This window comes from Genypterus blacodes, unplaced genomic scaffold (genome assembly GCF_046128005.1).
Source record: "Genypterus blacodes isolate CSIRO-AG114 ecotype Tasmania unplaced genomic scaffold, CSIRO-AGI_Gbla_v1 ptg000133l_1, whole genome shotgun sequence".
Taxonomy (NCBI): domain Eukaryota; kingdom Metazoa; phylum Chordata; class Actinopteri; order Ophidiiformes; family Ophidiidae; genus Genypterus; species Genypterus blacodes.
This window is the reverse complement of record NW_027466935.1, coordinates 4,479,163-4,616,906: the sequence shown is the minus strand read 5'-3', so window position 1 is coordinate 4,616,906 and position 137,744 is coordinate 4,479,163. Positions and strand designations below refer to the sequence as shown.

General features: G+C 43.1%; 6 protein-coding genes and 1 long non-coding RNA gene across 10 annotated transcripts in view; 1 reads left to right on the top strand and 6 right to left on the bottom strand.

Annotated features, from left to right (window-relative positions):
• LOC143011195 (tenascin-like) overlaps positions 1–14,664 on the bottom strand; it is a 20,755-nt gene extending 6,091 nt beyond the window's left edge. The window contains exons 1-16 of the mRNA XM_076163975.1: positions 14,175–14,664; positions 11,906–13,219; positions 11,318–11,581; positions 11,094–11,209; positions 9,991–10,144; positions 8,487–8,756; positions 8,219–8,404; positions 8,047–8,136; positions 7,546–7,809; positions 6,403–6,801; positions 4,581–5,027; positions 4,139–4,414; positions 2,118–2,390; positions 1,154–1,426; positions 779–1,051; positions 1–205 (exon numbers count right to left, since the gene is read on the bottom strand). The exon at positions 1–205 is cut by the window's left edge and continues 98 nt beyond it. Of these exons, the coding sequence (XP_076020090.1) occupies positions 1–205; positions 779–1,051; positions 1,154–1,426; positions 2,118–2,390; positions 4,139–4,414; positions 4,581–5,027; positions 6,403–6,801; positions 7,546–7,809; positions 8,047–8,136; positions 8,219–8,404; positions 8,487–8,756; positions 9,991–10,144; positions 11,094–11,209; positions 11,318–11,581; positions 11,906–13,219; positions 14,175–14,649 (5,279 nt within the window). The 5' untranslated portion in view covers positions 14,650–14,664. The remainder of the gene's footprint in view (positions 206–778; positions 1,052–1,153; positions 1,427–2,117; positions 2,391–4,138; positions 4,415–4,580; positions 5,028–6,402; positions 6,802–7,545; positions 7,810–8,046; positions 8,137–8,218; positions 8,405–8,486; positions 8,757–9,990; positions 10,145–11,093; positions 11,210–11,317; positions 11,582–11,905; positions 13,220–14,174) is intronic.
• Positions 14,665–39,494: 24,830 nt separating this feature from the next.
• LOC143011279 (TNF receptor-associated factor 2-like) lies at positions 39,495–47,932 on the bottom strand. Of its 2 annotated transcripts, XM_076164097.1 has the most exons (11): positions 47,798–47,932; positions 46,267–46,476; positions 46,088–46,166; positions 45,408–45,506; positions 44,372–44,533; positions 44,220–44,294; positions 44,052–44,126; positions 43,344–43,940; positions 42,852–43,029; positions 42,615–42,763; positions 39,495–42,528 (listed from the first exon to the last, which is right to left on the bottom strand). In XM_076164097.1, exons 2-11 carry the CDS (start codon positions 46,452–46,454, stop codon positions 42,310–42,312), a joined length of 1,821 nt encoding a protein of 606 aa, XP_076020212.1. In that variant the 5' UTR covers positions 46,455–46,476; positions 47,798–47,932; the 3' UTR covers positions 39,495–42,309. The 2 variants fall into 2 exon arrangements, with proteins under 2 accessions (XP_076020212.1, XP_076020211.1); XM_076164096.1 differs by lacking the exon at positions 47,798–47,932 and having other exon boundaries at positions 46,267–46,765.
• Positions 47,933–49,201: 1,269 nt separating this feature from the next.
• LOC143011280 (GRAM domain-containing protein 2B-like) lies at positions 49,202–55,193 on the bottom strand. The gene is made up of 14 exons (XM_076164098.1): positions 54,992–55,193; positions 54,498–54,623; positions 53,432–53,507; positions 53,273–53,342; positions 53,082–53,185; positions 52,765–52,863; positions 52,616–52,687; positions 52,301–52,381; positions 52,026–52,137; positions 51,086–51,202; positions 50,785–50,875; positions 50,586–50,690; positions 49,908–49,992; positions 49,202–49,681 (listed from the first exon to the last, which is right to left on the bottom strand). The coding sequence occupies exons 1-14, from the start codon at positions 55,102–55,104 to the stop codon at positions 49,643–49,645; spliced, it is 1,290 nt and encodes a 429-aa protein (XP_076020213.1). The 5' UTR covers positions 55,105–55,193; the 3' UTR covers positions 49,202–49,642.
• Positions 53,464–55,248, top strand: LOC143011281 (uncharacterized). Its single transcript, XR_012964902.1, has 3 exons — positions 53,464–53,517; positions 54,435–54,621; positions 55,154–55,248. It is a non-coding gene; the product is annotated as an uncharacterized LOC143011281 (long non-coding RNA).
• Positions 55,249–62,733: 7,485 nt separating this feature from the next.
• LOC143010936 (zinc finger protein 703-like) lies at positions 62,734–66,446 on the bottom strand. The gene is made up of 2 exons (XM_076163545.1): positions 65,865–66,446; positions 62,734–65,190 (listed from the first exon to the last, which is right to left on the bottom strand). Exons 1-2 carry the CDS (start codon positions 66,099–66,101, stop codon positions 63,640–63,642), a joined length of 1,788 nt encoding a protein of 595 aa, XP_076019660.1. The 5' UTR covers positions 66,102–66,446; the 3' UTR covers positions 62,734–63,639.
• A 66,334-nt stretch (positions 66,447–132,780) lies between these two features.
• Positions 132,781–136,861, bottom strand: cunh2orf42 (chromosome unknown C2orf42 homolog). The gene is made up of 8 exons (XM_076163562.1): positions 136,747–136,861; positions 135,319–136,462; positions 135,097–135,216; positions 134,380–134,484; positions 133,884–133,991; positions 133,626–133,726; positions 133,325–133,487; positions 132,781–133,252 (listed from the first exon to the last, which is right to left on the bottom strand). Exons 2-8 carry the CDS (start codon positions 136,454–136,456, stop codon positions 132,999–133,001), a joined length of 1,989 nt encoding a protein of 662 aa, XP_076019677.1. The 5' UTR covers positions 136,457–136,462; positions 136,747–136,861; the 3' UTR covers positions 132,781–132,998.
• Positions 136,862–137,470: 609 nt separating this feature from the next.
• Positions 137,471–137,744, bottom strand: part of LOC143011117 (cytotoxic granule associated RNA binding protein TIA1-like) — a 7,667-nt gene continuing 7,393 nt past the window's right edge. For all 3 annotated transcript variants that reach the window (XM_076163832.1, XM_076163833.1, XM_076163834.1), the window contains one exon: positions 137,471–137,744. This exon is cut by the window's right edge and continues 1,758 nt beyond it. The gene's annotated coding sequence lies outside the window, so the exon portion shown is untranslated.

Genomic DNA, 137,744 nt, shown 5'->3' with positions numbered 1-137,744 from the left:
ATGTCCAGGTGGCTTTGGTTGCCTGGGACAGTGAACTCTTGAGGCTCCAGCAGCCAGCCAGAGTCTGTCACCACTATGTCAAAGCGGCTGAAACCACCACTAGAGGGGGCAAATCCTTCCTGCTGCTGCTTCACCTCCCAGGACACACGGAAGCCATATGGGGTTATGTTGGAAATGGTCAGGTTTTCCACTTTAGGTAAAGGAGCTAGAAGGGAGTGGGTTTGTATTTTTGATGAGATGCTGTTAGAATATTTTACGAGGAGGACGTGTGCAATGGTTGCAAAAGCAGTACTGATTTTGTTCCTGTGAATGTACAGTTACAGAAAGGTGAACTGCTAGGATCTAAAAACCAAAACAGACTAAAAACAAATTCCACATGCTTCACGTTGACTTCTTTAGCTGATATTTCTACTAATGTGTTTCAGACAGGAGAGTCAACGGATCAGACCAGTAGACCTACATGCGTGTTCTCTAATAAGGCCTGGTTTAACTGGGATCGAACAGCTGCTTTGATGCCTTGCATGCAAAGTGATAACATGCAGCACTAATACCTGAATATGCTACATACGATACAAATTTGCTCTTAATGCTCTTGCTTAATAACACCTAACGTTTCACGTTCCTATTATTCCTATATCTACTTCAGCAGTAATATAAGCGGATATTAAACTATAAGGACAAAATGAAATGATATCTATCTGAAAGGTTTTCATACAAAACCTCTTGAAATACAGATTTATTTCTCTCTAGCTGCAGATATGAGTAAAATACATAATACCTGTGGTGGCATGGGCTAACACAGAGGGAGTGTGGCGCCCATGAGAGATACCATACAGTTCAATATCATAGCCTGTTGCATCCATCAGGTTAGACACGGTAATGTTACGGACGTCACCGGGCACTGTGAACTCCAGTGTATCAAACTGCTGCTCAGAGTCACTGACCCGGACAATAAAGCCGTCAAAATGTCCTGACACAGTGCTCCAGGACAGGGTGAGGTTATTTGGGCTCACAGATGAAGCAGCTATGCGGCCCAACTGTGGGATGTCCTCTGGACAAAAAAAGACATGGCTTTTTAGTGATACTGGTTAAAATGAAGTCAAGAGAAAGTGATGATTTATACATGCAGTGTTAAATGCATGTCATGTGATACCTGTTGTAGCTACAGCAAATAGGGGCTGTGTGTTCTGGCCATTACTGCTGGCGTACAGTTTTATGTTGTAGCTGGTCTTTGCTTTGAGCCCGGCCATGACCGTGGAGCGCACCTCTCCCGGCAGAGCGCGCCCCATCGCCTGCGAGGGCAAAGCAGACTCTCTGACTTCTACTATAAAATTATCAAAAGCCTTCTCTCCTGTCCGCCATGACAGATAAAATCTGTCTGAGGTAATGTTAGAAACAACTAGCCTGGACAACTCAGGCTCTGCAGCTATAGAGGGAGAGAAAAGTATAGTAGATATTCACTTATGCAAATCAAATGCATGTATTGTACTTAAAACAATTGTAAGACACCTGGGTCAGTGTGTATAAAGCATATTTACAAAAAGGACAAAACAAGGGTCAGATTTTGATGCTGAACTATAGTCAGTGTTATTACCTGAGTGTCCAAGTGTGTACCAAGTCACAAGTCCTAATGATGAGTCAAGTTCTAATGCACTCTTATACCTGATGCAATGCTAAGATAATGATTTGTATAGCTGAAGAAACTGTGGAAGCATTACTATCCTGATAAAGATGTATAACTCTAATAAAATAAATACCAGTATGATTATCAAAACACATTTGTAAAACTGCATTATGTGCAATCAGGCTTGGCAGAGGTGTCAAGTCTTTCTTTGTCAAATAACCTCGTCAGGTCAAAAGTCGGCTGGGTCTTTTGATTATGTTGAGTAAAGTCTGAACTGAGCAAATGTGTGACTTGAGTCTGAGTCCTGCAACTTGAGGCCACAACTTGAGGATCTACTGTTCTTCAGTCCTTAATGCATACAGGCCCAGGTGAATTTTACAGTGTATTGGCGATATAAAGTCAGTGCAGATAAGAATGCTGAGGCAAAAAGTGAATAATATACGATCCTATCCTATGCAAGATGTAGAGTAAATACAAATAAAATCTGAAATACCTGTTGATGCAACAATACTGACAGCATGTGTTCGGGATCCTTTGTATGTCCCATAGAGGTAGGCTATATAGTCAGTGCTGGGCCTAAGCCCCTCGACATCATAGGACATTATATTGCTGGATATGTTATAGTCCACTGGCTCTCTCAGCCAATCGGAATCAATAATCTCCAGGATATAACCATCAAATTCTCCTTCAGTGGCATTCCAGAAGATTGAAAAGCTCTCTGACGTTAAGTTAGAGACAAACAGTTTGCCAACCACTGGTTGACTCACTAAAGAAAGAAACTGGTGTTAGATTTGCAATAAACCCACTTGTTAAATAACTAGATATCAAGAGAAATAGTTCATAATCAGATGGTTTGATGTTATATATAATTATTATATATAAATATGTGCAGTGTTAAAGTAAACTCACCACCACCCACTTGCAATTCTTGATAGCCTGATTATCTTAAAAGGTTAAATGCATGCATATGTTTAAAATAAAAAGTGGAAAAGGAAAACAATCCACCACAGTTAATTTAGCGCAAATTTAAAATCCGTAACTTATTTCCTACAGAATACACAATGTCAGAATCAACACAGATGTGGTGCCATGGGCGGGGAGAGAGAAGCGTTTTTTAGACATGAATAAGTGGCTGTGGAATATTGGCCTGCAGGTTGATGTGAATGAAATGTGACGTAAGTGTGAAAATGTGGATAAGGAACAGGATAGAATGACTAATGTAGGCACTCTCAAGCATGAAGCACGGAGGAATCATGCACTAAATCTACAATGTTATGTTTATAGTTTAAGTTTTGTCTTGAAATGTTGTGCCAGGAAACAAGCAGAATAAGAACAGGCCTTTCCATCGTTACTCAAACGTAAGGTTACAAAAGGTATAATGGATCAAAATCAATAATGGATGCATTCCATTTCGTTGTGACAGCACTAGGACCCTGGTCTTGTGCATGCGGAGTCACTGGCATTTTTTGCTGGCACACTGAAATGGAATGGAACCACCATTAAAAATCCAAATGTTTGAAAGGTCGACTGGAAAGAGAAAAGGTAAACTTGTAAAATGTATATTTTTCCATGCATTGAAAAATATACATTCAAATCAGTTACATGCAAAGATAAAACATAAAATTACATCATTCAGATGTAAAACAAGGTCACATCAATGTTAACCTCAGATTCAAATATTTGCTTTTTACCTTGACAAGCTGATTTAATCATTTGCCACCTAGTGGTCCGAAAGGAAATGAGGATATTTATTTTAACATTTTGATATTGATAGAATTCAAAGAAACTTAGTGTTAATGTGTAATAGCTTGAACGTGGACTCTCAGTATCTTTCGCACAAACTAACAGAACTCATACTCACACATACAGTGAGTACATAGATGAGGCAAATGATCCCTGAAGGTTAATTTCACACTGAATGAGGGTTGATGGAATGAGATGAGATGGACATGTACACGTTATCAACTGTGTGACGGTTGGGGATGAGAAGTTATTGGATGACTTTTGCAATCATTGCAGCACATCAGCATCAAACCTCACCACGATGCAGGGAGGGGCTTCATGCACTTTGCTAACTGGGATGGAGGGAGCAGCACAGGGTAAGGGTGGTCTACTGAAGGCCACTTGCTTGACTCAGAGATGCGACATGGGCGTGTGACACCCATCACCCTACCCTCTCTCAGCTAGACAGAAACAGTGGCTGGAGGGTAAAGAATGATACATGGCATGGTGGTTAAGATGAAGCATAACAGTTCACTGTGGCCAGGGTGTCGCACAGTGATAGCAGAACACAAATAGGGTTATTATGTTGTTTTTCTTGTTTCATGCAGTGTGGAATTGAGGTGTGGACATTGTGAGTTGGATGGCAGAGCTTCTGATATGAATTAAGTGTGTCTGTGTATACATGTGCTTTCACAGATCCTGACTGGAAAAGAAGGAGAACTCGTCAATGGAACGAAAGAAAGGAAGAGATTTAGGAGACAAAAATGCTGTGACACTGCCACTGGCAGGTACCTGTGGTGGCTTCACTGTACACCGGTTCAAGGAAGGTGCCCTGGTGCATCCCATACAGGGCCACCATGTAGCTGGTGCTGGGATTCAGCCCGGAGATGTCCAGGCTGAAAGCGTCTCCAGACAGACTGAGGTTCTGGCTCTCTGCGATATTCTCCAAGTTTGTTACCTCAATGACAAAGCTGTCAAAGTCCCCACCCATGGGGCTCCAAGACACATTGAAGCTGTCCCATGTTATGTCAGAGATGGTGAGGTTCCCCACCATAGGCCTCAGCTCTTCTGGTAGATAGACAGATCAAAGTGGGTCAACTGAATGGCAAAACGGATTATAAAAATTACTCTTACTATTTCAGTCAGAAACGCAACAATATTACAACATGGGAATGAATGTTTTCATCTGCAATAAGATTGAGAGCCTATGAAATGAAATCTCTGCTTCATGTACCTGTAGTAGCAAAAACTTTGAGAGGTAAAGACCGTTCCCCTTGCACCAGCCCATGCAATGTAATATCATAGCGTGTTGAGGGGGACAAACCCTCTATTTCAGCCTCCCTCACATTTCCTGGTAATGTGGTCATACGAGTTTGTGTCGTCAGAGCATTGAGCTCCACCACAAAGCTATCAAAGGCCTCGTCCGGTGCTGACCAGGCCAGCTTTATGCTTTTGGAGGTAACATTTGTGACTGTGAGTTCTCCTGATATGCTCCGGTTTGAGTTTTCTGGTTCATTGCCAGAGGTCATCACACCAGAATCTGAAATAGCTGGAGGCTCAGTGTTTAGAGGAGGGAGGGTATCTGGAGTTTGATCAGCTCCTGTATCCAAAACCAACATGGGCGTTGTTGGGGCATCTTTGATACTCATCATAATTACATCTGGAGTGGTAGGCTGGGGTGCTACAGTGAATAAAAGCAGGTTAAAGTGTACATATTACTGGAACTGCTGAGGAGTGAGAGAGACAGAAAAATACAACAAACCTGTAAAGGAAAAACTGGGTTAAATAAGAAATAAGGAAAAATTAAAGACATGGAAGAAATCAATAAATTGTTCACAGCATGTTTCATATATATCTCTATTTAAACACCATAGAGATTTGTGTTCATTAACCCCTCTACTGAAATGTAAAATTCTCCCTGCTTTTCAAGAACCACCATGCATCTGATACTTATTGACCCTTTATGCAGAACAGCTAAGGCATTAATGAGACTTGGATTAGCGTCATTAATGTTTGAAGCTGCTGAGTAGTCCACCAGCGTGGAAGTACACAGTTGTCTTCAAATGGATGGTGAAGCCATGCACAGCCACTTTATCCCTGTTGTCCTGGAAAGACACTGTTGAGTCATTTGATTTTACATGCATGACTTATGCTGTAATTTTCTCCAACTACAAGAGACTCATTCATTATTTTGAACAATCAAAATGGAATCGTGGGCAATGGAGGATGCGGATGGGATCGGCAGGCTTTCAGAGGGCACAATGGCTGCAATTAAACTCAAATACAGGAAGAAATCTGGGAAGCCCACGAATTCATTCAAAACACGTCGCTTTGTTCACATCCTCACCATACTATTTTCGAAGTTGCCATAATACTGTTCACAATACACGATTTCCTGTCTTGAAATTAGGTATCTTGATGTTTTTGTGGCCTGCATTACAAACTAAACGATACATCAGCCACAAGGTTCACAAATTCCAAGAGTTTGTGTGGTCTTCAATCATGAGAGTAAGAGGTGAGACCATATTTGACCAGGATTTTTAGACTATGTAGCCTGCTAGACATCTCTTTAGTGTATATTAAGCCTCGGCATTTCTCTCAGATCACGTCTTTGAGTGCCAATTTGTCTCTGGTCTTTATCTTTTCCCTGCTATATCCAAAAACTGACAGCAAGTGGAAAATCCCGCTGAACGAAAGAAAGATTATGTAAATAATGATCTAGTACCACCAGTCACGGCACAGCAGTGATCTGATGAGGTTTGAAAGTCGCATGGCGTGTACGTGTATTTAGGCTGTCGTTCCCATTAAGGACTGCAGATTCCTTCTAGTATTTGGAAAGCAACATTCTGCTTAAGTACTGACGATTACACGTGTGACAGGCAGGATGAGGCAAAAGGACACTTTTGTCCAGATCAGAATTATTGGTTGCAGGTTCATCTCAGTTTTTAGAAATACTGGCATGCACATGAGTTGGATTCTTTGATTGAAGTAAGTGTTTGAGGGAGAGACTGTCAGGAGTCTCTCATCAACATTCAATCCAAAAGAGAAGCTTATACCTGTGACTGCAACAGCTTCAAGTAGCGCAGACTTCTGGCTATTGGTTACTCCATAAAGCTTTATCTGATATTCTGTTGATGCATTCAGGCCTCGGATTGTATGGCCAGTGGCATTTCCAGGAAGTTGGACCTCTGCCATATCCCATGTTGGCTGAGGGTCTCTATAATCTATGATCAAACTATCATAGATGTTATGAGCCTTTAGTTTCCACGAGAGATCAAATCCATCAGATGTTTGGCCTGAGATTGTCATAGTTCCCAGCTCATCGTCGTGCCCCATCCCAGACAGCTGGGAGTCAGAGGGGTCTAAATACACAAAGCTAATGACATTGTCCTCCGAGCCTGCAGGAGTTGTTGGCTCAAGGACGTCAGAGTGAGCTAAATAAAATGTGAAAGAGGCTAAAAGACAAAAAAACACAAAGATCAAAGTAGTTGGTTTATGTGCATCTAATTGTTCGTGTTGGTTGACTGCAGATTCTAAATTTTAAGGTTTATTATTGGTGTATATGAATTTATGTATCATGGCCACACCTCAAACATAATTCTAGTCAACCACCATCCTAAATCATACGGTGTCACCAGTTAATTGACTAGTTAACACACTCTGAAATAGAAGATTTTGACTTTTTCCCCCTTGTCGTTTGTGGTAAGTGACCATGATATGTAAGGCTAGAGACACTGCGGCTGCACCTCAGTGTCCTGATCTCCCTGTCCAGGTTGATTCCACGATAATACAGCTGCCAATTTGTTCTCCCTTTAACTATACTGCTACTTACCAAAGAAGAAATAAATACTTTAACTCAGCTGAGGAAAAATAGTCCCACAGCCTTGACTCTGTGCTAAAGCCCAGCAGAGGGAGAGAGAATCAGTCAGTTTAGAGTTAAAGTTAAATTGGCATTTCCACAATAGTGAATGTGAAGTCCTTTGGGTTGACACATCTCAGGCAATGCTAGTTTGTATCGAGCTAGGAAAGCAGGGACGCTGCTGGCAGCAAAGGAGGAAATGGCACGATATTATTTTCTTCATCCGGATACCTCATCATGAATGATTACTTATATAGTATAATACAACTGAATACTGACTTTTTGTGCAGCTTATTTTAACTGAATGAAGCACCGTGAAAGCCAATATGGACGAACCCACCTGTAGACGCAGTCATGGTAACTAAGGGACTCCTCTGGGGACCCCTCTCTGCACTCAAGCTTATGGTGTAGGCCATCCCAGGTTTGAGGTTGGTCAGAGCGTAGTTGGTAGCCTCAGCCGGGACGTCAACCTCCTCAGACTGGCCGTCTCTTGAGACATACTCAAGCTTGTAGCCAGTGACTTTAGCCTGAGGTTTCTGCCACGACAAGGTGAGGGTGGTTTCTGTAGAGTCGCTTTTGTCCAGATCTGTAGGGGGGTCCAGGTCTGAAGCGAACAGTAGAAAGACACATCAGGGAAAACATGTAGGAGTGACAAATGTTCTGTAATTTGTAACACCTCTCGTCACATCTTTACATACTCAACTGCAATCATAAATCACTTCATCTCATTAGATTCATGTTGTCACGCATCTACTTGTATCAACAGACATAGACTGTGTGTATATTTATGAAGGAGTGTGAAAGATGACTGTTTGTACAGCTGTTCCACGGTGCTGCTCACCAGTTGCAGCGTTTATAGTAGTAGGGAGACTCTCTCTCTCATTCTTCACAGCGGTCACTCCGATTCCATATTCCGTCCCTGGCCTCAGCCCTAAAATACATACAGAAGAAACTGGGTGAGTGAGTGAGTGAGTGAGTGAGTGAGTGTGTCCTTTGTCTCTTTGGACTCTTACCTGTTATCGTAGCCTGTGTTGTGAGTCCAGGTCCACGAGGGACTACTCCCTCACCATGGGAGCCTCCGGAGATGGGGCTGTATTTTACCCGATAGCTGCCCACATCAGCTTGACTGTTTGTCCACTCCAGAGTGATGCTGTTGTCTGTTTGGGACACAGCCTGCACATTCTTGGGGGCATCAAGCTCTAGAGTAAAGCAAATAGTGTACATTTAATCCTAAACTTTTTGCCAGAACTAAATAGCAGTTCCACCCTTCTGCCTGCCTACCTGTGGTGAACATATTGGTTATGGGGTCACTGACGAGGTCTCCCCTCCCTGAGGTGAGGGAGACCTGGTACTCTGTGTCTGGCCTCAGATTGTCAACACTGTATTGGTTGTCTGGGGAGAAAATCTCCACGCTGGTTCTGTCTGAGGGGTTTGTGCTCGGCCCATAGGACATGGTGACTCTGTCCACTTGAGCCACTGGCTGAGACCAGGTGACCAGAGCTGAAGATTCTGTCACATCCTTCACCTCCACCTGCTGGGGACCGTCAATCTCTGGATTGGGCAGTCAGATGAGGGGAGAAAAGGTTTGTGAGGGTCAGTTATTTACCAGTTTAAATCTAGATTTGCAATATAATTATCTTAAACTCAGATGTGTAAAAGGAGTGATCATGTAAATTGTAAAGTGACATTGTGGACAACATCTTCTTCTCTGTCTTTATTCATAATCCATCAAAAAATCAAAATGCCATATCAAAACTGTGTAGAGCTATAAAGATGCAATACCCACGTGGAAGACAAATATCATTCCCACATGTCGTTTTCTCTGAAAAACATCTCTCTACTATATCAAAGACTCCAGTCAGTATATGTGGTGATTTGTTAACCACTACAGTCTGTTAAGGACTTGCTGACACGGAAATTTTTCTATTGGGTCAACCCTTGAATTCACCAAACGTCTATTAAATGGTCAGTTTTTATAGGCAGGAAAGTGTTGAGCCAAGACTCAATATGCTCCAAGACCAGTCTGAGACAAAATAGGCATGAGACCAAGACAAGCTAGAGTGGAGAAAAGACAAGACTGAGCGTGGATGCAAGTACCATAGCTCTGTTTCTACATCAAGATGTTGTAAAATTCATCTTGGCACTCACATAAGACAAAGCGACAGCACAAAGAAGGCTATCATGAATTATAAAGGGATTCCCTTTCATTCCGGTGTCACTTACACCCTTGAAGAGGGCGCCTGTGTTTACATATGGAGGAAAAATCCTTTTGCTATGTTTTGAAACAGCACTACAGGAACCTTTGGGAATAGGGTTCGTTGCAACTTGACTCCTATCACTCATTTCTGGAAACGGTCCTGAGTCTCAGCCTATGCAAAGAAATTACATCATAAGTGGAATCTGAGAGTCTATCAAGAACCTGCAGACAAAATGGCTTTTCCATGCACAAAGTGGATTGCTTTGCCTGGCGTGCCACATCTATGCTGCACAATTAGCTGGAAGCAGTTCAACATGTAATATATGGAGTAACATTACAGTAAAAAGAGTCTGGAGGCCTGAGATGCGAGCAAAGAGTGGGATCTAGTGAAAGTGAAAATAAACTGCGATTACATGGTCATACTAGGCTGCAGTGCTGTTCAATTGAGTTAATACAATGAAACCAAAATCTCTAAATGATACTGTGAAAGGTGAATTTCAAGGATCAAAGTGATGAAGGATACTTTGTTTGGTACCTGCTGTAAGCCATTACAGTAAGTAAGGTGTGTGTATACTGCCTGAAACTCACTGGTAGTGATTTTTTTGGATATCTGGGGTCCTTTGGTGTTGTTCTTGATTATCCTCAGTGAGACTTCATATTCCTGTCCGGGTCCCAGACCTGACTGGTTAAACTGGTTTTGAGAGGATGGAAGAGTGCTCACCACTTTCCCGTTCTCTTCTTTCTGCAAGGAACCAAAATGCAAGAAACAACATGACTGTGAGAGATCCGGCTACACTGAGATATCAACACATTATTTTTGTTTTGTATTATGTTTTTTTTCTTAGTCTTTAACACTGTGATTGTGTTGGTTAAGCTATTTGTAATGACATCAGTGAGAGGTCTCTATAACTGGAGAAGAGAAGAGTTTTTCCTAATGTTTAGCCATGGAAAAGTAATAATGAAAGCATTCCAAATTCAACAGCTCATAAAAGCAAGACAAAGTTCCAATTGTAAATGAGAGTTTGTATGAAATTATTATACATTCAATCATAATACAGCAATTCACAACTACAGGGATTGCTCTTTCCTGGGATGTTCTACTGGGCTTTGATCTTTGGAAGGCAAATTTAGCCCCCAACCACATTTTAACCTAAATAAACAGGATTTCTCCACATAAATCTAATCCATTCTAATCTGTTTTGAGTTTTAATGTATTTTTAGTAATGCTGCTTATAACTGACACTGATTACAGATCCATGTATGGATGATACAGTAGCTGTTAAATGAAATAGCACATGACCATGGGTAAGAGTGCTCACAACTAAACATTAACTTGACATATAGAAAAAGATATTGAATCCAAAGATGAAGTTCATAAAAGCAAAGTATTTGGCAGCGTCAATTTTCAATCCCTTTAAGTTATGGCATCACTCATTCATTTTTTTTCAAGGAATCGCTGGCACAGAATCCAAGTAATAGAAACAACCACAGTTCTATCCAGATTTACACCCAGTGAAGATTTCCATATGTCAGAGCAATGTTGGAGGCTAGGATTAAAGTAAATCCATATTCTGCTAATATAATAATAAGCTTGCATCATCATCTCTGTCTCCTCCATGGGGTAATTAGAATATGTGCCAGACCTTCTAAGGAAATGCTCTTGTGGAAAGACGGCTAGACTGTAGACTGACCGTGTTGCGGAAATAGATCTCCCAGCCGTCAAAGGCGATGTCCAGCTGGTCCCACATTACCTCCACTGAGGTCTCTCTCACTGATTTGAACCGTAAACCTTCTGGCTCTGGCAGATCTGGAAGGGTAGAAACCAAAACTATTATTACTCTCGATAAGCAGGATAGTGCAATGTGTATTTCTAAAGGTATTCTCAGTAAACCAGATAGAGATGATGGTGACGTACGTGTGGCCACCCTTGCACTGACAGGAATGCTCTTCTTGTTGCTAAGGACGGCATAGACATTGATCAGGTACTCGATGCCAGGTTCTAACTCTTTGACAGTGGCAACCGTTTTGTCTCCTGGCACTAGGAACTCCTGAAGCAGACCACCAGGGCTGGTAGGCACAAAGGTCACAAGGTACTCTGTTACCAGCATCTCGTTGGTCCAGGACAGGCCCACGGTCTTCGCTGTGACCTCGGCCACAGTTAGGTCCTTTGGAGGAGACACTGGTGGAAAAACGAAAGCAAACAAACTTGTCTTGGATGGTTTCTCTTTGTGCTCTAATGCAAACTGCAGACTCACATTTGGCTGTGGTGTGGAGGACTGCCAGAAAAGCGAGGGAGGAGTTACAGACAACTGCAATACACTAATTTGGGTATCTATGTCAAAACAAAACTCTTTAATATGCACTGAAATCTGCTGAGTGAAATTTGGAATAGAGGGAAATGACATCATCTGGATATTGTTTTATAATAGTTGACACATGGAAACTTTCAAAAGAGAGCTGCCTTTCTTTTCATTTCTGCAGTGGACTACGTAGAGCTTCTTACCTTCTGAGCAATCTTCCCCAATATATCCTTCATCACAGACGCACTGGCCATTCACACAGCGTCCTTTGTCCTGGCAGTTGTTGAGGCAGCTAATTTCCCCACAGTTCTCTCCTTCATATCCTTTCTCGCATGCACACTTGCCATTGACACAGCGCCCCCTGTTGTTGCAGTTATCTGGACAGCTGATAACAGAGCAGTCGTCTCCCAAATAGCCTTCCGGACAGACACACACCCCATCCATACAGTAGCCCCGGCCCAGGCAGTCATTGGGACAGGCTCTCTGGCTGCAGTCTTCCCCGGTGAAACCTTCATTGCACACACACTGCCCGTCAACACACCGCCCCTGGTCTAGGCAGTTGTTCGGGCAACTCAGTTCACTGCAGTCCTCACTGCTGAAGCCAGTGAAGCACACACAATGGCCATCGATGCACTCCCCACGGCCGTAGCAGTTTGAGGGGCAAGTCCTGGTCCTGCAGTCCTCACCGGCAAAGCCTTCATCACACACGCATTGACCATTGACACAGCGCCCCCTGTTGAAACAATTGTTGGGACAGGACAGTTCAGAGCAGTCTTCTCCCTGGAAGCCTACACCGCAGGCACACTGTCCATTTATGCACTGTCCTCTGTTGTTACAGTTGTTGGGACACGCTAACTGGCTGCAGTCTTCATCTTGGTAGCCGATGTCACAGATGCACAAGCCATTGAAGCATGTCCCTCTGCCACTGCAGTCATTCAGGCAGGTGAGCTTGGAGCAATCCTCTCCGCTGTAGCCAGCAGTGCAGGCGCACTGGCCATCGACACAGAAACCGTTACCATGGCAGTTATTGGGACAGGTGCGTTCTCCACAGTCCTCCCCAGTGTAACCCACCTCACAGTAGCAGGTGCCGTTCACACAGCGGCCCTGATCGTAACAGTCTTTAGGACAAATGAGTTCCGAACAGTCCACTCCAGTCCAGGGTTCGTCACACACACAGTCGCCATCTACACAGCGGCCGCGGCCTTGGCAGTTGTTGAGACACTTGGTCTGAGAGCAGTTTTCACCGAAGAAACCGTCAGCGCAGATACAAACGCCACCCACACATTGGCCGTGATCCCCACACTCCACGGGGCAAACTTGCAGCGAGCAGTCCTCTCCTGCAAAGCCCTTAAAGCACTCACACTTTCCATCCTTGCAGAGGCCCTTACTGTGGCAGTCATTGGGACACGCAGGCTCGGTACAGTTGGGTCCCTTCCAGCCAGTCTCACAAGAGCAGCTGCAGGTTTCAGTGCTATAGTTTCCATGACCGTTGCAGTAAGGCTTAGTTCCTACTGCACCTAGGACAAAAGTAAAAAAAATGCATTTATGTTATCATTTTGAGTACATACACATATTTTTTTATAAAACAATCTTGGTTGTTTTATGCTTTTGAAATATAGCCCAAGCAGATCAGCATTTCTGTTTGTTAAGAATGCAGCATTACCTCCACCAAGGAAGTAATGACGTCTTGGTGCCACATTCTTGTTACCTCGTGTTTTCGTTCATCTATGGTTGTTTTACCTTTAGATTTCTCAAAACTTCATTGATGGATTTCTACAAAACCTGGTGGGCAGGTTGGTCAGCTCATGAATGATGTCACTGACTGTACAGCTAAACCAAAGTGAGGTTTCCTGTTGAATGGCTTAGGCAAATGTGAAGGCATTTGCCCTATGAGTTGCATTTCAGTACACGTGGCCATTTTAAATGGCAGCGACAGTGATTGTGAGGATGACTCACTTGAAATTTCGCTGACTGGAAATACACAAGCATCCTCCAAGGATGATCCCTGAGACAATGCCTGTGTATTTCCAGCGAGGATTTAGTTTTTCTTCAGAAACCACAGCTGCCATTAAACAATCAGTGTGATTGTTTATTTGTGTTTTTATGTCTATCAGTATCCAGGGACACATATATAAAGATATCCATGTACATATGGTCTGCTTTCTGGTTCAGTTATGGTCCAAAGCTGGTATTAGTGCAACTAAATGTGTTGTCTTTTTGAGCTATTATAAAGATCTATTCAAGCTCAATTGATGAGCTGCTGGACTCTGCACTGTCTTGGGGATTACAACCCCACACCGAATCTCTCCAACAGATGAATAGAACAGATGTCTGAGACTGGATGAGTATGTTGGTGCTTTGTAGCATCCCCAAGTGTTCACTTTTCAGATCATTTTACTGTATTGGCTGTACAGTACATACCTGTAATTCGGACCAAGTTTAATGATTTAGTCTGGAAGGAAGTACACATACCTGTGACCTGTGCAGAGCAGCAGCCATGACCCTCACTGCACTGATCTCTCAATGCTGAAACTTCTCCCTCCAGCATTTCCAGCCTGCTTATGAGGTCTTTGAGCCCGGACAGGTCTTCAGTGCAAGCACAGGCCTGGCGGGGGATGTTGATGTGGTGGGTGAAGACAATCTGATTCTCTGTGTCGATGGTGTGCTCAGTGGTGTGATGACCAGAGGAGACAGCTCCGTCTTTGGGGTCAAGCTGTGTACTCCCTGCGGTGTCCAGTTTAGTGGAGCACAGAGAACTGGCAGGAACGTTGATGTTGTATACATGGTTGAAAACCACAGGAGAGTCTGTGCTGGGGAGGGTGAGATTGTGTTCTGACGATGCATCAGTATCACGCCGATGCCGTGCTATTTTCTCCACCAGCCCGGCACTGGAAAAGCTGAGTAAAGATGTCAAGAGGAGGCAGCCGAGTAGGCCTGTTGCACCCATGCTAGATGTAGAACTTGGATTTGGTCAAATAAATATTAGTCTGAACCTCTGACTGAAGGCCAATCCTGGTTAATGGGGACGGTCCTGAACAAACAGAAGACACACACATGTAGTTTGAGTGTTTGATGTTTACGAATACAACACAAAAAATAGAAGATAGCAATTCATCAAAATGATTTTATAATTATAACACAATCATGCCAGGTGCGACAAGATGAGGCGAGTATAGAAACGCTTGAAATGTTGAGGATCATCCATCCATGTCTGTGTAAAGCATCAGAGAGATTAAACACTTGTGCTGTCACATCAAACTCTGACAGAGTGTCTTAAATGTTCATCTGTTTTAAATGTTATAGCACATACCATGACACTACTCTCTCTATACATATAAAATGCTGTGTGAAAAAGAAAATCATAATTCATCCCATACACTGCTCCTAGCTTGGGAATCTCTGATGACTTCATCAGCTGGACAGTAGTAACGCTGTAATTTGTGGGAGACAAACTTGAACAAATGACAAATTTCTTCCTTGGCGTGGGAAAGAAGCCTTGGATTACTCTGTGTATGGTTTCCAACGGATCTGAGTCAATTTGAGCGTGTGGGAGAGTGAATATCAACAGACAGTATCTGGTCACTGGCCTCTTATTCAGTATGGAAACGTCTGTGCTGATATACTAAAGAACCACACTGAAAATAACCAGAATTACCCGACACATAAAGCTACGTGTCCATCTTAGTTCCTTGTAGATGTAAAAATAAAACCACCACTCTAACCACATACACCCATACAGCAATGTCACTTTTCATTTCCTTGAATGTCCTCATACAAAAGGGAATAAATGAGTGTTTGTTAAGGTTCATTTTGTATCTGGGGCTGTGTATCGTCTGCCAGAGAGAGAGGAAGCGATGATGATCAAGATTTTTGTGGTGGATATTACCATGCAAGTTCCCATAGCAGAGGAGTATTCCATAGCTGACACCCTCTGATTAAGGCATCAGTCTTAGTCAAAATGCACCCTATGTGCACCTGCACCTGTTTGTACTTGTATGACCTGAACTGACAGTATAGATCGTCATCTTAAGTTTCTGCGTCTCTCTATGTCCCTGTTTCTTAGGTCTTCAGCTCAGAGATTTTGAGCAGACTGCACATCTGTCATCTTCTCTATGCATTTTGTGTCCCGGGGTCTCATGCATGCAAACTGTACCTTGATAAAGGTGTTACATCCGGAGCATCCGGTGTCTTTGACTGGTGGCTGCTGACAGTTTATATGCACGCTAGCAAATGAAAAATGATCTTTGATTGGGAAATTGTGGATGCAGGCATAGCAATGAAAAAACATGTGGTGCACCTGGATTGAAATACTTGTGGAGAGTTCTGGATACAAACCCAGATACCAAACGTTCAGGTAATAAAAAACAGATTTTCATCAAATTTATATGGAGCAAATATGTAATTTTAACTATGACCACGTTCTCATTTTCAAATCCAAACCTCCCGTGACCCACTGACCCAAACCAGGGATGAAGCCAAGTTTTCTATAGTCTGCCTTAAATTGAAGCACCATACAGAGGATTTACACCAGGCTCTTGGCCATCCATCATCATTTAAGCTACAAAATGACAGGATATTTTATGCAAATGTGACGTGAACACTGAATGCTGTCCTCTACTTATTCACTCTCTGAGACCTGAATTCTCCCTTAGTGTCACCACGGGGTTAAATTGATGACACTGGATATAGGTATGAGGGTGGACTCCTCTCAATCATCCACTCTGTCTTTGTTGTTCTGACCTTTGATCCAACTTGACCTCAGTTCATCATGTGCCCCTTATTGGCATTTTTGCTGCCTTTCGCCTAATCTGTTTAAGCAAACGTATAAAACCTTAGCTTGACTTTCACAACTTCCACCACATATGGTACGATGACTGCCGTTACTATGGAAAGCTGCTCTCACAATATGTTTGTGATCTCCTCCTGTAAAGACAAAAGACTGATAGTTTGCTCTCTTGGCAACACAGAATGAATCCTTGATCATCCAAGTCATGATTGTGCTTGAATTGGCTTTGGCTTAGAAACACATAAGTGGGACTTTGGCCTTAATCTCTGTCTTTGCAACCTATATTTGCCAAATGATCCCAATTAGAATTTGTTAGCAATGACTACTTATCAACTGTTAAGCACCAACACTGGTACAAGGTACTGTTGTTTGTATGGCATAATGTTGTATTCATTTAAATATGTCCAGAGTCATTACACGGAGCAATAATATAATTATATGACTAGAATAATAAACATCTCTAGTGCCTCACATGCCCAGCACTCATCATTCAAAGCCAATTTGGGGTTGAGCGAGGACATTCAATTCCACGTTGGGACATTGAGAGACAACTTGGAGAGAAATTTGAAATAAATATAACGCGTTCACTAAGCTATAATCCAGAATTGCTGTAGAGTTAGGACTTTTCCCCCATGCTGGCAATGAGATGGGAACTTTCCCGCGTGGAAAAGAGAAACCGGGAATGTTGGCCCTGGACTACAGACATCTGTTTTGCGGAGATGCAAGAAAAAAGGAACTGAAGTATTTGTCCTGTGTCCAGAGAGGGCAGCCACCTCACCGCTTCATGTCTCTAATGCTTCACGTTAAACCTTTGAGCCTAAACTAGAAGTGATACTTAACGCATTATACAGTGGCAATTTTGCTGTCATGCATTACATCTACCTACAATGTACAATCAGCCACCTGGTGTGAGCAATTGCCTCCGGTGATGAACCAGTCGGTCAGTGCTGCGTATTAATTTCACACTCCGAGATTTAAATCATTCATATCCATGAAATCAATTCAAGTGCAGCATGGTGGGATGTTGCTCTTATGGAAAACATGTGGCTGACAGCAGAACGTCAGGACCCTTGGCTTTGTGGAACATCGATCCAGTGCATCTGCTTGTTTGTTCACCTCTGCTATTTTATTTTCCATGAATGGCAGCGTGTGGGTCAGATCCTCAAAGCATCTGGAGCAGCTGGAAAGCATCTTAAGAAAGTAACTGTTTAACTGTAACTGCAAACTGTCTAATTACAAGAATAAAAGTGTTTATTTATTCATTCAAACTTTTGCAAATATTTTAACCTGCAAAAACACACACTGATTTAAATACATTCTTTCGCGCTTATTAAAGGAAACTAACAAAGGCCACTGATTGGTCAGCAGTGATTGTCAGGCCTGAGCGAGCCACGCCCCCAGACTGAGCGCTTGCTTGCTCTACCTGTGTTTATGTTCTAACCCATGTTCCAACAACGAGGCTGTGATTGGTCAGTCGCTATCACCTGACACCAAAATGTTGTTGTTAGTAATAGTTGTAAATTCAGGTTAAGTAACCATGACGATAACCCTGACCTCCTTCCCTGTTCTCCTACGTTGGCTACAGAGTTCTGGACGTTAAGGTCCATCTCAGTGTAAATGATCAGGGTACATGGGTTTGTCCTGGATGCATTTCTACAGGGATCGACCCAAACGCTTGCAACATAACCCACCATCAAAATAACCACATCAGGGCCCCTTTAATGCTTTTCAGGTCAACATTTTAGAAGCTGACACTTGTGCTCCTCCTCTCCAGTAACTTACACACCTGCTTTTAGACACCAGACCATACTGATTTACAGTAAGCAAAGGTTGTAGGCTGACATGGACACAGAGCTCACACAGTTATATAATCACATAACTTCACTGTATGTCCTCATGATTGATGAAGAAAGAAACATGTCTCAAGCTTAATAAGAATCATTCAACGAGGACATCAAAGTCTGCATCATCAGTTTCAGGACATCAATTCTATGACCCAGTTCCTCATCTGGCACTAGAGACTATGACCCCCTAATGTGAATGTTGGAAGATATTTGACCTACACTCTAGAGGCAAACCATGCTGGGTTAAGTCCTGAATCTGTGTGGAGGTCAAACAGAGGGAAAGCGTAGGTAGGTTCAGCCTCGGGGCAGCTCTAGTTTGTAAACCAGGTGCTGAACAGACTCATCCCAGGAAACCCTGAACACATCACACAAGCTGTTAAACACACCTAATTGTACAGCTACGGATAGTGATTTGAATTTAGTTATGCAGATTAAAGTTTCTGCTTCTGAGTTATGAATTTAAGGGATTTAATGATTTCAATCTTCTCAAGATGAATTATTAATTTCCCCTGAAAGTGGAGTGGAACTGTGTGATTCACACTGTCACACAAAGGATGAAAGAGAAGATGAAAATCAGTGTAAGCCAGAGTTTGAGTTCAATCCAGCAGCACTGATGGATTTGAAGGGAAAAGAAGAAGGAGATGTGTATTTTTCTCTTTGCCCACATTGACAGTTGCTGCACCACATCACCTCCTTCCCACATCATTGAATCCCCATCATGGAAAACAATATAAAACCAAACCTTCCATGCTTTTCTCAAGCTGAGGAAACTGGACTTCATCATTCACACCAACAGGCACAGACTTTTCATTTTTCTAAAAAAGTTAATTGATCTACAGGCTGACATAATTGGAAAGTCTCTTTAGTTTAGCGGCTGCCTGTTGGACTAAACCAACCAAAGCCGTGGATAATTCCCCCACATGTTCAGTCCCTTAGCTGTCAATCATCACATCAGATCCCTGCGTCCGTCACTCAATCTGACTAAGGAAGAAGTTGCACTCTACACCAAGAATGTACCTCCAATAAAACAAAATCTAAGGCTTCAATATCAGCTATGAATATCTACTGATTAATAATCCCCTCTTCTTTCACCTGACAGGTAAACCCAGAAATGATTTCTTCCTACCTGTATCAGTTGACTCTGTTCTTCCTCACGAGCCTCTGCAGGTCAGATGTGTTGCTCCTCTGAGTCTTCACACATCCAGTGAAGAGCAAAGAAAGGATGGTTTTCCTCCCGTGTTTCCCCCCTCTGCCTGCAGCGCTCCAGCAAGGTGGCAGCTGTCCTCCCTCTGTCTGCTCCGTATCTCTCCTCAGGCTGGAGTTCTCCTCCTTCAGAGAGCAGGAGAGAGTGAAAGGCAAAGAGAGAGAGTGAGAGAGAGAGAGTGAGGGTAGGAGCAAATGTCTTTTAAAGTGTGAGGAGCATTTAGGTCAGACCCCCATTGCCAGACTCCAACCCTTAAATAGCCGTCGTTCTCCCCCTTTCTTCCCGCCCTCTAACTAATGGATGCAGAGTTGGGCTGCTGCCTTTAAATGAGATGCCAGTGTTAGTGGGAGTCATGACAGAGCGAGCGGTGCTTGTGGTTGCGCAGGGAAATTAGAGGGAAAGACGGGAACAGACAAAGAGAAGAAAGTGAAGTCAGAATGTAGAGAACAGGCTTTCACCCTGCAGCCCTTTGTAATAATGGCTTTGTCCTGCACAGCTGTTACAGATGTTTTAATTTTCTAAATCTAATTGTCTTTCACATTTTCACTCATTATCTCCTTTCTGCAGTTGGGCTATTTCACAGACGGCTGAAAGCTTTTTACTCCATGTCCAAATTGATGAATAAATCTGTGCTATGTTACCTGATTAGACCTTTAGAACAATTATCCACTAAGCCATGAATGAATTGAGTGTAGAGTATAGTTGACAGCTAATAAGTGACATTATGAGGCTGAACGTTTCCTTGCTCAGACACAGTTATTCCTTGTCCAGACATGGTAACACTTTCATACATTTAACAGATGGAACAAGCAGGAAACAGACACATTTTTAACCGTCGGTTCCAGAAATGCTGGATCACAATGAAAGAAAGCTGCACTGGAGCTGACTTGACGTTACGTGAACTTTAATCAATAACATGAATGTAATGAATATACTGTACATCCAGACTTTTACTGTAATTACACTCAAGTCACATGGGCAAAAACTGATTTGTCATGTAAATTCATTCTATATTGGTAGAGTGGATCTCAGCTTCTGGTGGATCTATAACTGTTGATGTGCCAAAAACATTTGAATCTGCTGAATCAACATCCTCACTACATATAGGTGGTGGCTGCATGTAAATGGATGAATGATATATAGGCACTAAAACAAAGAACAGGGGCAGAAGAATAGGCACGATGCAGAAATCTAATAAGTCAAAATAGAAGTCCGCTAAACCAAACCAGACCAGAAATACAAAACAAGGCATGTCACATACTTTAAAATCTTGTAATGTAAACCAGGAAACATGCAGGTCTGAAATGGATTTAAAGTACGTACTGAGGAGGGTCCGCTCCGTTCATCAAATCAGTGTTCTGGTGGGCTTCAGAGGACCCCAGGGATCCAGTCTGAGGGAATGCACAAGAGAATGAGGGAATCTGTGAGGAATGAAGTGAACAGGTCACACTGTGGGCGTCCATTACACACACACACAGGACTCCACATGTGTTTCATTTGTACAGCACAATACAGTGTGCTGCGGCCACTTCATGTTCAAACCACTGAACATAGACACGCCGACTGCTACCACACTGCTACTGTCCATGGATCAATGCATCCAAGGGGGGAAATCAAGAAAATAAAATCAGATCAGTCTTCCCCCATCACTCTTCCCCTATTTTTGGCGCTATAATCTTTATATTTCCCATTTCAACGCCCAATCACAATCAACACTCATCCACACGCTTGCCATTAATATAAGACACTGTCACTGATGGAACAAAATAACTCATCTAATCTTACTGCAACATATATAAACCTGGTGTTCAGCTAAACATGTAATATCAGCATTAATAAAAACAAACTGTAGGGGGAAACATGTCTAAGAAAAGGCTTAAAAAGTCCTTACACACTCAAGAGGAAATGTGTCAGACAGATGGCTACAGTGTGAACTGACTTGGACACTCCAAGACCTTCATAAAACTGTAGTCTGTTAAAATAATACAGATGTTCTTGTATTGGCTGTTGAAGGAGGCGTTACACTCACACATCTTCCTCTACCTAAACATAGATTTCCCCTTTTCTGTGCTTTGGTTCACTGTATGGCTCCATCGCTGTACAATAGAATGAGGACAGATGTGTGAAATATAGGGAGAATGCAGAGAGGCGGTAGAGGGTTTTGGTGTCCACATAGAGGGACACTTGAGTATAAACCTTAAAATAGCAGAAACATTAGAGAAACTAATGGAAAATCATAAACTCAAAATCTATAATCAGGAGAACAAATATATGAATTTAAACCCATTTTTAAAGAAATCTGCATTGTTGTCACAAGAAACTTTGTGAAAAAAAATATAGAAATTACACAAAAAAATTACTAAATAATTTACAATTAATATTAGAATACCTAAAAGGTCACATTTGTTCTTGATACTCCAAAATAAAAGTCTTCAAGAAATTCTTCCAAGAAATTTAAGAAGAAAAAAAAAAAAAGTACCTGCAGCACATAAAGGCACTAAAATCTCCAAGCATGTGGGGAACCATTTGAGTGGGGGAAATAAAAAAAAATATTAATAAATATCGGACTTCTGCTTAGACATATTGTCCTGCCAAACTGTACCGTGTTTGTTTCACCAGACGTCCTCATCTTGAGCTTTTCCAGAGAAGGTCAGCAGATTTATTGCCAACAAATAGTCGGTACAATATAAACAGAGCAACAGAGAGAAGCTACTTATTAGATTAGCTCACCATTAGGTGCTCCAACAATCTGCCTCATTATTACAGCTGGTCAAATGTGCGATATACTGTATAACTGTTAGCAAGTTGAACAATTATGGAGAAAATAGATACTAGAAAATAATATTTGGATATAACTGGGGTCCCCGAATTGTGAGCTGAAATATCAGAGTGCAAGCAGAAATGTTTTGGTAGTGATGTAATCACAGTGATGGACTGACGGAGGCAGAGAGGACAAAGCACAGAAAGATGGAGAGCCTCCAGTTCCTCATATGTGCCGTTACATCCTCAAAGGTTCCGTTCTGACTCAGCTGGAGGCATTCCGCAGAAGCTGAACAGAGCTGAGACGTCGCAGCTCACACAAACATGAACTAATATGGCTCTGAAGGCATCACAACTCGCACTCCAGGTTCACTCCTAAGGCTCGGCAGCGCTCTCCAAATCTGCCATGAGCTCCTGATTGGTGTAACTGTGGAGCACAGAGTGTCACAGGGCAGATGTGTTCGCTCTGTTGTCTCATTGTGGAGCTCTACTGAGCCTGTGTTCTGTTCAGATGATGAGGATCTGCACATCCAGGCACCAGTTTGAGGCTGACAGTGTTGCTGCTGAATGATATGGACTCAATGCGACCCTTTGAGGCAGCTGTGTTTGCTGGGCCAAATGTCCTTAATGAGACCAGTAAATCATTCACTGTTACCTTTAATATCAAAGTGGTGAGATGATATTATGTTTCATGTAGTCTTCATATGCAATATAATTTGTATTTGCATGGTAAAGTCATTATTTGACTGACCTTAGCCTTCCACTCCTATTACTGACAACTAAATTGATCTTGTTTTAACACAAGTACATGATGTTCTGTGATCGTGTTTATGTTTCTGAAAGTGTTAAGGCAGCAGACAAATCATCAGAAGCACCATATTCATAATAAATGTCAGAAATAATATCTTGATTAATATTATTGATATCACACATGATTTCAACACATTTCCAAGAGTTATGAGTAAAGCTGCAGAAGAAGATACCTCAATACAGCAGTACAATGGATTTGAACTCTAATAGGCATTACAGAAATCCGTCTCGTAGTGCTGCTTGTTTATGTTCATACACTCTGGATCCAGTGAGTCCTTGCAACTATATATTATCGTTCTGAGTGGTTGTTGCAAACTACTGAAAACAGTGCTGAAAGGTTCTGCGCTGATTTGTGTTTCCATTGGGCCCTCCTGTGCTCCAGGTTGTGCTGTGTCTGCCTCATTCCATCCCCCTGACATGTTCCCACTGTGGGAGATGGCTGGGCTTCACAGAGGCCACTCAGCCTGGCCTTAGTTAGCAGCTACTCAGCGCGTTTGTGCACACAGCTGCAGGAAGTCTGTGGGCTCCATTGGAGCCAGAGAATATGGAAAATGTGTGGGAGCAAGGAGTGATCATTCTCATTTCTGTGACGTCTTCCACTGTGAGGTCCATAGGTTTTCATCCATATGAGAAATAGTCTAATAAAATCTGAGGACTACGGTACAGAGCATGATAAAGAAATGTTAAATGAGTTGTAACCCTACACTGATCTCATTTTTAAAGCTTATGCCAGAGGGTCCTCAGAGAGTGCAGACCTCTGTCAAGGCCTCTGTTTTCCAGGGTTTTGCCAAAATAAAGCCAGACTTTATCGCTACCTTTAAATCAGATGCGTGAAACAGATTTATTATAGAAATCCATTATGCAGGAGTATTGAAGACATATTTTTCTGGATCTGGGGCAGCATTACAGAATGAGGTAAAGCAGCACACTTGAAGCCCTAACTGCTCCTGTGTTTGTGTCGAACAAGTGAATGTGAGGTATTGTGAAGCAAGTCCCTCGACTAGAAAGTACAATAAATAAAACTAATACAACAAATACAGTCCATTTACTATCTTTGACTTCAACTTATTATTTGCTGATGTGCAATACAGGAAATGCGTGTGTTTTAAATTGGGTCAAGATGTGGATCTGGGCTAAATTGCACCTGTCTAAAGTCCATCATGTGGGATTCATTTGTTTTAATCATGGTTGGTTCTAAGCTTTGAACAAATTGTCCAAAATGTCATCAGGTTGCGTTTTTTAAGTATCCAGAACTGTTCATTGACCCAAATCCCCCCTATCTACAAAACTGAACTCAAATCCACCTTAATACAAACATAACATCCTTGGCAGAGCTGAGTGACAGCATGTTAAACTGTGTTTTCATTGAAAATGTTTTGTTACGACACTAAATACAGCTTAGGTGACTGAAATACGGCCACGCTAACAGTCATCAGGGCTCAGGCCCGTGTGAATGAATTTCCTGCTGCTGACTGATGTGCAGATGCCACAGCCTGCTGGACCATCAATAATTGTCAACACACTGACTGCTGCATATCCAGAGGGCATGAATGCGCAACCGGGCCAAAATACATACATCATGTTTCATAACAGGGTGTCGGGCTGAGCAGGCGGACAATACTGTTTTTCACTGCAGATGACAGGAAGGACATGGATATCTGCAAATCATCATTATCTTTATGTTCGGTAAAAGAAGAATGTGTAAATGAGATAGTTTGTCAGTTACAATTAAATGAATTGTTCCCGTCTTGCGTAATTCACAACAGAAATCAAATCCATGGATACAAACGGCTACAAAACTAGAAGACCTTCAAAGTCAGATTTTGCGTAGTGGCTTAGGGTGGAATAGTGATAAAATGCTGATACAAATAACCACAATTCTTATTCTTATAATCAAAGTACTGATCTACTACTTACTGGCAATAATAAAACTATGTGTGTACATGTAAGCACAGCCAATGTCATAAATCCAGCTTCTGTTCCACAAAGCCTCTCATCAGGCAGCTTATTAGCCTTTTGACAGTTAAATTACCTAACATGGATTTACAAGGTTACAGACGGAGCCATTTGTTTGGCTCTTCAGCATGTTTGCTGCGTGAATAGCCACCAACATTCTTCACTCGTGATTCTGTTTGTGTAAAATGTCGTAGGAAACGGTAACGAATGCACACAAAACAGAACCAAATATTTACCACATGAGGTCCTGTCATTTACAAACAGAAGTATAAGTAGAAAACTATTCTCTATGTACACCATTTCCACATGTCCAGCGGTTAATCACTTCCTTTTTTACTCTGATGAACTGAACCAACCTGATGTCCACACACAATACAGATACATATCCCCATGCAGGTAGATTTAAACAGACAAAAAGGTACAGAAGTCAATGCTGGAGGATGAAAATGTACAATTAATTAAGTATTAATAGTCTATTATTCACAAGAAGAGTTATTTCCTTTCATAGTCAGGATACGATGATCACATTACTGAGGAATATGAGTACAGATGAAGATGTCGCTCACTGGCAGGTTCTCTCAAACAGACTTTAAAGCTAAAAGATGCAGCTGTCTGGGTTAGAATCAGGAGGTGATGTCATGCTTATCAGGCTACTGATGGAGTTCAGGTCAAACTACTGGATAAACATCTGTGATCTCATGTCTGCATTAAACTAAACATCCCTGTGCGGCGTGATTATTAAGCAAATGGAATGTTTGAATATGAGGAATTGGAACACGGGTGTCTGTAACGAGTCATAGGGTGTCTGTGTAATGAAAGCGTGACCTGTGTTTGCTTGTGCGTGTTCTGTCTCTAAACGGAGTCGGGGGTTTGGAAAGAGTCCATATTGTGGATGATGTAGTCCTGTTGGCTTCATCAAGCTCTGACCTCTAGTTTTCCCCTGAGTGTGAAGCAGGTTGGGATGAGGCTGATTGTCCCCTGAAAGGTGGGGAGCAGTTTGCTGCACCAAGCGAAGGTGTTCAAGTGACCTCAGGTTCTTCTTCAAGAGTGAGAGAAGCACTGATAGGTATTTCTGATACCTCACTGTTGAGGTAAAGAGGGAGCAGAGCATGATCTCTGTCTACATGCCACTGTACACTGTTGATAGTAACAATAAGAGCTGAAATAATTGGATGATCAAAACAGGTTAAAGAGTGAAGGTATCAGGTGTAGAACATCTCCTTTTCATTCGAAGGTGCCAGCTGAGGTGGTTTGGGCATCTGATTGGAATACCTCCTACAAGGGCTCCATGGGGAGGCAAACAAGGTAAACCCCGGTACAGACCCAGAATCCCCTGACCAATATCCTATTTATTATGATTATTTATCCTAAAAGGCACGAAGGAACAACTTGGGATTACCAAGGGAGATCTGGAGGGTCTGTCGCTTGGCTGAGGGACATCTGGGCAACTTTACTGAGCCCAGGGCCTCCACCACCCAGAACTGGATGTGGTGGAAAATGGATATAAGGAATGAATACTATCATTATAAATAATGACTTACCATTGCAATTCACACATTGGCCGAATTATGCTTCATTTCAGGGACGGAAATGCAGTCAACCGCACACAGTGAACACTGCGGCGAATACAAAACCCATCGTCCTGCTTCACATGAATGAAGTTCCTCCAAATATGAAGTCAGATGTTTAGTGAAGGCCTTGTGGAGGAGATATGTGTCTCAGTGTGGCTCAGAACTTGGCAGAACACTGATCAACCCCAAAACCAGCAGGAGGCCAACATTGAAATCCTTTTAAGAATTGTCAGAATTCAGAGTTATGGTTCTAATAATAAGCTCAAATCCCATTGTGTTACAACTGGCGATGTTGATTTGTGTGTTGTTTGACAAACCTGTCCTCATTCTGTCATCATTCCCTGGTCTGTTTCCCCTGAGGAAGCAAGTTTAAAAGAATGACACACGTTTCAAATGTTATCTATATTTATACTGATCATTTAGTCATTTTGTGTTCCATATTGACAGCTTCTTAAATGAACACATTGTCCATAATTAAGCAATTTCTGTGTGATTATGGTTGAAAATAGTTTAACAGGTTTTGTTATAAGCTACAAATAATGTGAAGGTCATTTTCTTATAATGAAACTCTGTTCATGCACACAGCAGGCAGGGATCCTATTTCTTCAATAGAGACAGATTTGATGACAAAGAGTCACTTACAAATGTCCCCCCATCAAAATCCCCGCAATTACCCACCCAAACCAACCAAAACAATCTGCTGTTCCTATGACAACGTCCTCAGATGTGGACACGTGTGGGAGTTAGAACATTTCCGAGGGCGTAACTCATGGATGATCCTCACCGTGCAAGCTCAGGTTTCAGGCACACAGGCAGAGTCGCCCCAAGATGAGCTGAACTCTAATCAGATTTGGTGTAAAACAAGAGAGATTCAGAAGCAAACGGGTTTTTATCTAAAGTGTAAATGGGTGGAAACGACAGCAAAGACCAGTACGGTTCCTTAAAGACAAAACTGACTGTAGTTTTGATATCTCAGAGGAGATGTTTATGCTGATCACCAGGGTATATGGCAGCTGAATTTGTACACACTTCAACATCTACAGACGTCTGAACAGCACATTGACCACATACGACCACATGCTAACCTTCAGCTCGTTAAGCTAAAAGCGTGGACAAGCTTGACATGTAAGGACGTTTTCCAGGGTCGAGCATCTATTTGATTTGCTACTCTGGTTCAAAATCAACGATGCAATTAACTAATCAACGTGCTGCCATTACTAACATTAACCCTCAAAAGGTACGTTTTCACTCAGTTATGGAAATACTGGCATTGAGACAGACAATAGGGTATTTGATAGGTCTTAATATTTGTGCACATTTTACTGTTTAGCAGCTAAAAACTTTGGTCTCATTCAGGAATATGAATTACATTGACAGGCGGTTTATTTTGTACTTGGTTCAATGTAAATTTACACCACCAGTGTTCTTCCAACTTTGCGGAAGACCCTTTATTCTTTTCAGCATCATAAAGTAAGATCCACGAGGAGAAGCTTTGCCAAGGTTCCTGTGGAAGAACTTGACTGGCCTGCAAGACCTTTATTGGTCAACCCCAGTGCCAGACCTCACTAATGCTCTCACGGCTGAGTGGAACTAAATCCCTGCACCCATGTTCCAACATTTAGTGGAAAGCAGAGGGGAACTCACTCCATATTGATGTCCACAGTTTTGGAATTAGAGGTTAAACAATGAGATGAGGCTTAAGACACCATATGTTTACAGCTGCAGAATATTGGATGCTGAGGTTGTTATATATGATCTATTCTAAACAGTTTGTCTTTGTTTATGGACTGCTGTTACTTGATTTAAAACCTGTTGTCTCGCTACAAACATCACCATGGCAAACTGCTGCTGTGACAAACTGTTTACAGGGTGTTTCCGATGCAGCTCCCCTAAGGATGTTGACATTTGACCCCCACGGTTCTAACCCCCATGTATTTTCTAGGTCACTGTCAGCATCAGACTTGCCCCCCGACTGGAGAATGTGACCGTGTGTGTAAAACCATGGTGAGGCAAACACAAACATCTCAAACAGAGGGAGCCATGGAGGAAATCTCAGTGAAGCAGAGAGGCTGGATGCTGGATGTCAGCCGGAGAAACCAGATGTGCTGACATATCAGCCAGCTGCTGTTAACAACTGTTATAAGACTAAGATGAGAGTCAAAGTTGCATTTGGAGAGTCTCATAGTGATAACTGAAACCAAACCTCTGCCAAGACCAAACAAGCTTAGAGAAAATGTGTCGTGTTCTAATAATACACTGACCTGAAGAGAAGGAAACAACTGTGAAAACATTATTTATCTCTCTGCGTAACTATTAAAGTTATGTCAAAACCATGTGCTTGTTACTAAATCAGCTTCATCTCAGCCACACAGGTTGTAGTTGTTGCAAAGGTCTGACATGATTTTTTTTCAAATTCCTGGAACCCCACTGCTGGATTTACACCAAAGTTAACGATAATACATAACGTGTTTGCAGCTTGTAGCTTCTATCAAGTCAGCATTTTCTGCACCTTCAGCACTTTCAGTACTTACATTATAGAAGTGGAATCCACTTCCATCCAGCTGGAGCAGATGTGAGGATGTCATCCACTACAGCCAGAATCAAACCAGGGTTTTAATTCCCAGATCCTCAAACGCGGTCCAGCATCAGAACAGGACGAGTGGAGACATGTTAGCGCCGACTTCCACAGACAGGTTATTGTCCAATGTCCCAAACAAATCTATGTATGTGTAAAAAAAGAGAGAGAGAGAGAGAGACAGAGAAACAGAGACAAGAACAGATTAAGCAAAATGTCTGTTGGTTTGATTCGTGGATGACATCGCTGATATGTTCATGGATCATCTGCCTCCCAGCAGGAAGTCTGCAAAATGAAGGAGCACAAATCAATACTGATAATCAACCAATCAGCTGAAAAAAAGAGGCCAGTGCTTCCAGACAGACAGAGAGATTAGTATGGCGTGTTTGTCTACCACAGCAGCTCAAACCTCACTGTTTCATACATTCATTTGAGCAGATTGAACAGATTTATTTGATGTATGTTTTGTGGGATTTCTTTGAAAATGTGTAACATGATATCAGGGTGCTCTCTTCAAACTCTAAGGGCCTCAACTTCATGCTGTTATACAATTATATAAGTTTAAGACCTGACAGTAAAAATGGTTTTGTCACCTATTTAGTGTTTAGAGTGTTTTAAAGCTTTGACCTGTTTCCTCACTATAAGGAAAATTAAGGCTCATGCCCTGAAGAGAAAACCGTCTTTACAACACCAGCTGACCTTTGAGTTTAAGTACAAATCTGTTAACACTTTGTTCACTCACAGTCGTATTTCAGCAGTGACCCCATTAAATCATAAATATTCTGTTTTCATGTTGGGTCAGGGGTCAGAGGTTGACATGGACACTCTCCTTGCGCCTTTGATGTGTTTCTTTAGACGGCTGCCCTGAGGGATTGACTCCATACTGGTCACTGGGAACTCCTCCGAGTTCTAAGCCAGTGCTAACACTTCTAATCTCCTGCCCACAAGGAGAATTTCCCTCTTTGAGTGTAAATGCTGCATGTTACTTTACTTCAGGGTTTTTCCAGAGACTGGGAGGTTCTGGGTAAATCAGCAGTTTTCCTCTCTCTCGTGGAATCTGGAGGTATTAAATATTACCTCTGAGTGTCATCCATTTACGTCATGTTTCTAAAAGGAACATTTGGCCCATTTTCAGCCGTATTTCCATGTATTAATCACAGCAGCGGTGCGTCTATAGCCCTCAACATACATGCAGAGGTTCTTTGTATCTTTGAAGCTCACTGCGACAGATTTGTTTCACTGAAACTGTTTTGGCATGAATACACTGAATTTCAGCAGGGTTGAAAATGGCTTCACACATGTATGGCCCTATGTGGAGGATCCTGTGGAGGAGCCAGAACATCAAAGAGTATTTATCGTACAAAGCCAACAGAAATAAAGAAACTATATGCCAAGAAGTTCACTGTGACGTCTTGCTACAATAAAATAAATAGTACTTCTTACCTTGTTACTGTACTTGTTACTCAGTTTCCAAAAGTAAAAGTACTCATAGTGGACTGAAAGAAGGAAAGGAGTGAAGATGGCAAGAACTCTACTGGCAAGAACTCTTCTGAACGGAGCTTTGTAGCTATTGGAGATGAATTTAAACTGTTGGACTTTATTCAAGATTCACATCCCTTCTGAAAATGCATTTCTGACCATTTCAATACATGGAAATCTGTATAACAGCAATCAAGTGTTTGATTATTGGATTCTGGATCAGCGCTGAGCAGGTTTATCTGATTCAGTGCAGCTACGACCTCATTATCCCCCAGATGACTGCGGAGGGGAAATCAGAGGTTAGTGCAAGTTCAGGAAGGAAGATTCTCCTCTACTCCTGTCTGTGCCAACACGTCTGAGTTTCATCTCCACTCTTCACGCCTCTCTGCAAAGGAGGATCTTTCTCTTTAAGCTGTCACGCATCTGCAAGACACATTTACAGCGTCATGCATGTTGTGTCACTTTCAGTAAGCTGCATGTGAGCAAATAAACACATCTTTTGTAATCAGAATCTGTAGTATCTCTCCTGATTGAAAGAAAATGTGCTGTATTGTCTGGAGGTCAAATCAGTCCTGATGAGCTACAGTCCAATTATTTGCTTTCATCTGGAATCCCTGGGTGCTGAGCCCGACTTGGAAAACTAGATGAAAGCAATTAATAACGTGTCTGGAAACCTGCAGGACTAGCAGGGCCCCTCTGGGTGCCCAGGTGGGACGGTGTTATTGGGAGAGTTCTGCCAGATGGAATTGACGGAAAGTGCAATAAAGTAAAAAAAAGAAAAGAACTGCGCCTGGTAAAGTACATGGGAAATCACCAGGACACTTAAAGGGAAAAGGAAAATTAAAAAGTAATTACGGAGGAGAGGATGAAATCCACAGGAAATCAGGAATAGGAATATAATGTGTTCACCATTAATCTCAAAGAGTGGCAACGGCACAGAAGCAAGATGTGAACTTGGGAGAAATGAAATGAAGAGTGATTCCTTCTCCAGCCCACACATCTAGACAGTTGTTTGGGACATCAGTGGCAGCAGTGCAGAAGACATCAAATTCAATTTGCACAAAACTACCGAAGAGTTGTTGATTCACTCACCACTTGAGGTCTTTCCTAGTAAGGCACTCTGGGAAATCTTGGAAATAAGCAGAGCAAAGAGGATTTATGTGTGGACATTATATTTTACTAGAGGGGCACTCAAAATGTCTCTTCATGAGTTATTGTGGGATTAAGATTTTTTTCTAATAACAGGGATTTTATAGTAAAAAATTCTGAGTTTAAATTTATACAATTTATAATTAGGTATATCAGATTGTCTGTTACTTAGTTGACATATTACACAATTTCATCAAGGTTTGTATTTTCATTTAAGGTTCTGTTTTGATATAGAAACCACATTGATCCACATCTACCCTCCCTTGCTGCAGCATCACTGTGCACACTAGGTGAAAGCCTTTAACCATTGTAGGAACTAACATGGCAGGTGCTACCTTTTTTTGGCCAGTTGTATCAAGCCTGAGTTGGAATGGACAGTGAAATAGATTCTGACCTTGTACTTGTATGTCCAGCTCCTGGGCCCTCCTGGTCCTTGTAGTCCACATGTTACCTCTGCTGCACCCACACTTAATTACCTAAATGGAGTGTATTGGCCTGCTGGTTAAGAGTTGGCGCCTCCCAGATCTTAATGGGCTAAACACAGCTGGATTTGTACATGTAGACATGGAAAATATGCAATGTTGCAGATTCCGAGGACCAGGCTGCAAAAACCTCTTTTCTCACTGCCTGTGTTTAATTACATTATGACGTAAACATGTTACAGAATTACAGGGTCAATAAAAAGGGCAACTTTAAGGACAACTCAGATCTTATGGGACATATTTCTATAAGCATCAGCTCCTAATTTTGATGCGGTACTACACTGAGAACAGCCTGAGTTCACACAAACTAATGAAACCTCATTTGCAGCTCATGTTTTAGAAAGACAGCGGCAGGCGGATGTGCAGAACAGAGCAAAGCAGAGAGGATTTAGTGAATGAGCTCGGCATGCTCTCCAGGTGAGGGATAAATCTGCTGCAGATGAGTTACTCGCTGCTCCTGTGACCTCTGTGACCTCAATACCAGAGTGTCTGTGAAACACTAGCAAGGCCTTCATTGTGATTCCTTTAGCCCTCAGAATTTATGGTTCATTGCTATTTAACTATAATTCTTCATGTGGTATGTTTCAGAAGATTTTTCGTTTGAGGTGATTTGTCATCTACTCTGGTTAATCACATGGAGGATTCCTGTATGACAGTGTGACATTATTAACTCCCCTGCATATGTGCAGCCAGCGCACGCAGAGACTTTGTGAGACGTGTGTGTATCCTGTCGTTTTAATTACGTATTGATGGCACCCCAGGGAGTGACCTCATTTCACTGCTAACCTTTAATCACCTACTTTGGGACGTGGTCAACAACAAGAGGAGGAGCTTAACCCCCTTAGCTTTTTACTTTTCCTCACATTTTTCTCTCATGTGTCACTTAAAAAGATTCTGTGTTGTAATTTTTTTGTAATTTTTTTGTATTCTCCACATTATTTTTTTGCATTATTTCTAAAAATCTAAAAATTATTTCATTTGTTAACATTTTTAACAACAAAGAGCTTTCTATGGCCAAAAATGTGTTTTTGTTGTTGTTTTTTTTAGCTTTTGTTGTGTAGCTCATGAGGCAAATTGGCCACACAGCCTCAGTATTTACATTGGCCCCTGGAAAAATGAGGAGAAACACTTCAACTGTAATTTACCAAGTAACTTAATGGACACCGACATCTGAAATGGCGTCCAATAAAATACGTTATGAGAGTCACAGAGTGCGAACATTCCTGCCGATTAAAACAACGTTAATGTACAACAGCTGGAGCAGGAAACGTGAATGGTGAGGGTTGTGAAAATATGTCTCCTGGGTAATATAACAGTGTGGCAGTAAACAGTAGCAGGTTTATGGACTGTAAGTGGGTCGTGATGATAAAAAAAGGTGAGTCTTGGAAGAGTTAAAGAGTAAGAGATGACAGAGGTGACGTCTTCATCGGCAGTGGAAACCTTAATTGCGTTGCTGTTTGCAAATCGGCGATTTTCACTGCAGGCTTTTCTGACATAAACAGCTTTATGGTCACTGCAGAAGAACTATTAGAAGCTCAACATGCTCCTAAAGACTAATAATACTAATGATTATATGAATTATTACAGATTACATCCTGCAATGAGGGATTTTGAATATATTTCTATAAACATATGGCTTTATATTCAGAGTAATGATTCTCAGGGAGTTTCTGTAACGAGGACAAAAATATACGCCTGGTTTACAAACTGTCCTTCTCCAGCTACAAAAGGTCTAAAAACATCCCCGCTGGCTGAACCTCAAGCAGTAAAACACAATCTAGGACAAGGAAGCGGAAAGTTTGGCTCCTGTAAAAATCCTATTTTCCTGCTCTGAGTGCTGTTAACAGTTCCAACTCCCACCATCAACCAGGAGCAAAGTGTTACCCATGCCAAGAAGCAACACCAGCATCTGTTTGGTCGCAGATCATCTCAAAAAGTAATTGATGGATTTTGATGAAGGTTTTAAAAGATAGGTGGGATCTGAGTCAAGGAAGAATTGATTAGATTTGGATTGGGATACAGGATTTGTTTATACTTTATTGGATATTAAAAAAGAGACATCTGGACTATTACTGGTGTCTTCTGCTGCCTCTGTGACCCAAATCAGCAGTGGAAAATGGATGGATAGATGGATGGATGGATGGATGGATGGATGGATGGATGGATGGATGGATGGATGGACGGATGGACGGACAATGGTTAACTACCCACTGCCCTGATCTGTGAGATGATCTATGCAGCTCATTTTAAGCTGATTTGTGGCTGTTTCAGCAGTTTTTGGCAGCTGTGGTGTGTCCTGTTCTTTGTATTCCTCTCTAGGTTCGAGCCCAGAACCTTCAGAACTACGAAAGACCAAATAAATACAGTAACCGCAGGTGTTCTCTCTAATCCATTTGACTGTCTGCCAATAAACAGTGACAGCCAGGCATGTCATATTGATCGATATCATGCAAATATGTCTTATGTCACCACGACACGCAGTATATGCTCATTCTGATGGCTTTTGTAAATATTAACATTATGAAGGACATTGATTCTTGTCAAAAGCAGTAGATCAGGTCACTAAAACATTTGGTTAAAGTGAAGTTGGTAGCTAACTCATCAGTTTCCTCACACATGCACACATTCCAGCAGGTCCCTGAGTCATTTTTAATGGACACTCTTCATTTGCTTTAACAGCCACAGTCTTTCAAACACTCACATATTTGGGAAATGAGCTGAGCGTTCCAGCTTTCTTTGTTGCATTACACACGCGTTGACATCATCGGACATCATCCTCTCCTGCTGCCGATACGACTCAGAGGGAAGTGACAACAAGTGTGTCAAACTGAAGCTGTCTGGAGACATGAGAGCGGATTTGATTTACAGAGATCAGAATGCAACACGTACTGTAGCTGTGACACTAGGTGGCTTTCATGTAGGGAAAAGACATCAGCATCTCCAAGGTTTTCAACTAATATAATATAATATGACATAATATAATACTGACCCCTTAGTCTTCTCAAATGTCTGCTTTTCAGTAGCAGTTCTGGTATGTTTTTAAGATTATAAAGAGGTCTTCACGGAGGATTAAAGGGCCACATTTGTTGTTTTGTGAAATGGAAATCCTTGGCGTCTTTGCTTTTAGTTTTGGCTGTGTGTTCAGTCTGTTTGATGGCTTATGCTGAATTTATAGGATCGGTGTTGTACATTATCCTGAGGCTCACACTGTGAGGCGTCTCTGTGCACATCTGCTCACTGTTTAAAGCTCAGGCTCAAAGTTCTAATGCCAAAACAGATGTGTGTTTGTATAAAATATGGGGAAATTGGATAAAAAGCCATCCCAAGTAACATTGATCAAACTGATGTTGGGTTACATTGAGAAGATGTCAATAAATCAAAAGCAAAATAAAGCTTGAATGTGACCATACACACACTTATGCGTACGTGATGCTCAAGTATGTAATGCATTGCTTAGCTTGTTGCCATGGTGCAGACTTCAACAACATGGAAGCATGCGAACAGTATTTGTTGGATCTTTCTGCAAAGGATTCATCGTTTTGAGAGAGGCCTGCAGAGCTGTGCAGCTTTGAATCTCCAAACCAAACCCCTCAAATTATAGGCTGCTGGTTGAGGAATTCATATCAAATTGTTGGTGGTTAGCTTAATAACAGAGATAAAAGGATCAACATGGGTGGACAAAGGCCAACAAAAGCCAACAGACAGCAAAGTAAAAAGAGCAATAAGACTAAAAACTCAAACTGTTCTGTGTCAATTTTCTTCTGTTTCATGAAGTAGATTTGTGTTTTCTTTGCACACGAAAGTTCTGTTTGCAGGAGTTGAGGCGTTATCTTTACATTTGAGAACAGAATCAAAGTGTGTTTCTATCCACTACGACTAATATCTGACTGAAGACTTTGCAGGAACAAAACACACATTAAAAGCAAAGAATCTTAGTTATTTTGACTGGAAGATCAAGACAATTTGTGATTTTTGATAGAATAAAAGATTGAGTTCAGGAATCTGGAAGTATGTATCATTATCATTTAGTATATCTTTCTAAGGTTCACTTAACAAAACACTTAATTCAGATATTTAACTTTCAAGGGATTACAATAAAAGTATAATCATAATAATAATAAACGTCTGGACAAACCTAATAAACAACAAATATGAAGGCCACATATTGCACATCTAAAAACCTAGAGACACAGATAGATGATAAATAATGATGCAGACATAAATCAGCCCTGAATCTGAGCCAAAACGTTCTGTACCCAAGTCATGGGGTCAAAGTATGTTCCATTAAAGTAAACAAGACATTCATTACCCTGCTTGTTTTAGTCTGAAGGATCGTGCTGGCATCAGTTCATAAAGTCTGACCTACAGAGTCCAAACCAAAAGTGGAGAGGTGCTCAGGCTCACTGTGCTTTTGTCTTCTTCAATGTCTGGCTTATGTACTTAATACTGCCATGTTTGTTTTGTTTAAGCCAAGTAAAAAAAAATAGACGGTGAGCTTGAAATCCGCATAAATCATCATAGAGGGGACAATATTTGAATTAAACATTACAATTTGGGTGTGACGTTATATGTTATGTCATTGTGTCCACTGGTTGGACTCATTCTTCCATATGTTTAATAAATAATAAAACAATAATCTGGGGTTATATCGCTTCATGTAGAAAGTTTGAAGAGCAAAGATGGAAGTGTCTACCTGAGAGTCTTCAGTACTGACATGATTACTGTGTGAAGGAGTTCTCTGCCAAACACTGTTTACAACCGCTATTGGGCATCTGGATTCATATGGTAGTTTATGACTTGAGCCAGTGGAAATTGCCCTAATAACAAGACTTAGAATGTAAATGAAGTGGTTCAGCAGTGACCTGTCATTGGCACCACTCACATGGACCTTTTTGTTTTCAGAAAGCAGATGTGTGTTGGCTCTCAGGACTAACAAGCATAAACAGCAGCAATTTGGGTAAAAAGGTGAAGAAATGAGGTCAAACAACAAATCATACATCCTCCTATAAAATGTGTTTGGAGCAAATGAATCATGTCAGAGAATGCTGTGTATAAAAAGCAGTGAATGGGTTTGGATGGAATTAAATCTGAATGAGTAATGTTACTGTTCTTCATCAGAGTCTAATTCTTTTTATTCCAAAGAACCTCCTGTGTATGAGTCACCTCAACCAATCAGCATCTGCCATGCATTTGAATGGGAATATTTATAACTTCAATAAATACAAACTACAGAAACATTCCAGTTGATCCGCAACAGGTCAAAGGTTTAGAGAAAAGTAAAAATGTGTGTTTACAGTTTGTTGGAGGTAATGGAGAATAAAATGACATATTGACTTCAGACTCGAAAGGGTTAAGAAATAAATGTATTAATGTGACGTGTAAGACATTAATATACCTTAAGGTTGGTTTCTACAAGGCTGGGTCGTCTCCATCACAATCAGGTGAGTATTCCAGGCTTTCCCTCTCCATCTGCATCTGACGCCACAGCATAACAGACCAGGGCTGGAATCCTTCTGTCAGTATAGTTTGTTGTGTTTCCATCTGCATAACTCGTGTCTTCCTCCTGGGAGCAAGTGAGGACATCATATAGGAAAGGATCAGAGAGCACTGATCACAACTTTCCATCCTGTGCTCACTTGTGATCCAAGAGCCACAGGTGCTGAAATCCAAAGGTTCAACTTGAACATGGAGGAGCAGGATAGTTAGGATTCTGCACAAAAGATATACGACAACTAAACAACACGCTACAACACATTAATTTCCTCAGTTTGTCCACTTTAACACTTTGGGATGTAAGGTCCTTTTAAAGTTTTACTCTTCATTGAATTTAAAACCCATTACAAAGTTTTTGGGTTTGTGAAAATATGGCCTTTGTGTCAACCCTGCCAATTATTGACATGTTTCTAGTAAACCCTAGTATTTTTACACAATCTAACATAAATATGAGACAAGTTCTATTTTAAAAATCCCCCAAAAATTACAGTTTAAAGGAATTTTTCCAATTTCCAAAATTTCCAAATGACTGGCTGCAGCTCCTGCGTCTCCTCACGCTCTCAGTCTTGCAGCAGTGTATCATTTGTTCCACTCAGCCCTCATCCACTCCAGTATTGTGAGGAGAATGCAAATGTTTATCTGGTTCCTGCCACTGTCGCAGCCACATGCGTCAGGCAGTGACACAGCGAGCGCTTACAAATCACTGCTCGCGCTGCAAATGTGATGTGGATTCACATCTGTGTCATCCTGTGCAAGCTGCACTGTTGAGTTCAACTTTTCAACACACACACCTTAGACGGAATGACTCCTACACCCGCAAAGTGACACCACAGACTCTCACAGTATCAGGTGTGAGTTAACGCAGAATTTCACTATTTTCAGCAGGATATTACGTTAACAAGCTCCGCCTTCTCGCTATATTTGACAGAAAGGAGTCATGGGAGATGGCTGCTCTAAGTGTTGGGTTAGAGTTTTTGACTGTTTCTGCATTAGTTCAAGATTAGAGTTTGGAAAGCCTAAACACCTTGATTAAAAAGTTTAATGTTTAATGTTTAAAGAAAGCTAAGAAATATTCCCCCTGTATAAATCACGGTTAAGTTTAGGGAAAGGGTTTTTTTAAGTTAAGGGGTTTTTGTTTAAGTGTTTTTGTGTTTTTGTTTTTGTTTTGTTTTGTTTTGTTTTTTGTTTTGTTTTTTGTTTTTGTGTTAAGGGGGAAAAAGGAAAAGTAGGGTCAAGGGGACTAAAGTCATGGAGCCACAGCTTTATCACAGTCTTTATCAAACTAAGCAGGCTGCAGCATCCTCAGTGTGATCCTGACTGACCTGGGTTCAGGCTGCTGCTGCAGACACAGGTCCGGCTTGTGTGATTCATGGGGTCCGGGCTCGGGGGTCAAGCTGCAGGAGGGGCCGCGGTGCTTCTTGTCAGGCTGTCACTTTCAGAACCCAGCAGGAGGGGGAGACACTTGAGAGAAGAAGATGTGAAGGAATTAAGAAATTTTGACTTTTACTGTATAGATGCTCCAGATGTGCAGAACTGCCCTGAAACACAACAAACCCAGTATAGCTGTCATGCTCATTCAGAATAATGATCCACAGCGCCCTCTATGGATGAAACATGGTAATATGAGGCATTTGACATCATTTGAAAAAAATAAAAGAAGATTAAATCAGCTCAAGTCAGCAAACTTTATTCCATACTGCATGTTACTTTCACATGTTACATCATTTATAAATATCAGAATGTGTATGGCTCTGATTTGGAGGTACACAGATCACTAAGCTGAATAATAAATACCCTGTTTGGACAAAGACGAATACAAAGTGCACAAATAAACTTCAAGTTCAAGTCGACTGCATCACATTACAGAACAATTCAATTAAAGCTACATTCAGATACTGTGGAAGGGCTCTTTGTAATGAAACGCAACACACACACTCTCTCACACACACACACACACTCTCGCACACACACCCCAACTTTCATATAAGCATATTTGGCAACATATTTTCGCATAGAACATAAATGACACCTTGCAACACAACACTGTCAGTATGTGGAGGTAATATTGGATTTGGCACATGAAAAGATTAAATACTCCAAAGTTAAAAAAGTTCAAATGTGGGAAAACGATTTGTTTACATGCTCACTGTTAATCACTGAAAGGCTCTGAAGCATAGAAACCCACATATGGTTAAATAGTGTGAAACGCTCAACATTAAAAAGGTCTTCTCAAACATTAATTTCATCCGCTGGACTCAGCAGTTAGCTTAGTGTTAGCGTAGCTAGCGACACTCCGATGTGGTGTAATGGTTACGCTCAAGAACAAGCAAAGCACCGGATTTTTTCCATGAATAAAATGGGATACAGTTCCTCACCAGTTGTGATTTTAAAAACCATAATGACTGATGTGAACAAATTGGTTGATATGATCTCTGTGAATCCTTAAAGCCAAGATGTCAGAATCCTCTAAATCTAACAGCCATAAGCATGTATTGCACTCTAATACGTCCTTACTTTACAAAGGGGTTGTCCTGGCCTGTTCAAACCATCTTGACAAAAAAAAGTTGGTATATAGATATAGAATTAATAGGGTATTCAGTAATACTATGTTTATTATAACATCTTGCATATATTAACATCAATATATAGATTATTTCAACATTATGATATGAAAGATACATATTTATAAATTTCTATGAATATAGGCGCCTGGTTCCGTTCAGTTGAACAGAAAATCAGAGCCAGATATAACATAATAACTATTCTATGATTACGTATTTTCATCCAAACGAATACAAATAAATGCTTTCGCCGCCGGACCACAAGGTGAACCGGTGTGAAACTCCATACTGAATAATGAATTGAAGCCTCCCATGCACAGAGAGGTTTCAATACAGGTCGAGAGTGGTTCTCAAACAGGCCAGAGTGAACCTTAGAAACCTGAGCATGCATGCTAACTAGGCAGAACAGCGACCTCTAGGGGACGGAAAAATATAGCAACGTCTCAAGTTATTCAGATATACTCAGATTGATTTGTTTTTGTGTCGGTATAGATTTTTGCGGTGCCTTATTGGAAATCGGTAAGATCACATCAGCGAGTGTAAAGCACTGAAGTTCACAATTTGATTCCTGGAGCTGCATTTAACATCGATCTGCAATGGATAATGTCAACAATGGCCTGTGACCTACAACAACGCATTACAATCTCTTGCTTTCACTTCATTGTATTTCAGCCTCTCAACCGTCCACACACGTTCAACTCATATGTATTTGCATCAACATATATTAGATTCACGTCAGTATTCTATCATAGAGCAGCAGGAACACATATGCACTGTATATGGACAGAAAACAAGGAACAAACAATTCCTTCATTACATGGAATCTGTGTTAACTTCCATCTGTGGTGGGGCACAGTATAATGTGTTGAGATGTGAACTACTGAGCATATCCTGGGGAAAACTCCAGTGATGTATATTTGTCAGAGACAAAAACACAGTTGTATGCCTCAGGCTTGATTGGCAAGCTGCCCTGACTCCTTGATAACTCCACCGTATCTTCCACAGATGTACCAAACCACCCATCAAAACCACCAACCCCTAATAGTAAACATCTACGCAACGCTAACTTCACATCTAAACAGCCTGGTTCCTAATACATGCAGGCAATGTCCACCATCACGGATGGCTAAGTCACTAATAAGTTAAACAACAAACAAGGAACCACCATGAAGCTCAGTCCAAATAAGGAGCAACTTTATACTTAAAAAAAAAAGCCAATTAATTCTAGCGGCATGCACTTTGCACGAAAAGGCAAAAACTGCTTGGAATCTTTTTCATAACATAACTCCACGTTTGTCTATGCAAATTCACTCAACACTGGAATTGAGAAGCTCACAATATCAACAATCGGCAAGAAAAAAAAGCAAAATACTGCACCAAGCCACGTTCTAATTCTATTTTAAGTCTACTGCCAGCTTTGCTACAGCCACGTCAGAACGATCCACACTGTTAACTAACAGCTACAGACCGCACGCTCTGTAACGCCTCAAGACGTCCAAAGCAGGAGGTAAAGAAGACACAATTAACTCTCTTCACTCCATCTTTGCTGTTTGACATCTTTGCTCCCACTCAACATGCTGCACCGGGGCTCGCTCCTGTGTTTAACAACTGAAAACTGAAAGCGCAGAGCTGTGGTGACATTTAATCGCCAGAGAAATGGTGTTGTGATGTCAAAAAATAAATAAATCTTGAAAGTTTTGCACCCATAAATGTACAGCAATGACAGTGGTTCCCTCTCTGTGAGACCACCGGGTTATGACGATGCCAGCACCTTCTGGACTGAGCAAACTGCAGCCACATGCAGCATACAGTTGCAAGCATGTTTGTCTCCGTGCAGCTGCAGGAGACAGCGAGATGCCCGAGCTGAGCCCCTGAAAAGGGACCGCGACTGAGCCAAAATGAAGCCTTAATGGTCAAAGAGCTGCCTGTGCGCCCGTCTAAAGGCCCGTGAGATCCACAATGGCCTTGATGAAGATGGTGTCGTCGCGGATGTAGGAGTTCTTGGCGTCGAGCTTGGAAAGCGGGCAGAAGAGCGGACAGCCGCTGGCGATGTTCATCTCACTCACGGGTCGCTGGAAGGACGAGGAAGAGACGTCAGGCCGGAATGCATCAATTATGTGTTCTCTGTTGCTCTGATCCAGCAGCATCAACGTCACCTGGCCACAAGAAGGAGATAGGAACATGAAACATCCAAGAGTTTGTCATTTATATTTCTCTTAGACTTTTGATTGAATTTTCCTACCTTCTGGTTGAAGGGCCATTTGAGCAAGGCATCACTCAGTCCCCTCATCACCACAAAGAACAGGGACAAGTGGCTGCCACGCCCCGTCCCATCTCCATTCAGATAGATCCGCAGACACATCTTGTAGCCGTACTTACTGGTGTAGAAGGCTGAGGGAGGACAGACACGTTTCTCACTCAGCTGGAGTCCCAATGCAACACGTGTGTGTGATAATGGAGGCCGTGCTTGAGAGTTTACCTGGAGAGAACATGGCAGGGGCTCGACCCGCGATGGCATCCTGTCTCTTCTTGGCAAAATCTGAGATCCTCCACACGAAGACGCCATCAAACGTGGTGGCAGACATTTCCCTCAGCCGACCCTCCATCTCTGCAACCGTCAGGTCCTTCAGCCCCACCGTCCTCTCCAGCTGTCGCACCTGAGCAATACACACACATCATAACAAATGGGTGATTGTCAGTGACCAGTGAGGGCATTAGGAAGTGTTTGGCTCTAGCTGTTGAGTCATGACTGCCCTCTGTTGGAATTCATGAGGAGTGCAGGTAAACTGTGTCTGAACACAGATGAACACAAATCCATAGCACTTATATACTCACAAATTATAATTAAGACAAATTCAGCACTCTATGATGAAAACACTACAAAAGTTCAAGAACAGTGTGCAATGACTCTTGTGAATATATACCACAACATAATGTAAATAATACATATTTCATAATCTTCCAGTCCTACCTTATTACTCAAAGCCTCGATCTTGTCCTGGTCCAGTTTGTGCTGGCGGTTGCTGGCTTCCATGGTAGTAGCAAACCTCTCCACCTCTCTGTTCAGCACACACACCACATTTTCAAATGTTCCGGACTTCACCTCGAGCTCTGTGCACCTGCGGCCCAACTCGGCCACCTTGGTCTTCTCGCTGTGGAGCTGGAGCTCCAACGCTGCGCCCACCGAGCTGGGCAGGGGCGTGAAGGATGTAGACACAGAGAGAGTGGGAGGCAGAGTTGGAGGCAGAGTGGGAGGCAGAGGGAGAGGAGCTGAAGCTGAAGCAGGGGGACCAGGAGGACCAGAACTGGAGGATGAGGAGGAGGCAACGGCGGCGGCGGCAGCTCCCTGCACGGGAGGCCCAGAGGAGGTGGTGCTGAGCTGGGAGACTCTGGCCTCGAGCTCCCTGAGGGCCTGTTGGAGTTCCACCAGTTTGTGTCCGGCTAGTTCCAGTCCCTGGGGCTGCAGGCCTTCCATGCTCACTTTCATGCCCATGATGTAGTGCAGCAGCAGGTTGAGATGCTCGTAGGCGTACGCCCGCTCATGTTCATGAATCTTTTCCTTCTCCACCTTTACAAAGGGAGCAGACAGGAAGCAAAACAATGAGGAGGTGGAAAACACGACGACTGTGTTCTGTTTGTCTGTGTATCAAACATGCATGGAGGCGATCAGGCTACTTACAGACACATCACATCCTACCACATGGAAGCGACATGGTGTCCTGAACTTGCTGCAGAACTTAATATGGTCCACATACTAGAAGGTATTGTGAGATTAAAGCATTTATATTAGGAGTAAATCCAGACTACCTTTATTCCCGTTTTCCTCTTCTCATATGTACAGATTTACCTTTTCTCTGGGGATTTTCTTCTTGGCACAGCCCTCACAGATCATGGGATACTTGGGACAGATCTCATCGTGCGCCTGAAGAAACAACAGCATTTGAGGCCAAGCACAGGCCGAGAGTCTTACATCACAGGCTCTAATAAATCATTCCTAACCTTGATATTTTTGAAGTGAAATGGCTCCTTGCAGTACTTGCAGTTGAGTGTTCTCTCCGGACACTCTCGCTCGCTGTGGCGCTCCTGTTCGTTGAAGCGGATTCGTTCTTTGCAGGATGGACACGGGATGATCATGAACTCACATTTCCCCTCATGGCTCATCTAGGGAAGAGGTCAGAGGTCAGAGGTTAGACAGGATTAGAGCCTGTGTGGTGCGATCCAGTCAAAGCTGCAACATGGTGTCCAATCTCAGCCTGAACCCAAATCAGTTAAGTCTTTACTTGGACTTGAGCTTTTTGATTTGGAAAGATAAGAGACCTTCCCGAAGCCAAAGATTACGTTTCTGAATCAACTCCTCATTTCCCAGATCCAGATCACCCAATCAGAGAGCCATTCAGGCTGCACACCACAACAACAGCGTGGAAACGGCATCTGATTGACACTTTTATCTCTAAGCTCTAAGCATTTTGCTGTAAAGAGCCTGAAGTTCAAAGTTCACATTCATTCATTGCATTATTTCACTGTAAAAATGTTTGGTTTATTGGGTGTTTTTGTTTCTTTTGATCAAAACTGAGATAGAAAGTATAAATCACTGACATCTCACGTGAAACTACACTGAAATATTGAGTTTTATAATCATATTTATGTGTATTTTAAATATTATACTAAAGATTATTTAGAAAGTAAGTGACTAGAAAAGCATTAGTGGTTCATGTCAATTTGCTTTAGCGATTATTTCTTCGGCATTAAAATTGCATATTGACTTATGTAAGACAGGTTTAAGACACATGACCTGTACTCAGACTTCACTATGTTGACTCGGCCCTTGAATGCCAAAACTTGTGACTTACGCATGACCTGCAGCTGTACTCTAACAGAAGCTTAAGTGTTTAAGTACATACAACACAGTGGACAGCTGACTAATTAGTTCTATAGAGACGAGGCAGAGCAAAAACAAACTACAGCATCTTACAGAGAAATATTTTAAGATGTCATTTGATGAAAAGTAAGACTCCTACGTGTAAGATGACCTCACCTCATAGTCTTTGATGCTGCCTTTCCAACTGCAACTTTCATTGATGCAAACAGCCAAGAGGTTTTCAACTTCCCTTCGAACTGCGTTGTCAGGAAAAGCCTAAAAAAAGGAAATAAGTGCAAATGTGCTGTCACGCTCTATGTGCGTGTGTGTGTGTGTTATGAGTCTGTCCAGCTGTCATGTTCCCTGATGGATTATTCATGTCATACCACATATGCACACAGACTGACACCAGTATGTAAAGGCATGTAAGATTTGTACATAAACTCTGAAAAACTCCACATCATTTCTTTCTAAGGATCGATATTCATGTGCTGTGCTGCATTTAGCAACACTGAGTCTAAACTCTGTCTGTGTGTACGTATGATTCCTCCCTCTGCTTGTGCTTCTCACAGGAAATGAGTCGGAGCAGCTGCAGCCGTACGTTACAGGCCCATTGCAGATTCTGGGTGATGTTTTAGTGATCAGACTAACAGACAGAGACAGATATAACATGAATGAGCTCCTCCAAGGAGCTGAAAGCACCTCAGGATGTTCACCAAAAACATCCTGCACTCAAAAGCTTTTCGTGTAAATGCTGCTTCACTCTAGTATTCAGACATGATGCAATTGATACGGACTTACTGATGCTAATTCACCCCATTCACACTTTAAGTCCATAAGAATACACTGATACTCACACATCCTGGTTTCAAAATTGATGTAGGCTCTTCAAATATATCCTCTTTGATGCAAGCATTGCATTTCTGGGGTCCATTACTGCAACATATAAACAACATATGCATATACTTTATACAGAAATTGTCAATATCTCAACCACGCAGCCCAAATGTATCCCAATACCCGGTTCTTTTCTGACCTCACAGTCCGGTTGAAGCAGTAGGAACAGAAGCGATGTCCACACTGGGCTTGAAACGGCCGTCTCAGTATGTTATGGCAGCAGTTGCACAGGTGTTTGTCCTCTAGCTTGTTGCCCAGGATCTTCTTGGGGAAGCCGGGCTTGTTGCTCTCCATGGACGAGGGAGGGGATGGCTCCTGTGTGGCCATGGTGTCTGTTCACACGTCACACCTGGAGACACACACACACACACACACACACACACACACACACACACACACACACACACACACACACACACACACACACACACACACACACACACACCAGCAGATGAATGGTCACACTCAACCAGCACACACATTGCACCTGGATCACAAAGTCTCGTCCTCGATCGCTACAATTTGTATCTTCAAAAGCAGAATTATGTTCCAGACTCTTATGACATCATACAGGATTCATAACAATCCACAAAAGTCACTCTCAGACATTGGGGGAGGGGGGAGCTGCATGCATTACAAAGTTTGTTTCTGTGTAAACAGGAAGTAAAAACCCTTGTGATGTCATCAGGGGGGTCAGCGTTCCAGACTGCACAGCGCCCTCTACAGCCAAAGAGAGTGTTTGTGTTCACACTCTCAATATTGCTCCTCAAGACTGATAAACTGTTGCTGGTGTGTAAAAATCCTTCAATTAAGCTTAGATTGGTTCAAATGTTTACTTTAAGTCAATTTGAACTAAATTTACACTTGTAGACATCAAAATAATAGGAGATAAAACAGAAAGACTCCTTCTATTGTGTTTGTCTAATTATCTTCATTGAAAAGATCTCATTTCTAAAAACAAATCAACAATAGAAAACATTCATACTTGAGTTGTTTGTGTGTTTAAAACAATGATTTGTGATGGTGGGATGTCCCTTTGTTTACATTCAGATAATGGAATCTACCTTCAAAGTGCACGTTTACATTTTACATCTTAAACATTGGAGCATGTGGGCTCTCATCTTATCCGAAAGGTGGGGGGAGAAACACAAACTGTTACAACAAATGTCACCTTTTTGATGCAACAAAGTAAACACTGCCCTCCACATACAGAGACGTGACATCAAACTAACAGTGACCTGTGGTGCACATTTAGCTGCTGACAGTAACCATCAACCATATCTGAGTGAAGCACATGTGCATCAATCTCCAGCTGGATAAGAACCTGTGTGTGTGTGTGTGTATAGCAGTGGAGCAGGCCACCTAAAGGCCCACACCCTTTGTTTACATGTCAGTCTGCATCTCTGGCTCCTCGTTACTTGACTACTCACAAAGTGATGATCGTCCCTCGTCCACGCAAACAAAGCATCGCGCGGTTTAATGTTACCCGGCGGTGCTGAGAAATGCTCCATCCATTGTCTCCTTCTCCATCCTTTTTTCCTTGTCGCTGTTGCTAAGCTCTCAGCATCCTTTAGTCACAAGTGATCACCACGCCCCTTTCATATCACAAGCGCACAGCTGTGGGGGGAAACCATTTACTGGAGCCTTTTGCAACACGACTTCACACTCACCAGCGTTTTGTCTAATCTGTCATCGCGCACACAGCCGGGAAAACCTCCGCCCTCCCCGCAGATCCTCGATCCCGCACGCTTAGATCTGATCCAGCAACGCGTTCTGTGCGTTTTCCCTGACGTTTGCCACATAATATAGATGTGGTGCCCAGAAGCGACGGCTGTTGTTGTCCAATATCGCCATTGCACTTTCCAGACCGAGTGTTACGTCATGCAAAGGGCTGAACGTGGAGGGATGTGGAGGCGTGCAAATCAGGAGGAGGAGGAGGAGGAAGGAGGAGGAGGAGGAGGAGGAGGAGGAAGGAGCGCGATAATGTGACATTAGGCGTAAATGCAAACGCGTGGATGGATGCAAATGCATGTAAAAGGTTTCAGACAGTCAGACCGCATGTGTGTAAGGAGAGAGCTGCATTGCTTCGTCTGCTTCATCCATGCAAAGTGTGTGTAGCTGCAGCACAAAGCACACAGTGTACAAAGAAATGTTAAATACTCAAAAAGCCGTATTTTTGTTATTGTTGTTTCAGTTTTTGTTAATAATGAGCGATAAAAATCAATATTAACCCTCTGGAGTTTAAACACGTTATGTTTCCTGTATTTGTTGTTGGCTGATTTGATTGTTTTACAAGGTTACTTCATAGAAAAGTACAAAACTGTCTTTTACAAAAAGAAAGATCAAATTGTGTTATGCACGAATAGATCCCGTAATTGTTTTAAATAAATCGTCCCTCAATTTCAAGATTCAGAATTTTTGTTAGTTTCCTTTAAATAAGAAATATCTCAATTAAGAAATCTTCATTATTAACTGAATTGATATGAAACGAATCTATCAGAGGAGCAAGTGTGTCTGTAGGAATAACCAACTGTGTAAAACAGCAACCACCCACACCAGTTGGACTTTAAATTGGACTTTAGCTCATGTTGTATAAGTCATTTGAATGTTTATATTAACTTTGAGTATTTGTTTATATTTGCATTCACTTGAACTGATGGTGGTATTCTTTACCTTAAACACAGAACATAAAGCTGGATAAGCAGCCAACAGCTAAAGAAAGACATATTAAAGCACATTAACAGAACAATTCCAGGTTCATGTTCATGCCCCGCCCCTTTGTGGCACCGCTCACGTGAGTTGCCGCAAGGGGGCGGGACTTCCCTTAAAAGAGGCGTGTCTACAGCTATCCACCATTCAGATTAGTTTTTCGTTTTCATAATTTTTCATGTACCTGTATATACGTACAGTATATTAAAAACTAAATGGAATGTGACCTTCTTTAACCTTGTTTGTTACATCACAGTTAAAGCCATGAGACGTAATTTGTATAGTTTTGTGTAGATGTAAATGAAACAAACACACAAGCGTACGAGGAAGTAAAAATTTAAAAATAATAAAAAAGCATTCCATGGAGACTTGTTTCTGACTAGCATAAAGATTTATATAAATATAATTTATTGGAAATGTATTTCTAACAAAAGACCATGTGAACAGTACAAGTTGACCTATTATGAAATGCTTGAAAAACATTTAAAAAGAACAATTTAGACCTCATATCTTAAAAACCTCTTTTTTTTTTTAAAGCTCCTAGATAAATGCTACATAGAAGCTCCCTGTCTGTTCGCCAACAGCAGCACTACGTCTAACACAAGGCTACAGTTTACCCTCCAGCAAAACATCTTGCTTGAAACAGATGAAAAAGTCCTGAGTGAAAAGAAGAAAGAAGCTAATATTGCACAATTTAAAGGGACTGTCCATACTTTGGAGACAGAAGCTGATCTGCAGTGTTACACTAACGTTTCTAACAAAAAAAGATAAAGCTTCTTTCCAGACAGAAAACAGAACGTCTTCTCTTACGTCTCTTCAAGTAGTTTCCGGAGGTTCCTTTGAATCTAAAGGAGGACAAAAACAGAAAAGAGGAGGAGGCCTGAGTGAACCGGATTCAGATGGCAGACAGAACAGCGTAAATAAAGTAAAACATTTGAATTGACCTATGTTAATGTAAATGTTGCCTTGTTGCTCTAAGCCATTCCAATCTTCTCCAGCTATCTCGCAGCTGGACGGTCAAACAACTAGTGAACAGATCAAAGTGTAAAAAAGTTGTTGGCCGAGTCAAACCTTTTCTAGCTTGAACAGGTTGGTGGACAGCTCTCCGTAGATCTCAGCGTTCAGCTCATCCTGGGCCAGGTGGCTCATTGCATTTCTGCAACAACAACGACACTAAATGATCACCAACATCCCACAACACCAAATGAAACCTAACGCATGTCAAATATACTGATACTGCTGATTATTGGAGGATTCGTATATCAGCCACACCACCAAAATTTCCATGACTTTTCCAAAACGAGTACTCTCCTGAATACATTGACTGAAATCACCAAATGTCATTAACTTACTATTAAATGTAATACATATTTAAGTTGTACCACCCATGCTTTGTGGTATTAAATCGGTAAAACCACAATGTATGACAAGAAAGAGAACATAAACATGCACAGGAACATGTGCCTAGTTAGGTGGTGTCATTTTTTGCAGTGTATCATATTTGTTTGAGCTTTTCATGCATGTAAATATTTGCAAAGTATGCATGAACAGAGACAAGATAAAAAGAGTGGAGTCAAAGTTTCTCAGCTGAGCAAAAGAACACAATCGCTTAAAGAAACAAGACGTGTCTGAGAAATTGTACTTGGATACGCTTACATGGGCATCGTGTTCCATTGGCCCCTACTGACTCTCACATGACACACACACACACACACACACACACACGCTGGGTTCCTGGCAGTATCTTACCCGTTGCGAATGTACTCTCCCATGGAGACCAAAGAGTTCAAGCGATGCTCCAGAGCCACGATCTTCATGGCCATGTAACACGAAGACAACACCAGGACACTTACTCTGCGAGGACACACAAACGCAGCACGGACGCGTCTCACATTGTCTCCACGTACAGTATACACAGAAGCGTTGCACATAATGAAAGGTTACTCACAAAAACAAATAGATGAGGAGGATGGCGTGCAGTGACGCAGGCTGGGGGGATTTGTCTGTGAGTAACGTTCCCCTGGGCAATTTAGTCGACCCTGCAGGTGAGTGCAAAGAGTGCTTATCACTGTTTAGAGAGGAAATAAGAGCTGAAACGTGTACAAATAAGGTGAGGACTGATAGAGACACCAGTGTGTTGATAGTCCATCATAACATGTGAATTCCTAAATGTTGTAACTTCAGAGTGATGACTTAGAGTCCCCGTCACGTTATTGTCTCAGATCTCTTTGTCTCTCTCTTTGTCTTACCGTTTTTCAAGGCAGCGGCGTGTTTCTGTGCCGGGCCCTGGAGGTGAATGTCTGCGTGGACTGAGACCTCTCCAGGCTTCACTGCACTCAGGAATGTGTCCGGGAGCTCTGTGAAGTCTGCTCGAACAAACACACACACACACACACACACACACACACACACACACAACCGTGACTCCTGCTGCCTGCAAGCTTGAGTAAATATTAGTAAGACCACTGAGCCACTTCAGCCTGAGCACTACACTGAATTTTAGGATTTAGAAAGTGACGGTGATGACGCTAAAATAAACAAATCAAACAGAATGATTACATGCACATTAAATCTTTGATTATAATAGGATAATAATTAATAATCTAACATTGTGTAAACACCTTGGTTGAAAATGCATCTAAACTTGCTGAGTGTTTCACTTTGCTTCAGTTCAGGTTCCTCCAAACTAAACCCTGTACCGGCACAGTTGACACCAGACACCCGAAGCAAATAAGGCATGAGAAGAGAACGAGTGTGTGTGTGTGTGTTTGTACTTTAGAGATCTTTACGTATAGCGCCCTTGAAATGGACACACAACACTTGGGTCAGGACCAAATATTACTCAGTACAATCAGATCGGGCCCCGGTCCAAACGCATTGGGTCTTGGGTGTGTGTGTGTGTGTGTGTGTGTGTATACGACTTGATCTAACCAACGACTGGAACCTGAACATCAAATTGTTTCTTCCCTCTTCCTTCTTAGATCTCTTCCCTTTATGTTTTTCTTCTCTCCCTTCTCGAGTCTCTCACGTTTTGTTTTGGCTTTTTTTTCTCCCACCACAGCCTTTGATGTGATTTTGATCTGCACGGTTGTATGAGGTCATCCTGTGAAAACTCTACCTACAAGATGGTCCAACTAACAACACTGATGATGACTGCATTTATAAAAGGGGGCTTGACGGAATACACACCAGCCATTTTGTCATAATCTGGAGTCTGGGATCCGGAGCTGCTGCTCTCCATCATGTCCTGCCGTCTCTTATGCACGACCCCATTTAAGTCAGAGAAACCTTGGGAGAAGTCCTGCAGGGCACACAAAGGGACACACACACACACAGGTACAATAGATACCACACACAGGAAGCTTTTATCACAATGGTATTTTTTTTTTTTTTTTTACAAATCCCCTCACATACACTCCATACATCCTGTGCACAAACATAAAGGCAGAGACCCCCTTACTGACCAGAGGAAGTGATGAGGGGCAGGTCACTCTGAAGTTGTTTTTACAGGGGGGAGTCACAGGGCTGCAGTCGGCTTTATCCACCTACAACAATACAGCACAAACAATGATGCACAGAATGGAAAATATACTAATATATATATACTAAAATATAAACAAACAAATCACTTCCGTAGCAAAAATAACAGCACTTAATGACCGATTTCACATTTTCACTTCAATGGTTATTTTCACCAACATTCACACAATCAAAACACTTAAATACAATTGCAAATCTCTTTTATTTATCTTTATATATTGACTTATAGAGGCACTTACGCCCAAATGAACACAGATGGACGCCAGGAGTTTATAGGTGGTGTTGCGAGAGAGGAAGGAGACGAACACTTGCTGGAAAAGAGACGTTTGCAATCACAACCTGATTTGTGCCAAAGGGATCAAACTGAGCGTCAACACACGATTCTTACCGGCTCGCTCGATTTAGTTTCAATCACGAGGGCGTTTGGCACTAAAATGACCGTTTTGGTTTTTTTGATGAATGTCACAGACATCACTGGGATGGCAATCTGGTAAAAAAAAAAAAGAGAATACATTGACTTACAAATGAAGAGATCCTCCTTAGACCCTGTGTCCTCATATGAGGACATTACATTTTTCCTTCCCTAGACCTTATACAACATTATGCTTAACTTAAACCTGTTGTCCTCGTGTCTGGACATTTTTTCATCCCAGGAGATTGATTTATCAATGATAAAACATGAAAGGTGAATCCTCATCCCTGTACCTTAGTATCTTTGCCAAAGACCTTGGAATGGAAACAGATCCAGTTATCAGAGACAAACATTTTGCCTTGATACAGTATGTCTTTCTGCAGGGCGCACGTGTAACCTGTGGGCATAGATGTGTCACTCTGACTGAACAAACTCTGATATATAACAATGTAAGACTTCAACGATTCTCATAGTGATTACTTACTTTGTTTGAGTAATTCATCTGTGTTTACTTCCTTAAATATCTTATGATACTGGACATTTGTCTTTGATAACTAAAAAAGAAGAAAAATAATGTTTTTTTAAGGATATTGGCGCAACATCATTTTGGGATTTTTGTGTGTGTGTGTGTGTGTGTGTTTACCTGGCTGGAAAGGATTTTCTTCCCTTCACAGTCACTTGGACTCTGCATTGGTGAAAGCTGCTCAGCAGGTTTCAGCCTGGAAAGAGGTCAGTGTGTGTTTCATTCAGTTTGCTGTAGCTTGGTAACACACAGCTACACTATGCAAATTATAGAATACTTCACTGTGAAAAGGTTTTAGTTCAACTTTCAAGGAAAATTCAACTTTTTACTTACTTTACAAAATTAGTTGTTTGCTGTAATTTCTGCAATATTCTCAGGTGGCAAGAATTTTGTAGTGAAACGTGTCTCAAAACTTGATAAAAAAAAATGATTTGACATTGAAGAAAAAGAAGAATTCTATTTATAGATCAATTTTCGAAATGCTACGGTGCTTTTTAACAAGCGTTCACTTTTTAAACAAAGTGGTTGAAAGCACAAGGTTACAACAATACAAGAATTTGCAAAGAAATTGTGATATTTAACATGAATAATGTCCAGACAGTATGAGCCACAGCCACAAATGTCCTTCAGGTGAGAGGAGCTTGGCACAGACTCGGCGGTGTTTACATAAGACCTGCATACACAGCAGGCTTAAAGCATGTAAACAGCACTTAGGCTGGTCATGCAGGCCCAGGCGGTACCACCAACACACTCCTGGATAGTAAACAATAACGCTACATACTGTATTTCCCTTTAGATGTAGTGTTCAAAGTCTTTAATCTAATAACTAAAGCTACTCTATTTAAGAGTTTGGTTGCATTTTATATTATTTTTTACTTTCCAACCAAACAATCAGCTTCTTAATTCAATTTCAACAAAAAATATTTTTACCTAATTGTTTATTTCTGCACAAAACCTACTCAATTACAGTGTAATGTGTCATTTTTGCTGTGAAATTTGTTAACATATTTGGAACTTAAAACTGTTTAAGAGCTTTGTCTGTAAAGTCTGGGATGTATTTTCTGAAATGTCATAATGTAAGCAGCTCACACTCATTGTCTAAATCATTAACTTCAATTTGCAGACAGGAAATGTGAGATTTTATCAGGTAAACAGGCAGACGTGCGGTCGGTGTGTGTTTGCTCACCTGATGCCAGCTGCTCTCCTCCTGCCCTCAGAGAGCTCCGGCTCTGTGTCCAGAGGCAGCAGCAGGTCTACAGGTGACCCCCCTGTCTTCCTGGACCTCCTTTCCCCTCCATGCTCCCCTTCAGGTCTGAACACACACACACACGCGCACACATGTTCACTACTAAAGAGTTCACATCCATCACTGATATTTAACCACACAATCTGATTCAATTTTATCCATATCAGGGTGCACCACACTTTCTTTTTTACTTTCTAAAAACTTACTGACCTACTTAATTCAACGTTAAACATTAAAATCTGGTTCATTGTGCGCCACGCGACACATTCAGTAAACAAGTACAGAAGTACCAAAAGTAAACATTTCGTTTCCAGCGTTTCAGAGCAGATTTAGCATATACAAGTATAAATAAACAGAGTTTAAAGCAGACAAAGGCCTCTATTGAAGTTTAAACCCGGTATGGGGCCCTTCAGTTCCATCTTATCCAGACTTACACCGTCCGGATTCCCCGGGACTCTGTTCGGAGACGATCCGCAGACTTTGGTCTCTGTTCCGGCGTGGATCCGGGGGTCAGAGGTCTGTCCGGCTGCTCGATCATCAGTACCATAGTTTAGCACAACAGCGGTTTGACTACGTGTCCCCCATTTGGTTTTCAGATGGTCCAGGAAGACTGAAAAGATCAGACAGTGTCCCGACGAGTCCCGCGAAGTGGAGGAGGAGCTGGGAAAGGGGAGGGAGCAACATCAGGAACAACAGGGATCAGGCGGCTTTTCCTGGGACAGAAGAGCAGAGGAAACAGCCGAGATCATTCAAAATCCACAAAAACTTGAATACAAACCAATGATATACAAGTCAGCTTTATTAAACTTGTCAAAATGATAAGTGCGATTCGTAAACAAAGGTGTTTGTTGTTATTTACCTTTCTGCAGACTTTTTGCGCCTGAAAAACTCAACCATGACGTCACAGTAGGGTGCACTCAAGAGTATCTGCCACTAGGGGGAAGCAGAGTCTAAGTAAAGTGCTCGTTCTTTTTCTGTTGAGCCTGGCAACAGTTTGTCTTACATAATCATAACATAACTTCATATTGCAATCAAAGCAGAATAAGCATAAACATAAACATAACATACAACATAAACATGTCAGTAATATTTAACCCCAATTCATTACAATTACTGTGTTTTACAATGGCCGAACATACATAGGCTTTATTTAAGGCTACAAACTATTTTGTTTTTGTCTAAAAATCTCAAAATAGAACTTTATACAAGTGTTCCAGAAATGAAATTGATTTATATGAGTCTATTCAGTACAAAGCTTAAGTTAAAGAGAGTCAGCCTCTGATTTACAATGTAGCAATGCTGGCTTCTTTGGAAACCAATAATGTGATTTTTACTGTCAGAACTCGTAAAAATTGAACGTTTGGACTTCAAAAAAGGATTTACTCATATAAAGCTTGGACCAGGCCGGTGTAGGATGCCCATAGAATACCTGAGACATCAATTTATCACTGCTCTGGCTGATTCAGGGCTTCAAGTCCGGCTCTTATCTGAAAACGAACAACCTTCTTACTTTCTCACGGACAAACACTGTCCAGGCTCCTTCCTCCCTCTCTTTGTATTTTCACTGTATTAGTTTAGAATTATTCATTGCACGCTCTTCATCTCCACTATCACATACTCTCCAATAAAGAGAACTCACCGGATATCTTCCTTAAACTTTAAATTGGAATATTTTCCCAACAATGTCTCGTACTATCTTTTCAGAAAACAATGAAATACTGCTGTTACGGCCTTATTCCTGTCCTCTACCTGTAGGAGTTGCTGTTGCAGTGTTTAATGAAAAAGTCAAAGTGCAAAAGCCTTGTCACACTTCATTAAGTATCCAGGAGACAATGGCACAGCCAGCAATGCAGCTATAGCTACTTAGCCTGCCATTAATCATGGCTGACAAGTAATGAGGGTTAAAGGTTGGAAAGCTGCCAGAGACTCTGTTAGTGATTTTACTTGCTTCTCATTCAGTGAGAGGGGAGTGTTTATTCACTCACATCATCCCTAAAGACATGCACTGGGAATCTCCATAGGGGGAAATGTCTATACAGCGACACAGTGAGTAAACTAATTACAGTCACACCATTATTTATTACTGTTTCACCAAAACATGCATGTGACCACGTTACACTCCAGTAGATCAACAATTCATATGCTGTATTTCCCCTGTGATGATGTTCTTCTTAACATTTTGACCATTTAAATTGTCATTTCCGGCGATGTCACATCAAGTTAAATGCTGCTGTGTTGCCAAAGGGTTAATTATTGGTTTGGTGCAAGCTTTGTTTGGGCGAGGATGTATCCAAATCCAGCATGTGCGACTAAAAGAAACATCTCCCTCTGTAGGCAGAAGGCTTTTCTGTGCTGCCTGTCACATATTCCACTACAGAAAGACAGAGAACAAGGGAGGCATAGAGACGGCAGGGTGCTGTGTATGTGTGTGTGGGGGGAGAGAGAGAGAGAGAGAGAGAGAGAGAGAGAGAGAGAGAGCAAAAATGGTACTTGTGACGGGGGAAGATTGAAGTCCTGTTAAGTGCTCTGCTTGAAAGCATGTCTGGCCTCATTAGCTGTCAGTTGCAACAATACTGAACTGGCAGTGAAGACAGGTTGGAGTCTAGTGGTCATAAATCACTCCTCGACAGCTGCCTGACAAGCTGGGAACCAGTACACAAGCACAGGCACCCTCTCGGTCTCGACACTGCGCAGGCACACAAGCATTCGCACACAGTCGTCTCACAAATGGTTGCTCTTGCCCTGAAATGATGCAAAGGCTGGATAAGGTTTACGCCGCTTTTGTCAGAGGGGAAATTGCCTGGGTTGCACGTCTCCTTGCATACACGTATCTCTGGCTGGGTCCGTCGCCTCCACACACAAGCAGTGACTTCTGGGGGGTGGGGGTAAAGAGCAAGGCCTGCGGGTCATTAATCACGGCCCCTGACATGCAGAGCAGGAGGCCGGGGCTCCCTTATGCATACAGCTGCCGGCCCACACTCAATGCACAGGAGATGTGTTGACCCTCAGACACCCTGATTCCCTGCGCCTGTGGCTCTCATCTGTCCAACTCCCTCAGAGTTTACGTCAATCATTTCTCCTGAGAGACAGACCTCCTTCCTGGCCAGTCACGCCGCTCGTGACGTATGAGTCGTCTCACCGCTGACAAGGTGGCGTCGGTGAGTTCTTACTTCTCTCATCTGCAACCAGCCTGAGCAGCGAATACAGCAGCAGCTCATGTGGTGTTTATCACATTAATGCTGAGTCTGGGGTTTGATTAAGGTGTTGAGCCCCCTGTGGTGCAGTAACATAAGAGGAAAGTCTTCTAATATCCTTCTTTTGGGTTTGGATTACAGCTTAAAGTCACGCTTGGCTCTGTTCTCAGCACCCAAAGACATCAGATCACCGAAAAACAAAACAGCTAACGTGCCAGCTCAGTCCTGACATCAACCAGACTAGCAGCTGCCTGGATAATGATAGAAACCAGTCAGGCTCTGAACACTGAAACATTGTTTCATCATTCACAGCTTCTAAATCACTGAGCGCAGCTAAAGGACATCTGCTGAAAGTTGATTTCTTATCAGCTTTTTGCCACGATTTGGGGGAACATCTGGAATTTTCAAGAAGTTGAGCATGAAAACAAAGAAAGCTGTTTGCTTTTTACAACATGTTACACAGTTAGATGATCCATTGTTGTGTAAAATGCACTTTGAATAAATTTGGCGCTTTTGAGGGAAAACAGAAAAGAATCGCAGGGCATGTTTTCAGACCTGTAGTTTGTTTGTTTTGGCCCAAATTAGGTTTCTAAATTGTTACAATGTTGCATTTAGCTCTTTGTTACATTTGGTTTCACACAGGAAAGCCAACAAACACTCATTGGTCAGAAATGTGTGGGGGTGGAGGCAAGAAAATCAAAACAGGAAAAGGTTTATTAATTCCCAGTTGTATGCATCATTTGGGTTGTAAAAACAAATGAAACGATGGCAGCGGAAACTGGATTTGACTCAAAGAGAGCCTATGTGTGTAAAAACACCTTTAGACAGCTCAATATTTATATAGAAACATCTTAGTAAATATATTATACTTGTGTTAAATGGTTGTTTGCGGTGACAACATCCCTTTAACAGCTCTTAGCTCATTGTTTTGGTTTTACAGCCACACATTTTCTCTATATTTGAGTCGTAGCCGCTCTCAATGCCAGCAGCAGAAAGCAGCTGTTTCTGTTAAAGAAGCTGCCATGTGCCAACAGTAAACAACGTGAGCAGCACCAAGCAGCAGGAAGACAAATCAAACAACCACCTGAAAGGGAAAGTTCAGTATTCGGCAAGATGGACTCTCGTTTTTTGGTGCAGAGTTGGCGTAGAACAAAACAGAATAAGTAAGAAGCTCGGTTTGGGAGTTTTTCCGCCACCTAGTGGTCTGAAAACCATTGGGCTTGGGTGCATTAATGAATGGAACTAGGCTTTTTTTCAGTGTTTCCTGGATTTTGAACTATAACAACAATCCAACCTCCTCAATTACTGATTGGTATTATTTCTAGAATGACATTAGAACACAACCCAGGCCATATTTTGTGTCATTCTCGTGACACGTTCCACCTCATGCAGTGCTCTGACCGAGCCCATTCTTCATTCCAGCACCTTTTCTCCGGCTCTCAGCACATTTCTACTAATTCAACCGTGCACGCACACACGCAAACACGCACTCACAGTCTGCCATAAGTTAGTGGCAGAGATCAGGTCTGCTGGTTAGACTAAACAACAGCTTTTGAGTGGATTTGCTCTCGCTCATTAATCATCCTGACAGACTGAAAAACAACATTTCCCCCTTAATGACTGTATTTGAGTAATCATGTCTGCTTATTTCCATGCATGCATCTCCTCCACATTCTCCTTTGTAGTCTCCTCTTTCTCTCCCTCTCTGTCCGTGTGTGTGTGTGTGTGTTTTGGAGCTTTTCACTGACCTCCCAAGTCTGTGGTGTGGTGTCTGCTCCGGGTCAGGCCGGCCAATTAGAGAGGGTTATATTCATAAAGAGGGTGAAAAACCAGAAGGAATGACTGGATGTGACCGGGAGGATCCAGATGCGTAGGGCAGAGGATGGTGTCACCCCCCTCGTGCGGCTAACCCACTAGCACCCACTCGCCTCCAGGCCTATGCCGGTCGCTGCCAAGGCACGTTTTTCCGTTAAGCACCGGGTTTGTGATGCATGAGAGTTGACAAGTGAGCTCGGAGCCCTCAGAGCACAGCCAGATCTAAACCAGCTGGGGCCGTGCACATTAGCAGAGAAACCATAATTGCATTTGCCCTTTTGTGCACCGCTGGGGCGCCCTCTGTCCACATTTTTACAACACTCAGGGCTTGAGCCATACCTAGAGGAAGAAGCGGTGGGGTAGATCTCAGTTGTGCCCTTTTTAGAAATAAAAATACAAGTGCAGGATAATTTATTGTTGGATGTGGGTCATTTACCATGGAGCAGTGTAATGGCTCCTCATATTGTGTGCAGCTTGGTTTCACAGTGGTTTTGCAAGGTTTTTTTTTTTTTACAAGCGACAAAAGTGTATTTTCAACATTTTGGGCCCTGTCTGTGGGTGGATGTAAGTGATGGTTTATGGTGGTTTAGAAACATCAGTATAGCATGGCTGACATCTGTGTCCTCTTTATTTTTGGACCACTTGAAGAGCCCTCATAGTCGGATGATGGATGAAGTGATGAAGTTGGAGAGAGGACAAAATGAAAGCGGAGGAGTCGGTTTCTGGGAAGCATTCTGCGATCGCTACCTCAAGACAGCAGAAGCATCAAGGCAGATGTTTATAATTTGAGCCCGTGTTTTAGGATTTAATACAAGAAATAGTCTCACCATCCGAGAGGTCAGAGAGTCTGGTAAACAAATACATTAAGAACTGCCTTTCAACTGGGAACTGAACCGTAAAATCACTTGTTTGGGACGAAGGAGACTTACTGTGATATAGAAATGGAAACAAGCATGTCACTTATCTGCTGAATTCCAACTGCTCCTGCCTGTGACCTCAGTGTGTTCCTCCCTCCTTCCCTCCCTCCCTCCCTCCCTTCCCCCCTCCCTCCCTCCGTTCTCCTTTGCAAGGTTCAGGCTGATAGAGAGGTTACGGCTCGTAGTCGTGTAATGAAGGAGCAGCTCCACAGTCTGTCATCATTAATCACCCGGACTGTCAACTCAGCACCAGGACTCACTCAGACCGACATCCCTCACCTCACACACCCTGTTTAATTTGGGGGTGTGCAATACTATATCAATATTGAAGGTCCAATGTTGATACCAATACGTTAAATAATGATACAAGTCATTTATTTAGAGTTATTATCTGACAAAATCTTAAAGGTCCACTGCAGTGAAAAACAAAAATAGTTAACTGACAACAAACAAACTCAGGAAACTTAAATTTACGTAAATAAACTATTATTCATACTTTTTTGTTATGAACATCTGTATATATAGAAAGTGTAGGTTTATTACGTGTGTCTGCATGTCACAAATAGGATTTTAAGTGAATTTGTTACCGGCTGCACCTCCCTCTGATTGTATTTATTGACCTATTAAAAGAATTTCTGAGATAGCTGTCAATAAAAAGCAGCTTAAAATGGAAAAAGTGAAAAATTATATATATTTATTTATAATAAAATTACTAATGGGTGTTTTTTGTGAGAAGTTTACCACACAATGTCTTTTTAGATGCTCTGTTTTTATTGTGAGAGAGATTTAAGAGGTTCAGATTTTAAGAAGAGAATTTCTGTATGTGTTCCTGTTAAACAACTCAAGTATTTTAATAATTCAGTGGCCTCACACAAGGAGACTCTGGCCGCACTGGGCCTCTCCTCTAAACGTGTGTAACCTACTTGGTAATGGAAAAAGAGAATTATGGTTGCAATGTTCCGGAAAGAAATTCATCATAGGTTTTGGTCTGCATGAATGAGAAACGTTAATGTCTCTCGGTTCATTAGTCAGTCACCTATAGGTGCTATCACATTCCAGCAGTGCTTCCCAATGTTGTTATGCTACACACATTTAACTGGACGTATAAATGGGTAATGGCCCCTATAGTTAACAAATATAAACTCACTCCACTGACCAGTAATGCAGTAATGAACAGCGTCCACGGGATCTGTCTCTAAGTAATCAGGTCTAAAACGGACAGCTGACACCTCCCTGCAACTGAATAACAACACACAGCAGTATCAGCAGCCAGATCTTTAAATGTTTGTCTGTTTTCTGGGCCATTTCAGGCAACGTGAAACCTCCCTGTCAGCACAGTCCAGAGTGGGCTTTCAGTGTCTCATGCCCTCCTGCCAAACTCAGATTCCCCACAGCTCCGATCCAGCAAAACAACTCCCTCAGAACCTCTGAAACAGGAGCGCTTTCTCTTGTTACTGTGAGTGACCAGTGTGGGTCATCTATACCTCACCAAGGGTGTCGCAGTGTCATGTTGCTAGGAAATGGCATATTACTGCTGCCAATCACGTCTCACCCGCGGTAACTTGAGCGACTGTCAGGACTTTATCCTGAACACGTACGGGAAGCGGCACTTTGGCTCTTGATGCTTATCAGGATCTGATAAATGACATCCTGATAGGTTTGACTTTTCCTTTGTGGAGAAAACATTCTCTTTCCTGCCCACTGATGTCACCTTTTTTGTCTTACATGCTGTTAGACTAAATCCATACGCTCTAAAATAAGCAAACTATTGCTTTCAGGTGAGGCTGCATTTTCTGCCTGACTGAGGGATGTGAGCTCTGTGGTCTGATCCCCATCCAGCGTCAGCACGGTGGAAAACGAGAGAGCCCAAGGTCATCAATCATTTCCCTCCTTCACAGGAAAATCAACTTAGCATCAAAGTGATGCTGACAATAGATTACATCATCATTTCATTATCTCATCTCTCCTTGACTTCCATGTATAGAAAATATATGTAAACAAAAATTCTCGAGAGATTTAAGAACGCATTTCCTATTACTATTTTAGATTATACTTTACATTTGTATCTATTTAGGGACCTTATTTGTTACTCTTCATCAGAATACATATTAGTTATAAGGATCACACATATGTTTATAATAATATACAAGCATCACTGCATCATTTAATCATGTTTGCATTCAGATTCAGCTTCTAAATGTGACGTTGACAAAATAACAACAGATCCACAAAAACGAAGACAACAGAATCTTCATCTTCAGTGTCATTTATTTAACAAAATATGACTCCTCCCCCTTTTTACTGGACAACACCCCCAGGTGCTCCAATCAGATGTTTTACAAAAAAATATCACATCTCAATTACATTAATTTGCTGTACAAATAAAAATCAAGAGAGTTCCGGGAGATCGGAGAGATGCGATTTTGAACATTCATTGTAGAAGAAGTATTAAAACACAACATATTCAATAACTGTCACCTGGCCATCGAGAGATCTGCCTGGAGGATTGAAAAAAAAAATGAGATTAGGAGTTATAAAGTAAACACGACGGCCAGATTCTCAGTATAAAATAAATACAGTTTCTCAGTAGGAATAAACAAAATGTAAGAAACCAAAGCAAATCATCACAAACCATGAGGCTGAATAAACAGTAAGCGTGTTTGCTGTGTCAAGCTTACATGCGTCTCTTAGAGGGAGAAAGCGACTGTGGCCAGATTTCCACACAGTACTTCAGGTTATTGCCATCCCTGCCACACCACATTTTTCTGCACTAAATCATCACTTGCAACATGAACCCTGGACATCCAAGAGCTATTACACAGCGTCCAACCATCAATTTGCCAAGCCCGCTGGGCCACAAAAGTCACCTCAGGGCAAGTCTGTCCCGTCTGTTGCAACAGTATCCAAGCAATGTGCAGACGTGCAACAGCCAGCGTCGTCCTCTGACCTTTACAGAGTGGACCTAAGCTTGATTTGAAACATCAATTAGAACAGACAATGTTGGGGAGTGTGAGGAAGCTCTCAAGTCAAAATCCAGGACTCAAACTACCACACCTAGTTCCACTGGAATCCATAGTCTTTGGGACAAAGGAAGCAGCAACTTGCCAATTTTGAAGTACTTGAGAAACTGAGACACGTTGGTTGGTAGCTGGCGGATCACTGGTAACCCAGAGCGGAAGCAGATCCCAGTCTTTGACTGTAGAGAGCATAATGAGGGTAGTAGGGAGCTGAAGTGGGCAGAGAGTGCAGGGCGATGGAGGACGGTCCAGGGCCCAGGTGGACTTTGCTATAGGGGTGGTAGCGAGCTAATCCCAGGCTTGGGGGACCCCTGAGAGAGAGGGAGCTGGGCATGGAGGCTGGACTGCTTTGGTGGGGGAGGTGAAGGTGACAGGATGCCGGTCCTGAGGAAGAGACAGGCGGGCAGGCGGACAGCATTTTACTATCCATTCCTCCGTGCAGTGCTGTGTGTGTGCGGAGGTGAGCCAGGAGCTCATCTGAGGTGGCAAAGCGTTTGTCACAGGGCCCCCCGGCCGAGACCCAGTTACAGGCGTGAGGCTGGGGGTCGTTGGGCAGCATGAAGCCGTAACTGTAGAGAGGATGGGACAGGGAGGAAGACACGCTGGATGACAGAGAGCTGGGATGGAGGGAGTGGAGGGGGTGGGAGGGATAAACCAAGGGGAAGCTGGATTTGAGGGTGGCAGAGGGGTCGTGGATACAGGAGTTACAGTTGCTACCGCCAAGGTGAGACACGTTGGGATAGCTTAGACAGTAGGGGTCTCTACATAACCCCTGCATGAAGGAGGGAGGGGAGGCTCCTGTGAGAGGACTGGAGCTTGGGTGTTTTCCTGGAACTCCTATACTCCCCACACTGAGGCCTGACTTTGTAGGGTCCAGCCCTGGCACAAATTGGGACGGGTAGCCCGCGTAGGCCCCCACTACTGAGCCGTGGTAGCCCATGTTAGAGGACGGCAGGGAGAAGAGGGGTTGGCTTGTCTTGTAAGGAGAAATGGGTGTAATATGTCCGTGGCCCAGGTTAGGTTGGATGGGCTGGGAGTCGGCCTTGTCCGCCCCGTGGATAGAGCCACTTTCAGAGCTTCCATTGCTGCAGTTTGTGCTGGCTCGGACGTGGCTGGAATTTGCAACGTGCGGACTATCCGAGTTGGTCTTGTTTACCTCAGTGTCTTTTTTGTTGACGCTGCCGTTGGGACTGCCTTGCTCACGCGCACTCTCTGAATTGGGAGACTGGGAGTGTGACATTGGTTGTCCGGTAGGGGACTGGCTCTGCTTGTGCAGCGGCGGCGGCTGCTGCTGCTGTGTGTGTCCAGGTGGGGTGCCACTACTTGCTCTGGGGCTGGGCGATGTGGTGTGGGGGGGAAATGATGCTTGACCGCCAGATGAATTACCATTACTGCTCATGTTGCTGGGTACCCGAAATCCCACTTTATCAGCGCTGCCGTTGGAGCTGCTGTTGGCCACTCCGTCTCTGCTGCTGCGACAGTCTCCACTCCCTTTGTTGTAGGGCTTGAAGCTAGATTTGTCCTCCGGGGAGGGGCGGTGCTCCCCGAGCTTCAGGCTGGAGACGGACGATCGGCTGCCGGCTTCCTTCTCCGAGACCGAGCCCAGTTTAGAGGAGGACGGAGGGTCTGGTTTACCAATCTGAGAGCAGGTCTGGGCCAGCAGGGCTAAGGGGCTCTTTTTGGCATCCAGCTACAACAAAATATAGATTCTGATTAGCTGGGTGATTTTTTTTTACTGTCCTGCTTAGAGACACTGTAGCTCTGGTGCAATCAAATATTGTGTAAGATTCCTGGCAGATATAAAGAAAACTGAAACTAAACACACACGTATCTATTTAACTGTTGATAATTATTTGATTAATTACGAGTAATAAATAACTCTACTGACCTTGTAGCCATATGTGAACATATTTAAATTCTAAGAAAATTACAAAGACGTTCAATTTACTTGCTTAGCCTCATTTCTACTTATCTATACACTTTAATAGCTATATGACGACAAACGACTTATAAAAACGAAACACAAATTAACATAGATTGTCTGTTTTCTCCATTTGGGTATTATGAAATGTGACAGAAAAAGATTCATTTATTTATTGTATAACCGAACACATTTGACTATTAACTTCAGTATACAACCTTTTTGTTAATTCCGGTAAAAGTTAAGCGTAAGAAGAGAGAAGAACGGGAAGTTAATGCGAATTTATATGAGTATTTCCCAACGAATAAAGGGTTTAAAATGTAAATAATGTCATTAAAGCTACTATTTAATTATTTACAGCAGAATTCTATGTTATAACCGTACACAGTCTTGTCTAAATAAGAAAGTAAGAGAGCATAAATGTGCGTAAAGACAGTAAATACCTCTATGCTCACTGGTGCGGACGTCAAAGGCTGTAAATACTCCGGATGAAGCAAGTGACCAGTGTGCGCAGTCAACATCTTGATAACTCGGATTGGAAGTCGCTTTGCCTGTCGAATGGGGTCCAAAGGGGTCAAGAGAGAACCCGCAGCACCGGGACCAGAGTGTTTACTGTCACTGCCGTCAATGAGATCGACCCGTTCGCTTTCTGGATGCGTCACTAAAGGGAAATCTTTCATTGGTGACTGGACACTGGAATACGCTACTGTAGTCCAAAACAACACATGAGCCGTTCAAATGCCGTTGTAATCCATAAATACACCGTTAAATGTCCCGAAAACGCAGACGGACGTCCTTTAAAAGTCTCCACGGAACCAAGAAGTCCAGTGCGTTATTTCATCTGACGCATCTCTCCCATCTCTAAACTCCGGCTCCAGTTTGTTGTTTTTAAGTGAAGCTGGAGCCAAATGGACAAAATGTTGTTGTGGGGGAGAAATGGAAACACCTTCGAGTTCGAGTGGACGAGAAGGGGAAAAGTCAGCTCCGTCTCTGCGCTCCGGACTCCGCCAGCTCACTGATCACGAACCGGGGAGACTTCAAAGAGAAGCAGCCGCTGTCCGGTGGTGGGTGTTCGCATTAGTAATGAGATGGGCCGGTGCTGCGCGCGGGGTGGGCGGGGCTACAGCGCCCTCCAGAAAGAGAGCCACCAGTGCCGCGCTAAGGGATACAGGCAGCTGCTCGGGGGGCTCCGCGACCACCAGGGGGCCCCCTTCCGAGGGTTGATCCGCAAATATATTTTCATTATGTTTGGAAATTATAAAACCTTAGGGGGTACTTGAAGTGCTCCCCTGTGCTGTGCCAGATTATACTATGCATAAATAAAATGTTAAAGTTTAATTATCATGGGCGGGTGGAGGGAGTAATGGATGGTAATGACGATTGTAATGGAGTTAAAGGACATTATTATGGATATAATCTTGATTTGTATGGTTGCGCTGGATTTACAAAGCAAAAAATAGCTCGGCTAAATTTTGTACACGTCACATTTGACTCCGGTTGGTAGATATGTGTGATACATAATAGGAAAGGATGAACAATCGGGAAATTGTGATCCATCTTCAGGGTCAAAGGTTAAAACCCAATCAGCTGTGACTGACATCCGTGCTTTGATCCCTCTCACATTGAAACATAGGCTAAAAAGCAAAGATAGATAAGACTCATTAGGATCCATTTGATTTCAGTGGAGGGATCATATCTTCAACATCAAAGGTTTGTTAACAAAACTGTCATGTGCTTATTTAACCCCTAAATGTAACCTCTAAATACTCTTTAAGACAAACAAAACTACATGACATTTGTGGGAAACCAATTTCGCAAGAAAAACTGGATTGACTGTTAGAACGTGTGTAACATGAAACACACAGTAGATCTAAGGCAGTTTGTCAAAGGTCAGTAAACTGAGAATAGCATTGCTAATTATGCTATATGGCACAAACCTCTTATTAAAACTAAAAATGCACTTTTGTAAGTGTAATCGTGCAAAGAACGCAGTCAACTGAGCAGTGGAAAACAGCTTACATGGTCATGAGTCATCGTTGCCCCTGCTGTCAGCAGACAGAAGACTACATGCAAGGGCAACCACCAAAGAACTCTACACGCACAAGTGCTTATTTTCCAGAGCAAAGAGTTAGGATGGCTTTGTTATGGGATACAAAGCTCTCAATAATCAGGCTCCTGCTTATATTTAAAGACTTTTGACCCCCATATTCAGCCAACAGGACTCTCAGGTCCTCTGATCGGGACAAAGGGTGGCCGAGCATTGGCTGTTGTGGTTTTGGAACAGCCTATTCATGAGCGATAAGAGAGCAAAGGAAAACAAATACACAACGATCTAAATCCATTCTGTTCATCTCACAGGGTAAAAATGTTGCACCCTGCATGATGCATTTACTAAATTATACCAAGCGGCTTTATAGATTATAATGCTTATGTACCTGAATAAAGCAATGCTCAATCACATCATCTAGGTCTGTCACTAGGAGTATGCATACACCATTTTTGATTGAAATACTGTGTTTACATGATCTATGCGGTCTTAACAAAATGGTTGAGAACCACTGTCTTTAGTTATGCTACAGGTGTGTGTGTTTGCATGTGTGTGTGCTCTTCTATTCTTACCATGGCGTGTCCAGTCTCCATCTCAAACCAACACTTTTCTCAAGTGTTGGTTTTAGCCCAGCTCTCTACACAGGTATAACTAAGAACATGATGACTCTCCATTCCACTCAGGCGTGTCAGTGTGGAAGCTGCGTCACTGCCACACCTAAATACAGTAGAACATGGCCATGATTCAAGTTGGCTGCACCTCTTATGCTACCAGAGAGCTCTAAATGCATTTATACATTTCATTTACACATGAATTAGAAGCAGCAGGAGTAGGACTACAATTGTTGTTGTGTTGTGGACTAGACTTTTGCTCAGATTTCTTTGATAATAATGAATTTTGTCACTTTCCCAGCCAACACAATCATATCACATTCTTCATACTATTACAAATCAAGGGTTTATATCAGAAACCTTTGAGTAATGTCACAGATTCTTCTTTTACTTAAAACCTCCAGTTTGTTTTTCCTTTTGACGTGTGACAATTTATCTTCCGAGTTCTGCTCTGAGCATATTTGAGCGCAATAAATCAATAAACTATATGAAACATGTCACATCCGGGTCTATTCTCTTTTATTCCTTTATGCCGTATTTTTTTTCACCGGTGAAGAAAAATGAGATAAAGACAGATCGCCTCTGTATTAATGGTTCTATAAAACTGGAATGTTAATAACTTTATTGCATTACCGCCTGCTGACTGACTTTGCAATGAGCTAATTTTGTTAACCTAATTATACAATGAATTGGTTAAAGTACTTAAAAATTACGGCTGACAAGAACTATTAGAGGCAGCCCAAAATAGGCAGAGTCGGCGGGGTTTTGATTCGCTGAATCCTTTGCAGCCTCAATTGAGCCTCAAATCTTCCCTAATCCCTCATAACCTGTGGGCAAAAGGCTGCATAATGTGAATAAGCTGATGAATATTTGTACATCCCTTACAGTGTCCTCCTTAATCTTCAAAAGCAATAGTTCAAATGGGATTAGCAGAGAAAGGGTAATAAATTAATACTTTTGCAAAAGCGTAGTGTTTCTTCCTCTCTCCAAAAACAATAAACCACATGCAGTTCATTCAAACGTTTCTCACTTGTCCTTTAAATGATCTAAGATGAGCATTAAGTCACTGTCGGAAAAAAAAGATTAGGTTAAAGTAACTGTCGTCTTGACCTTACGCCCTAAACAGCAGAGCAGCATCTCACAGCCATCCATCAGTGTCTCATCTGTGATAAGACTCAGAGAGATAGAGAGAGAGAGAGAGGGAGAGGGAGCCACAACACATTGGGAAACAAGGTCACCGTCCACACAACGCTGGGGACACACATACACGCACATACACCCACAGCAGCTGTGCTTAGTGTGGGGCTATTTCTAGCATACAGGCCCAGAAGTACACAAACGCACATAAAAAGAATCAATGCATCTCCCTCATTTTTGATTTACAAGCCTTAGAGAGGTCTACAAGTCGATACATGCTTCCTTTATGTGCTGATAAGACATTAAAATGATCTCCTCATATGTTATTCAATTAATATTAGAGAAGTTACTTGAGCTGACGATTGATATGGAGGCTGTTTATATCTGGAAATGTATAAATAAATATTTATCAGAACTTTCCTCTGTCATCTGATGTACTTCAATGGGTTTAAGTACCACAGGTGGTAAACGCAACAGAGTTTGAGAACCGCTGTTGCAACACAATGAGTACAACTTCGCTGCTTCAGTATGATGGACCTGAATGGAAGATTGAAAATCTACCGTGACCTGATTTGACCCGACACAGGCACACAGCTTGCAGGTGTGGAACTTTTCAAGATGATGTATATTAAGGGGAGAAACGTGTGTGTTGGGGGGGAAGCAAAGACTAAGAGAGAAAGGGGGAGGACAAGTACAGAGAAGCCAGAGAAGGACAAACACTGTGAGAGAGGCCAGAGTAAACAATGGGGGGTCTTCTCTTCAACTGCTCATAACTTGCCTTGAAGTTGGTTATTAACAGCAGTGGCATACTGTCTGCGAGCCATTACTGTTTCCTGTTGTTGTTAACTGGAGACCAGTTTCCTCTCGCTCCCTTATCGTAAAGACATAATCAAAGCAGTGACACATGGCAAAACAATGGAGGCAAATTGGATGGATTAAAATGGGTTCTCAGGACTCGGCAGACATGTTGTTTGTGCTGTTCTAAAAGGCAATGGATCTGATTTATAGTCTATTCATTTTTCTCTTTGATGTCAAAGGCAGTGTGCCATTTTATAACCCTGACTCAGGAAGAGAGTAGTTAGGTGTGTTTGGAACAGTGAACTCCAGGTGTGTCCATAACTACCAGGCCTTTATTATGAAAAGCAAATAAATTCTCAATGCCAGTTAAAACCCTGGAAATGGTTAATATAACATTCCTGCACATACACACGTCATACACACCCACATCTAAAGATCCTACACTCAACGCATAAAGAACCAAAAAAGCATCAAATGCATTTATTTATTTGCTTTCTGTATACACGGTGCAAATATACATGGATTGCTTGAATATTGAAGCTCTTCATTTGCATATTTTAATATCCCCACAACTCATCCACACTGATGTGTCAGTCAATGACACCCTTCACTTAACATCTTCCTTAATGCTTTGAATCTGCCCACCTGTCCAAATGACATCTTAACAACCACTTTTACCCTCAAATATTCAAATCATCCAAGCTTTTAAGCACATACGCACACACACACAGAGGGAGAGAGAGACTCACAAAACCCACAAGACACAAAAACACACACACTTTCCCAATCCCACAAATGCATTTTTCATGTCTTGTGGGTGGAAGGATCCGGAGAGATCATGCTGCCAGAGGACGCCAGTCTGCAATCAGATTGGACTGTGCTGTTCAGTGAAATTTCATCTGACATCAAAGATGTTTTTTCACACCCCTCGAGATTTGGCTTTTTATAGAGTATCCTCTTCCAAAAACCCAGATCTGCCTGCTGGCTACTGTTCACTCTGAAATAAAAAAGGTTTGAGTAGCAGAAAAAGTGTTCTTGTCTTAAATGCTTTGCTTTGCTTTAATTCAACTTAAAATCATTTTATTTGTACCAAATATTACAAAAATAAAGGACTGATGTGTCATTACCTCACAAACACTCACATTAGTGATTCAGAATGTTTACTACTATAGTCTCTTAGTTATTAATGTCAAATCAGTTTACTAGAGATCATATTTGTCTTTAAATTCGCATTTTTCTTAAACTTTGTCCAAAAATATCAGTTTGTGTTTGAATATTATATTCCTGTTCTATCTACAGCACAACCTGCCTCAGTGTGGTCCGAACCACAAAATGCTGTCTGTGTTCTCAGCAAACCGCCATCCATCCATTAAATATCTACAGATTGACATTCACTCTCATTCGTGCTGTGGTGTAAAAATTACTTTTACTTTTCAGGGCATTTGAGAGAACTAACGTATCCATTCTTGACTGGTGCAAGGAAATTGATTGTGACTGCACGGCCCTGGAGGCGCTAAACAAACCTCTCCATTGCTCCCCTGTAGCCTTCACTCCACACAGTAGCCAGGCAATCGTTTAACATCGATCTTTTCTGTTTGAAAGACTTCAACAGATGGAAAGAGGAGGCCTTGCTTACCATAATTGTCAGCGAGAAATGGCTTATGCCACAGAATTGTCAAAATACTGATTGCTTTGGAAAATTACTCCTCAGGAGATTATAGAGTGGTTATGATGACAGAAAATGTATACAAATCATAATATTTCTCTACTGAGGATGTAAAACTAATTAGGAAAAGATTGTTGTAAGGCAGAGTTTGAAAATGAATGAACTCAAAGCCCAGAAAGGAGTAAATTCAGGCATTAAGATGAGACAGGACCTTTTTATAGGTGAGATAAAGGAATAGTTTATACATTAGATCTGATCTGATCGAATCTAATGGAAATGTCTATGGTCCCATTGTGTTTTAGCTGTTGATGACTATCTACTGGGCTTTAAATGATTTTTTATATACCTTTAAAGTCAAACGCATTTGTGTATTCCTGATTTTACCTTTGACATGTAATTGCAAGTAATTGTGAGCATCAATATCTAGGAGCATCAGTTATCCCACAAGGAACCCTGCTTAGAATAAAGCAACACCATGAAATGTCTACTACAATTAAAGCAACTATATCAACTATCCGTGGAAGGAAGGAGTGTGTTTCCATTGATATACAGTTTATGACATGTGGCTTATTTTTGATGCAAATGTAACACTTAGTTTCTTCCATGCGCATGGTTTACATGCACATTAAAACTTGAATTATAGTCTGATTTAGAGTAACTTTTTCATCATGTAATCACCTTAATTCCATTAGAAATGTGCATAAATCTTTGAGTAACATTGCTACATTATGCGCTTGTAAATAGATTTAGTCATAAATGTATTTACTCCATGCAACATGTCAGGTATATAGGAAGAGCAGCTGAATCTTATTTATTCTGTCCATGTTTATGTCTCACATGGATTTTGACGAAATGAATTATGGATGTTAAATTAATAAAAGAATACTTGCAGCAACACACACACACACACACACACACACACACACACACACACACACACACACAGTGGGAAATTAGAGCTGATCGCTGTTAAAAATTTCCTCTCTGCGTGAGCGGAGCTATTTTTTATTTCCTACAGATTCTCTGTGTTAATAATAGGACAGCGGGCCACACAGAAGTCGATTGCTCTCATACCGGATCCCCATTAATCCTAAGCCTGTCTCTAAAATCAAAGAAGAAGCAGTTAGCCGTTACAGAGCATTGAACCAGGATCTATGTTGCCCATTGATCCTCTATGTTCAATAAGTTACTTTGATAGAAAACCCAGTGGGTTATGTAAACAGAGTCAACAGAGAGAAAACTGCAGAGGGCAAAGGAGCCAAAGGACTGAGCTCTTTGCTCTCACTCTGACAGCTTTATTTACCTAACCCTCAGCACAACCCTTATTCATAAACGTCAAGAATGACTGATATCCATGCAACTTGGAGAAACCCAAATGATATGCAGCACTTTCAGCTCTACCTAACATAGGCTGTTTGTTGTGTGCATACAGCCACATAATCACTGGTCAGCAGCAACCATTCCAACCCAAACTGCACCATTACACAATGAGAGATGCATTTCAGCTCTCGTCCCACATCTGTCATTGCTCAGCACACACCGCACGCCTCCTCTACACTCCCTCAAGACATGCCAGCAAACCATACAAAGTCTGTCATAACACTTGACTTGTGGTTCAACACGCTATGGCAACACTGGAAGGTGGTAAATGAGATTGCTCTCTTTATTTGTATTCCTGTCTTCACGCATAAATCAAATCAGGCACACGGATGTTGCACAGCGTTTGAGACATAGAATCAAATCAAACTGCCTTTCTGTATTTCTCTGTACTGGTATGACCAATCTAAGTTCTCATTCGCCTGGACATGCCTATAGAGGGACTGCAGCTTACGATCCCTGAGGCGCAAGTGTCCGGTTTCCAGCTTGTCTGCAAGTCGTGACTGTGGGAGAAATCTGAGAAGGATGAGGGCGGCCATTTTGTGCCTGTCAGTCACAAAGGGAGGAGAGAAAGGGCTGTTGTCAAACCACTTGTCGGGCTTTGATGTTACAAAGGACAGAGGAGCTCAATTAAAAGCCCATTATTGTGTAAGTAAATCAACGCCTATCAGCCGTGTCACTTCAAACAAATGATCTCCACGCAGCTCCGGCAGTCTCATATTTTACCCCCGACGTTTGCTCGCCGAGATCAAGATAAAGGATGTGAGTCGTGCTACTCCAGGCTGCAAACTTAGAGTAAACACTTGCTGCTGCCATAAAGCGAGATGAGGAATGATTTCAAATTAAAGCAGCATTTTGTCTTTTTGCACGGTGATTACGCAACCTCATCTCTCTGTACATTTTATGGCAAGTTTGTGCTAATTCTGTACATGACAAGATGTTCCTAAAGCTAAAATGTAAAGCGTCATGAATTATTCTGTTGATCACACTGCATACCTCCCCTTTAGTTTGTGATGACAAAGTACTCTACTTAGGAAGTTAGATTGAAATGTCTGGGGTCTAATTTATCTCCCAAGGATGAATACATGAATGTGAAGTAGTGCCATATTTCACAACATCCCCCCCCCCCCCCCTCCCCCAGTGGAATATTATTACCGCTGCCCCAGAAAGTTGCCGAGGGAACCGTTTTTCACCTGAACAAGCATTACGGTGTCATGTTGAACATTATTCACCGTGTGCAGAGCGCTCTGACACCCGTGAAATATTTTCTCTGCTGACCTCAGATTCTGCTGAACTAGGACAGTTTCCCCTCCAGCACATATTTGAAGCAACTTTAGAAGGTGAGATGATATCACCGTTTCCCAGAAAATCTGAAATACTGTTCCGTGTGTTTACAGATAAGTCTTAATAGCTTTGAGATACGGATTAAGGAGGTTATTATTAATAGTTTCTCTGTTTTTCCAGGGTTCACCTCCCTACTACATCACTTCCACTTGCTTTTTTTTATTGCTCATATCTATTTGGCCTATTAACTATTAGTTGTTATTTATTATTATTACAATGATGATGTTATTATTATTCTTTTTCTGTAGTGCCTCACTCATTAGCACTGATACACTGATATCATATCTGCTAAAATGGTTGGAGTCTGTTGTACATTAATCACACTTATTTACTAGATTTAGTTCAGTTTTCTCTCATTCACAACACCCACAGGCAGACTTAGGTACTGGACACAACACACCAGTATGTGTCTGTGCCTCCGCTGGCTGTACAGTAATGATGGGGCTCTTAATGGTGGCACAAGCTTACAAATAAGTCCAATGAGTTATGGGGAAAGTTTGGTCCACTACTGAGCTGCCACTGGGCCACACAAACGTCCTGAATAGAGACTGTAGAACGACTTGTCGGAATCAGAAACAACACTTCCCAGAGTCGTGCTGGCCTATAAATTAAGGTGTCAAGGTAACGGCGCAGCAGCTTTGTACATTTTGAAGTTTAAAGCTTGTGCATGTGCCTTTGTGTATAAATGTGAGTGATGATGGCGGGGTGTTACAGGGGATTGTCACAAGGATATCACAAAGAAAACTAAAGGCAGTTTCCTCTTCTGTCACCCATGATGAATGGCTTTCAGAATAAGACAGAGCGTATATTATATCACATGTAAGGTGTACACATTTCTAGGGCCATAACTCTTCATCTTTACCTGGAAAAAAAATAAAGTATGGCATTGTATATTTCCCCCCCCCTTGACACATTTATGAGTCCTCCCTGTAGTATAAACTCAGTGATTGCTATTTCAAAGTACCTTGTCAGGCTGAGTACTGAGCACTGCCAGCTGTCTCAGCTCCCTTAGCTGACAGTGGGAGCATTTGAGCAAGAGAGACAGAAAGACAGGGAGAGAGAGTGAATGAGAGAGTTATGGCCTTTGCAAAGTTGAGTGCCTATTAAAGAACCCTCTCTTGCGACTCTGGATTTATGGTGTTTGTGCTCGTGCTGGTAAAATTCAAACCGTGGCCTGGCCAAGACGGTTCATTCCACTGAACCAGTAGGGAAAAACGTGCACCTGAATACAGGAAGGCCCCTCAGCCTTGGAAAACACTGTCCTAATGAGAAGAAGAAGAAGAAGAAGAGCGAGAAGAGAAGAGATGCAAACACATCAATCTGAAAGTTGTCTTGCGTGCTGTTCTTACACATACACACACACACACACACACACACATTCACACATCGACTAAAGAGGGGTCAACGCAGAAAGTAATAAGCAGAAATTATTAACGGCAACAATGTGACAATGTAATATGTACAAATCCTAACCACTGAACTGTTGATATGAAGGGTTTCAAACCTTCACCCATCTCTCTCTCTCTAGTCGCTTCACACTGCTTTGTCATAGTTTGTTAGTCTATCTAGCCACTGACATAAACTTCACTGAGGCTTGAGCAAAGGAGAGTTACTGTCGTGTAAATCTTGGTTATTTCAAAAGATCACAGTAGCGAAACATCAATCCAACGTTTCACATTTCCAAACTGAAACTGCTGAAGAACAGTATACACATGTGGTTTACTGTCCTTCTCCCATGGGAGGTGGAGCGGGAGCCATGTTTCATTAAAGAGTCCAAACTATTCCTGCTTCTGTCCTTGGTTACTTCCCAACACAGAAACAGCTACTCCATCTTGTTCTTCTGCTGCCCTTATATTTATCGATTACACATCAAATATGACAGAGAAATGATGAACATCTCCCGTTATTCTCCTGTGTGCAGCCTGCAGTATGAACCCAGGACTTACAGAAGCACAAACTCATTCTCAACAATGTTCTTTTTCTGTCTGAACGTTATCTGTAGTGTGGAAAACCAGACATCAGAGGGGCACAGACACAGGCTGTGATCTAGAACAACGTGTAAATGGGTAAAATCATCAAATGAAATTAGGCTGCCACCCAGAGCACACAGAGGAATATTATTTTGACACTCTGTCACCCTCAGGGGGAAATGGACCTTTTTGATGTGTGATCCGCCAAGGCTTGCACTGGCTGGCAGATTTTATCAGCAAACAAGACAGGCAAGCGGAGCGCAGACTAAATAAAAGGGGGGTGAATGATAAAAATGTCAAGGATTATCTTCACTTTGCGGAGCGCTGTGATGTCGTATCAAAACGGATTTGCTGGAAATGATTTGGCAGGAAGAGAAATGATGACAGGAGGGGGGTAGGCAAGATACAACAAGAGAGGGCTGTGTCTCTGTGTGTGTGTGTTTGTGTGTCGTCTGTTTGACTATTCACGTGGCGTCTTTCCTGTTTCTGCCGTCCTTACAAAAATCTCATTATTTGAAAATGTCAACAGTACAGTCAGATGCGTTAACAAGTGAACATAAATTAGTGTTGCATGATGCCACTTCCAGTTCGATTCCTTGTGCATGATTTTCAAAAACAAGAGTCAGACAAAGAGCGAGTCTAAGCCAGCGGGGGAAATAACATTCCGCTTCAATTTAGCCATTGATTCCACAAACAAACAAAGTCTTGTTTTGACCCCTGATCTTGTTAATCTAAACCCCTGGAAAACTTATGAGCCGTAGATAAATCAAAGCTGTGTCTGTTTCCTCCTCAAACAGAGGCACCATTTGTTTCAGACAGCTCTATCCAGGGATCTAGCCTCTTTTATATCCCAGAAGCACCAGCGCCTCAGCCATCTTTCTGACAGAGTGACAAATGGGGAGTGTTGCCGCTGGCACATCAGCCCATGTGGAGAGTACACAAGGTATTAGGGAGCTGTGACTCCCAGCACTGGTGGAATCATTAAAGGTTTTAGCATTCCCTGTCGGCAACTGAATCCAGGAACTGTCGGGTAAGGACAACAACAATGCTCAAAATAAGTTTGTCGAAGCGTTTAACCGCAACAATGACCTCCATCTTTCCCAAAGAGTTATTGTTCCATTTACAATATCAATTAGAAGAAGGAGATTTGTGTTATTTCTGCAAGGTTCCGTTCCTACACGGGTAAGACTCCAGCAGGAAAGGATTGTGAAAGGTTGAAGGGATTGTGCGATTATTGTTTTGCCCGTGCCTTGTGAGCAGCCTAAGGACTGTCATTTCGCTGTCACCCTGCCACTTAACACTGAACAACACTTCCCCCCCCACTCCCGCCCGCCCTCCAACTGTCCGTCACGTTGTCACAAAGTCTGACAGGGAGGATTAGAGCTCTAGACAGAGAGATTTGTGCGCATATCTGTGCATGCGTGTGTGTGATTACCCACAAGACAGCTTTGTAGTCTTCACCCATCATGACCCATATTTTTTTAATACAGGCCCCGAGGCAAATTGGAGGGTTTCAGGTAATGTGTGCCCGTGTGTGTTAGTGTGTCACTCCGCTCTTGTCATTTACGCTCCAGTGAAGCCGAACTGCCTGTGGATTATCACTGTCATCACCTGAGAGGAATGCAACACCGTCTCTTTCTGTCATGTTTGCCGTTTTGAAGTTTGATGTATGAGGCACTCTTATCAGCGAACCCGGACTCCTGGAATTTCGGGTCTCTCCTCATTCAAGTGGAAGTCGTAATAAGAAGTGGAATTTTCAAGGATCTTGTTTGTTTTTCTGCTTTGTTGGTACTTTTCCTCTTACCTGCTTTCATCTGGTTCTTTCCCAATCAGCCGTCCTGGGGCTACGGAGGGACTCATACAGTGCAAGCCCTGACAAAAAGAGGCTGAAGAAATGAAAATAAAGCAGAGGGATGAACCTGCTGACACATAGAGTGGAGGTGGTGCCTTTGATGTGGTGAAGATGAGAGGAAGAAGAGTGTGTTAAGTCACACCTTTCACTTACTGTGGCGAAGCGAAGCCCAGAGTCTTTCATTCTGTTTATCCTCATTGTGGAACACCATCTGGGAAAATCATCTCCACTCCTCTTTGGTCTTTTTGACATAAACGTTTTCCCACTGGTGGTTTGGCAGCAAATATTGACGTCAAAATGACTCGTGACTTTGAACAGTGTTTTGCGCAGGGAGTGATATTAAACAGCCTGACGACAACAGGTGATGACAGACACTCACAAGATGTCCATGTGTTCCTTTGGTAGTTAAGGTAACAAAAGAAGAGTCGGAGGAAGAATGCTGTCAGAGTCACACAGGAAACTGAACAAATAATAGCAGGAAATTGCTCGAGGAATAGTCCAACGTTTTGGGGGAATATTATTTTCCACTCAACTCACAATTGATCCATTTATTTCTCCTATTATAGAAGCCAGACGCTAAGATGACAGTGCCTGAAAAGGCACAAGTTCCCTATGGTTCAGGCACAGGCGACAGTCAGGTACAGACAGCATGTCAGGCCTCATGCTGCCTGTAATGTACCATTACATGTGCCAGTTCAGTCGGAATCACGAGCAAGATCTTCGGGCTCTTAGCTTAGCGGAACCAAAACAAACCTGGCGTTAGAGCAAGATGGTGACGCACACAGTGAAAAGATATAATGGCATGTTGTTCTAAACTTGTCTAACATATGAAGTGAGCTACTGCTGTACTTTATGTCAATCCTTTAGAGTTATACTTGTAGAACCACAAGCTCACCAGGCAAACTCGTTTTTCAGATCAGAGGCTATTTAGCTCAGATGTAAGAACTACAAATTTGGAATAACTGACTTCACAAGCTCATAAGACAATAATCATAAGCTTGCCATACACTTGTTAGGCTTGTGGATGAGTCTAATTTTGACTTATTGCACACATTCCTACAGGCATAAACCTCAACCTCAACACATGCTGTCAACTAAACGACACAATAAACAAAAGGGAAAATGACAGAAACGCACCATATGTTAATGCCGAACCCTTCTCTCTTTACACACCTCTTTCGCCTTATAAGTTATAAGTCACCCGTTCTTTTTCTCCTCTGCCCTTTATCCTTACCCATCACTCTCCCTCCTCCCATGCTGCCCTGCTGTCCAGGCAGCAATTCAATAAACAAAGCCCAGAGAGCAAACTGCTTTGGAATGGCTACATCCTGCTGGTAGGATCTGAGCAGGCTGTTTACACAGGGGCTTGTCAGCTGTTACCATTGGGATGTAGCAGCATGTGGAAACAGTAGGGAGAATCGGCCTTTGATGCCTCTCCCACTTGGTTCTCCCTCTCTGCTCCTCTGTTTTTCCCTTTGATGGAGTTCTGTGAAGTGTTCCTTCAGCAACAGGAGGCCGACGTATCAACACCCACAGATGAGAGCCGAGACGAACACACACGCGGCACGGAACTGAACTCACCGCACACGTTTTCGGGGGTGCATATATGCGTGTGTGTTTGTGTAAGCCGAGGTTCCTTCTTGCAAAGGTAGACATCACTCCTCTGCAGCTTTAAAGATAAGGTGGTTTTTGGAGAATCTTTTTCCTGAGTTACTCAACCTCTCAGCTGCATTTTTATGTCTCTGTGTGAAAAGAGAAATAGACCTTTCTCACAGCAGACGTTCATACTTGTCAAGCACAGGTGTAACTAATAATGGTGATGGCTGCATTCTACTTATCAGAGCCAGACTCAGGGCTCTGGGATTGTGCACTGTGAGTCAGGGCATTACTCTTTGATATGCCAAAGTGGAACTGAGCCATTATCAATGTGATCAGTTACGCCAATGCTTTCATAAATCTCACTAAACATGCACGAGATTGAGACTAAATTAATAGGATTCCAAAGTTGGCCAAATACACACATTCATGACGTGTTGCTTAAGAGAGAGGGAGGGTGTGCATGTCTCAGCCTCACTTCACCGCCATAGAGAGGGGAGTGGACGGTGTGTGTGTGTGTGTGTGTGTGTGTGTGTGTGTGTGTGTGTGTGTCTTCGTCCTTGTAATCTCAACATGATTGAGCGTATAAACGGGGATGGTGCGATTTAAAATGTTATTACACCAAAACTTTACATCCGAGCCCTAAACATGTCTCATTTAAAAACCTCTCTTTAAATCTCCCTGCAGTTAAACTCCAATGTCTACTCTGACGGTGGAATAACTTCAAAAAATAGTTGTTTTTCGATAGACGGTGCCAAATGAGCATATTGTGAAAACATAATGGACCTCCCCAAGCTTGAAGCCAATCAAGTTTTATGATGATTTTGTGTGTTTAAGGCCCTGAGAAGTTTCCAAACTATCCCTTTGATATTAAACTAGAGGACACTGAAATCGTCCACTTGTGCCAACAGGTTTTACGACGCAGCTAATCTTATTGGAGGGCCAACGATTCAGTGGTAGAACAGACACGATGATTTACTAGTATGCAAGAGTCCTGCAGGCATAGAGACATAAAACCACCTGAGAAACCTGAGGAACCATTTTCTTTTGGTTATAGAGTTCAAAGGACAGATACATGGGTTGGGTGTGCATTTGTTTGTGTTTAAAAGTATCCCATTGCATTATTTTAGTTATGTGGTGAATGATAAAAGAAAATTGATAGACTGAGGTTGAGTTAACACACAGTGAAGTACGGACCATAATGATCCTACAAGTAACAAAACACAAAGTGCCATGGACAAGAATTCAATTCCCATTTCAGCTGCTACTCATGAATGGCTTCGCCTCATGCGCCGGCCATTATGTGGTCATGAGACATGAAAATTATGGGCATTATCAATTTATATAATAAAAGAAAATTGTCACAAGACGCAATGGAGGAGGCTGGAAAATGGACAATTTGTACTCGTGTGTGTGTGTGTGTGTGTGTGTGTGTGTGTGTGTGAGAGCATGTCCATGTCCAAGCGTGTGTCTGCGTGGGGGAGCGGGGGCTTAAGGGGAAATCTGGAGGGTACCACTTGTGCCATACAAGGGGGGGTAGTCACTCCGACAGGGGGTCAAAACTGTCCTGTCAGCAGCAGTGTGGCTTTAATTTGACATATTAATGCAAGCTGCCGGTGCCAATAGCTGAGGTCAAACAGAGAGCAGCTCCAGATCAGAGCCATATGTTCTCCGTTTTGTAGCGCTCCATAACTTCTGCGTCTCTCATAAAATATTTAATTGGGCTTTGAATGGAGCGGCGCTGAGTGTGTTTATAAATCAGATCACTGTCCAGGTTTTTCATCTCCTTGTAAAGCTGTGAGCGACATATTCAAGACAGGAAAGTCCTCACTTCTGTACACAAAAGGAGTCCTCAGCTGCAGTAGATTTCAGCCGACGTTGTTCTCATTTAAGCGGTCTTGTTTAAGTTTAGATTAACTTGCAATACACATTTTGGTGATCTGTCCACTCACACAGCGTTTTCAACATCCCTGAACTAAGCTTTTCAACCAGAGCTTTTCAAATATGTTTACTTTACACACACACACACACACACACACACACACACACACACACACACACACACACACACACACACACACACACACACACACACACACACACACACACACACACACACACACACACACACACACACACAGGTCATGAGTGTGCCATGCGCATGCGCTTTACTCTCTATTTTGATCACTTGTCTGGCATTAATTTAGCTTTATGAGACACACAAGTACAAAAGACAAAGGACTTTATAATAACAATAGCAGTGCTGTGGATTACGATGAGCTCACCGATTTGAGCCTGCACATATCTGTGTATGTACCCAATTGTCACTTTCACACGAGCAGTAAGGTAATTGTGCAATCCAAGTGTAGAAGAAGATCTTTAACACCTCGCGACAAAGCACTGAGTTGAGAAGATAAGCAGTCAAGACTTGTCAGTACAAAGTTAATTAGCCAGATAAAAATAACTGCAATGGTAATGACGTTGCTTAATTTTACATCTCTGGCAAAATCATTGTGAATCTATGGTCAATATTTGATAAACCACCCAGGATTGATACAAATAAGTTCAGTGAAGAGACGAGCAGTGTTGAGTGAAGTGAAGGCCACTCACAGATGCTTTCATATCAATTCAAAGAGCTTTTATAGGTTTGGTTATTTTGTTCTACTTCAGTCTTTTATCTTTATGGTCCCAGAGGAAAGGTGGTTTGCAGCCAGGTCAACATGTAACCACACAACAGAAAATGGAGACATTTAAGTTCACACATTCACAAGTTAAGTTAGTTCAAACTGGTTTATAAGAACAAAAACAAGAGGCCTGCACTTTACTTAATCTCTGACCTAGAAACAATGTGAACTGACTTCATTAGTCCTATTGCTTGAGGCACCAAAGCAATGCCAGCATGGTCCATGTGTCTTACAGAGTTATCCTCGTACTTCGGCTGCATGGGGGCCCGATTCCCCCGTACATATGAATATGTTTGTTGGTTATAGTCTTTGTATTCATTGTGACACTGTCTCTGCAGTGGTAAATGATTTGTATGCGAGCATGCTGACTACTTCTTGGTGTGGGATGTCATAACTATAAAAAAAGGTGGGATGGAAGGTTATATTATAGATTTCATTGTGCTTTCCAAGGGGGAATGTGCATGGGTCCACTCCATTTGCTGCCATAAAGTTTGTTTTACCTTAGACATTTGTCACAATGCAGACTAGACTGGAATCACTACAGCTACAGAAAGAGGAGCATCCTTATTCAATTCTTTTTATTAGTAACTAACTAAATAAGAAACGTGTGGTGAGCCACATGTAATGGTTTAAAGTGGCAAACTTTCTCACAATAATGAGCCTCATTTGAGTTATGTGATAGTAGAGATTTTGGTATTATGGTGATTTAGATTACTGGCCTGGTGACATCATATGACCTCTGATGTCACATTTAGTTATTTGGTTAATGATAACAATAATTAAATCAAATTATAACGGTATATAAATCACATGGTGGTTAAAAATATTCATCCGTGCAGCTCTGTGACTTATTTAGGAATACGGAATGATGAATCTCAGGTGATGTTGCCTTTCAAAGTGAATTTATGAGACTTTGGAAATGAACTTTTCACCCAGAGACAAATAGAGTGGAGCTCAGCTGCAGCCTGAGCAGCTGTCCCATCTGGCAGAGGAACACAAAGCCAGCGCATGGTTTGTGTTAGGAAACTGCTGTCTGAAAATACTTAAATCTCAACACATTTGACTTTCTCAATGCTCTCGTGATTTTCCAAGGACACAAATCTAAAACCCAGTGAAAGCTTGGACACCCTGAAATTATTAATAGTGAATGTTGTCATTGTTACCTCATAAATGTTTTGTTTCACGGGAAATGCTTGGGATGATTAGACGTCACTGTGATCATCAATTTAGTGAGGAAATGTGGAATTATCGTGTCATTAGTGTGCAGACAGTGAAATTGCTCTTTGGAGTTTTCCCTCAGCGTGCGTAGAATCTGCAAAACAGACATTGTAGAAAAGGAAGATGAGGAGGGAGGTACAGGCAGAGATCTGACTAAAGCATTAGGACAGCAGTATGCCAGGCAAACCCTTGAAGCATTGTGTGGTGAGAGGCGAGTTCAACACCTGACAGAGAGAGAGAGACAGATGATTTACTTCAGATTAAAGAACAACAGACACATTGTTCTCTCATCTCTCTCCCTTTTTCCACCCTCACCCGTTTATCCCCCTCAGCGAATCATTGATGCCATTCATGCCCCTGAAATGCTACGCCGTTGTGATTTTCTTCTCCTTCTTCTCCTTTGTTTCTTCCTTCTCTTTTTTTCCCCCCTCAACCCCAAGCGTTCCCGGGGCACTGGAGGCTCTCCTCTTAAGTTTTTCTTTCCGCCGAGATTAAGTGTGACAGATTGGCAAAAGAAGCACATGACAGGAGTTCAGATGGCAGACAAGAATAAGATCAGACATGTGATGCGATATTAAGAGGTCACAAGAGTTGGCGAACACACACACACACACAGAAACACACACACAATGAGAAACCCCAGCTCATTCTTTCCAGAGATATTTAACCATATGATCTATATCCACATTATTAAAGTGCACACCCTCTCATTGAGATGTTATCTCTGCTTCATCACAACAAAAGCATCTGAATGGAAGAGAGAACCTCTATGATCCGTCAGCAGCAAGAGGTTGAAATCTAAAGTGAAGGTTTGACGTATGCTATAACAGCCATAATTTGATTAGACTTGGGTGACATTCTTTCACACGACTCAAACCGGGAGAACAGCATCTGCTACTGCCAAATGCATTAACTTCTGTGAGCTCAGACACAGGAAGAGTGAAGTATTGTTTGAATCCGCTCTCTTTCCATTTGCTCAAACAACAGGCATCTTAATGCTTTCAAGACACCCGTGACAGCTCCACAGAAGATTTAGAATGTTCTGAAACAGCAAACACGTCAACCATGTAACTGAGGAGGGTTGGATACCGTTACAAGCAGGAGATCAATGGCAACAAGAATCCTCAATAACAGACATTCAGGTGGGCCTTTGCAAGATGAATGACTGGGAAGAAGTTGCGCAATGAAAAATGAAAAACAGCGTTTTTTCAAAGAAATCCTGAAATTCTTATGTTATTACTTTGAATAGTGAAATATATCAAAAATCAAAAGCAGGAAATAAGATTATATTCACAGCTCATTGTGAACTGTGGAAGATGAAACTTCAAGGAAAAGCAAGAAATTGTGGGTGAAGTGAGGATTGGTTTGAACTATCTGTCCCTGTGAAAATGTTTTCACTCATATTTATAATGTTATACAGTCAGAGATTGTGTTGAACATTGTCAAATTTGTAAATTGACGGCAACAAATGCATCCATTAAAGGCCGCTGTATGCTTCCTTAGCCACTCCCACTCAGCCAGCAACCCGGTCGGAGAGTTCACTTGTTTATCTCTCACACTGGAAGGTGGAGTGAACAGCATGCCCTCATGGGGAGGAAAGGAAGGGGTGGTGTGTATGTGTGTGTCTTTGTCTTCAGTAATCTTAACGCGATTAATCTTAGAAAAGGGGGAGCAGCACAAACTTTGACTGTAGGAGAGGGTAGGGGTTGTTCACAGTAACTCTGTGTCTTCTGTGTGTTGTTGTCCTCCCCTCTCAATTGTAAATGACTATAACAGCGCACAGCATTGAGAAGAAAACAGAGAGGATGAGAGTGAAAATCAACCACTCCCTAATTTTCACATCTTACCACAAGCAGCCAATCACTGATTTCCCTGTCCCAATTCCCTATCGCGAACACGTGCCCCACCAGCTGTGTGTTTCAAGGCCCCAAACTTTCCTGAAAGCTTCACTTTTTACTGGTCTTTACTCCCACATGTTGACATCAACGTGTACAAAATTTGAATTTACCTCCCTCCACACCCACCAGCACCCATGATTTTCAATTTATGGGTGTTGCCAGCTTAGGCCGGATGCAGCTGAACACAGCTGGATGAGGCCTTACATTATAGTACTTAAACTGTATGTTGTAAGTCAGTGTGCACAGTGGGGCTTCAGCAACAGACAGTAGGAATGGGTCAATGTGATGTTTGGACATTTCTAAGTAAAAATAGATAAATATATACATAAGAAGGTAAAAAGAGAAATATAGAGACAGAGAGAGATGAAATGCAAAGGTAGGGAGTATTTAAGAGAGACAGGCTGATGATGGAGATGGTTGGAAAAAGTAGTTCTGGCAGTGGGGTCCAGCAGGAAATTCAATAAAAACTCTTCAAAAAGCCCAGCCCTGACAGTGAAAAATTGCGAAATTATAAAATACAGCAGGGTAACGAAAGAGAGGAGTTATTGTACTTGGCATGGAACCGGGAAGCGAGAGCCCAGGGCCGCCACGTCAAATGAGCCGTCACTGATGGAGAGAGTTAAGCCTTGTGGTGATTAAATATAGGCCTCAAACCTGCTGCCTGCCAGGCAGGCAGACAGCAGACATGTTTGTGCACAGGCAGCAAAATGGAGCAAAAACAACGAGTGAGAGAGGGAGGAAAAGTTGTTTCAGACTCCAGTAAAGAACAGGCTGGTGATGTCTGTGACTACACAGAAACGAGGCAGAGGTATTTGTAGGTAAAGAGGAGGACAAAGAGGTTATGCAGTCTGGACGTCCTGGGAGCAGATGGATGACTGTGCCAGAGGAAGTTGGAGAGTTCAGTCTGAGTCTCCACCATCCAGAAATGAGAACGATTCCTCAAACTTGTTTAGCAATCTGCCAGGAAAAGGTTAGGTTTGTTTCACCGTCAGTCTTTTTCCAATTCATTTTGTCACAGTATCTGTTTCTGCCCATCCGGTTTATTTGCTGAAGTTAGCCTCCATTTGAAAGGATGTCTTTCAGCAAAAGGGGGGAGACTCAGTTTCATTTGTAAAGGTATATTTTTTGTAGAAATAGTAAATAAACAGTGTAAGGATGTAAATGTACATAACTGTTTACTTTCAAAGCTATTCCTTTGAATAAAACTTTTAAAACTTTTATCTCAATATTAGCATTTGAATGATTTATATACAATTTATTGAAACGTTGTATTCTGTAACATATATTTCAAAATATGAATGTGATAATTTTTTATAATTTATAACATTTAAATAATAATTTGAATAAAATAGTGAACAAATTATACTAAGAGATATTTCTTTTGTCCATCAATCTTCACGTCAATCTACTCTGTATTTAATTGATAAAGAAGACACAATTTCAAGTCACCTTGAGTTATGTGCAAATGTCCTGAAGAGCTCTGCGTGGCTGGGAGTGTGTAGTGTAGTGTAGTGTGTGTAGCATAGTATGTGTAGTTTAGTGAGTGTGGTGTAGTGTGTGTGTAGTGTAGGGGCCAATTCACAATACAAACAGACAAGATATGGAGCTGAAAATGAATTTAGTACACAGTTACAAATTTAATGTTGTCTTTTCAGTTGAAGTAACTCGCTAAGCATATGATAAGATTTGTGTTCTATTTCTGTTTAAGCATAAAAGTTATATATTGTACCTTGAAGAGATAGTGGACCGTTTAGTTCAATATTTAATGGAAGCATAAATTCAACAAGCACTAACCACTTTGGGGAGGACACTGATATTGATCAAATAAGAGTTTGCACTGCAGATGAACTGCGAACTGAGAAACTACTAGCAAAGACAGAGATGGAGGCAGAAAAGTGCTGGCAGCCATTAATTCAGAGAGAAAATTAATAAACAAATGTAACATCTGTTGTCATCTATTATGAAATGATGAAATAAGGTTGACAACAATATCACGACCAAAGACAGAAAGACAATTTGGGGGGGACAACACATCCGTCAGGCTCACAAGCCATCTGTTCTGTTGTGAGTTACACTGCTAGCATTTCATTAGCATTAGCATTGCTAATGAGGTTTAGCTGTGAATCAGCAGTATGTGTTTCATACTTACTGCAATCAGTAACAAAACTCCACTCCATCATCCATTGTGCACGATGGGCAGAGGAGGACAGAGGAACCAGGGGGCTTATGAGCACCAGTATGCATGAAAAAGTACTAAGCCATACATACAACATTCAGATTTGTAGTTTTCAGCACCTCCATTTTGTCACAACAAGGCTTGGCTCTTGCCTCTCTCAGTGTCCGCGTACATACCTCTCCCTGTTTTCTCACACACTGCATAGAGGTGATACAGGATCCTGTGTCTGAGTCTCTTCTCTAAACTCTACCTGACACAGCGTCGCTCCGAGCTACAGGGCTGAAGTTACAGCGCTGCTCAGGAGCCAGACAGCAGAGTTCAGTGAAAATAATGAAAGCTCACATTTGATGTTTGACATTAAAGATGACATCTTACTTATTTTCTTTCTCGTCTTATCACTCCTCACATCTCGTGTCTTTGATATCAAATGGCTTGCGTGCTACCTGTTGCTGAAGGCTGGTGTGAATTATTTCTGCAGCTATTTCAGTAATCAAGAGACAAGAAGCAATACAGGAAGACAGACAGAGACAAGCATGCTCCAGTATTCGTGAAATCTGCTTCAACACCAGCATTGTCAACAGGGATTGTCTCAAATCTTCCAGAGTGACATGGACAGAAAGCAAGAGACATGGAGAGTGAATGTGGAGAAGAGGCTTTTTGTGCTTTGAAAGCTCCTCTTTCATCACAAATCACCCTCATCAAAGCCTTTCAGATCTATTTCATCCTCCTCTTCTGTCTTGATTCCTGCATCGGAATTTCTGTTGATAACCTTAGAGGATGAGCTCCATGGTGAGAAAAACAAGGAGAAACACATCAGCAGCGCCTTGACGTGAAAGGCATTAAGACATTCGGCATTTCCGAGATGCCTACAGCGAAATTAATACCGCGTATCTATTCTTATCAGATGGATTATAAATGGATCGTGCATAAAGACGCGGCCCTGCCACTGTCTGCAGTTGTGTGACTCTTTCACTCTATTCTCCGTCTGTGGCATGTCTGGGCCAAAGCGTCTATCCGTCAGACTGATCTGAGCCAGATGATCCTCATTGTCACACTCTAAATTGCACGCTCACATGAAGGTGCCCCTGGGGTGAAACAACAATTTACTATAGACTATGGCCTGTCTCTCAACTCTAGCTAGGCTTCACACGCCATGCCAAGCTCACTTTGGTATGAGCCAAAGCAAAAGGTCACTCACAATGTGGAGAAGATTGTATATCATCCCGTAGTGCTGAACACACATTCATGCCGCACAAGGTAGGGTTTTTCGGTTACCAAACACCTGTCTTATTAGACTGAATGTCAAAGTGCTGCTCAACAGTGTACTTTCTCTGCAACAGAGAAACATACGCTCTGCAATTACTGTCAACCAGACTGGCCTGACTTACTGTAATTATTTTTCGCTGCCAGATATTATCACTGTGGGGAAATAACATGAAACTGATAACAAAATCCAAAAGCTGCTCCTAGAACAACAGCAGTAAGGTGCAAGTACATTGTTGTACACTTTCTCTGCTGGCAGCAAGGCCAATGTGATGTTTAGGGATATTACACTAAATAATTCTTGAGAAATTAAGTCATGTTTACATTAGGTTTTGTTGTCATTTGTTGTCCTTGGAACAGAAATTCCCCAGTGCAGCTCCAATCAGGATCAATCAACTGAAGGAGCTTTTGGGCCTCGAGTCCAAATCCAAATTAGTAGGTAATAGGAACACGATGTTCCTTCAGCGACTTATTTAGTTGAGTTCCCAATGCGGTTCAAGTGCCAAGATGGTTAAGGACACGTTAAGTTAGAGCTCTAACTACTTCACCGCCACATGCAATAATGACACAGAGCAGTTCCTGAACCACTGAAGAGAAGCTAATGTGGTGTAGGAGCTAGGAACGGTTCAGGAACTATGGTTCGTGTTCCAAAATGGTCCTCGGACCTTGGGGGAAGATTAAGGAGAGTTTGTAAGTTCCTGAAAACGTTCCTGTGTTGTGAAAGACCTTTAGATCACACTTGCACGGTCAACTGACAATAGAGTACATAAATACCAATATTGTGCGAATATGTGAATATGTGTGTAGAGAGAAAAAGCGTTATTACAGATAGATTCTCAGCTGACAGAACTGATGCTTGATCTTGAAGTCTGAGTGCACTGTTGACCCCAAACCACACCACTATCCTTTAATCTCCAGAAGGAGATCAGGAGATGAGGATGTTTGTTGTCTGTTTTGGCCTGTCAGGAACATTAGGACAACTATCTCCATGTTTGCTCTCAAGACCTTGAACACACACAGAGCATTGCCAAATAAATCTGCATTAATGTGCGCATAGCTGCCTGAAGTGTCCGTGATGTTACAGTTATTACAGTCTTTCTGTAGCTCTCTGATCTTACCGCCTGTCAGTCAAAGGGAGGGGCTCCCAACAAGATAGCTATAATTTAGCATGACAGCCTTTTGGTGGCAGCTGGGGTGAAGAGTTCACTGAGAAAAAGAGAGGCTGTGTGTGTGACAGACAAAGACAGTAATAGTTAAGTTTGCATAGGGTACATTTTGTACATTTCGTGGAACAAGTCTTTAAGTATAGTAGTATAGCAAAGGAGACATCTGAGTGTTTGACAATTTGCATACACAGGAGCAACTGTTCAGAGGGTTGAAGAGAAAGGTCAAGTACGTGTAGCACAAGCACTTCTATTCAAAGCCTTGAGAAATTAAGTGTGGCTGTCCAACAAAACATCTTCTATTCAGATGTTAAAGCACAGCATTGAACCTACAGTTTCGCATTTGGTGTAACGAAACTGTGAGAAGATCTGTTGACAAGGGTGAACGGGACTAAAGCAGAGGATGACCTGGGGCTGAGGTTATGGCGGAGACAAGACAGGGTGCTGGGGCCCCGGAGGCAAACATTTTGGATCCATGACAGTCCTTGAAAAAAGAAGAGGGTGACGCCGCAAAAGGCACGAGTGTGATAATGGATTCCCACATTAGGTCCATCAAGGTATGATAGAGAAATAGGATATGGCAGCAAGCTTTGGCACAAGGACTTGAAAATCTGGTTTGAAGCAAGGCGTGGAGTGGGCTAGTGACTCTGTGTGCTCGGTGGCGGGTGCTTGAGGCTTTTGGACATTTCCTTAGTTCAAAATGTGGAGTGGAAACACATGGTTTGAATGTTTCTCTCATATCCTACACTCAGTGTGGTGCTTTTCACAATTTTGCATTACTTACTCTGGAATTACTTATCGTCAGTGAGGAAATAGAAACTTTAAAAGGTTTAGTTTGTGCATGTGTGTGTCTGTGATGGAAATCCCCAAATTTCACCATTTTGCCCCCACTTCACCCACCCCTGAACCCCAAAGCTCCCTCCTTGGCGTTTGAGTTTGTGTTGGATTCCTGCAGAGTTCATGGCTAATGCTGGCGGTGTGCCTGGAGGTTGGGAAAGACCATAAATTACCTGAGAGGGACGTTAAGACACCAGCAACCACAGAAGCTTTACAGAGGCCTTCGGGCCAGCAGGGAGCCACTGCAAGAGGAGGTCACTCCTCAGTCACGACACACACACACACACACAGAGTTGCCTGGTGGGCCTGTTTTGAACTAGTAGAGGGAAATAACAATATGACACATTTCTTTGGCCTCTGTTTAGTTATTCGGTTTTATTTAATTTCATAGTCAACATTGGCTCGCATAAATATTTCCTTAACTATTGCCCGACATTACAAAGTTGTTTCTGTTTTGTATGTCAGAGTAGCTGCCCGGTCACACCAGCAATTTGGCAAAGCTAATTTAATTTTCTCATCATAACTATGACAGGCAGTACTGATGCTGTAGCTTGCCAACAACAGAAGAAAAAGCACTTTTGAGACCACACGCAGTTCCACCTTGTACTCCACTAACTTCAAATCACACCACAGGACATTTTCCTTCGAATCTGGTTTAACCAGTTAAGTGTTTGAGAGGGGAAAGGAGAAGAAAATTTGTGTCAATGCAAAAATCTGGCTTTAATCTAAAAGGAGCTTTACTGTAACAAAGCGCATGGAAAATATGAACGATTCTAAAGGTTGTGATTCCTTGTGGTAACAATGTTCTGGTTTCACCTTGATCAACTCTTTTTAGAGAGCTTCACTATCGGTCAAAGGTTCAAATTCGCATGTCAAACTTTATCAGTTTATCTTATTGATTGATCATTATTGTCCACGTACATCTGTCACTTGACCTGGGCAAACGCTTGGGAATGTCATTTGCATATAGGTCAAAAAGTACAGGACCCAACACGGATCCCTGTGGTAAACCAGTCTTACTGTTGTGAAGTGATGTGTTCACATTCCTTATTAGAACACACTGCTGTCGACATGCCAAGTCGGAGCTATGCTGTCCAGCAGCTTATTGGGAAAAGTTAAACTGCTGCTTTAGTTCCAAAGGCTTTGTTTCATGATCTAATTAAAGTTTTACAGTTTCAGTGAAATGACACAGAAATTGAACACGATGTGACAAATTTATGCGGACTTCCTGCAGTTTAGTGAACAAAATCCTCTCATAACAATAATTCCAGTTCAGTAATATAACTTTGCAGTGTTTTAAATGTTGATAGGCCTGGGGTATAACACTGTCCTATCAGTGTGTTAGATCATCAACACTTAGCAGACACCCATACTGCACAAAAGTACACAGATACACACGTGAACATACTCGAGTGCACATGTACACACTCGAGTACCACACTCACCTCAACACAAAACACACAAAGTAGAAAATGAGAACCAGGTGAATCCTTCTCTCCGTCACCCAGCGGGGTGTTTGGGCAGTTGAAAAGGTGAAAACAAGGCTCTTCACACACACACACACACACACACACACACACACACACACACACACACACACACACACACACACACAGATATATGTATATACATACATCTTAGGGCCTAGAGCAAAGAAAGCGTGACCTTAGACTATGTTTGTTGGTCCAGACCCACACGTGAACCTCAAACCCCCGGGCCTGCTGAGAGTTAAGTCAGAGGGCAGAGGTCACCAAATGGGCAGCAGAGTGACAGAGAGGTGACAGAGGGGTTAAGGGGAGGTAACAGAGATGTGCAGCTCTTTATTTGCCCCACATGCTTCCTCAGTATTTTTACATAACATATTGCAGAAGGCCCTAATGTGTTGTCGTAGATTGAATTCCCTGTGCTGTCCTTTGACGTTCTAGCCGTAAGGCCCATGGAGCCTCTCCGCATGAGATGAATCAATATAAAGTCTCAACAAGGTCCTCACATCACACACCCATAAATCCCCTTTATGACAGATTAGAGCGAGCAATGGCTTTTCCAGCCGTTTACCCATAAATACAGCAACACGCTCAGTTGCTTTATGCCTTTCTCTTTAGATGATGGAATGCGAGCACTGATGTTTATAGCTGTCATGGAGTAGCAGTGAATATGTCTCTTACTGGCTGTAGCCCATGCTGAACTTCAAAGAACCCAGTGTTCTTGGATGGTCGCTGAAAGTAATAAAAGAGCAATACAGCTGTGTGCGATGTGATTTAGCGTTCTTCCCTCCAGAATGTGATTCCTCGCAAGAAAGAAAGTTGAGGGTTTCTGCTCCACATCAAATATGCCGGTTTGAAAAGTTCACATTGCACATATTTTAGATTAACCATAACAGAAAGGAAAAGCAGTGGATGAATGCAGAAAGCGAGAGATCGAGGCAAGTGGCTGTGTGAGACTGAGCAGGTTAGAAAAGAAGCCAGGCGTGTCGTCAGATTTGATGTAGGCGTTTTTTCCTGACAGCTGTAATTCTCCAGCCTACAGAATTTCATCAACAGCAGTTGCATTTAAGCTGTGCCGCGGGGCAGCGGCCCTTTCAAGTCTCCCTCCTCTGACAGGTAGATTTATTAGTCCTGAAATTTGTACAGATCACACGTCACTCATGGCAAACTGTCAGCGCGTCAGACAGGCCTTCAGGCTTTTTTTTTTTGGCGGATTTGCCCGGAAGAGGTTTACTCATCACCTCTTTCCGTGTGTCTCCCCACCCTTATCTTACGCAATCAATCTTATCTATCCATCTCGAACAGGGGAGTGAAGAAGAGAAGAATCCTCAGTGAGAGAACAGGAGGAGACTGAAATCTGCTATCTGTCTTTTTCAAAGTGAAGACCAACTTCAGAGGTAACAATCAGAAAGGATCTGTCAAGCTGACAAGAGGTCTGATAAGCAAAGCAGGATGACAAAGGGCTGATCAGTGTTACAATACTAGACTTTCTTATGTCACTAGTCCTGTTATTTACAACCTGGGTCTTTACTGTTATGTTGTTTTATTTACCACTTTGATTCCTGATGGCTATAAAGCTGAATCAGGCAGCTATGAACAATCTAATGGAAGATTTGAATACACAGTTTGGGCTTAACCTTCATTTTCACTTCCAAAGAGCAGTTTAGACAAATGCAGGCTGTTTGTATACAGCAGCTTTAAGTCTTTTCTGATCGGTAGAGGATAAAAGACAAGCACACAGCTGTGTAAATCCTGAGTAAAATATCTGTGACTTCAGTTGGCTAAATGTTTGAATTTCCACAGCAGCTACCTGTTTACTGCAGCGCTCTGCGGTTGGTGAGAGCCACAAGACTCAACCACATATTCTGTGTGGGCTGTAAAACAGAATCCATGCACTAAAAATGGATATTTGAGTGTTAATTTGAAATAGATGGAACATTGAATCTAGTTTTGGGCTGTGGGTGTTAATGTTGTGGTGACAGATTCATGGTCATTGGTTGGCAGATCTCCAAAACATGCTGATTGACACACGACCCTATCACACCTTCGCATTACAACATTGGAAAGACTAATAATCAGTAGAGGCAGTACTATGAGCAACCATTCCACAAACTTTGCTATTTGCATTGATCTAGGAAAATGTTTTCAATACTGAAAGGAATAATGTTCAAAAATGGGAAAAATAAGGTCCAGATAAAGAAAATCGTTTTTTTTTCCATCTTCAAACTACGATACCAGCTGTGTTCTGTGACTATTTCAATTGAAGGAACGTTTACATTCACTTAAAACACGCTGTCACATTATCAGCAGAATTATAGCACAACAGTGAGAGGGAAGAATGAGGACGAATCTAACAAGCAACAGTTTAGGAGAGAGAGAGGGGGAGAGAGAGAGAGCACTCTGGGGTCTGTCTTTCAGTTCCACATCTGGCCCTGATATTTCAGAGTTAATTAGTCATGCTGGGGTTGTGTGTAGATAAATCTATCATCCAGTGGTGCACAAACCATTTGAGAAATGAAAGGAAGTGAAGAGATATACACAGCCCCGGCTCCTTCATAAATCACTAGCCCAGATTAAAAACAGACACTGTCGTGATGAGAGGGAGGGATCAGGAGGAGGTTGGCCTTGGACTTTCTCACACAGAAGCACACACGCATACACATACAGTAAAACACACTTTGATGCACACACCGACGTGCCTACAACATAAATTACGAGCAGATCCCTATCATGTAATACAATAAGTTCCTTTCTAAGTTACTCTGCGATTCTTTACAGGGATCAACAGGCTTTCCTGCTTTATTGTTGCCTTCATTAGTTAGAGGAGCTGTTGAATGTTTGCTCAGTAAAACAAACTTACTCAGCAGTGTAGGACTCATAAACGAATCACAGCCACGCCATCTGCTCCCTATCCCTATCTCACTCAGCGGAGGAAGGAGTGGGAGGAGAGGAGTGACAGGAGGGAAGGACAAGGAGCTGAAAGAATGACAAAAAAGGACACGTGAAAGAAGAAAGAGTGAAAGAAAAATGGCGAGGGCGCATAATGGGTCGGTCACAAGGAAAAGGAAGAGGATTTGGAAGGAGAAGAAAGGTTGCTGTGACGGTGTTGGTGGACAGTTTCAGTCAAGCCTGGGGCCACACTTTGCTGTTGTCTGATTCTGACGGGGTGTCATCAAGAGCTGTCAATCCTGTAGCTACTGTGTGTGTGTGTGTGTGTGTCGAGGATTCTTAAAAAATGAAGTCCTCCTGCATCACGGGGACATTCCACAGCTTCTCTCCTTTGAAGGAGCGGTTCTTAAATTGTGTGATGTGCACCCCCTGTGGGCTGTAGAGGCATTACAGGGCAGGCAAACATGACCTGGGGGGATATTCAAATGATATGAATCGAGAGCAATAAACAAACATAAAACTTTTGCTCTAAATAGACAGCAAGACCACATTTCAAGTTGAAAAATTGACCGATCATCCAGTACATCTCTTGAAATGTACATCTTTATTTACAACTTATTTTGTTGTTTGAATTTTCACACGCTCATTAACATACAGCCTGTTTAAGGACTAACAAAGATTCACATAAATATTACACAAAACAAATATCATAAACCCATCTTGCTAAGGCTTTGTACAGTGTTTAAATATTTGCCTGCTGAAACTGGTCGTGTTACTTCTGCTATTGTCCCACCACTAGTTTAGGACTTAAGTTTGTTTAGGAATTAAAGGATAATATCAGTGTTCTTGAAAAAACAACACATTTCAATAGATTAGAAAATTGCCAGCTAGATAATCTATCACAACAAACATTAAGCTTTCAGTTGGTTTAGTCAGACTTAAATTTGATCATTTGTCATTGTGCTTGTGGTTCAGTGTTTACACTGCATGCAGTTTTTACTGTCACTCAGCTGACAAGCGTTGAAAGAAATGGGAGTCTCCTCCAAGAAATGATCACTCAAAAGTATGTTTGGCTTACAAACTTTACTGTCACGTCTACTGCGACTTTTTCTGTCAGGACAGGAGTTAATTTCAGGACCAAATAATGAATAAAGTTAGCTATTTCTTAAATTATTAGAAAGACACGTCCTGTAATGACTCTTTGGTCTCTGTGAGATCGTTCAACATGATTTGTGATCTACAGATGTGTCTGATTTATGGCGTGTATCTGTTTAGAATTTAATGTTTGGCTGCTCATGTAGATTTGTAGTTCAACACATTCAGCACTTTATCTTTCTGTTATTAATCATACAACACAGACTTGTTCATGTATAATAAATATAGATCCTATTTGGACTCATACTGCACTGTATTGTTGTACTGTACTATGTGTCATAGGATCTTTGGATCAAGAGTCACTGTGTGTACTAGGTGCTACGGTGTGTTCCCATTGTTTGTGATTCTATTGTTTTTTTAATGGGCTTTAGCTGCAAACCGAATTTCCCCCTGAGGAACAATAAAATTAACTGAACTGAACATTTGCACTACAGGTCTCGATGCCAATATCCAACTTTTTGATAGCCCTATTACATCTTTTTTAAAGTTGCCCGTATTCCAAACCTGTGTTTACACGGTTTAGACCTGAAATGACCTGCATGTATAAAAAAGGGTTTAGCTGGGGGTGAACAATATTCAGCATTTGGTGCAGGACAGTAATAATGACACAAGCTGCTGATTGCTGTGTCGACTTCAAAGGCCCACAATGACTTCATTATATTTTAAGGTGGAGAAGAGGGATTAGAACACTTGAGCAATGATCTCACGTTGGCGGTGATCTGATGGATATCATACTTATTTCCACATATGAACGTGGGCCATAATGGATCTGAGAGTATCCATTCCTCACACCACTCTCCTCTCCCACGTGTAAAATCTGTTGATAGTCATCCAACAGGGAAACACTAAATCACACATGAAACAGCAGGGGGGAAGCTGTAAATCATGCATTACAAAGAACCTGCTGAAAGCGCAGGAACTTTGCTCCGCCATGACACCTTCCCTCATAGCCTGTCTTCAAAGCTGGCTGAGACAGGAAGCAGTCATTCCCATTTCCTGTCTGCGCCACCCAGGGGACGACAGTAAAACTGAGGTGTGAAGGAAAATGACATGTTTTCATGTTTGGATATATTCTTCCTCCCAAGGACACATGAATCCATTGTGATTTTGCTCATGACTCTTTCTCCAAGCTGATGAAAAGAGATTACAATGGCACAGGAATCACATTTGTACGAACGTGAACTCCGACCTTCACAGGGCTGTTGTCGTGGAAACACTGATGATGGGTTTGTTGGTGTCAGGGTAGGTTTGGTTGAAAGTTGAACAAAGGGACACAAAGGACTCTTTTCAATGTCATTTTAAAGTTGGTGCGTGTGTGTAAGAAAGGGTCGATTGATAATTTTCGAGCCAGAAAAGAAAGGGCTAGGTTGTGTTTGCGCTTCAGCTTTGTTCATTTGAACTAAAGTGACATTAATTCCAGATTATGTCCAGCTGCTGGAGTCATTCCCCTGTCTTTCCTGTCCCTATATACTGTCCTACATTCTTAAAGAACTGCAAGAACTCCAACTTAACTATTTGTTCGGTAGGCTCAGAACTTCCCAATCCTGATTCTTTTTACAGGTTCACAAATATGTGCACGCATGCAGTGGATGGTTCGTTGTTGTTGCCGTCTTACTTGCCCCATCTGTCACTCAGCTGTTGCTATGGTGCGGCAGCTGACACGTCCTGAAACAGCGGCTCCACGCTGCTGGAAGAAGAAAAAAAACGAACAAGCAACGATACCTCGCTAGAATATAATGAGAGGGGTTTTCATTTTCTCCACATTTAATAGCAGAGTGCTTTCCTCTCCACTCACCTTTTTAGACCCGTAAGAATTACTGTAGTGTTTTTTTGTGAGCCAGCTCGCTGCCCAGACCCTGATGATGATGCTCATTTGGGTGCTTCTGATTTGTCACATTGCTGATATGCAGTTAGTGAATGTGAACCCCATTAGCCCTGGATCACCAGACTTGTTAGCAGCAGCACCTTCTGCAATAATTTACAGCCCTTTCATCTCAACAGAATGTGTTTCTTGTAGAGTGTAATGGAAGCAATCCATTCCCCCTGTCAGCACTGGAAAGCACTTTGTTTTCGGTACAAATTGTGTTTGGGTGGAAGATGCTGGGGTAGAGCAGCGTGCGTGCATGCGTCTGTGCAGGGGTGGGGGGCGGGGGACTGGGATTTGCAATGTGTATCTTTCATACATGCAGGTTTTGAGGACAGGGGTGTTTCTATTTTTGTGCATACTGGATGTATACGCGTCTGTTCTATATATATACACACACGCACACACAGTATATCACGCCTCATGGATCTACGGTGCAATTCATTTAAGATGGGTATTGAGTGTATGTGCAGGTGTGTGTGTGTGTGTGTGTGTGTGTGTGTGTGTGTGTGTGTGTGTGTGTGTGTGTGTGTGTGTGTTGCTTGGACAAATCATCTTCACCTACAATGGACGTAGAAGTGTTGTGTGTAAAAGTAACACATATTATGTAACTTAAACTTGTTGACAAGGAACTGTGTGTCTAATGCAGAAAGAAGTCTAGTATCTTTAATAATGCAGTGGAACTTTAGTTGCTCTGGAACTGATTTGTAAGACTGTTGGAGGACGACATTACTATTTAAGGAAGTGAGAGTTATTCAAGTTGTTAAAAAAGTGAAGCAGAATGAACTTGTGTGTGTGAAATCATTATACAGTGATTACAACTACACCTACTGAGCACATTAGCCCAGAGGAAATTGTTTTCCCGAGATAGCAAAGTTAATTTTAACGCCTTCTGGAGAAAATAACAGTGGTTTTCTTGAAATGACTGAACATTTTTCTCTATGTACAGTGTGTTCTGTGGTATGGCATGAAGCTATTTCAGCCGGCGTCAGGCCTTGATTTAAGGTAAATGTGATACGCTGCTAGCTGCGGATAATTCGAGCAATGATTAGGCTGCGGCTGCAACATCTGCCCAACTATGGCAAACATTTGGGAAACGACTTTTATGATGTTGCATGTCGTCTTTCTCCTTCTGTAGAAAGACACAAACAGCAACTGCACAACAATGAAGTGTTGGACAAGCTAAGACAGGCTGCCTTTAGCGGTAACTAGCTAGCATCACAATGCAGCTACATTATGCTACCAACTGAGTAAAATAAAAGAGTTATGGAGGCAGAATACTGGAATAGTTGTTCATATGGACCAGCATTCAGACAAAGTAACAACTGTAAAGCTGGTAATGCCCACAGCAGCAGCCGGTCTACTGCTAACCCTGTTTTCCTTTCCACCCTCACCACAGATATGTGAGTGGCGAGAGTGGAGACATGCACGGTAAATGATGCATTACCTTGAGGAAAGTGTCAGCAAAGAGAAGATTTCAGCCTCTGTCTGCCTTTTTAACCACTACTGTACATTTAGCACACAGCATTTCACGTATGCTTTTCATTTATATCCCTTTTTAAGATCATATTTTGCAGAAATAGTATCCATACTGGGCTTTTTATGTGGCTATAGTCTTTGTAAAAAAAGGCACAGGGTTTTTTCAGTCATAAACATCCTGGAAAAGCCATGGATTTAAACATTGGTTGAACATATAACGGAATAATAGTTAGGTGAGGTCAATAGGTACAACAATCCTATCGCGAGAGGCAAAGACATGTCAATCAAACGCAGCCTGTAGGCGCCCACACAATCATGAGAGGAGCCAGAATAAGCCAAAACACCTGTGTGGGTGTCCGGGGCCTGTAATCACTATTTATGCAAACTCTGACAGTGTGGGGATGAAAATGAAAAGTCATTTCTCTTTCGTTCTCATTATAAATCTAGCAGGGTTTGGAACACAATGAAAATGATGAATCACCGTATGTTGTAAGTATAAATGCGTTTTTGTTACGTGAAAATTAAATAGTTTGAAGAAATATCTAACATACATGTGACTCACTGCACTTATCTGAAGCCTTTTGTGCAACTTCACATCCCAAATAACTTTTATTTGACGAAACACCCTAAAAACAATATTCCCTCACCTCATGTATCTGCTCTTCCTTCCCTCTCTCCTCCATTTCCCTTCATCTACGTCTTCCCTCCCCCTCATTCCTCTCTTACTGTCTCTCCCACCGCCCCCAGTTGCCTCCATAAATCTTGGGACAGCGGCGCTTTAATGGATAATTAATTGATGCCGCTGCAGCACTGTAATAAGACAATAAATTACGACACAGGCCGGTGTGCTGTGTCAGTGTGTGTTGCTAATGGCCCTTCAGGGCTGGGGCAGGAGGCTAATAAATTAGACAGGTATTAACTGTTGTGTGTGCTAAGTAGCCCTCCACTGCTGACTGCAAGGAGACAAGCGAAGGGAGGCAAAAGAGATGAAAAAAGAAAGGGAAACATGAGCTGATCACCAGTGGAGCAGTTCTGGTGCGAGGTGGAAGCTCAATCACGCTGATAAAAGCGATATGAACGTATGAATGTATGGTTAAGGCAGATTTAAGATTTTTTTTTCTGCCCCAGATTTAGACATACTGTTCAGATGCAAAACACAGGAATCCTGTATGTGGTCTCGAGTGATTTGATGCTCTGGTGGTATCAACCGTAAGGGATTGTGTCACGTACCAGAGAGGAAAATCACAGCTTAGTAAACAAGGACAAAATCTCCCACTTGGAAATGTGGAATTTCAGGAGATAGTCTCTAATCCCATTTTAATGGTTGTCTGATTAAGAGGTGAGAAGGATTAGTGTGTGTGTTTGTGTGTGTGTGTGTGCGGTAGATGTATTAACAATAAAAGGTAAAAAAGCAGAAAGATTGCTGGTGGAGCAAAACAAAAAGCTTATCAGGGAAAATGCAGAACAAAGAGATAAGAAGTGAACAGAAGAAGAAAAATGCCTCCTCGGTGACGCTGTTGGAATTAAAAATGCTGCAAACCTCTCATCTCATAATGTGTCCTCAAACCAAGGGCCTCAGAGGCGCTGCTACAGATAAAAACAACTCTTTCTGATTGATTCTGATGGCCTATTGAAATTTGTTTCACTCCACCTTATTGATTATTCTACACAGGCTGAAAACTGCTAATTAATAATGATAATAAAAGTGTCACAGCTCATTAAAGTCAACCACACAGGACTTAACTCCAGCCCATTTAACCTCTCCACTGCTCTCCATCTCTTTCTCTCTGGAGTGCTTCTAAATTTCATAGATTAGTAGTAATATTAATTCTGTAATTGCAATTTTACTTGTTATCGCCTTCACAAATTCACATTCATGGTGATAGATAAGTGCATATTTGAATGATATGGTACATCATTATTCGTGTTCACCCCAACTGCCATAACACTTGAATCCATTGTGTAGTTACAATCAATTTTAGATGACACCCGTCTAGTCTTTAAAGATTTGACCTATACATGGCACTACAGTAAGAGGATCTATTTAAATGGCCAGAAGTCAATGTTCATAAGTTTTATTCACTGTTCATTATGTCATTCAAACCCCTTTACTCCCTAATATTCCCAGTCCTGATGTACATACTCATCCTGAATCATCATTACCACCCAGTAGCTACATTTCTTCATTGATCCACACAATTCCTAAGATGAAGAAGAAGCAAGACCCAACCTGGGCACTCAGTCATGCAGGGTACAATCTCTATTCATTGGGTTAGGTTGGGGTCTGTGCTGTCGCAAGAGACTTCATATCCGCTCATGATGGGAGGAAAATATGGAGGGACAGAGCGCGAACTGAAGCGCAGGAAAAATGGAGTCTCTCTCTCCTGGCATGAGGAGCAGCGACTCATCGTGCTGCTGCTCTCGCTCTACGGATCACATTTTGCTTTCTTTGTTCAAAGTAAATGTATGCATGTAGGGTGCAAGTAGGTTTTCCCAAGGGGTTGTTATGTAAGATTCTTTAACGCTACGTGTATTCTGCCGCAGCTCGCAAATTAAGATGTAGATTAAAAGTAGAAACCCTCTCCTGTCGCTGTCTTTTCATCTCGTCTCTCACGAACTCAGCAGTGTGAGTCTGAGGTGAAGGGGAGTGAAGGTGCGCAGGGGAAGGAGGAGGAGGAGGAGGAGGAGGAGGAGGAGGAGGTAGCAGCGGTAGCACATGCAGTGGTGACTGAGGATGAAGATAAAGCTGTTTGGCTGTGTCACAGGCAGCCTTGCTACCCCACTCTGCAGAGAAGTGGAGCGCTTAATATATTATCAGTGGACACGAGTGACACCGGCAAAGACAGAGTGCCCGGCACAGAGCTCTCGCAGCCCGGGACCTGAACATTCCACCATATTTTTCGTTGGCTGTCAGGTCTTCTAATAAAGCAGGGCAAAATGGAGGGACGGGGTAGGGGCTGAGGGTGGATGAAGTATCTAGCACTGATGTAATATGGCTCATAAATCTAATTTAATTACCCAGTGTGGGGACAGGCTGTAGGAGCCATGACTGGATTTATTGTGTCTTAACTTGGCATCTTAACGACTTTGTGCTTTTAATATCATTACCCTGTAATTTATTCTTTTTTCTTGCACACAGACATGCACGCGCACACACTCACACACTCACACAGCATCACCACAGCTGCCCAACACCCACAGTGCAGTCATAATCTTTTAAGCAGGCAGCTTTACAAATCATGCAAGTCCTCAGCTGTGACTGCTATTGATCCATAAACTTCTTTTCTGGCTCATTTCGTGCTGTCCCGATGACATCAAGGTGATACGGCCGGGATAAGCCTCATTCTTGTCTTACAGTTGCATTTAATCACTCGTACTATATATCTTGTGTTTTCGATATTGCAGTGGTCAGTGTGACGTCCAACTGGTAATCAGCTTACACACACAAGTTCGGTGAGGGTGGTGGGTGAGCTTTTGGCTGTCATTCTCGTCTGTGAGTGTTGCTAAATCAGACCTGATACAAGCTGGCCAATCAGAAGAGGGGGGTGGCCTTAAAGAGGCAGTAATGCCTGTTTTCACTCAGTGCAAGGTAGTGCAAGAGTATGACTTTACCAGTGCAAAGGTGGACGTCTGGGTTTGTTCATTCACTGGAGGAAACTTCTCACTACACAGCAATTTACTTACATCACATCACCTTCCCCTCTCATCCACCGACCGCCGCCATCATTCCCTGTTTCTTTCACACAAGCTCACCCTGCTGCTCGTCTTTATCTCACGTTATCTATCTGCTCCCACTAAGCTCCCATCTTTATTCCCCTTGCTGGCCATCCCACGCCCGGTCGGCTTACATGAATAAGAAAAAAGGTGGAAAAAATGGACGGAAAGAATTAAGAAGAGATAGAAAATGAGATATGGGAGAATGGAGGCGGCTTCAGCGCTCCACCACTTTTTCCCCTTCACCTCCCACCATGTCAAGGAAATAGTTTCCAGTGGGCCCTGTTCCACATTAGCTTAGCCTGCTATTCAGCTGAGCTATTGCCTTGATGCGATGGTCCAGATGCCTGCTGCGTGGACCAATTGACAGTGACATATTTGTTTTGTAGCCATCTGCGCTCTGATGTTCTGAGCGTTTGCCACCATACTGGAGAGTTGATGAATGTTTCTCCTCCTGACTTCTGTAATTGGCTGCGACTGCGTTGGCAACCAAACCCAAAAGTCTTTCCTGGTTGGTCACTATGATGACAAACCACAACTGAGTCAAGGGACATTCGTTGAACACTTCAGTCCAACATAAATCTTTCTGTTAAACCATTCATCTCTGAAAGACTCATAGAATGACTTGGGAGCGTGTGTGTGTGTGTGTGTGTGTGTGTGTGTGTGTGTGTGTGTGTGTGTGTGTGTGTGTGTGTGTGTGTGTGTGTGTGTGTTGTGTGGGGGGGAAAAAACTGGAAATACTTGCTCCTTTTGCATAGGAGGAAGCTTTTCAGTAGGTCAAGAAGTTTCCTTCACTTGGCACCAAGAAAGTAGGAACCATTCTGGTCCTGGTTGGTGAGGTTTCAAGTTCCCTCTGAGGTTATTTGACAGGTTAAGCTCGACATACTTCCATACTTCCATCCCCTCTTACTCCCCTCTTTTGCTTTTGTCTTTTCTGTATAAAAGATCGCTTAGATTGACGACAGAGACCGGTGATCCATCACTGCATCCGTCGTTGCTGTTAGAGCACAGGATGGAGGGTGGAGGAGAGGGAATGGGAAGTTGGAAAAAGCCGCTCTAATGAGATTTGACCTCCATGCTCCTACGCCGCCCCTGACCTGACCCTGCCGGCTCACATCTGGTTGAAGGCTACAGAGGAGCGATCAAGACACGAATCAAAGGCAACAAAGACAGACAGCAAAAGAACTTAAGGTACCTTGGGAAACCATGATGTTGACAGTAAACCTTACATCTGTTTCACATTGGTTTAATTTGTCCTCCTTGTTTTATATACTGGATATAAATGTATTTCCGCTCCACACATGGATACACAAATGTCCTCCATTCTTATTCAAAATACTCATTAATCCTTTCAGACACACGAGTACTTGAGTAGAACAGATACATCACATGCGACGCGATTTATGACGTTCTATCTTTAGAAGCGAAGGCCCTAATGGGATTTATTACATGTTCAATTATGTTGTTTGTTATTTGTTGCTTGTGTTGTTTGCTTGCTTGTTTGTCCGCGTTAATCATCTAGAAAGTTGTTTTGCTGCCTTTCTACTAACTTTCCACCAATTAACAACTCTTCCCTCGACCATACATAAACGTGAACATGAACACACGCAAAAGACAAAAACAATGTCCTCTACTGTTTGCAGCATTGCTAATGTGAGTCACATCCTGCCCTCCTCTCCATGCTGTTGACTGTAGACGTGTTGTCTTGGTTCTCCATATGGCTCAGGTTAAGACCTGGGTCACAGTAATGATTTATATCCTGCGTTTGCAGTAAACACAAGGAACGAGTGCCACCATACTGGGTGCATATTGGCCTTGTCATATTTTACACCATTAAAACACCAGCTGTTGCAGCGCTGCGTGAATTCATCACACATAATAGGGCTATTCACACCCGCTTCTAAAAGCTGCAGTGTGTATACACACACACACCCACTAACATACTGTACATGTATAATGACTCACTCCATGTCAAAAGGGAATCATTGTTTCCGTGGAATACATGCAGGACTAATACAGTCTTACATGTCACTCCACAGTATTTATCGTATATGGAACGGAAGAATAACAGGCGCGTTTGCACTGCAGGAACTATAACCGTTTTTGTTCCACAATTACACTTCCTGAACCGTGTTTTAGTTTGTCCTCAAGGGTAGGTTATTTCCCCAGGCTAACATCTGGAAGTTTTAGGTACTCGTGTTTAGGTTATTTGGTAAGGAGAGTGAGAGAAAACACATCTCACGTCGTTGTTTGCTGTCACTCATAACGCCAGACAGTGCAGAGAGAAAATCAGTGACAATCAAAAAACAATGATGCAATAACTGACGGACTGTAGGAAGGAAGAACAACGCAATGGATTCTGGGACACTGAACACCACACTCACGTAGCATCTTCATGAAGGGGTTAAAGTTTCAGTGTTTTGCATTTGTCCAGTTCCGTCAAAAATCAAAAGTTTCAATATGTGGCAACAACAGCTTTCCTCTCAGTCAGCTCTGTCAAACTGTTTTCTCTTTCACTCTGTGAAACGTTCTCTGTTCTACTTCAGCTCCCACATCGGTCCGCCTTGTTTCCTGGGATGCAAAGCGTCACTGTCAAAACGGGTCTACACAGAACCAGATGTGAACATAGCACCAAGTACTTGACCAAATGTTTTTAGCCTTTATTTTTTCCAAACTGCCTGATCAAATTATTAAAAATACAAGTTTGTGCGGAACATCAAGCGCCTTTCAATGGCCTGAGGGTGGAGTTTTGCAGGAATAAACCAACAAGGCCACGGAGCCACATTTGACCAACCGATAAATCAAAGAAAAAAAAGCCTACGTCATGCTTCAAAACAGCAGCGGTATTCAGAAGAACACAGTGGATACACACGAAACGGGGCTGGAGAAGTTTGATGTATTTGCCCCGGAACAGTTAAGACTTTCTAAAACCCGTTAAACTAGAAGAACAAAATGCGTACCTCAGCTCGTGTGTAACAAAAATGCAATAACCTGAAACGGCTTATCACTTATAAATTACAACTATATTTTAATGACACACATTCAACAAGGCAGCTTAGTGTCTTAATGGGGGAATGACAACTGAGTTCTGCGAAGTTGTAAATTGCTATTTGCCGATTTCAAACAGCACTCAAACGCAGCATTAGGCTACACTTCTTGTGATTTATTCAACCGCTAATCACCCACTGGCACTATTATACAGCTACTTACAAATACATCATCCAGTCATTTAGCTCAGCACATTCCTTTTAGATGAACTTGTTACTGATTAGAAGTTTCCACTGAGAAAAGCGCAAGTCTAGCAAGTCGTCTACAAACGTCAACAATGGCAGCAGAGTCCAATCTACTAGCAAGCCAGGGACTTCTTTGGGGATGACGTCTCTTTTCAGTTTGAAAACCTGACAGGTCTTTTTGTTGCATTACGACATGAAGGCGGTGGTAGTTTGTAACAGTAAACACTCTGGCTGACAGTGTTGATTTGTGTTAGATGCAGGTTCAAATCTCTCTCGCACTGGTTGTTCTCACTATTGTTCAGACTCCTAGTAGAAGCAAAGTCGTCTTGTTTTTATCATAATCAATGTTTGGACTGACTTGTCAACCGTTCAGCCACACTTATCAAAGAGAAGACAGAATAATTTACTAATGTACAACAATAACAATGCAATTAATCTGGAACACTAATAATGTGCTGCATACGATGCTTAATAAGATCATTTCCTTGGATAAGAAAAATACTGTTCAATCATCTGAAAACAAGATCTTGAGACTTCTTGGTTTGCTGTTCATGGAGCCGTTTATAGTACGGAGCTGCAGCTGGCACAAATACAGAAAATCCATTGTTCAAAACGAAGCGAAAGGTCTTTTTGATTATTGTGGATGAGTACAGTTTGGAGGAGACATTGCTCTTGAGGTTTTTAAATATCATATCAAACTGAATCTATTTGGATGATCTATTCCCCCCCCCGCCCTGAATTAAATTCCTGGTAGGATTAAAAACCCTGGGACAGCATTTAGACTCATATGATCATATTACAGTAAAACCTCCATTAGAATCAATGCCAGTGAAATCATTTTAAGTGTGTTAGGAGCTCTTTAAGGTTTCATTGCAGGGTGCCAGACCTAAAGCTGCTGAATAAAACATGTCTTCACCTCCATTATATTAATTGGTTTTGAAGGATCAAAAGTTAATATTCATTGAAATCGGCCTACGGAAATGCACTGTAGAGGTGGAGTGAGTTGGGGGCAACCCGGGGCAAAAATAACATGAACATCCTCCAGTGAAAACACGAGGGCAGCAACTCCCCAACCTGCCCTGCAGTCGTGGTCAGCGTGTGGCCTGCTGTCAAAACACGGCGTGCATGTCAGCGCCGAGGTCAGGGCTGGGCAAAGAGGAACTGGCACTCCTCACCCTCCGTCGGGCGGAGGGGGTGGGAGGAAAGTGGGAGGTTTGTGACTGACAGAACACACAGAGAGAAGCCAAGAACGCAGAGTCCATCAGTCACAGTCTGGACAGCCACAGACAGACAGAAGGAAAGAAAGAAAGAAAGAAAGAGAGAGAGAGAGAGAGAGAGAGAGTCCTGGCCACAGCTAAGTATTCCTGTACGCTGCGAGCGGAAAATCCAAAGGTTAGAGGAATTGGCCTCGCTTATTCGCCTCGTCTCTTTATATGTGAACTGAAATAGAACTACTAAAGAAAGAAAGAAAGAAGTTATTGAGAACTGAGGGTCAGACACCCAGATGGCTACAATGAAAAAAAAAAGAATCAGACAGGACTCACTGAAGATATGTGTTTGTGTCTGTGGGACTGTGCCTGTGTGTGTGTGTGTTTGTGTGTGTGTGTGCGTGAGGGCCTGCGTGTGTGTGTGCGTGTGTGGTATGTGTGTGTGTGCTGCCAAGTGATTTATGGGGCCTGTCTTCCTCTGCCAGCAGTTTGTCTCTTCTAGCATGGAGGATGAATGGCCCACTGTCAGCCCTGCCTGAATCTCTCTCTCTCTCCTCTCTTCCTCTCTCTCTCCTCTCTGTCTCTCTCTCTCTCTCTCCCCCCTCTGTCTCTCTCTCTTTCCTCCTCAAATTACCTTTCTTTTTTGCCATCCTCCCCTCTCTATACGTCTGTGCTATCTTATCTCCCCACATGCTCTTCCTTTGCACCTTGTCATCCCCAGTTCCTCTTACGCCCTCCTCTCCTCTCCCCTCCTCTCTTAGTTGATTTGATCCATATTTCCCTTGTTTCGTGACCCCACCTCTCTAGTGTTCCCATCCATCTGTCACACCATATAGCTGTCTCCTGTGTGCATACTGATCTGGGATGTGTTTCGACCAAATCCTGACCTCTAATCTCATCTCTGATTTCAGGGACACTTCATTCGGATGCTGTGCACCCTTTTCACTGAGTCGTGTGTGTCCGTTTCGCTCCGTTTTTGTGTTGGGTCAGGAACTGTTGAACCATCTGCATTGTCTATCCAATAGAATACAAATAACTCTATTAATGGGAACTGATCATTTCCATTGATACGCAACCCTGCGCTCTTGTTGCCTTCACAGCTTTGCAGTATCAGCATCTTCGTCTACATTTCACAGGACATTTAAACTGGCATGTACACATTTAGGCTGTGGATACTCATTAGCATGCAGTGGTAAAGGAACACTTTCTGTGTTCTGGTGTTGGAAATCGCCCTTGAGTGTACCTTGGACTGCAGCAGAATAAATGGAGGAGGAATATAAATCTCTAGAAGGACCTGACAAAATCTGGAACATAGTAATCAATCGTCACGATGGAAATAACTGGAAAGTTAAAAGCTCCGGGTGAAAATAACTGGAAAAGAGAGAAATTTGGCAGAAGGTGTTCCTGCTGATAAAGAGGCAAACTAATAACCTTCATATGTTTCATCAAAACACACTCAAAAGATGGGATCGAGGTCTGGATCGTTCGGCAGGTGCTAAACACATCAGGACACGTCAACAAAGACGTCTGTGTTTGACAGAATCCTTTGACACGGTTTAGGTTTGGAAGCAAACACACACGCACTCATGGGATGATTCATGTTCAGCGAGCTGCCTGGTCCCAGTTTTCAGGTTTCAGAGCCAGCAGATCTAGTTTCAAGTCTGATGTATTTGACGAAAAATTGCCCAGTTGAGCTGAAAAAAAGCAGTACTGGCACTTTCTTACTCCAGTTGCCACAAGCTGGCTTTGATTAATTCTGGTTTGACTTCTCTTTACTTGAAACCGGGCCTGTTTGGAGAGCTCCGTCAGGCCCGGCATCTTAAATCAGCATATTTTGATGTCGGAGGAAGAAGAGAGAGGATTGAAAATGTAGAGGAAGATTAATCGCTGCAGAAAGGAAAAGTTGATGATGGTTGATTGAAATTTGGATCGGACACGAGGGTTTCAGATCGATGCGTCAAGCCTGTGATTCACGGAGAAAACACGCCATTGCAAGAGGAAATCAACAAGTTTGCTTTGTTGTCCTCTACAGCGGTGAGAGGGAATTGATCCAGTTGTTGTTGTCATTTTGTAACATAAGTGTAGGTTATCACTGCAAGAACAGATGCAGTGATAGGAAACAGACCTCTGCTCTTTAGTGCATGCATGATCCTGACTATCATCCTTACCCTTAAGACGGGAAGAACAGCGGCACAGTGTGGCTACTGTGCCGGAATTCTCTCCTTTTAGTGCATAACACCCACAGTTTCAGAGATTTTAGATCATAGAGCTTTTTCAGAAGACGCTTCATCTAATCGAGAACCTTCTGTAATCAGTTTGTCCCTACAAAGGCATAAAAACATTTATCTCTGGCCTCTTCAAATCACATTTTCCATTGTAAATCCATTATATTTACTTTGTGTCTTGGTTGTTGTTTGAAAGAGTTGTTCCTTAGCGACTTGGATTACCATGGCTACAGCACCGACGCTATTTCCGGATGCTTTTGCTCTTCTTCTCTTTATGGGGTAACTTTATAAATATGCATTCACTGGTGGTTCGATGCTGGAAATATTACTTGCTCATGCCGACAAACTACTATTACATCACCTTTTCTGCTTTGCATATGATTTGAATCTGTTCCCCTGTCCTTCCCCTTTAATATCTGAAAAGGTCTCCACATTTTCAATTTCTATTTACCTGTGTTATTTTACTGAAATACAGGTTTGGTTCACAAACTATTAAGCAGGTTTCTATTTCAATCGCATCAACATACTGTACATCTACTACACGCAGCTGTGACACGCCCCGGGCTAATGAATGTTGTCACCTAGTGTCATTAATTGTGCTGTCAGTGTAATCATTTAACATCCACCCTCTCCATCTTCATCACCTCTTGCGCTGTGAGGCCATTAATCTGAATAAAAGAAGAGGAAGGCAGACAGACAGACAAATGAAATGAAAAAATGACCTCTCTATCAATCCCATTTCCAACACATTAGGTGCGGGGGGGGCACTTTTTCTTCCACTTCTCTCCCTTCCTCCCTCCGTTCTGCCTTTCCTGTGCTAATGGCAGATATACAGTGACATGGTAATGATCTGGCCATGGCTGGAGAGCACAGCCTGTATTGATCGGTGGCTTGATTTATCGCAGGTTACGTCTGATTATTGGGCCATTAATCAGTCTAGGATTACCCTATCAATAAAAGTGCTTACGTTTGTTTGTAAAGTGCTTGCCAGGGTGCATAGAAGGGGTAGAGCGGGGGAATACAAGGAGAGAGAAACAGGGAGAGAAACAGGGAGCAAAAGAGGTCGATGCTCAAGTCACACTCATACATGGCGACTAGCATGATGCACTGTGACACCACAGGGGGTCTAAACTGTTCAGCTAGGTGGATACAACAGTCTATGATTTCAGCCTTTGTTCATTCAGCTATTTTAAAGGGAACATATCCTAGATGTCAACGTTCCTATATTCATTTTAGGGGCTATTTTGAAAACTTTGCTTTAACGTATAGAAAGCACATGATCTCTTGCTGCAGCACTGCAGTGCACATTGATTGAAAACGCACAGAATGTGAAACGCAGATGCTGGACACAAGCTCACTGCCTTTGTTCTTCCTGAGTGTGTGTGTAACCAGGTGGGTTATGTGTTGATAAACCACCTGGTTAGACACAATCAGTGCTCAGGAACTACGGGGTCCTGCATGAGTGTTGCACCAGCCTCAAGTGTTAGAAATGTTACAATGTTCAACACATACTTGCTATTATATTACACACACGTGTCTCCTGATCCTGACGACCCAATCAAGTGGATGTGAGACTCTTTCCCTTGCTCTCACTGACGACTATTCAGTCTATTAAAAAACAGCAACAAAAAGTGAAAAGTTGGACATCGTGGTTATAAAGCATCGTCTAATCAACCTCATGTAAACTGTCATGATTACTTTATAGAAACACAGCAAGCTTACAATGAGAACTTTCCAAACACACAGAGGAACAGCTGCTCTGTATGCAGCGCATGCCACAAAACGAATCCTCTTTACCATCAGCAAATACAAAAAAAAAAGCCAAAGCTGTGAATGTAATTCACAACCTTAATCTCCTTCCCTAAATTAGTAGCCGGATAAAAAGTTATTGCCGCTGTCGCCCTGCCAACAGCTTTATGGTGCGCCATAAAGCAGTAAGGGTGGGGGATTCTGGGTTGTTGCTTAACCCCCACCAGAACTCACAATCACTACCTGGAACACAACTTTTACAACAGCTAGCAAATTGAGAATAGTGATTTTCCTATAAAAGCCCTGAAGAACAGGAGAGCAGGGGTCCAGGGACTTTAATGAGAAGGTTTGATAGCTCTCCCTGTCAAAGCGGCTCACTTCCCCACCAAAACCTCCTCTTGCTTTTTATTTGTGAGCGTGTTGTAGTCACTGATTAAACATCCCAGAGCCTCTCGGACAACCTGCCAGCGGTCTCCTGTCCCCGTGTGCCACGGTCATAAAACCTGACTTGACAGCGGTCTCATAAAGCAGACATAATGCCGTCGTAAACACGTCACGACACCTGTCATAAACATTAATGACTGTTTATGAACGAGGATGATGAATCAGAGCATTCTGGCTTTTTCGGAGATCGTTCGGCAGGTTGCGCCTGGCGGAACACGGAGCTGTGTTATGATGTGCACTTTGGCAGGAAGACTTAAAACAATGCTGCGCTTAGCAAGATGCATTCCAACAAAAGTCAAAGCAAAGTCATCGAGTTCAGAGCTGAGTAATGGTCACCTGTTCCACGTTCCAATCCCCAATTAACAATGAAAAGCACTCGCGCCACGCCAGAATCGCTGCTATCAAATGTGCCAAACATCTCATCGCCGTCATCGTCTCTGTCCTATCATGTGACGCGGGGTCAGATACCTTTGCATAACAAAAAACGGCCGACCGCGTGTGTGTGTGAGTGCCGCTGATGGAAGCACGTAAACCTGGACGGGGGCCCTGCTAAATCACAGCCTCGCAGCCCAGCACGCCACAGAGGGAACAGATAGCCGTAATCCCATTTTCCCAGCAGGCGGTCCAGCATGGCTGTCTGCGGTACTTAGAGATAAACATCGCCGTGCACTCTACGTGACCTGGCACACACCTGCTGAGACTGGGGCTTTTATCACAGACACACATGCGCACACACGCACATGCAGGTGCAAAGACAGCAAAGACGTTTAGAAAAAAAAATTGTAAAAAAGCGCTTTGTGTGTCCTGTCAGCCTGTGTATCATGGTATATGGCGTGACAGTTTGTATTTAAGTGATGTCAGCAGCTCCAATGGGCCTATGTGGAACAGATGTATGTGAGCTTTATATACTTTGTATGCTGCGCTGTCAGACATCCCTAAGGGGACAGTCGGAGACAAATGCGTTGGTAATTTACAAGTGTGCTTAAAGACCCATTATTCTTTCCTCTGCAACCTCTCTTAGGATCTGCTGGGCTCATTTATCATCAGCTATACAGACGCGCACACACACACACACACACACACACGCGAGCATACGCAACATGAAAAATGAGGATGGGTGCCAGACTTGCCACTGTTTGGAGAAGCTGTAAATGAGACAGTGCAGCCGTCATCATTTCTCCCATCGCTTCAATCTTACAAACTTTTATCTAACACTCACCGCCGCCGAGCCGAAACCCTCACTTGGGGCTGCGGTGGCATTCAACGAGCAAAATGAAATATTTGATGGCGACGTGGCAACAAAAACACCGGGGCTGACACATCAATCAGCTCTGGTTCTACACGGAGGGGATGACGCTGTTTATAGGAGAGGTTACAGTAAATCACACGCCGACGGTTTCATCCCACCGAGAGTTTTACAGGAAGAGTGGGAATTCAATTTCATAGCATGAGTAAAGGTATGCTAATACAATACAGATGAGGATATGCAGTGAAACACACACACAGCCACACACACACACAGACGGAGGGGGTGGGGGGGGGCTTTCTCTGGGGTCTCACACCTTTCATGCTTTTCCGAGGGATTCCATTTCAAAAATACCACAGACAAGACAGACAGGATAATCAATCACCCGGGTCGTGCAAAAAAAACACACACGCGCGTGCGCACACGTCAACACATGCACATTCATTCTCACACGTCCCGGTGTCTGCTGGCTGTGTCTGTTTGCAGGAATAAGAGTCATAAATCAATGTTGTGTTGTCAGAGGGGCTAACATGATGGGAGCTGGAGAGAGAAATGGAGTCAGGGCAGAGGCAAGAGTGTCCACACCCCTCTACGCTCTCTCTCTCTCTTTTCATCTTGGTATCAGTGCCCGAGCAAGTGACTGAGGACAGATAATGCTCTAGGTGCTCTAATGTGTGCGATTGTGTGTGTGTGTGTGTGTGTCCCTGATGCGTGGACACAGTGGCAGACAGCAACCTCATTAATGTAACACAGTGGAGTTGGCTCATAGGTGACCTCTTTATTCTCCCCTGCAATCTCACAGAAAAGAAAGTGTTTGCCTGTATTCGTTGAAATTACCTTCAGTTTCGTGTGTGTGTGTCTGTGTGTGTGTGTGTTTGATGGTTTTCACAGCCATGATTCAGCTCAACCGACGTCAGGGCTACTACTCACTGTTTTGATAGCAGCCCTCTCCTGTTTAGTTTGGTAATTATGTTGCTGGAGTGCATATTGCTCCAGTAAATCGCACATCAAAATTCCAGTGAAGGAGCGTCACGGCTCCGGGGAGAGCGCAGGTAAACAAAGAGCAACAGAGGGAGAAGACGATTTGAAACAGTAAGAAGATGTTTACATTCATTTCACCCTGATTTTTCCAACTAAATATTTTTTCCGAATGTTCATTTGTTCCACAAAACTGCAAACGTTCCCGGGACGGGCGAAACGGCCGACGGGCTTTAATGCGAGACGATTCAGAGTGAGGCTTTGTGGGTAAGTACATGTTTGGGCTGTCAGGGTAGTGATGTGGACAGCTGAGAGCTGTTGTAAGAGGATCTGCAGCTGATGATGGTGATGATAGTGTGGCTTATTGGCCTGTAACTCTGCTGTCTGCTGTAATAGCGGCGCTGACAGATACAGACCACCCACTCTCCCCTGGCCAGAACTCATTCATCATACTTATACCTTCTTTTTTTTTTCTTTTTTTTCCAATCCGCTGTTTCGACTCAAGGCAAGAAAAATATATACAGAACATGCAATCCACACATTCCCGCTCTAAGAGGAGGGATGTTATAGATTTGCAGGATGGCCGGGAATAATAAAAGGATCGTGATTTCAAGTGTCTGGTTCGTATTGAAGAGTCGACCGCAGCGCAACAGTGAAGAGTTGTGGTATGAAAGTGTGGGCAAGAGAGAGAGGAGTTACCGTCACGCACATTCCTCTGTCCTCCCTTTCCTCCCTCCTTCCTGACTTCTTTACTCAGACCACGTTTTAATAGGGCGTACTCTCATACGCATACTCTCTCTCATGCCTTATAGGTCAGCGAAAAGCCATTAATAATAACTTTTGGGAGGCCTGACTTGGAAGAGATGCCAGTGAGGAACTCGTGACTGCTTAACATTTATAGCCGCAGTACTGATCATCCTCCCCCTTCTTTTTTTTTCTCCCAAATTTGGGATGTCCAATTTTCCATGCTCTCACAGTCTTTATCTCTAACCCCTCCCCGACCAGCGCTAGTAGTGCAGTATGGGCGGCGGAGGCAACGTGGTGCTACTTCCATCACATGTGGTGTCAGCACCTGCCTCTTTTCCTCTGGAAGGCGTAAAATGTTGGGAGGCTCACGCTATCCCCACCGGATCGTGCCCTCCTCCAGGCAGACGCCCTGCCACCAACCCAGTGAGAGTCACGAGCGCAGGACAAAGAGTAAGGTCCCTTTTCCAGATTCACACCTGTGGACAAGGTTAATCGTGTCTGTAGGGCACACAACTGAACAGGAAGTGTCACTACTGGGAAGTGAACCTAGGTCACATCCAGCTGTGGGCAAATGCTCGGTCCCAGTCCTATCGTTTACTATTAAGACCTATTGTTTTGAGTTTTACTGATTTTTCTTAAGAACACAACAGATTTGGAGATGAAACTCTTGACCAAAGTTTAGTAAAAGTTGTTTCTCCCCGCTTTGTCCAGAGTAGAGCAGGCCGCTGTCTTCCACTCTCTTCATTCAGGATGTGAGGAGCCATTTCTGAGGCACTTGATTCTTTACAGAGCTACGTCTAGGAGGGGGCGGCAGGCAGGAGGGACTTTCTATGGGTAATCTGCACTTCCTTTTCCTCTTCCTGTTCTCAAGGCCTGCAGCGGCACTCAATGGACAATCTGAGCAACGGGCTTTATTGATGGGAACCTGGAAGTCCCCTAGATGTCCTGGTTTTTATTTGTCCCTGCTTAGAGGAACGATTTTAGGTTTGGAACTTTCTTTATACGTTTTTTACAAGTTGAAAGTGTCACCCTCTGATTCTACTTCTCCAAACCATCTCACTCCAGCAGGGCTGCATCTATATAGTAAGTAAGAATCCTTACAGGCATCATGTGATCCATAACTCTGTTGTCTGGATGGGATTTTAGGGTCCTCTGGGAGCAATTAGCTGCACTACTTCAATGCACAGTCCATATGCCTCTGTCGTTAAGTGTGTGATTTGTTCATTTCCCCTCCCATGTGACCAGGACACTCTTACCCAGTGACTTGATGTCCACAGGAGAAAGTGATGTCACAGCCCCATATCGACATCAAAGAGAAAGCCATTGAATCGGTTGATTCATATCATCTCTGGAGAGAGATTCCTGCCATGTCTGCGGCGCTCCATTTCTCCTGTCTTTCATCTTCTCTCACTCTCTCTCTCTCTCCCCCTGTCATGACAGTGATTAATGACCCTCAGCTGCTGTGTGCTTCCTCACTGACACTCCCATCTTTCTTTTTCTTCTCTGTCTCTCTGGAAGAAGGATTAAAGTGGGAGAATATGGCAAAAAAGAAACAATTGCTGCCACATGTTCACAGTGAAAAGAGGTGGAAAACCCCAAACAGTGGCCAGAGTCAAGGAACAACGCATTCCCGGGTCGGTCCCAATGAGTACAGAGGGGAATGAGGTGAGAGGAATGTCACTGGGTTCTGGGTTCAGCGGGCCATGGAAGCACTGAGTCAGTCCTAATAGTCGGAGACGGTATCCATGGAGTCAGAGGTCTTCAGGAGGAAAACAAAGGAAGGAACGGCCTATCAATCACTCTGCTAGAACACATATCAGCGATTAAATATGCTCAAGTATTCGAAGGAAAAGTATTTCAGTGATTACAAAATTTCCCTTTGAAAATATTGTAAAATAAAAAATGTCAAGTAAAGAACCATAAACTGCAGCCAGATGATGACAGCACATACTTACAGAATGTCTCGGGTTACATTTGGACCTGTTACCCTGGAAACAAAGATTGTCTGATCCTCTCTGTGTCTCTATTCCTTTATTTCTCCCTGTCAGAAACCTGATCTCTTTACCTGCACCTGATCCCTGCGTGTCAGCCGTCACTCAGCTTCCTGACAGCTGACGGACAGCAGCAACAACAGTCAACGAGGGTGAGACAGAATGACACTGCAAATGCATCCGTCTGCATGTCCGTCTCACATCTAACATTTCGAACCTGACTTAGCGGTATAGACAGATTCAAGCCAAGAGTGAAAGTGTGCTCTGTTATTCCTGTAGCATGTATAAGCAAAGTGGAGATTGCAACCCCCCCTCCCCCTTTGTGTGATTAATCATGTCGAGATTACAAAGACACATATGTGCGCACACACACACACACAAATGCACACACACACACCACTCCCTCTCCATAGCTACGTTTCCATGCAGAGCAACGGTCAATAATCAGACCAAGACCATTAGTCAGACCCAAGATACGATCGTGTAAACACAATAGGTGGTCCGGACCAATATTAGCTGGATTATTCAGGCTATAGAAGGGTGTATAAAAGGAATTGTGGGGACTGCCCATAGGTCTAACAGCCCATTATTCCAATATACCGATGGTCCGAAAGATGCTCCATTGGACCAAAAGTCCATTAGTCCGATTGTCTCCTATCCCCAAAACAAGAAACCCATTGCTCCGAAAATTGTTGTTGGAGTTCATTGTCAGTTTTGATAATTAGCACTTGATGAACTGAATAAGAACATGGACAGCCCCTTTAACAATAATGGGCTATTTTTTATTATTTTACAATATATGAATCTCTTCCTTTGTGTGGTTAGAACATGTAATGATACTTTTGTCTAGCAAGTGAGGTAGCCAATGTTGCAGTAGCAGTATTAAGTCATGAGTGAATTTGAGAAAGACGGCACACTTTGGGAGAAGCAGAGGAAATGAAACCTCCCTGACGGCAAAAAGCTTAGAAGAGATATATATCATGAAATATTAAGATGGCTCCAAACGCCAAAATGCTGACTTTACAAGAATACAGGCTGAGGGATATTAGCATTTTATCTTGGTTCAGCATTTAAAAAAGACCTATGACAGATTAAATTGCCGGCTCGGTCACCAATTCATTTGTCATAGCATGAATTGGTGACTCGGGACGAATGAATTACCAGTTTAACAGAATGAAGAGTGTCAAGTCTATTCTGAGCCGTTTCCTTTCATCTACTCGTTGTTGCGACTCTGACTCGTCTGTCTGTCTCTATATGTCCCATGTCACTCACTGTCAAAGAGATAAGCCAGGAGACAGTGCAGGAAAAGAGTTTAGACTAACGTCAGCACCTGCCTGTTGTCAAACACACACACACACACACACACACACACTCAAACACGCAGACAAATCATGAATAAATCATGAAGCGACCCAGAGTGATAACACAGCTGTTAGACTGTGACCCCTGGATTATTCCAATCCAAAAGCCCACAATCTGTGTGAACAAGCAGGTCTGGGAGAAAGGGGGTCCAGAGGAGATTAGCCCCAGGTCACAGCAGAAGCCGCACTAAGATGGTATCTTAGGGTTTGGTGCCTCTCACACCAGTTTAGAGGTGAATTAGTTGAGCTAATACTCAAGCTGCTCATTTGAAAATCTTTATACTCATAACTGCGTCAAACGTCAGCCCCCTTTTGTTTCTGTCCACAAGCCACTCCTTCTGGTACTTTCCTCTCTCAGCTGTTCAAACACAGCTCTGCTATTTATAAGCCAGAGCCTAAGAATATATTTACTCAGATCCAACGAAGCAGTCCGGTATGAAAGAGCATCCGCTAAGCTGGTCAAATTAGCCTGTGCCTGTGCTGCTCTGCCTGCTAATGACAGATAATTGAGCTCCTGGCAGATTCTGCCGCTTTGGTTTCATGTTGAGAGCTGCCATCGAACCCCCCACCGCACCGCAACCCCCGTCACATCTCTGGGCCTCTGGGGTCATGTCACTTTGTAGAGCCTCGTGTCCGACTGGGAGCTGACGCCTGACAGAGTGCCAGGCTCTCAGCTGAGAGGCGGTGCCGGATTTGGATCTGCTGGTTTTCTGCTGTCGCCTGTGTGTACTTTTGCTCCTCAAGAAGCTTATTATGTTCACAAACACACCACACCATGCAACCAATCTGGGGATTTCAGAAACTCCAGACTCTTCCAAATTATATTTCTACAACTTCAATGCGCTGTATTCCTGTCCATGTCTTACACTGATACAATGGCAAATCCCATTCTCTGTCAGATAGCAAACTCTGCCTACATTTGTTTGTGTGTGTGTGTGATCTAACACGTGTCACATGTCTTGCTCTGTCTTTATGGGACCGCTGATATGTGTATGAATGCAAACACAAAAACCTGGGAAGGGGCTGAAAGTGTTAATAAATCAAATCACAACGCTGAGACAGTTTTCCTCTAACGACTTTTCTACCGATATTCTGCAATCTCTGTTTGGAAGAGGCTGTAGAGTTTTCCCCATTTGCTGTTTTCCAGCGGTGCCATGTGCGGTGCACCTGCAGCACAGTGAAGCCAGTTAACTGGTATATTCTCAGCATCCAAGTGAGGGGTAGCAAAGGGCAATTTATGGTTAGTTTGCTCAATATATCCAGACTAATTTAATTCATTGCCAAGAACCTGTGAAAAAAGTTTAATGGTGCTACAGAACGAAAAGAATTAGCGATACCTAAGGAGATTAGAAAGGCATTAGGTTCTGGGAGGCATGGCTGGGGTTCTTAACGACTCCTCTGTTCTGAACAAATCAGTTTTACTAAGCAAAGCTGCTCTCAGCAGAATTATACCCACTGTTAACCACTCTTATTGCCTGCCCCCATTAACTGGGCCCTACCTGAAGAGGAATCGGTAGAATAACACCATCAATTGAGGGCTGCTGGCTAACAAGTTTTTTTTCTCCGGGTGAAGTTCTCCTGCAAACATCCCCTTGCTTATTTTTCCTCATACTTATACATTAAAACGATGACTTCTTAATGCAGGTTAATGTTAACTGAGATCTAACAGCACTCTGCTGGATTATAAATATGTTTGAGGCACATTCCTATATGAAGTAATGCAATCAAAGAAAACTATATCCTATTACATGTCCACGCCAAAGAGCATACATCTGTTGTTATCGACATTATTCTGGTCTCCTTCCAGGTTACAGGTGCAGCTGCACGACCAAAGAGGCTGACGGGATCACTTTTCCACATAAACCTGTGCTGCAGAGAGCCAGACGTGAATGAAATACAGTGAAGAGTTGTGTGTGTGTGTGTGTGTGTGTGTGTGTGGGGGGGTGAAAGAAAGAGCAGGAGCTGGGGGGGGGAGGGCTAGTATTGATCATCCGCCAGGTGTGATGGATAGTGCAATAAGTGGCAGCGGCCAGTGGAGGAGAGGGGAGAGAGCGATTTCTGCTTTTCAAAGTCCTGATGAATGAGGGCGTCGGAGGGAGGCCAGTGTCCAGAGCCCAGCCGGTGATGGACTGCTGTGTCAGAAGAAGAGAAATTGAAGGAGAAAAGAGAGGTGAGGGGATGGAGGGAAGACGTGGCCTTTCACACATGCTTGGCTGAGAGAAAGAAGGTGAAGTAAAGGGTTAGAGGGAGATAAAAGACTTCCAAGTTAAAAAAAAAAAATACAAGAAGGTAAGTGAGATGGGAGGATGTGGTTTTGGGAAGAGGGGTCAATAAAGTGCAAAAGAGAGGCGAAGACAGAGAGAGAGACGAGGGCAGGAGGCGACAGCAGAGTGAGTTCACCTTTATTAATGGCCAAAGAGCGGAGAGGGAGTTATTAAAAAGGGAAAAGATGAATGAAAGAATGAGTGTGGAGGAGGGGAGGGGTGAAGAAGAAGGGAGATGTGATGTATGCTCCCTCCCGGCTTTATGGAATCCAATAATAACACTGAAGAATGAGCCAGCTGTTGGACTGGGAGGGAGGAAAGTAGGGAGGGAAAAAAGAGGAGAGGAAACGTGAAAGGAAGTGGAACGCAGGCAGGGGGCAGCACTGAGACCAATTGGGAGAGTGAGAAATACCCCAAATGACGCGGCCTGTCTGCTGTCCTCACCCTGAAAGTAGACTAAAGATATATCTGAAGGACAATAGGCAGGACTGTGACCATAAAAATCTTTCTACACTCCAAGCTGCACCTGTAGTTGTGACTTCTGAGCAGTGAAAGGCGATCAGAGGCTTGGAAGTAGAAGAGATGCTGCTCCTTCATATTGAAACGAAGTAGCAGAGATGTTCCACGCATCTATGGAACCACGGGGCCGCCCCAGAATACGCCGGGGCCCATTATATTTCCCGCCCCGGAGTGAGTATGTCTTGGGGGAGGCACATCTGGACCACTTTGCTTGGCGTAATGCCTCTGCGACCTGCACCTGGGTAAAGCGGCGGGGGAAAGGATGGATGGGTGACTCATCGTTCCTGACAGAAAGAATTATTTAGCCTTTGTTCACACGCGGTGGAAATGTTGTACAGCCAGCATATAACAAGCGAGCCTAATTGCCGTGCCAGCAGATGCAAGTGATCAGGTCTCTCAGTGCAACAGTGAGAGAGAGAGAGAGAGAGAGATAGAGAGAGATAGAGAGAGAGAGAGAGAGAGAGAGAGAGAGAGAGAGAGAGAGAGAGAGAGAGAGAGAGAGAGAGAGAGAATGAGGGTTGGACGTCTGCCTAGCGTTAAAGTTATTCATTGTTGGATATAATTTTAATTAGGCCTCGCTGAAAACTGGTGTGAGTTTAGAGGAAAAGACGAGATTAAAACACTTTTTCTTCTCTTTCACGGGCCCGCACCTGCCAGAGGGGTGCCGAAGAAGGGCAAGCGGGCTGTTGACTGTCCACGATAATCATCTTTGCCTACTAATTGTGTGCCGGATGAAGATGAAGAGAGTAGACTGTATTTGTGATGTTTGCAAATTGCTCTGTCTGCTTTTCTCCGACGGTTTTTCTTTTTGTTCTCTTTTGCAGACATACTGGCACTGTGAGACCCCGGAACGTCGACGACAACAACAACAACTCCGCATTGGAGCATTTTGAAAGTACTCGTCTCTGTATTTGGCAGGTGGAAACGCTTTGATTGGGGATTAATGAGGATACGGAGAATAAATACCAGGTATCACCCGTTGCTTTTTTTTTAAATAGTGTTTAAAAAGCTGCACTATTGCAACATTTTGAATAGTATTTTAGGGTAAAGTGGAGAAAGGTCGTGATCGTGCACTGCAGGTGTTCTCTTTCTCTACATACGCCTCAAAAATCATTCTTTGGAACTCATCATGGGGCTGAAATAACACCAAAGCGCAGACAAAAAGACATTTATCTAAGATGACTCCACAGTTTTACTCCCCAGCCAAAGTATAGCACGGTTTCCAAGGTTAGCAGGAGTATTTGCAGTCCTGCCCGGGGGAGAGATAATTACTCACAGTATCACTTGCAGCAACTTTTCCACTGCGGCATGTGAGCTGACCAATCGCACATGCTTGGTTGACTTGGTGGTTAAAGCCATTGTTCTCCATCCTAATGCTGCCTTTACACAGCTGCAGTGTGCACACAGAATCTGCCAAAGCTGTATACACGACAGGTCTGACAGCGTCGGATCTGCATCTCATTCGGCTGTAAGGTTACGCTGTCTAACACGGCCGGCTGCGGTTGCGCTCGTGATTTCGTGCGATTTCTGAAATCGGAATTCAGACGTTGGATCTCCCGAAGCCAGATCGGATTCATGTCCGCACAAGGGTTTCATTATTCTGAAGAATATGCACAAACAAACTGATGTGGACATATTTAAGCTTTTAAGAATGACTATACTGTGGAATACTGAGCTATTAAAATGACTCAGTAGTTGCGGTATAGGTTTGCATACAGGCAGGCAGTGTATGCGTCTTTTTAATGCGACAACTGCACTCCTGTGTGCGTTAGTGTTCTGTGGCTAGGAGGTTGTATGTGTGTGTGTGTGTGTGTGTGTGTGTGTGTGTGTGTGTGTGTGTGTGTGTGTGTGTGTGTGTGTGTGTGTGAACTTAGTCAGCACTGGTGGGAGCATATTGTGCACAGCTTCTCCAATTCCAAACGGCTTCATAATTGCAGAATGTGAAAACACACCCTCACCGTCAGCCGCGTTTGTACTGCGGCCTCACCTTGCCCCGAGAGCAGACTTCCCTCCCTCCCTGCACCTGTGTCACCGCACAAATAAGTGGCTAATGCACTCTGGCGGCCATAGCGTCATGTTTCTATACAGGTCAATGGGCGGGACTTGATGTTTTCCCTCACAAAAGCGTTTTTGAGAAGTCTGATAACATCCAGAACACAGAGAATTCTGATATGAATGCGAGCGAGGGTCACCTCCTCAACCGGTTTTTGGGCCGATTGGATATCAACGCGGCCCCGATTCTACTTAATGCAACGGGAGACAATCGGGGACATCGCAAATCAGATACGAGTCGCGTGAAACAACGTAGACAGCAAAAACCATTATCCTTTGCGACGAAGCACAAGCGCGGTGCCGCTGAGGCGTTAAGACCGGGCATGCTGGGGCCGCCGTGCATCACCTCTTATGGGACAAGTAAAGGTGACCCCTGGGCGCTCCGACAAGAAGTGGCACCACAGACAGCAGATCCTTTAATAGACTCTCTCACAGCTCCGCCCTCACTCCTGCTTTTATCTACCTCACAGACGTACACACACACACACAGATACATAAACACATTTATCTGCTCTTTGCAAGACAGATTAGCCGCTGAAGCGTCGTGACAACTACTTATCTACCATCATTACCGGAGCAGGTTTTACTGCCGTTACATATTTGCCAAACGCCGTAGCGCCACTCCCGGTCTCTCCTCACACCGGGCGCCCACAGGATCGCGGCTGTAATCTCCACACTGCCTGTATCTTTACCTTAAATAGAGTCAGGGGTGGCTGACAGAGGGGACAAGTCGTACGTCCGCGCACGGCGAGTAAAAAAGACAGATTGAAATAGTCAGCTGAACAAGGGATGAGAGGTGCGGAGGAAGAGGGGGAGAATGAAAAAGAAGGAGCTGAAGCCAGACAAGCTCATTAAAGAGAGGGCAGTGGCGTGACAAATGATGCACCGGGCTGGCAGCATTGATCTCCCCCTTCACGAGGAGGGGTGTCTGGACAGGGAGATGCATGGCAAAGTGTGTGTGTGCGTGTGTGTGTGCGCGAGACTGTGTGTGCGAGTATAATACTCAGGTGCCACTGCTCTAATGGAGAGGCCAGAGCCGCCAGCTTGTTGACAGATGATGTGTCAGCGGAGAGGAGAAAAAGGAGGAGAGGAGAAAAAGGAGGAGAGGTAGTGATTAGATAGTTGTGCTAATGCTTGACCTCTTCTACCCCGACGCCTGTCCTTCATCCGGATTGAGGGAAAGGGGGCGGATGGCGACACGGCGGAAGGAAGGAGGAGGAAGGAGAGGAGAGGAGGATTGATGGAGGGAGAGGTCGCAGGGAGGGAAAAGCCGAGATGGAAATCTGATCGGCGGCGTGTATACGGGTGCGGTGAAAAGCAAAATAAAGTGAAATCACGCAGGCATCCGTTGGTGTGACAGAGCTAAGGGACAGGATATCCAGTAATCCCATATCATATCCTGTATCACGCTCCTGGGCTCGAAGGCTTTGTGAACTCCACATTGTGTTCATTTTTGATTTCTTCGTTGTTGTGACTGCAGCGTTGATGTGTTGATTCAACTCCTCAAATTATTTTGTCAGTCGCGGCGATGCGTCGGCTTGCACGACGCCGTAAAAAAGCCTACCTAACTACCAAAACGTGTGAAGAGATGTACTAGGCAGAGTGCCACCGGGCTGCTGGGTGGTTGTGAAGTGTGTGTGTGGCCGGCTCGCTGTTGGCAGCCGCACACACCAGGCAGCTGCACCCAGTAACATTCAATTTCTGTGGAGTGCTTTAATGTTATCCAAAAAATCTGCCTAAAGCCTCTTTTAGGAATACAGTAGGTAGGGAGTAAACTCTTTAGTGGAGCAAGGGATGACATTTGCTTTCAAATGGCCGTGAAAGCGTGAAGTGCAATCTGGCATTTAATGTGAAAGTGGAGGAGATAAGAAGAAGAAGAAGTCAAAGTCAGAGTGCAGCTACGGTTCAATTGTTGCCCGGATAGAGAATAGAAGTAGAATGCGTGCGTATCAAGCTGAACGAAATCACAATTATCAATATTCAAACGTAAATGTGGAAGCGTTAGACGACTCTTTTTCTGCTGTGTTGCTGGGTAAACAGTAGAACATCCCATCTGATCTGAGTGACTTCCTTCTAAACGCTTCTCAGCATCCATCTGCATTTTCTATGTAAACAGATTTTACCTGCTTATGATTCAAACAGCCGGGAGATCTGGAGTCCATTAGCTGCATTTGTATGCACAGAGTAGCTCGGGTGGCTCAGGAAGTAATTAAGTAAGGAAAGTGTATTCAGCTAGACAAGGAGGTCGCAAAGTGCTTCAGAAAGAATGAAAGATCAATAAATATAATTAGAAGATATGACAAAACAGATAACGTCAACGGCGATACGACAGAAAAGAAACAAAGAGACGCACAAAGTCCTACGAAGCAAACTATGAAGCAAACGATACGTATGGATTCATTTTAAAATGTATCCATAGCTTATAGTTATTCCACATATGACGGTCAAACAGTTAGTAGTTTAGTTTCTGCGCATAAACCATGAGAAGATGGACCCCAAACCACTGCAAACACCGAGTGCGAAGAAGCAGATTGCGCACAAATCCACCTAACACGGACGACTGGAAGACCCCTAGAGCCTAATTGAGGGGTCTGCACAGGGTGGGAAGAGTCTAATAAAGAAACGTTACACAGCCCGGGAAGCTTTGGTGTTGCAAGGGGAAAGCAGTGACGGAGAGAGAGAGAGAGAGAGAGAGAGAGAGAGAGAGAGAGAGAGAGAGAGAGAGAGAGAGAGAGAGAGAGAGAGAGAGAGAGAGAGAGAGAGGGAGGGAGGGAAAAAGGAGAGCGGGTTTGTTGCGATTCAGGCAGCCACACCGGGGCTATCATTACCATACATCAGGACAATGAATGAGGCTTTCAGCAAGCGGTAATAAGAATTTGATAAATCATGAGCCGAGAATTAACTAGACGTCAAAACAATGAGAGCACTCTGATAGATGAAGAGAGGATGATGGCATAGATTAGTCAGAGGAGAGCGTCGCGAGGGAGGGAGAGAGAGGGAGGGGAAACAAGGGGGGGGGGGGGGGGTGGAGGGAGAGACAGAGAGAGAGAGAGAAGGAGCGCTTGGTCCGCGCAAGGTCAAGCAAGGTCTGGAGGGGGCGGAGAGTAACCCCAGGGGAACTCTAGATGGCGCTGTTTGTGAAGCAGCGTTGTGAATCAGGTGTGAATTCCTATGAAAGAGGAAGAAGAATGCCTAAGGAGAGTGGAGCGACGGAGTGGAAAACGGGTAAAGGTCAGAGGAGTGAAGCATCGGAGAGGAGAGGAGAGACTGGATGTGATGCAGAAACATCTAGACACCTTCCTCATCCTCCCCTGCAGAGCGAGATCCTCCTCAGCGCGCTCGCATGTTCGCAGACAGACTGAACACACTGACAGCGTAATACGCAACCGTTCAATCCACGTGTTGCAACTGATTGACACCTTCCTCATTAACATTCTTCTTTATTGTCTATCTCACACGTCGTCGCCTCCTCCTCCTCCTCTCCCATCACCCCTCCTGCCTTCCGTTCCTCCTCTCGTCGGCGGGTGAGGGATGTGACAGGCGGATGTTTATTTAATGAGAGCAGTCTGGAGGGGGTAATGAAATCTACCCTAACACCATTAACAACCGGGCTTATCAGCTCCCCGGGACGCACGTCAGCACGCCAGAGCCTTTTGTTCTCTCGGCTCCCTCAGCTGCCAGGGTAAAGGCAAAAGGACGGATTACAGGCCCGGGACACCTATCCTGCCAAATTAAAAACCTGACCGCAAATCTCTGTTTGGGAGTAACTCCATCCTCTTTCACTTAGCGCCCCTATAGGTTTACATAGACGGCGTGAGGGCGGAGAGGTTAGGTGGTGTCTGACGGGCGCGTTTGTGTGTCTGTGAGGGTGAGAGCCGCTCCGTGTTACCTGACCACACAGACACACACACACAATCCATCTCCCTCTATGTCAACGGTAATTGATGCTGACGGACGGACTTGGACTTGTCTTTGTCTAGAACACGTCCGTGGACATGCACCGACATGCCCCGGGGCCTGCACACACGCGCGCACACACGCGCGCACACACACACACCTATGCTTACACGTGCACGTCAAGTGTCAGCTGGTGTTTCTTCTATCTGTCCGTTTGTCGGTCCAAAGCTGATTTTCTTTCAATTCTACACATGTTGACACGCCAACATTAGACAGTAAGTGCGTTAATGAGACATGTTTGTGTTTATGTCATATTTATATACATACAGTCCAGATGGGGCCTTGAAGGAGGAGTTTACATACAACTTATTTGTGCCAAAGCCTCAAGCGCATACTTTCATCTATTTACATTTATATGATCAATATATTCCGTTTTGCATTCTCCATTGCTCTGTGTAAACCCACTCACTTACTACAAAATAAATGACCTTCATAGTACAAAATAAAACAGAAATTATTGATTACTTTGTGAGGTTGTATAGTTTGTTTTTTCACTGTGTAATCTCAAACATTGCAATGCCTTTAAACAAAAATACTACTACTAATAATCCATATTGTGACACTGTATAATGTAAAACCGTAACAAATCAACAGGCTGCTATATATAACTTTAAGCTAGCCAAACTTTTGTGAACTTTTTTTGCAGTAAAACATCCAGAAAATAACAAAGAAATGCATAAAATCTTACCTGACACGCAACGTGCAACAGTGGAACGGCGGCAGGAATCATTACGGGTCTCTGGATAACAAACAAGTACAATGAATATGCTATGTTTACGTTTTGTTTTAGTCTCTAAAATATCATTTTTAGGACCAAACCAAATAAAGGATGAACCCAGAGAGTTAGCTAAGGTTATAAAAGTACACCAGAAGAAAATGTACAAAGTATAAACATTTATCAACTCGTGAAATTAATGATTCCAGACCGTGCAAGAATATGTGACCCACCTCAGGTCCTCCATTACTCTGTGTAGGTCTGCTGTCGCCATACTGCTGTTGTACCGATAGGGGGCAGAGTTTCGCTACTTTTGCATTAATTTAACTAAGTAATAGATCTGTAATCTAGATCTGTTACTTGGATTAAATTTGTCACTATGTGCCGATTTCAATCTCAGTTATGATGCTCACATTGTATATAGAAAATGTAAATTGATCATTAATATTCCTTCAGTGAAATTGTATTATTTATTGTTGTCATAAATTGTGACGCACCGATTTCCATCTAAACTCCTTAAACAGCAGGCCTAGTTGTTTCAGACCTAGTTGCTTTGCTGCAACATGGTGTGTATGAATAAATAGGACACACGCTCTAAAACTGCACCCAAAATACTGCTTCATGCAAACTGATCAGTGTGTACCTGAATGTGATTGCCGTGTACAGACTTGCCAAACAAAACAAACCCAAATCCAACTGAACCGGAATAAACCACGTAGGTGTGAAAACACCCTTTGTCTGGATTAGCTGGTTGCTACACCTCCTCCTCCACCTTGTCCTTGTCCTTGCATCAGAGCTGTTTCCAAACTGTCATCTGTAGCTGTCATATCAGTTGAAAACTCCCTCCTTGTTTCAGTGTTCTACTTGTGAATGGTGCAATATTCTATGAAAGGCTCATTTTCGGAGCATTACGTCTGAGCGAAGCTGCTGATGGTCACACAAAGCCATGTAAATGAGCTGTGAGAGGGGCCCATCAGTCATCATGCCAGATGCACTTTTCCCATTATTATTTATGACCATAATTGGCCCCCGTTTCCTCAGGCAATGACTCTGCACTGACAAATGTGATGATGACTCCACTCAGCCAGACAATCAAGAAGGTAGACAGGGAGGAAAGTTTGCATATGCAGGGGAAACGCCTGTATGATAAGAGGTAAGAGGCAGTTACATGACATCATTACAGTGTTTTAAAGCAAGCACAGTCAAATACAATATAACGGCTAAACTATCTGTACACTGATGGAAGTTGGTTCGGGGTTTAATGCACAGATCCCTGACAAAATGCCAGTTAGAATCGACTTGCCACACAAATTCATCCATCATTCAAGGATGATTTAACTCTCTTAATATACGTCAATAAGGACTGCTGTGCACTCATTGACAAGCACGTGATTGAGTGAGCGAATGGAGATGTGGACTGCCAGGGGATTGACTTTGGATTTGGTTGGTTGACTTGAGGATTGACAGGCGGGGCTCGGAGGTCATTGGATAAGTGGTCTATTGGCTCTTTGTGTTCGGGCGGGACGCTGACCTCCTCTCCTGGTCGACTCTCAGCCTGCCTCGGAATTGATGACTTTCTCTTTCAGTTGGCCGTACCCCGGGTTTGCAGCGAGGCAGTGGAAGTGTTGCGTGTCACAGTTTGTCGTCAGTGATCGTGGCAGTGTTGACGACACTTGTCAGTCTGCGTCTACCTCTCCCCCCGGGTTGGCAGATGGACTACTTGTTGGCAGGTCTATTTCCCTCTGGTCCAACACTGAAGGGAGCCACGTTAGGTTAACACACGGTATCGCATACAGGTGTATTGTATCCCTCTGTAGGAAAGCTCAGAGAGTGTTCTGCAACTTGTTCTTTTGGCCTTGAAAGTGTGTTTTTCCTTGTGTTCATTCCCTGTTTAATGCTTTTCACACAAAGACATGAAACAGGACATTTACTTATTGAGTGCAGATTTTCAGTGTACCTAAGTGGAGCAGATGAACATAGCAGAACAGCAGGAAAGGCCACGACTTTGATCAGGCCAACAGAGCGCAAACCAGTCAGGAGTAATCACCTTATTACAACGCTGGGATTCAATCCAAGCTCACCAGGCGTCCACATGTTTTCCAGAGGTGAGGGATGCAACCATTTAACTGGAGCAAAATGGTCACATCTCTGAGGACACTGAAGTATTGTTTGAATAATAGGAACTACAAACATACCAAAGTCAAAACAGAGAATGGATTTTAAAAGGCCTGACCTGACTACCAATTTAAGGATTTAAGCAGCACTTCCCATCTCCCTTTACTTGTCTCTCTGCCGAGTGATAGAAAAGTCTTTCATGATGACTGAACTGCATTATATCCACGATCCAACCCTGGCGGAACCAGCTGAGCAGATGCTAACCAGAGGATATTTATCACACGGTGGCTTTTGGAATGATTCTCCAGGTGTGCAGTGTTTTGATGTGAGCTCAGCGAGAGGCCGGCAGAGCTCCGATCCGTCCCCCCCGGAGCCGGCTTTGTTTATCCGCTTACTTCAATGTTGCGAGCCCTCACGCATTAGATTCATTTATATTCTCCTTGTTCAACACACACAGCCGATTACTGAACGTTCTCCTTTTTGAAATAGTTTGGATATTGAAGTCGTTTCCATGCGACTTAACAATAGCAGTTGTTTCTTTGGTAATGCAGATGTGTTTGGAGGAAGGAGAACATTGAAGCTTTGTTACAGACGAGGCTTCCAGGTGTTTAGGCCCCAACTGAAACAACTGATTTGAGTAAATACTGCATATCTAATGAGCATAACTTCTTCCAGTAGAGCGTTAAACTTAGTGTTCATTGTTCAGCACCCCCCCTCCTCAAACGTGACTAATTCACTTTGAAGGCAAATCCCTGGACTGTGGGCGTTACTCTGGCTCATATTCTTGTTCTGACAGCTCTAAACCCTCTGGATGTCTGTTTTAATGTGAAAAAATAAGGCCGATTTAACTAAGCTCGTAGTGATTAATTACTATTAGTGAGTTAGTGTTTTGGAGACGATCCCTGGGAGGAAATGTGTCAGGAGTCAAATCTAATAGAACATCTGCAGTGGTCGGTTTCCAAGTGACGTAAGCTGCTCTCATTCCAGAGCTATGTTGTTCCTAGATAGCACCGCTTATAAGAGAAATTAAATTCATGCAAAAAAAAGAGGGTAGATGTTCTGTGTATATAATGTAGGATGACAGAGGGAGAGTAGAGCTGTCAGTTAAATGCACGCCTCTGGTTTGGTGTTGACAGACGTGCAGTCGTAGTTATAATCAGCTGTGACTTGGCACTTATCCTTCATTCGCTCTATATATTGTGCAAGAATGAGTGTGTGTGTGTATGTACTGTAAGTTGCCTTGGCCATGAACTCTGTTAAATTCCACTTGACGTGCGGTTGTGAGAATTGCCTAAACCCAAATTTTCTCCTCTCTCGCTCGTCTAACAACAGTTAAAGCTGTCAACAGTTGCTCTCCGTTTTCCAGCTCTCTTTTATCAACGTCCAACTTTTCCCGCTGGCTTCTCGACAAGCCTCTCGCCGTCTCGCTCTCTCTCTCTGTCTCTTCCCCCCCCCCCCCCCCTTCCCCCTCTCACACACCGATACTGTCACTGCCTGTAACGGGGGGCTCTCAGAAGATGGTGGAGGACGATCCGTCACCGTGTGCCGCTCGCAATTCCTTTCCAGGAGAGGATTGATGCATCTGCCCGTCGCTGTGACTGACAGACTACACAAACAGCTAAATGCATGGCTGAGAGCTGTCTGGCAGCGTAGCCCCCCCTGTGCTAACAGAGGCTGTGTTCACGCTGATGTCCTGGGGGCCTCCGAGAGACGGATGAGGCCGGGGGGCTGCCAATGTTCTTCTACGCCTACACCCCTCATGGAGATATCCAGTGTACAAGCTGCTATTCTGAGGAGAAGATGGAACTTGGCACAATGTTCCTGTGGTATTAACTTGTAATCTTAATTAATTCATGAACATTTGGAGACATTTTGGAAGCATGTGTGATGTTTCCAGCAATGTCTCCGAGCAACTGTGTAATTCTTGCTTTGCGATGCCCAGAGGGAAGGAAAGCGAGTTATCCTCATTATGAACTGCAGTTCTACATCTAATTAGTACATTTCCTCCATTTCCAGACAGAGTACAACCATCTACTGCTTAACGCTTATTTCCTCCGTGTGAATAGTCCTTTCATACATTCCACCTCCTCAGCTTAGTATTGCCTGTCAGGTTTGGTTTGGGTGACTGGCTGTTGGAGAAAGAGAAGGCGTACGTCGCCACCTGCTGGTAGAAGTTAGAACAGCTGTTGACTCAGGTGAGGTAAAACACAGAAGTATTTGGAAGGTTATCGTAAATCAGAGAACGGGAATGATTCATTATCGGAATTGTCTTGGTGAAGCAAAAATTGGACAAAAAAACACATATTTTCCAAAAATAAACGTTTTATTACTTGTGTTTGCGTTGTGAAGATGTTTGTCACAAGTTACAAAGTCTTAGCATTAAGGGATGATTGAGGAAAAGGTAAAGAAATGTATTAGACCTGATGAATTCAAACATTAACATATTGATTATCTGTTCTTTGCATAATATTAACACAGGTATACAGGTGAGTCACATATTGCAGGTGATAACACTGATTTAATGCTCGAGAAGAAACTGATAAGGAGGCGACTAGACGACCACCTGAGCAACCTCGAAAGTCTGTGTGGATTTGGAGTGTGTGACCTCTCCCGATGGAGTACAACCTCCTCTCTCTGCCGCGCCGTTCTTCTGAGCGAGCCCGTCACAGTGCTCCGGCTGACCGCTCTGCTGGTGTCCGAACTCGAAACAAATCCTGAGCTCTCCCACCCGAGAGCGAGGGAGAACGTCTGGGATCCACTCGATCACAAACGGGCAAGAATCCTTCTGATCTGCAGCGTGAGGGCCTGGCAGAAACATCGTAACGACATCAGAAAAGCTGCAGAAAACACTCGGATCAGACAGAGAGAGTCACTCACCAACTTTAAGGAAGGTACGCAGCTCCATCGGTCGTATGGCCTGTGGTCGATCGCTCCTAAATCCCTCTGGCAACTCTGGTTCAGGCAGAGGTTCGGGGCAGCAGAAAGACAAATAGGAGCCATCGATGTTCTTTACAAAACTCTGAGTCAACTCCAGAGGCAACTGTCAAAAAACGACGGCCGTGTGGAGAAAGAGGTAAAAGGTTAGAAGACGGCTTCACTGACAGGAAAGTACAAAGATGAGTACTGAGACGGATGGATGGAGGAGGAGGAGGAGGAGGAGGAGGAGGAGGAGAAATACCTCTGGGGTGTCGAAGATGCGTTTGACCTGCATGAGGTTGTTGATGTGCCAGGTGTACTTGGAGAGAGAGCCGAGAGGAAGGCCGTCATTCCTCACAAACGCTGACATCCAAAAACAAAAACAAAAGGCAGTTGATACGTTTGGGGGAGCTATGAAGGATGGAACTCAAACGTCAGGCTTGTCTTTCACATATGCCTGATAAATAACAAAGGAGCCTTGTGAGAAGTTTGGAAATCTAGTGGGGTAACTTTGTCTCACCCGTGGTGAAGTTGGGCAGTCTCCTCTTCTTGGAGCCCATTGAGAGGCGACACTGCAGAGCGTCGAAGAACTCCTGAGGAATATAGAACACCAGCGCCTCTGGTCTCCCTGTTGGAAGAACATCCGGAACGTTCACAACACCGCACCAGTGTGAGGCAACCAAAGACAACAAACCAATAGGTGTTGATATGACGACAACAACAACAACCGTGTGCTCCAATACACCAACACGCAAGAGCACAGTCCAATGTTTGAATCGAAGAAAATTCAAACATTCAATAGTGAAGTGAGAAGAGAAATATTAGTGGAGGTGAAATGAAGTGAGCAGGGATCCAGCCTGTCGTCCTCACACGGGGACATGTGACCTCTTTGTGTGAAGAAAGCCTGGAGGCAAACTGGCAACTCTCCAGCTGCCAGTCCACTTCCTTGGTCTAGACTCACAGCTGACCACATCATTGATATGGTATTACCCAGTGTAATGTCAAACATGCTTTACCATCAGACTGGTAGTGCATCGTGTGATGGATCCTCTCGGTGACACTGGCCAGCCACTGATGGAAGCCCAATACCACCGTGTGCTCGTCCACAACCTGGCCACTCCCTGAAACACACACACACACATTAGGTCAACAAGAACGACACGCCGTGCTCCTCCTTCGTCTCTGTCTCCCGTGTGGACTCGTCATACTCTAAATGTCAAGACACTGTTGAAAAGGTTTAACGCAGAGGAATGTCGTAAATTAGAACCAGATAAAAACCCTTTAGAATCATGGATCAGAGCCACGAGATTGTAAAGAAGAAGAATAAAGATGAAGCCAGATGTCTAAGACCATGTAATGCTCTATAACAGGCAGATTGAGACAGGAGGAAGATGAAAGGGTGGGTGGGAGAGAGGGGGGAGGGGGCAGGGGGAAGGGGGCTCAGTAATGATTCAAAGCAAGCAGGCATGGCAGCACCTGGAGCCTTCAACCCACTGGCACCAGTGGCTTTCCTCTGGCCAGCTTTCCTCAGACCGGAGGGGGCCACGCCCTCCTTACCCGCCCCAGAGGGACAGGCCACTGAGGGGGCTGGGGACAGAGGCAGAACATGAAGGGAAGCCAGGTTGGAAAAGAAATAAAGATAAAGGACAAAGGCAGGTTCAGGCTGTACAGAATCATCCCTCTGAGAGTGTTTAATGCTGTGTTAGAGGAAGTGTAGTAATGAAACTATGCACCGGCCAGAGATTCATCCAGGCGAAGTCGCTTTCCTTTATGGACAGAGTTGTTTGGTTCGGCCTGCTGCAGACATTTCTCAGGAGAACAAATGATTCTGCAGTCGGCGTTGGGCTGCGCACCTGCAGGGCGTCACAAAGAGAAAGGTGTCGTAAGAAATAGGTCAGAATGAATGAGATGAAACTTCAAAAATAAGATGGAACTAACAGAGATGGTGGCCGTACCACTGGGGGTGTAGTTGATGAAAGCGGCAAACTCCGAGGATAATTTGTCATCGCTGGCAAAGGCACACACACAAGCGTAGAAGTGAAGGCAGGGATCGGAGGTCACGGATCCTCCCGTCCCAGGCTGAGCGGAGCCGTCGGCGCCGGGTCGTCCTCTCCTGCCGCTCGCCTGACAGGCACAGTGAAAAAGGCCCTGTTGCGGCTGCACCTCTCGGCTTCTCTTCTCCCTTTTGCCACCCTCGGACAGTCCGCCGGCCCCGACGGTCAGATGCAGGAGGCCGAGCGGATGGTTGGAATCCGTGTGGCACTTTACCACCAGCGTGTCTTTAGCAACGCGCTGCACCAGAGGACCTGGGGACTCGGTGGCCAGCCTCCACAGCTCTTCCCTGGCTTGAATGGAGGCCTGCAAACCCTCCAGGACTGAGCTTTTTAGGGTCAGAGGCGTGGCGTGGCTCTGACACTCCATCGCTTGCTTAATATGGACGCAGATGCTGTCTGACGAAGAGGCCTGTTTGGAGGTCTTTGTCACAGACTCGGTTTGGCTCTGATTGGATGATCTTTGACCGTGTCGGCAGGAAGGCAGGAAGCAGCGACCCAGGTTGATCCTGGTTACCAAGGTGGCGCCATCACCTGTGGCGATGGCGGTATGCGTGGGAACGAGTTCCACAAAACCAAATTGAATAGATGTAGCTCCTCTTCCTTTCTGACACACGGAGAACACCTGAACACCTCCAGCTGAGCCACTCACCGCTACTCCATCTTCTTCTTCTTCCTCCCGCTCTTCCCCTCCTACATCCCCTCGCTCGCCGCTGTCTATGATCACCTTCACCACCTCTATCATGCACTTCTTGCCGCTCCGGACCGCCGCTGAGCCGTCTCTAAGCGCGATCCCGCACGCTTTATTCTTGCAGCTGAGCCCTCGGGTGCCGTTGTAGACGCCGCACTGAGGGCACCGGCGAATGCCCCGCAGAGTGGCCTTCCCCAGGTTAGAGAGGAAGGCGGGCGTGCACCTTCTGCTCTCTTTCTGTTTGGCTGCCAGGTTGGCGTGTGCGGTCGGAGTGAGCGGAGTGGAAGATGATGCCACTCTGGATGTGGAGGTCACCAGTACTTCAGTTTCCATTTTGGTAGGTGAAACCATAGAAACCTACAGAGTAACAAGCACAAATGGAAACGTTTGGGGTTACATTGCTTAAATGAATGCCAGTTGTAGTTAATTCATCTGTTTGTTATCAAAGAAACTGAATATTACAAATTTAGCCTTTAATATAAATAAACTATTTAACTTCTGCTATAAATATGAATACATTATCTTGTTTCAAATGTATTCCTGTATCTATCTAATGCTTTACATAGTCGTTTTTAAAACTAGCAGGTACAGGCTCGGACACGGTCAGAACCTCGCGTGTTTGGTGCAAAACTTTTAAATACCTGCGTTCTGCTTCTGTTTAGTCAAGTTCGTTTATCTTCTGGCCTCCAAATCGTCTCGACCGTCGCCATTCCTCCTTACATCCCGACAACCGCATTGCGCCTGTAACGACACTCTGGATTGGCTGGAGCGTGTCACGTGTCGAAAAAGGTACCTGCCTCTTCGGGAATGGTGCTTTCTGGGAAATGTAGTTCAGCTGTATCTCCCGCTAAATCCCCGCCATTTATAAAACCGTCAGAATACATCAAATCGATTTGGTAGAGGTAAACAAATTATTAACTAATATTAATGAAATGTACTCATGTATCAAAAACAGAGCGAATATGTCATGTCACTGTGATAGTGACAATTTAAAATAAAATAAAAACTACAAAACAAACAAACAGATCGACTACTGCCACTACTACTACTACTACTACTACTACTTCATGTTGTATGTCAAATATTAAATGAGCGTTTTCTGTGTTTGCTCCTGAAATGTTATGGAGGAAAAGTTTAAATGCTCACAGAATTAATACATTTTTCGGTCATTTATGATAATGAAAAACATTTCAGAATACTTCATGTGAAATACAAACTATGGAGTTTACTGAACATATTTGAGTCTTTTGGGAAGGGAGGTACCGTTAAATGATGTCACCATACAATAAGTGACACACTGTATCTTGTGTAAGCCCCCTTTGCAAGCTGTATAGTACATTAGTAAAAGATCAGATGGAGACGGTGTAAATGTGAGCCACTTGAGCATCAGCATTTTAATGGGACAAAGCAAAGACACAAACCATGTTACTGAAGCATTAACATAGCTTCCCTTGCAGAAACAGAGGTCGAAAACATTCTTAGGCACTGCCTACTCTTTGATGATTGTTTGGTTAAATTAAAAGTAACTAATAAGGCAACACAATGGATTTTTCAACTGTATTAAAACGATGATGGGCACAGTGCAAACATCTGATCCTTATCAGGTTGTTTTTGACTCTTAATCTATAAAAACGTCAGT

Bases quoted from the DNA above. Each gene is read 5' to 3' on its own strand.
- LOC143011279 (XM_076164097.1), bottom strand. From the start codon at position 46,454: ATGGCCACACAGGAGCCATCCCCTCCCTCGTCCATGGAGAGCAACAAG. The intron at 46,167-46,266 runs GTCAGAAAAGAA...TATATGTTGCAG, and splicing joins TGCTTCAACCGGACTGTGAG to TAATGGACCCCAGAAATGCA. The intron at 44,295-44,371 runs GTTAGGAATGAT...TTGTTTCTTCAG, and splicing joins TTCACTTCAAAAATATCAAG to GCGCACGATGAGATCTGTCC.
- cunh2orf42 (XM_076163562.1), bottom strand. From the start codon at position 136,456: ATGGTTTCACCTACCAAAATGGAAACTGAAGTACTGGTGACCTCCACA. The intron at 133,992-134,379 runs GTAAAGCATGTT...TTCTTCCAACAG, and splicing joins GATGCACTACCAGTCTGATG to GGAGACCAGAGGCGCTGGTG. The intron at 133,727-133,883 runs GTGAGACAAAGT...TTTGGATGTCAG, and splicing joins ACTGCCCAACTTCACCACGG to CGTTTGTGAGGAATGACGGC.
- LOC143011280 (XM_076164098.1), bottom strand. From the start codon at position 55,104: ATGGTACTGATGATCGAGCAGCCGGACAGACCTCTGACCCCCGGATCC. The intron at 53,186-53,272 runs GTAAGTAATCAC...CTATGCCCACAG, and splicing joins AGATGAATTACTCAAACAAA to GTTACACGTGCGCCCTGCAG. The intron at 52,382-52,615 runs GTAAGTGCCTCT...GTATTGTTGTAG, and splicing joins CCATCTGTGTTCATTTGGGC to GTGGATAAAGCCGACTGCAG.
- LOC143010936 (XM_076163545.1), bottom strand. From the start codon at position 66,101: ATGAAAGATTTCCCTTTAGTGACGCATCCAGAAAGCGAACGGGTCGAT. The intron at 65,191-65,864 runs GTATTTACTGTC...ATTTTGTTGTAG, and splicing joins CCGCACCAGTGAGCATAGAG to CTGGATGCCAAAAAGAGCCC.